At 40.6% G+C, this 144179-nt stretch overlaps 3 protein-coding genes across 11 annotated transcripts in view; all 3 read left to right on the forward strand.

Moving 5' to 3' along the window:
• samd10b (sterile alpha motif domain containing 10b) overlaps nucleotides 1–11565 on the forward strand; it is a 63599-nt gene extending 52034 nt beyond the window's left edge. The window contains exon 5 of the mRNA XM_058643956.1: nucleotides 9426–11565. Coding sequence (XP_058499939.1) covers nucleotides 9426–9448 — 23 coding nt within the window. The 3' untranslated portion in view covers nucleotides 9449–11565. The remainder of the gene's footprint in view (nucleotides 1–9425) is intronic.
• A 9686-nt stretch (nucleotides 11566–21251) lies between these two features.
• On the forward strand, nucleotides 21252–75816 carry znf512b (zinc finger protein 512B). Of its 5 annotated transcripts, XM_058642639.1 has the most exons (18): nucleotides 21252–21352; nucleotides 21483–22143; nucleotides 27700–27828; nucleotides 44890–44975; nucleotides 45142–45270; nucleotides 46993–47168; nucleotides 47265–47533; nucleotides 47642–47713; nucleotides 52692–52826; nucleotides 55586–55713; nucleotides 56923–57015; nucleotides 62850–62951; nucleotides 64503–64763; nucleotides 65460–65801; nucleotides 66693–66794; nucleotides 69503–69565; nucleotides 71122–71220; nucleotides 72849–75816. In XM_058642639.1, the coding sequence occupies exons 3-18, from the start codon at nucleotides 27702–27704 to the stop codon at nucleotides 73191–73193; spliced, it is 2529 nt and encodes an 842-aa protein (XP_058498622.1). In that variant the 5' UTR covers nucleotides 21252–21352; nucleotides 21483–22143; nucleotides 27700–27701; the 3' UTR covers nucleotides 73194–75816. The 5 variants fall into 5 exon arrangements, with proteins under 5 accessions (XP_058498622.1, XP_058498621.1, XP_058498620.1 ...); XM_058642638.1 differs by having other exon boundaries at nucleotides 21259–22028; XM_058642637.1 differs by having other exon boundaries at nucleotides 21260–22143.
• A 3513-nt stretch (nucleotides 75817–79329) lies between these two features.
• uckl1b (uridine-cytidine kinase 1-like 1b) lies at nucleotides 79330–107788 on the forward strand. Of its 5 annotated transcripts, none has more exons than XM_058642775.1 (15): nucleotides 79330–79547; nucleotides 89331–89524; nucleotides 92549–92655; nucleotides 95285–95455; nucleotides 96139–96210; nucleotides 97295–97484; nucleotides 97595–97656; nucleotides 99320–99339; nucleotides 100344–100442; nucleotides 100533–100626; nucleotides 101421–101483; nucleotides 101576–101698; nucleotides 102759–102866; nucleotides 102968–103124; nucleotides 106960–107788. In XM_058642775.1, exons 1-15 carry the CDS (start codon nucleotides 79492–79494, stop codon nucleotides 107037–107039), a joined length of 1596 nt encoding a protein of 531 aa, XP_058498758.1. In that variant the 5' UTR covers nucleotides 79330–79491; the 3' UTR covers nucleotides 107040–107788. The 5 variants fall into 5 exon arrangements, with proteins under 5 accessions (XP_058498758.1, XP_058498756.1, XP_058498754.1 ...); XM_058642773.1 differs by lacking the exon at nucleotides 79330–79547 and adding an exon at nucleotides 80067–80191; XM_058642771.1 differs by lacking the exon at nucleotides 79330–79547 and adding an exon at nucleotides 83044–83407.
• The last annotated feature ends 36391 nt before the right edge of the window (nucleotides 107789–144179 follow it).

The following is a 144179-nucleotide window of genomic DNA, read 5'->3' on the forward strand; positions in this document are numbered from 1 at the left end:
AAACACCTGAGGTTCACACGGTTGGACAGTTGATAAAGGTGCTTATAATGAAACCACTGTAAGAAACAGGGATAAGGAGGGAAGGGAAGGAGGCAAGGGAAGGGAAGGAGGGCAGCGGTGCTGAAGTTCTGTGAGTGGAACATTTGGACAAAACTATTTATCAGACAATGACAACCTTGTTACAACTCTGTCTGCTGCAATGACTTGTTTTATACAAACTGCAACTGGATGTGAAAACACATTTGGCAGCACAATAGCCACTTTCAACAAGCCTGTTTTTAGACCAGTACTTTTACTTCAGGAGAATATTTCAGTACTCTTTCCACCTCTCACTAAGTGGTACAGTTGGACTACTATAAGCACTGAAGTACTATAGACTGTATCCACCTCCACTCTGCTATAAGGAGCAAAATTCCCCCTTTCGGCTTGTTAGTATTAGGGGGTTAGCATGTGGCTAGTTGTTATTGTGTACAGTGCCACTCACAGTCTAATCTACCATCTATTAACTTAACAATATCAAATTAATCTGACAGAGCGGTCTCCTTGGTTTTATTCTCTTTCTGCATATTAGCCTGGTGGCGGAACAGTCCCACATCAAACCCACATCAAGGTAGTACCCTTTCCAGGCTACCAGGGTACTAAGTGGGAATGGGCTTAAATTGGGGACATTATGCAGGTCCTGTATGGTGGGGTCACCATGGAAACAATGAACAAAGCTGCTTGGGAAACATTTTCAGCCCTAATTATGGTATATAATCATTATGTGGCGCACATAAACATGCTGATTGACTACAACGATCAGTGATGGAAACATGACATTGAATTGAATATTCTAATTTCCTCTTGTCTTTTATTTTAGTAGACTTGTTGATGTTGATATTTTGTTCATTTGGGGATGATGGATACTATGTTGATATGCAATCAAAGAAAGCAAGATGTTAAGTAAATAACAGAAATGACAGCATTAGGAAGAAAGAGAATTTTCACGAAATTTCACATTTTAAGTTCCGGAAGATAAACGCTTTGTAAACCATGCTGAGCCAAACACAAAAGAAAAAACACACCTGAAGTGGCATTTGGAGGCGAGTCATTCAGAAACTCATGCAAAGGTTCAGTAAAGCGCACACACTCACACTATTTTATCAGCTCAGCAGTAATTCAAACAGAAACAAACCACCAACACCGCTAATCTTGGCTTTTAAATAACAATAACAATTAAGATGCTGCAGATAATAAGTCGTAACGTGTAACAAAAACAAATGTATACTACAATTAAAACATGTGACTAAATCTAGTATTTTAGTCACATGGAACATGTCTGAACTGGAAACATATGCGCGATAAAGAGTCAAATTTGTCTTAGACGATCTAACGGTTCATATACACATCTATAGCTACCCTCACTAAACCAATGTCCCAATACATTTATATGTGGCATCATTCAGTGGAGCTTAATGCCACACAGCCTGCTAAGTCTGATTCATCTCCAGTGGATTCACCAAAAATGAAATATTGATCCCACAACAGCTTCTTAAAAAAGGACGAAGACAGACGCATTACGCTTCTGTGTGTTGTGTGAGTGTATCGGCTCATCGTCATGATTGCATAGTTTAACACAACCCTTTTACAAAGCTCTCACATTACTCACAGAATGGGTTTCTCAAGTGACTTATTCAGCTTTTACCAGTAAAGTTCTCTTTCAGTCTCCAAACAAGACAGAGGTGGATTTCAGCATGAAAACAACAGAAAAGGAAGAGAACGAAGACTGACACTGACCTGGAATTATCCTCTTTGTCAACATCAAGTATGGAACCATTTACATCGGGACTTGGATGTGGGAGTGACATCACCCCCAACAAGTTCACTGCACTCCAGTTGAGAAGCTAGACATGCACACGTATTTAGGGCTAAATGACAGAAGTGCAAGTTCTGACTAGAATTGTGCCTTGGGGAACTCCACTGGTCATTTCATCTGCCCAATAAGTATGATTTGTGCCAGTGTGGCACTGAACCAGAAAGACCCACCCAGTTTTGCAGTCAGTCAACCAATGTCTTGTGATCAACAATATCAAATGCAGAAATTTTGTTCAGATGGATGTCCTTGAAGACCGATTGAAGAGTCATCAGAAGAGACATCAAACAAGTCATCAGAAAAGTCGTCATCAGAAGAGTCGTCATCAGAAGAGTCGTCAGAAGAGTCATCATCGTCATAAGAGTCGTCATCATCATAAGAGTCGTCATCAGAAGACTCGTCATCAGAAGAGTCGTAAGAAGAGTCATCATCGTCATAAGAGTCGTCATCGTCATAAGAGTCGTCATCATAAGAGTCGTCATCAGAAGACTCGTCATCAGAAGAGTCATCATCAGAAGAGACATCAAACAAGTCATCAGAAGAGTCATCATCAGAAGACTGGTCATCAGAAGAGTCATCATCAGAAGAGACATCAAACAAGTCATCAGAAGAGTCATCATCAGAAGACTCGTCATCAGAAGAGTCATCATCAGAAGAGACATCAAACAAGTCATCAGAAGAGTCATCATCAGAAGAGACATCAAACAAGTCATCAGAAGAGTCATCATCAGAAGAGACATCAAACAAGTCATCAGAAGAGTCATCATCAGAAGACTCGTCATCAGAAGAGTCATCATCAGAAGAGACATCAAACAAGTCATCAGAAGAGTCATCATCAGAAGACTCGTCATCAGAAGAGTCGTCATCAGAAGAGTCATCATCAGAAGAGACATCAAACAAGTCATCATAAGAGGAGTCATCAGAAGAGACATCAGAAGAGGAGTCATCAGAAGGGTCATCATCAGAAGAGACATCAAACAAGTCATCAGAAGAGTCATCATCAGAAGACTCGTCATCAGAAGAGTCATCATCAGAAGAGACATCAAACAAGTCATCAGAAGAGTCATCATCAGAAGACTCGTCATCAGAAGAGTCGTCATCAGAAGAGTCATCATCAGAAGAGACATCAAACAAGTCATCATAAGAGGAGTCATCAGAAGAGACATCAGAAGAGTCGTCATCAGAAGACTCGTCATCAGAAAAGTCATACATACTGTTGTGTCACTGAGCAAAGAGCCACAATCCCACCAGCAGACAGCAGATCCCTGACACTCCAAACCTGCAGGGGGTGCCTGAGGAATACAGGAAGCATGGTGTGAAATGTTTGGAGCTGGTTGAGTCAGCTTGCTTGCTCCTGGAGACGCCTCAAGGCCATAGCTCCTGATCAACAATTGAAGACACCGCTGGTATAGTACAGTAGAACTTGAAGTTTGGAGGCTATGCTTCCCAAATGCCTTTGATTGTGTGTTTGTGTGTTTGTGGATGCAATGTTTTAATTTAAATTGAGTCATTTGGAAACTTCATTATATGATTTATGAGGATAGAGATGATTATTTGAAGTGCTTTGTTACTTGTGCTTTTGTTACTGGTACTTTAATCATAACCTTTGGTGTAGCTTTGGTACTTTAATTATTAAACTTTTTGAAGTGATTTGAGTTAATTAATCCGAACAAGTCTTTGTTTATCACGTAACAGTAACATTATTATTATCATTTATTCTTTATATTATTATCTGCTATTAATGGCTTTGTTTTTCTGTTTATCCTAGGTCATTAACCTATTCTGTTACATCCTATTCATCCCATTCTGCCCCAAAATAAAAAACTGAAGCTTGAACAGAGTGTTCCATCGTCGTCCTTCAACAGTTGATCAGTCGTTTCTTAAGTTTGGGCAGAGCTGTGGTCAACAAATACACACTACAACAGCACATAACTTGACACATATATATCTATCTATATGTATTTATATATATATATATATATATATATATAAATATATAAATATATGTATGTATGTATAATATAAATACAGGGTATCAGATCCCCAGATCGCAGATGTAAAGAAGTGATACTCACAAAGAGGATGTGGACTGAATGGACTTGGGTGTGGAAGAGAGTCTCGTGTGGCTGCACCATGCTAATGTGTCTCTGGCAGACTCACTGGCTCAAAGCAACATAATGACATTTCACACTCGGCACAAAATCACATTACTTTTGATGCAAATGACTGTAGAGAATGTTCTGCACACAATACAGAAACACATACTCATGCCTGAAAGACACTGCTAGTGAAACCATACATAATATACTTAACAATCCGCTCAGTCAATACATTCTGACTGAGTACATCTCAATTACTGTGCTGCCTGCTTCACTGTGCCAAGCTGAGCAACAATGGATCCAGTGGAGTTGACCTGCTTCTCTATGAGCATTATCTCCCAGACCACACTACACCACTGGAATCAAGTTCAAGCAGCTACACAAAAATACAAGACCGAGCAGCAGCTGTTACTCACCAGGCTCACCATGACTGTATAATTATGTAAATATCACTAAGGTGACGTGTTGGCCTTTATATATGAAATGCTGAATGAAATGTAGGCGATGAAACAGCAAAGATGAAGTCATGTTTTCACTGAGATGTGGAGACGTTTCACTCTGTGTCATAAAATGATAAACAACCATTACAGTGTTGATAAAAAATAATAATATGCTCCTGCAGAATAATCAACCTCACAGTTTCTCTGTGTGCGTGCTCGGTGGCTTCAACATTGTCACATTTCCTTCATTTTATGGAGCAGCTTTTAAAGGGATAGTTTATTTGTTTGTGATAGTTTGATAATCAAGTATACACTTGCTTAACTCTTCAGCATTAGTAGAAAATAATATTATGTTAGCCAACTTTATCTCACTGTGAACCTTTTCCATCTGCAAAGTAAAGTCAGTTAACTGCTAACTCTCAAACATCCCTCGACTAAGACAACGACGACAAAAAATAAAAATAACGGCAGGCACTTACTTGTAAATCGCACTTATGACTTATGACTTTATAGTTTGGCTTACTTGAAGCTCTTACTTACTTCTAACCCAAATGTTGAAATGCACTTATTGTAAGACACTTTGGATAAAAGTGTCTGCTCAATGACATGTAATGTGATGTAATGTAACATCTAATATGACTAAAACATGACTAAAACTAAATTATATGTAATGTAACATCTAATATAACTAAAACATGACTAAAACTAAATCATATGTAATGTGATGTAATGTAACATCTAATATGACTAAAACATGACTAAAACTAAATCATATGTAATGTAACATTTAATATAACTAAAACATGACTAAAACTAACTTATATGTAATGTGATGTAATGTAACATCTAATATAACTAAAACATGACTAAAACTAACTTATATGTAATGTGATGTAATGTAACATCTAATATAACTAAAACATGACTAAAACTAAATTATATGTAATGTAACATCTAATATAACTAAAACATGACTAAAACTAAATTATATGTAATGTGATGTAATGTAACATCTAATATGACTAAAACATGACTAAAACTAAATCATATGTAATGTAACATCTAATATGACTAAAACATGACTAAAACTAAATTATATGTAATGTGATGTAATGTAACATCTAATATGACTAAAACATGACTAAAACTAAATTATATGTAATGTGATGTAATGTAACATCTAATATGACTAAAACATGACTAAAACTAAATCATATGTAATGTAACATCTAATATGACTAAAACATGACTAAAACTAAATTATATGTAATGTGATGTAATGTAACATCTAATATGACTAAAACATGACTAAAACTAACTTATATGTAATGTGATGTAATGTAACATCTAATATAACTAAAACATGACTAAAACTAAATTATATGTAATGTAACATCTAATATAACTAAAACATGACTAAAACTAAATTATATGTAATGTGATGTAATGTAACATCTAATATGACTAAAACATGACTAAAACTAAATCATATGTAATGTAACATCTAATATGACTAAAACATGACTAAAACTAAATTATATGTAATGTGATGTAATGTAACATCTAATATGACTAAAACATGACTAAAACTAAATCATATGTAATGTAACATCTAATATGACTAAAACATGACTAAAACTAAATTATATGTAATGTGATGTAATGTAACATCTAATATGACTAAAACATGACTAAAACTAAATCATATGTAATGTAACATCTAATATGACTAAAACATGACTAAAACTAAATCATATGTAATGTGATGTAATGTAACATTTAATATAACTAAAACATGACTCAAACTAAATTATATGTAATGTAACATCTAATATGACTAAAACATGACTAAAACTAAATCATATGTAATGTGATGTAATGTAACATCTAATATGACTAAAACATGACTAAAACTAAATCATATGTAATGTGATGTAATGTAACATCTAATATGCCATCATATAGTCTTCCATGTTGTTGTGTAAACAGAAAACTAAAGACACGTTTGTGCACATGTGTACTTCTGACAGCTACAGTGTAGACTGGTGGACTTTGTGAGCAGCTGTGCGTGCAGCTCTGTGCGTCGCCTGCCAGCTGAACTGGAGCTGTGGCTCAGGATATGAACGTTTGACAAAAGTCACACAAAACACAATTGTTGCACGAACACTGACGACTCCACTCTGTGTCTGTACAAGCCTCCGGTCATATCAATGCCTCTCCATCCTTCTGTTGTCCTTCAGGGTCAGTCCACTGCTAGGACACACATCTGTCTTCCTTGGCTTTAGAGCTGAGGATGGAGGATCGTCTGTCATCAGAGTAAATCACCTGGACACAATAAGAGACAAGGCTTATTGTTTCATAACAATGTACTTAATATCACAATTGTTCACATTACTTATAAACCTACTAAAGACGAAAGCAAGGCGCTCAACTTTTGAAGTCAGTTCAGAGTGAGATTTCGTCGGGAAGGGCAGGGGGAGGTGAGGCGGAGGTGGGGGGGGGGGGGTGAGGGGGGGTGAGGGGGGGGTGAGGGGTTATGATTGCGTGTTGTAGGCGTTGGTGGCAGATTTTTCAGGATATAAAATCTAAAAATGACTAAAATGGACTATGCAACGACCAAAGTCGTAGATGATGGAAATATGACTACACTGGTGTAAGGACAAGAAATTATAACAGAATAAGCCACATATATATATGTATATACATGTATATATATGTATATGTATATGTATGTATATACATGTATATATATATATACATGTATATATACATGTATATACTGTATGTTCAGAGAACACGTTGAGTCATGGTAGCGCTGTGACTGAGTCAGGTCACATCTCTACTGGAGGGAAAAGCTCTCAATGATTCATAACAAGCTGTTCGATGAGTGTCCTGCCTCATGTGACGTGACCCAGGTGTCCCCCCTCACATGTCCCTGCTGTTGTTAATGTGTCTTTGACCTGTGCACGCTCATCTGGGTTTGAGATCTTCAAAGTGGTATTGACAATGGATGGATGGATAGATGGATAGATGGATAGATGGATGGATGGATGGATGGATCTGTGAGCTGAAATAAGAAAAGAATGTGTGTTTGATTACTCGTGTCTTTATTACCTTCACAGAGTAGGTTTATCTGTAAGTTTGTCCTACTGTTATCTACTTCCTGTGTACAGTTTTTGACAGATCAGTTAGTGATCGGCTAAATATGTTCCCACTCAATTCTGGTGACAATCCACCCACTGATGATGTCACACGTAATATCAAATGTTCCTCTTTTGTAATAGGCAAAATTGTAAAAAATATGTCAGAACTGAGCAGATTTGAACAATATCTGGAACATGAACAAGTTTCTCATGCAAGTTTCTTCTGGATCTGATCCAGATTATGAATGTGGCAGCAATGTAAATGTGTATATCTCAGCAACATCTTAACAGATCAGGATGAATGTTGTCATGTTTATTATATGATTGTAATCTATAAGCATGTAAAGTTCTATACAGATCCACACAGTAATCTGGGTCCATTGGATTAAAATGTAGACATTTCAGTGTTAAGTGTTTAAACCTTATTTTCCCCGTCACTAATCAAAGCTTGTAAAAAATGATTTAACTCTCGCTTTCATTACACACATTAGTGATTTTCATGCTCTGCCATAAATCACCAGCGTATTTATTCACACTGAATCACGGCTTCTGCACGTTAGCTGCAGTGTTTCATGGGTTTCTTTGTAATTCAGAGGAGTCCATGGGGACGAGAGACGTCCATGGGGACGAGAGACGTCCCATACACATTCATGAGGCCTGTGGCTCTGATACTGTTTTCAAGGCAACAGAGAACAAACTCAAAGTGCACTCGTGTTACAAATGGGTGTGATAATGTTAAACTATCAAGTGACTTTATCTGTTTCACCAGGAGAGTTAGTTTGTCTTTAGACTGATCATTCTGACATCCTTCATCTTCATCTTCATCTTCATCTTCATCTTCTCCCGTGCAAACAATGAATTCTGGGATAACCTGTAGACCATCGACCAGTTGACGGCTTTGTAGCACAAGAATGAAAAGAGCCTTCGTACTGGGGCAGCCGAGTCTGGCACAGGGGCAGTGGGCTTCACTTACCTGCACCCATGCAATGGAGGAGTGGGTGTCTTGCTCAGGGGCGCCCCTGCTCTTGTCCCGTCTCAGGACTGAACCAGCAACCTTCTGATCACAAGCCCAGTTCCTTTCCTCTTGGCCATGGGCTGCCCAGACTTGACATGCAGCTTCTAAGGGAGCTGATGGTCTGACATGTTAACTTGTCTTCCTCAGCTTTATCTGTTGCTTTTTGAATGATTTCTCTATTGAAATGACACATTCTTTATAGGGAATTAAATGAGGGGGGATTTTAACTTGTACAGAGTCGGGGTCTGCTCATTGAAGTTGCCCTTGTCTTGAGGTTGATAACTATCCTGGCTACAGCACTGTTTAGCAGAATTTAGTGCAGTTTGTATGTTAAAGAATAAAAGAATAAAGCTCTGCAGACTCTACTAAAGACACTGGACCTAAACAACCAACACTATCCACCAACAACGTCCACAGACAGTTCAAGTGCTTGACATGTGACTTTTAACAAGTGTAGCAATTTAAAAATAAATATAAATGAGTTGGACTCATACATTCTAATGAGGTCACACATAGAAAATACAACAATTACAATTTAAAGGGTTACTTTACTTCTCACAAAACAAAATAGTAGAAATGAAACCATATTTTTTGAAAGGTAAATTTAAAAACACAATAAAAGCCCTGGTTTTTGCAGAGCTTGATGACGAGGTGAACGTGTGAATCCGGTGTGTACGAGCAGCACAAACATGTAGAAACCCTGAAATAATGAACCTTTGGTAAAATGATAAAATCATGTCTTTAAAAACATCAGAATGCTGGACTGAGCTGAGGCTCTCTCATCATCCGTTCATCACTGCACTCACTCCATCATTCATGCTCCTCTCCTAACCATGAATCCTAAATATGTCCTCTGTGCTTGTTCCCTCTCTGCAGCCTCTTTTGGAAACTTTTCTTAGCTCCGGCGTGGAACCCTTTGGCCGCCTGTGTCTCACACAGCGTCTCTCAGAGCCAGTGTGTGAGCTGCTGTCTTCAGATATGTGATGTGGAGAATCAGTGAATGAAAGGCGAGAGGACGACATGCTGAGCCCGTCTGGACCTCTCTCAGTCACTGACACCGAGACAAAGGCCCGTCACTGGAACATAGTGATCATACTGTATTACCCTAGTGATGATGATGATGATGATGATGATGACGTAAATCTTTCCTCTTGTCCGATTGGACAAATCAAATGAGACTTGGTGAAGACGCACATGAGCTGATATTAATGTCCATGCTGACATGTTCCATCACATGTGGACTGTCGTACGCACGACTGTTGACACATGTGATCACACATCACTTTGTTTTATTAACTTTTTATTGTTTTTCACAATAATGGTCCAGGGCAGAGACAGGAAGTGACATGGATACATGACGTGCAGTCAGAGTCACATGTTCAGCAGATAACAATCACACATAGAGACCGGGAACTCATCGTCATCGTTTTATCTTCATCATCTGGTCCAGCGTGTGACCTTCAGTCAAGGACATGGAAGGCACTGATGTCGGCTGAAGGTGTCACAGTGTGTTCAGCATGATTTCCTTCACCACAGAAAATCAAGAAATGAATATATGAGTTTATTTATCCCTCAGGGGATTTTTGGACCAAACCAACTGCATAGAATATTTAAAATCTTGAGTCCTGGAACTGAAGCACATTCTCAGAGTCATCATTCAGTCATGTCCTTCAGTACAGTCTCCATGCTGCTGTGTAATAATACCTCAAATGGTGTGACCTTCGGCCTGGCCTCTCTCACATATGTATTCACCTCATCATGTTTGCACAGATGTGACACACACAGACACACACACACACACACACACACACACACACACAGACACACACACACACACACACGTGTGTTCTCAAACATGAGGACAGCGGCTCACACAAACACAAACGTCACTGACAGCAAGTGAAAACCTAAAGATCAGGACGTTCTTGTAACTCGGGTTTCCGACCTCATGAACCCTGACCTGGGACTGGAGTGCACCAGGATCAGATCTTAACCCACACACTGCTGTGATGGTGGATTGTGTGAGCAGATAGAGATGAACTTGTAACTGAGATAAATGTGAGGTTTGTTCATGAGGATGAAGAGATTCAATATCATACTAAATATGTTTCTTAGCAACCGTGAGCACTATTTACATTTAGTATTACACTCAACAATAAATGATACGTAGCTTCCATGAGACCGAGCCCTTCCTGACCACACTGAGTTTTAGTCTCATGACAAAAATGCCATTTAGTTTAGTTCATATTTTAGTCATCTGAGATGTTTTAGTCCAGTGTTACTAAACTAAATATGATCATAGTTGACTCAGTCTACTGTAGACCGCATGTCAATTGGTATTTTTATTTCCAATCTAAAATGAGCTGGTTGGTGGTTTGTTCTACGTGGAGACAGCAGCTGCACTTTACTCAACCTCTGCATGGATTTCAAATGTTTTGTCCTTTGAAAGGAAAGGATAAACAAATCGTCCCTGACATGGACCATGTGTTGTCTCTTCATTTCTGTCTCTAAAGGGTCATTGACGACATCAACACTGGCTCCCGGCTCATTTCACTTTATACACTTATCATTGTCTGTGTTTTCATTGATTTGTATATAATTGTTGAAATCTTCATCAGTCCATTCAGCTCCTCTCTGTGTATTTGTCCACTTTAATATAAACCACACATGTTGTGTGTGACGTGATCGGATCAACAGATGTTAAGACCAGGTCTCGACTGATCCTGAGTTTGCTGAGAGAAATCCAGGATGCATGTGGATCACCAGTCCTTTTCAAAGCCTGTGATGACAGTGTCGAGTGGATGTGAGTGATGCTCAGCCACAGCTCACAGTACGTCTTCTTCTCAGGACTTGACTTTTTAGAGTTGTAGCTGTGGAGGAACCATCGTTAGTCCTTTTTGTAACTTCTGTGACTGAGATTTACAATCATATACACTATGTTGTTCATGCAGTATGAGCATTGTAGCAGTATATACTCTACTGGCATCTTTGTTTATTAATAAAAGACTAAACACAATGTGTTCCTGAGTGACTATGAAGCAATGATCTCGGTTTGAAGTGAACTGTACTGAACACGACATCCGTCCACACACACACACGCACACACACACACACACACGCACACAAACACACACGCACACAAACACAAACACACGCGCACACGCACACACACAGAGGGGACAATGACATGACTCTATGTTTTCCAACGCTCAGCATTCAAGATGCATGACTGAATGAGGCAGACAGACAGACAGACAGACAGACAGACAGCAGCCATCTGTGATGACATAAGAATAAATAAATGACATAAAACCTTCCCATCATCCCTCTGTCTGTCTGTCATGTGACAAGAGTCTGTCTTTTTATGATTATGATGTGATGGACAGTGTAGAAACTCCTTTGATTGATGGACTTTGAAAATGCCAAGAAATGAAAACATTTCAGAATATTGATATTACAAGTATAGAGACAGATGGAACAGAACTTAGAATAAACTCATTGAGATGACGCATCGTCCCTCATTCGTGTGTGTGTGTGTGTGTGTGTGTGTGTGTGTGTGTGTGTGTGTGTGTGCGTGCTTGGGCATTCTGTTGGTCATTCTTAAATCATGTCTCTGACCTTCTGGTGACTTTTAGTTTATTTCAGACCTGCATGTGTGTGAGTGTGAGAGAGAGAGATGGAGAGAGAGAGAGAGAGAGAGAGAGAGATGGAGAGAGAGAAGGTGTAGTGAAACGTTGAATGTGTATGAGGGGATGGACAGAGGAACATGAGTTTGTAACAATGGAGCACACCCAGGTAAGCTAACAGCACAGCTAATGTAAATGTGAAAGTACATGTTAGCATGTTCTGTTTCAACAAAGTGCTGAAGTTTATTTATATTTGCTGCTTCACAAATTGTGTGACTTCCTCAACCTTGCAAACACATTCTCACACTTAGACACTTTTCTTTTTCTTAGACACTCATAGATATAATAACCTAACCCTAACTACCATAACTAAATACCTAAATATGATAACCCTTAACCTAAACCTAATTCTGACAACATGTGCAGTTGTGAGAACCAGACACACACACACACACACACACACACACACACACACACAGTGAGATGAAGCACAGCTGCAGTGAACGGTGGGAGCAGATGGTTTAAAGGATGGTGCAGTTCAGTGGGTTCTCTCTTGTTTTCTCTCTGCGATGTGTTTTTTGAAAGCTGGCCTATTTCATCACGACGTGCCTGTGGCTTTGATCGTGTGCATCTCAGTGCTGACAGTCCTGAGAAACACTTTCTCCTCTCCAATCGACTGCTGAGAAGCCCTGCAGCAGCTGCTTCGCTGGCACAAACAGCTGAAGACTGTCATGTGTCTGGCCAACACTCCAGTATGAATATTCAGCCTTCTACTACAAAGCACATCGGTATGATCAACGTCACCTGAAAAGGTCAGAAGACCAACGACACACTCAGCCACTGGATGGACTCTTCAGGACACAGTCAGGGCCACAGTGTGCTCTTCCTGGACACTTTTAAAAACCATTAAGTGGCCTTTTGCTTACTCAGCAAAGAAGGAAGAGGAGCATAAATCACTGCCACCATAAAAGGATTAATCACATGTCAGACAAACTCCCCATCAGAGGCCATTAAAGTCAGCAGAAAGCTCATTTAACTTTATCAGTTGGAGTACATAGGCAGGGCCGTAGCAACAGGATCTGTGTTAGGGGCAAGAGGGGGCCCCTAAAACAGCTTATTGTCAGATCCACATTTCACAACACATCGTAGCTGCTTCTGTTATATGAGACATCCACACTGCCCTGTGCACACACCATGGAGATCACATCTGGACACCTCCTTGTTTAATTTGGACGTTTGAACACAATTCCCTCGACAATAATAGATCATCGTGTAAGTTATTATGAGAACGCAGATTCTTACTGGTATTACATTCTGATATAGACCTGAAACACTCATCTGAACAGTTATGGATGTAACCACAGCTGGTCATGTTCATCCACAGCTTCATTTAGTCTGAAAGGGAAGATTATGACTCATTTCCCATGTCTTCCCTCCCTCATCTCTTTAACTCATCTGCAACCAATGGATGGATTCATAGACTGGGTTGCATCTAAGCCACATGAATACCTTGTGCTACACCTAATCTTTTATTTGTGATATGTTTGAAGTATCTATGACTCTATCTTTGCTCATTTAAGCCGCCTTTCCCCGAGTGGAATGGGACGCTTCCGTACAGTATGGTATGTATTTCCTTGGGGTACCTGAGTACAATGGTATGGTGCGATCATGGTGGAGCTAGACCGACTCCGCCCACGACGGTCAGCTGATTAGGCAACACAGAAACCGTCACTCGCTGTAAATATCCCATAGAAGTGGAAGTCTATTCTCATATGAAGCTTGATGTCCTGGTGAGACAAACAGCCACAAACTGAGCTGCTGGATGTCCTCCTGTTGTCATGTCATGCTACGCGGCCATCAGGCACAGCCCACACCCCGCCTACCAGGTGAAACTGACTCAGGACTTTACCATTCCAGACTGTACCATACTGTACCAAACCAAATTGTCTCATGATGGAAAGCCTGGTCCCAACAAGCTGCCTGGGCGTGTTATCAAGATGGCGACTCAGTGGTTTTTTGGAAGGACTTTTACACCATGCTTCGAAGATGACTAACTAGACAAAATGCTACTAGCTCACTATAGTTGGGCTCAGTGTACGTCTCTTTCTAGCTGGGCCCTCAAAGCCTCTCAAAACTGGATTTGGTACTACCTCATATCAGCAGCTGTCAGTCAATGTAGGACGGGGAGAACACCTGCCTTCATGAGCCAGCTGAGTGTCAAGGTTTAGCACACACGTGACGTTGCTATGGAAGAACGAGCACACATTCAAAAATGACTATCGTTGCTGCAGGGGCCACGGAGTCCATGTGCTTTATGATGAGCTCCACACAATTCACAGAGCAGCATTGCCCCCTACTGGATGTTTAGCATAGATAAACCTTGACTGGGCATTGGTGCAACCATTTATGACTTTAACATATGAGACCTTAGCTAATTGATTATTAGTGTTTATATATTATGTATTATGTATTATGTTTTTTCCTAGTAAAGATCCTTATGCTTGTGTGTGTGCACCTAATTATGTTAAAGAAGTATGTAAAACATTCAATTGTTTTGTTCTTAAAAGAAAAAGTCTAACATATTTCACAAAATTAGTGACTGAAAAAGGAACATTTTATGATAATCCTCGATTATTTTGCCTTTTAAGGGTTTTCTGAAAATTGATAGACAATTCTATCTCATTTCAGAGCTCAAACACACACACACACACACACACACACATATTTAGCATTTGTTCTCACTTTACAATGTTCAAATATAACAACCCTCTTCAGTTACTCCTCACCACTCTTTTCCCTCAGACTGTACACCATGTTTCTTAACATGGATACCATGTTTCTTTTCTGCACTCTTCCACCTTTTAACTTCTTGTCATATATGAACGTATACATTTTTTTGCACTACTGCTAACTCCACAGGCCACTTTACTATTGTACTTATATATTATTATAATAATATTCTACTGCTGTATTTATCAATATACTCCTATATATTTGTTTTAGCCCTATTGTTTCTTTTGATATACTTTTATATTTTAACTCTGTTGTATATTAGACGTCATTTTATATTTTAACTCTGTTGTATATTAGACATCATTTTATATTTTAACTCTGTTGTATATTAGACGTCATTTTATATTTTAACTCTGTTGTATATTAGGCATCATTTTATATTTGAACTCTGTTGTATATTAGACATCATTTTATATTTGAACTCTGTTGTATATTAGACATCATTTTATATTTGAACTCTGTTGTATATTTGATATCATTTTATATTTGAACTCTGTTGTATATTAGACATCATTTTATATTTTAACTCTGTTGTATATTAGACGTCATTTTATATTTAACTCTGTTGTATATTAGACATCATTTTATATTTTTACTCTGTTGTATATTAGACGTCATTTTATATTTTAACTCTGTCGTATATTAGACATCATTTTATATTTAACTCTGTTGTATATTTGATATCATTTTATATTTTAACTCTGTTGTATATTAGACATCATTTTATATTTTAACTCTGTTGTATATTAGACATCATTTTATATTTTAACTCTGTTGTATATTAGACATCATTTTATATTTTAACTCTGTTGTATATTAGACATCATTTTTTTTATTTAACTCTGTTGTATATTAGACGTCATTTTATATTTTAACTCTGTTGTATATTAGACATCATTTTATATTTTAACTCTGTTGTATATTAGATATTATTTTATATTTTAACTCTGTTGTATATTAGACATCATTTTTTTTATTTAACTCTGTTGTATATTAGACGTCATTTTATATTTTAACTCTGTTGTATATTAGACATCATTTTATATTTTAACTCTGTTGTATATTAGACGTCATTTTATATTTTAACTCTGTTGTATATTAGACATCATTTTATATTTTAACTCTGTTGTATATTAGACATCATTTTATATTTTAACTCTGTTGTATATTAGACGTCATTTTATATTTTAACTCTGTTGTATATTAGACATCATTTTATATTTTAACTCTGTTGTATATTAGACATCATTTTATATTTTAACTCTGTTGTATATTAGACATCATTTTATATTTTAACTCTGTTGTATATTAGACATCATTTTTTTTATTTAACTCTGTTGTATATTAGACGTCATTTTATATTTTAACTCTGTTGTATATTAGACATCATTTTATATTTTAACTCTGTTGTATATTCGATATTATTTTATATTTTAACTCTGTTGTATATTAGACGTCATTTTATATTTTAACTCTGTTGTATATTAGATATCATTTTATATTTTAACTCTGTTGTATATTAGACATCATTTTATATTTTAACTCTGTTGTATATTAGACGTCATTTTATATTTTAACTCTGTTGTATATTAGACATCATTTTATATTTTAACTCTGTTGTATATTAGACATCATATTATATTTGAACTCTGTTGTATATTAGACATCATTTTATATTTTAACTCTGTTGTATATTAGATATCATTTTATATTTTAACTCTGTTGTATATTAGATATCATTTTATATTTTAACTCTGTTGTATATTAGACGTCATTTTATATTTTAACTCTGTTGTATATTAGACGTCATTTTATATTTTAACTCTGTTGTATATTAGACGTCATTTTATATTTTAACTCTGTTGTATATTAGATATCATCTTATATTTTAACTCTGTTGTATATTAGACATCATTTTATATTTTAACTCTGTTGTATATTAGACGTCATTTTATATTTTAACTCTGTGTATATTAGACGTCATCTTATATTTTAACTCTGTTGTATGTTAGATATCATTTTATATTTTAACTCTGTTGTATATTAGACGTCATTTTATATTTTAACTCTGTTGTATATTAGATATCATTTTATATTTTAACTCTGTTGTATATTAGATATCATTTTATATTTTAACTCTGTTGTATATTAGACGTCATTTTATATTTTAACTCTGTTGTATATTAGACGTCATTTTATATTTTAACTCTGTTGTATATTAGACGTCATTTTACATTTTAACTCTGTTGTATATTAGATATCATCTTATATTTTAACTCTGTTGTATATTAGACATCATTTTATATTTTAACTCTGTTGTATATTAGACGTCATTTTATATTTTAACTCTGTGTATATTAGACGTCATCTTATATTTTAACTCTGTTGTATGTTAGATATCATTTTATATTTTAACTCTGTTGTATATTAGACGTCATTTTATATTTTAACTCTGTTGTATATTAGACATCATTTTATATTTTAACTCTGTTGTATATTAGACATCATTTTATATTTTAACTCTGTTGTATATTAGACATCATTTTATATTTTAACTCTGTTGTATATTAGACATCATTTTTTTTATTTAACTCTGTTGTATATTAGACGTCATTTTATATTTTAACTCTGTTGTATATTAGACATCATTTTATATTTTAACTCTGTTGTATATTCGATATTATTTTATATTTTAACTCTGTTGTATATTAGACGTCATTTTATATTTTAACTCTGTTGTATATTAGATATCATTTTATATTTTAACTCTGTTGTATATTAGACATCATTTTATATTTTAACTCTGTTGTATATTAGACGTCTCTGTTGTATATTAGACATCATTTTATATTTTAACTCTGTTGTATATTAGACATCATATTATATTTGAACTCTGTTGTATATTAGACATCATTTTATATTTTAACTCTGTTGTATATTAGATATCATTTTATATTTTAACTCTGTTGTATATTAGACGTCATTTTATATTTTAACTCTGTTGTATATTAGATATCATTTTATATTTTAACTCTGTTGTATATTAGACATCATTTTATATTTTAACTCTGTTGTATATTAGACGTCATTTTATATTTTAACTCTGTTGTATATTAGACATCATTTTATATTTTAACTCTGTTGTATATTAGACATCATATTATATTTGAACTCTGTTGTATATTAGACATCATTTTATATTTTAACTCTGTTGTATATTAGATATCATTTTATATTTTAACTCTGTTGTATATTAGATATCATTTTATATTTTAACTCTGTTGTATATTAGACGTCATTTTATATTTTAACTCTGTTGTATATTAGACGTCATTTTATATTTTAACTCTGTTGTATATTAGACGTCATTTTATATTTTAACTCTGTGTATATTAGACGTCATCTTATATTTTAACTCTGTTGTATGTTAGATATCATTTTATATTTTAACTCTGTTGTATGTTAGATATCATTTTATATTTTAACTCTGTTGTATATTAGATATCATTTTATATTTTAACTCTGTTGTATATTAGACGTCATTTTATATTTTAACTCTGTTGTATATTAGACATCATTTTATATTTTAACTCTGTTGTATATTAGACATCATTTTATATTTTAACTCTGTTGTATATTAGACATCATTTTATATTTTAACTCTGTTGTATATTAGACATCATTTTATATTTAACTCTGTTGTATATTTGATATCATTTTATATTTTAACTCTGTTGTATATTAGACATCATTTTATATTTTAACTCTGTTGTATATTTGATATCATTTTATATTTTAACTCTGTTGTATATTAGACATCATTTTATATTTTAACTCTGTAGTATGTTAGACGTCATTTTATATTTTAACTCTGTTGTATATTAGACGTCATTTTATATTTTAACTCTGTTGTATATTAGACATCATTTTATATTTTAACTCTGTAGTATGTTAGACGTCATTTTATATTTTAACTCTGTTGTATATTAGACGTCATTTTATATTTTAACTCTGTTGTATGTTAGACATCATTTTATATTTTAACTCTGTTGTATATTAGATATCATTTTATATTTTAACTCTGTTGTATATTAGACGTCAGTTTATATTTAACTCTGTTGTATATTAGATATCATTTTATATTTTAACTCTGTTGTATATTAGATATCATTTTATATTTTAACTCTGTTGTATATTAGACGTCATTTTATATTTTAACTCTGTTGTATATTAGATATCATTTTATATTTTAACTCTGTCGTATATTAGACGTCATTTTATATTTTAACTCTGTCGTTTATTAGACGTCATTTTATATTTTAACTCTGTCGTATATTAAATATTATTTTATATTTTAATATTCTGTTGCTGAGCCAATTGCAACAGCATGTTGATCTGGGTACACATTCCCCTCTTTTAATTTAAATATATGTAATGCCTCTATATTATAATCAATATTTTTTAGTCCCAATATCTGATCTTTATTTAAACATCAGTGATACTATGGGCTGTTACTATTCATCACATCTAATGTGGTGCAAAAATGGAGCTCTCCTGCCCCCTACTGGTGAAGATAGAAACAGTCTCTACATGACATCATGCTCTCAGATCATTTTTCCACTAATGACAAATATTATGTCATAGTGAGTGGCACCAATCAAAGAGTGAGAGAGGCCCTCTGTTGTTTGAATGACAAGAGTGAGGTGATGGTAACGACAGCACCAATCATTCATTTAGTGAGAGGAAAGAAGAAAGAGGGGCTTTCACACCCAGAGTGAAATGTGTATCATTAGCTGAGTTAAACAGGGAAATAACCATGTACTGTGTTCACAGCCTGTAACCAGTGTTCCACTCCACCACTGACAACTACAGCAGTGTTTTCACTACAGGGACCTCTGTGACGGACGGATCGATTTATTATGAATGTATGGATTATTAAAGTAACTGCAATACAGTATAGTAGTCATTTAGTCATTAACATGCAACCGCTTTATTGCTTAGGGTTATGGGTTATACTGTATAATAATTACTGCTCTCAATAGATCACACACATCCTATATGCAATATAACACTGTACTTTTACATCAGGTTTATTACTGTGTTGCTGCTGTAACAGCGTTTATCTTATAAGAATTCATTCAGGAAACACAGGAAATATGTATACACGTATACAATAACTGACAAAAAACAGTTTCTATGGACAGAAGTAGCTGTAAAAGTACGTTATGCCAGATTCATTCAAGACATGCTTGAGCAATGGGAGCGTGTTAATACTGTACATAACAGCGGTTCTCAAGACTGGGTTGAGACCTACAGATGGGTCCCGGAAGATGTTTTTGAGGTCCCCCAACAAATTTGCAGAATTTTGCCAACGATTTAATAAAGATGTATATACAGTATGTATATATGTGCATATATAGGTGTATGTGTGTGTAGGGGATAATATATATATATATATATACATATATATATGTACATATACATATATATATATATATATATACAGTATATATATATAATGTATGTATATTCCATCAAATGGCATTAAATATATTCATGGTGTTTCACAGATTTTCAAAAACAAAGTGCTAGTTTTGATATGGAATGATGTACACTTCACAATAACATATTAACATATATAACATATTTATGCTGCTAAATAAATCTATTGATATAAAAAAACTGAGAAATACATCTAAAATGAAGTTAATAATAATAATGGTTTAAAGCCATGTGCTGTGTTTAAAGGAACAGGAGGTCGCGGGCCATGTTTTCAACATGGTATAAAGTAGTGGTCTGCATGTGGCCCACGGGCCACCAGTTTGACACTTCTGTATTGTGGTGTTACAGATATGGCTGTAAATGAGTTGCTACATTACACAAAATAAATGTTGTCTTGTCAGGATTGATGTTGTAATTGTGTGTTTACGGTAGTTTGGTGTGGGAAACACTGGCATATAAGAGTTTGACACACTCATGTTGTATTGTGAGGGCCAAACAGTGGCCTCAGACTTAATCTGACTGAAAGATCTGATTCATTCAGGAAGTTATTTCTGTTGTTTTTTAATAGAAGCATCTTATTGCAGTGGGACAGAGAGGACAGCATTTGTCTTTAAAATGATGGACAGAACCACAGACTGGACCATGTGAAGCTGTGAGGTTCTGCTGGTACTAAAGGTCGCGTCAATAAGAAGCACCCCCCCCCCCCCCCCCGTAATATTAATCTGCTGGAGATCCGCGATGATAACAATAATAACGCGAGAGTTTGTAAGTTGCCTCGGAACCAGACTGTTAGTTGCAACTGTCAAAGGTGGAGTGGATACGCGCATGACCCAACACACACTACTGTGATAGTGTCCGTATAAACAGCCGAAATAAGCCGAGGTAAGGAGCCGAGGAGAGTCCGAGAGCCGAGCGAGCCGCGTCCTTTGCGCGGTTTTTCCTTCGCCTCTAAGCAAGTGTGTCGCTGCCGTCGATATTACTGCACTAAACATATTCCTGTGCCTCCCTGTAGATCCAGCCAGCGCAAGGATTTTTTTCTACTCCTCCTTCGTAATAAAGTCGCCATTTTGCTTCACTGCCTATATAAACCATCCCGTATTTTCATGTCTTCTCCTCCTCGAGCCGCGGACCCGGCTGTGTTTGCGGGATATTTTTGACATTTTCTGGAGTGTTTGTCGGGAGAAGACGGAGGTTGAAGAAAGTGCCTCGTGGTTTTCATGTTAATGCAGGAAAGGAGGGAAGGAGGCGGAGGAGGCGAGGGAGGAGGAGGAGGGGGGGCGGCTGGAAACTGGGAATAATAAGGTGAAAGTCGCGTGGAATTGGCGATTTCTCGCCCCCGTGTTTCGCCTTGTGCCTCGTCGTCGTCTGCGGAGGTGGACACGCTGACGGGACGACTCTGACCGCTGTCCACAGCTGTCCACAGCTGTCCACCACAGTCTGACCACTCAGTGACGGACGGCAGGTGTGAGCGAGGACCATGTAACACGACGTCGGAGGAGGAGGAAGAAGAAGACACACAATAAACAAACAACTGACAAACTCACTGACGCCCACTCAGGTGCGTGTCTCCTGACCCCCCCCCTCCCCTCGTCCTCCCCCCCGTCCTCCCTCCTCACGTGGGTGACCCGGGGCTACCCGGTCCTACTGCTGGGTGACAGTGTCCGACAATTCAGGTAGGTGTGGCCGAGCAGGAGGAAGAAAAGTCAAACTGTGTTTGTCTCACAGAGAAGTGAACTCAGTAACCTTTGTCACACTCACACACACACACACACACACACACAGCCTGTTTTTGTGCATTTTTGATCAGCTCGTAAAACAATGTGGACACAGAAAAATCATTTAACAAACTTCTGCAAAAAGACCTTAAAAAGTTGTTGTGAATGTGAAACAGTTTGCCAGTTTTCACCCAGGGGCAGATGACATGTTGTGTTCCATTGATTTCAGAACTCTGCGATCAGAGGTGCGAGTGAAGCCCGCTCCACAGATGTATCTCGGGCTAGCCATGGTTAGCGATAGCAGTGGGTAACTACGTGGTTTTATTGTGCACACGAACACCGTCTGTGGTTAAACATCAAACAGTTGATTTTCTCTGAAACTAATAAGACACAAGTGCGATTAACAGTAAAAGCAGCATCATGGTAACTGAGGCTTCCTCCAGTTCCAACTACAGTTGAAACGCATCCATAGTGCAGTACAGGTGTGGCATATACAGTATATATAATATATAAGCACTTTGTTTTTCTTCCAAAATAGTTTACATTAAGAAAAAGTGTCATAGTAAAAAGAACAATGTTGTATACATAAACTATATACAGTTTTCGTTTTCTTGTGAGAGTGGAAGGAGGAGAGAGTCAAATGGCTGAAAGCATCCTGCCCACTAGTGGTCGGGAGTTTAAGTACAACTAAAAAGCATTGTCAAGAATATTTTGTGTATCTTTACTGTGTCTCATCAGTCTTTTGCTTCATCTACTGCGTATCTTCATGTACTATCATGTATAACAGCAGTAGATGGAAACACATGTACTGTAAACGCCCATTCACTTTTAAATCACAACTAAATGCTTAATCCTATTATTGTAAGCCAAGCACTGTTGTGTTTTTCCTTATCGTATTATCTCGACTTTTTACTACTTTTTCTCTCTACCCAGCCCAAGAGTTTAATCTTAATCCTGACATTCACCTAAACCTCCAGTTAACTGTAAACTAAACTTTAATCTATGGTCTTGTCCATTACACCAGTACTCTGATCCAATCCAGAATGATAACCTTAGTCTTAATTCTGATCCTCACTTAATCCGTAATCGTAGTATAAAATGTATTTAAACTTCCTTAAATGTAGGACAAAGACGTCTGATGTCACTAACACAAACTGGAGTGTCAGTCAAACACATCATTCTCCAACTGTGTATCAAATAGTCTTCTCCCATAAATAAGAACAGCCTCAGCTAAACATGACTCAGCTAAAAGGCTGTTGCTGATGTTTATTTACATTATAGTCTGTGCATTATGAAGACTGTGGGACGTAAAGTGCAGCAGAGGAACACATTCTTTAAGTATTAAGTAGTAACCAAACCCACCACAGCCCAGCGGAACACATTCTATTTGTTTTGTTAGCATGTTTCATCCTCCCTTTTTTTTTTTGCTATAGATGTTGTTGTTGTTTTTTTATCTATAATTTCACTGTTACTGTAACATGGATTCTAACCTCAACCAGATGGTGACCTTAAGCTTAATCCTGACCCTCACTGAAACCCAAATCTTAAATTTTACTCAAGGAGTGCTCAAATGTAAACCTGACCTAATTCTTTGCCCAAATCCACGTCTTAACCCTCTGAAAGGAGGACCAGCCAAAGTGTCCTTACAGTGATGGTGTAGGTTTGCATTCTTTACCACAGAAACACACACGACAGTGCGCCGGGTGGTTTCCGGCTGTCATCGTTCATCAGCAGACGTGTGAGGACACATGTGAGGACACGTGAGGACACATGTGAGGACACATGTGAGGGTGTCGGCAGGTTTCAGTGCAAAAACATATAATAATGTAGTTAGAGTGTGATTTACTCTTTCAATGTTTTTTGAGAACGTGAATGTTAAAAGGTTCATGCAGCACATCTACAGTATGTGCACCACGTCTTTCACACCCATTCACACGCTGCCAGCACAGTCATGAGGAGCAACGTGGGGTCGGCCTGTAGATTAGCAGAGCCGGGAATCAAACTCACAACCTTCCAGTTCAATGACGACTCAGTCTACCACTGAGCCCTGTCGCCCGCTGTAATATTAATACCAATATATTATTATTGCTGTTATTATTATTATTATTATTAATAGTATAATAATATTATATTATATATTTTTTTAATTAGCATCTGAATAATACAAGTCCCTACACCGGTTCTTTATTTGGTTTGTGCTGTTTCCATCTCCTCATAATTATCTTGTAAACTGATGAAAAGGCCAGTGCTATAATTTTATGCATAATGTTTTGGTTTTCACTCCAATATAAACACGTCATTGTGTGAGGAGCCTAATATACGTAGCTGCTTGTTTAAATACCTAAAACGTGTCATTCTTCAAGAGGGAGGACACTCGGGACGACTGTGGCTCAGTGAGGCTGTGACTTGTCCTTCAAATGGAAGGTTGTAAGTTCCATTCTTCCCCAAGTCCCAATTTTTTCAATGAAAACCCTGAAAATATTTTCCTTTTTCCTGCTGATTAAAAGTTCAAGTGACTTAAAAGTATTTGGATTAAATTTTATGGCATTGTAGAAATTGTCCTGTCTTTTCTGGAAATGGGGTTTAATAATATCAGGGATCACTGTTGAGATTTGCCGTCTGAGAAGCACAGAAAGCTCAACTACATAGAAACCTAAATACAATGCACTGTATTATACATTGAATTTACTGTCAGGTGAGGGAAGGTTGTAGGTTCGATTCCCAGCTCCACTAGTATACATGCCGATGTGTTGCTCCTGATGGTTGTGCATATATACAGTATAGACATGTGTGAGGGACTGTAGTGTAAAGCAGCTTTGAGTGGTTATCAATACAAACCATTTACCATTTATAACAAATGGCTGTAAACATTCAAGCTCACTATCCTTAAACTGTTGTTTTCTTTAAAGGAAGTTAAAGTGAGCTAATGTTTATTTAGCAGAGATAATTTGCCTCACCAGCCCAGCGTGTCTTCACCTTTCTCACAACATCTGTTGCTCTCAAGCCGCTTCTCTTCACACTCTTGACACATAATACAGGAAAAGGAAGGAGTCTGGCGTGCAACCTCTCTGCAGCGTGCATCGTGCAGCGCGCCTGCTTGATTGATAACTTGTTATCATAACAGACTGTATGCACATTATCACTGTGACGGATGAGGCGTCGCTACTATAACATACAGTGAGTAGCGTGGTGCAAACAGTGGCCCCCACTGAGTGACCCTTTGTGTGCTGCTGCAGCTCATTAGGAGAGGAACATGAATATGTGCTAAGAGAAAGCATGTTGGATTGTAATCAGTCCCACTTAGCATAATTAGCGATTGTCAGCCTTCATCCATTAGACTGTGTCCCATGCTGACAGGGAATGAGGGTTCTGAGCTCAAGAATGGACATACTGTGTATGCGAGGGATGTAACTGTGTAAAAATGTCTTTCTTTTATTGTAAAAATATGTTCAACGCTTTGAAAAACTGATACACTGAAACATTTCAATAGTTGAATTCATATATATTTAAATATTCAATTCAATTCAATTACATTTGATTTGTGTGATCACATGTGCAGCATCTGCCTCGACCGGTTGGGGTGAAAGGAAAAATGGGGGACAGAGGAGAGGAGGGGGAGAGAGGGGGAGAGACCAGGAGTAGATACACAACAATTGTATCAAGTTACAAGTTTATACAGGACAGTTCTGAGTCAGTGATGACATGTTAATACAACTATGATGTCATTTATATAAGCAGCAGCAGAGACTGTTGATTAATTATACTGATATCAACTTTAACTATAGCTTAATAATAATAATAGTGATGATATGTATGATAATTATAATAATTATAATAATAGTAGCCTCGAAACTGGATCTGGATCCTGCAACCTGCAAGATGAGGACACACAGAGAGATAAACATATATATGTTATAAATATATGATACACTTACACTTGTGCATGCATCAGCTTTAATCTGATTGTAGATCAAAAAAATCCATGATGAAACTTTGTAATGAGGCGCAGGAGTCTTTAGCCAGACCTCTCATTGGACGTTTGTCCCAAAAATAATGCATCCATCTCCAACATTTAACAAGGAAATGTCTAAACTTTCAATACTTGACAGAGGAAGTTTGGTGTATTTAGCGACTGTGAGTGACACCACATCACGTTCTGCTGTATTTGAGTTCAGTGACTGTATCAGATGATTCTAATGATTCAGCACATTGTAAAGAACGGCGTTGTCCATCACTAGTTTGTGTGTGTGGCATGTAAAACGACAGTGACAGTACATCATGCAAGTACACTTCACAAACCCTTTAAGAAAGGTTCACCTAATAAAATCTGCTATCATAATAAGCTATAGCAAATCTATGTTTACGTCTTTTCCGCTTCGTAAACCACTCATTACCTCGCACCAGGCTCCATTCACAAAAATAGCCATTTGGAGTTGTTGGTCGACTGCTGCTTTGATCGGTTGGTTTGTGTTACTTGCATTAACACAACTAATGGAATGGAATTTAATGATGGGCCAAACAGTGGAGTAGTGGCTAGCATTGTTGCCTTGGAGCAAAAAGATCCAGGTCGGTGTTCCGGTCAGGCTGAGGGCCTTTTCTTCGGTTTCCTCCCACGGTCCAAAAACATGCACAAGTGTGAGCGTAACAGTGAATGTATGTTGGCCTGGTGACCTGTCCTGGCTCCAGCCCCCGTGAATGCATGAATGAATGAATGAATTTGATGATGGAAGCAGCAGTCTACACACAGGGGAACAGGCAGAGCACACTCACCTTTTTCTAACTCTCTGACTGTCTATGATTATTAGATAGAATCTCACCTCAAACTATCCTTTTACACAGCGGCCCAGAACTAGGCCAATACAATATGTATCGAAGGCCCTCTCCTGTGTAATCTGTACCTGTCTACCAATGAGGATTCACCTCCACACGGGGTGATGAGCAGGGCTGCTCATGAAGGGAGCTTTGTGTCCCCCAACTCTCTCTGACTCACCTGTTTGTCAAATGGGGAGAGCATGGTGTTGGTGTGTAAGTGAGGGAATTGATTTTGAAATGAAACGGCATCATTTCAGGTAATGTCTTCATCCACTCCGCTGTAGTACACATGCCAGACCTGTACGTGGCACTGTAGCACTTCCGAAACCTTCCGAAAACCACAGAACAGAACCACAGATAAATAAAGCTTTATTGGATTAGGTATAGATTACAATAGATATAACAGAAACAGAATGAAGAAAGCCAGGGCGACTGAGAAAATCAAAGTTATCATAAAGCAAACAATCGCCAAACACAAGAAGAGGAAACCATGCACAAGAGTGGGACTGTGACGTCATTGTTTTTACCACCAGTTGTGTGTTGAGATTTTCCCGCTCTGGGACCTGTAAAAAAAAATAGCTTTCCATTTGTGTCTGGATAAAATGTGGATACGATAAAAATAAACAAAATGTTCGCGTATTCACAGAGACTCATGTGAATGTGGACAGCCCCTTACTCTCCTGTGTGTTTGTACCATTGCAGGCATGGAGAGCCCAGGCTCCAGGCTTGGGAAGCTGTCCTCATCAGGGCTGCCAAAGGGCCGCACTCCCAAACATGGACATCCCCAGGAGACTGTCAGGAACATGGCAGGCCCCGAAAACAACAAACACAGTGAGTTTTGTTGAACGAAGACACACACACACATACACACACACACACTTTACTTGTACACAGTATTTGGTCTGATAAGGGAGCTGGAGAAGTGATTCCACCATGTAAGCTGTTGTCTGTATGACACACATGACACACATGGAAATGAGCAGGTATGTGCTGTTTTTTGAGTTTGACTCATTCCTCATTGTCAGCATGTGAGTTTAGGTTTCCGTGGTTTTCCTAGCTCATCTTTGGTGTCTCACATGTGTTGTAAATAAGCTTTCAGAATGCTGTGGACACAAGTGCAGACTCTGTAACTTGACTGATGACAACATTAGCACGTTCACCTGAGTATCATGTTGACAGTACAGCTGGTTGTGTATTACGTGACAAGATATTCTGAGCCTAACCACCCCCACACACACACACACACACACACACGTGACAACATTATTAATAATTAATAACAAGATCAGATTAGTGCTCAGTGAAAAGCACTTACAATGAATTTCAATTATCTTGATAATCATGAATGGAGAAAAACATTCATATTTCACACGAGTGACTTAAAAGTCCTGTTCTGTTACCAGCATACAGTCCTTGTGATGTTTGTGATTTTATTAATGTGGTTATGATCTTAATTCATTCATTATTTTTCAAAACATTTATCCTATGTGCGATGTTTCTGACCACTGTGAGCGCAGACAGTAGCAGTAATATTTATTTCATCCCTCAGTTTTACACTGAGTTGTAAAAAATCAGTTTTTCCCAACATTTACATTGTCGAGTATCGTGATTCGCGACTCAGCGAAGGGCAAACGTTGGTTCACGACTTCATTCCCAGAATATAAACACGGTGTCAGCCATCTTTGCTAACAGTTATGCTAACCGGCTGTTGAGTAAACTGAGAACGACAATGATCTGATGTAGTTTTCAAACTGATATAGCTGCAAGGGAAAATACCTGCATTTCAGTGAAAACTGGAAGCTGCACGGGCCGCGGTGTTGTCTGCTTCGAAGCTTGAGACAGCTCGGGGCAGCAGGCGCAGTGCATTCTGGGAGTTGTTGTCGTTCATCTATCATTTTCTGCCTTTCTTGGCTCAGAAGGCACTCGCTTCAAATATTATTTCACATTTCTACGACATAGATGAGCCAGTTTTAATAGACTGTCATCTTTCCAACTGTGAAATATGCCTTTAAGTTTTAGAATCTAAAAATGATTGTGAATGTGCAATTCATAATCATTTCTAATAATGAATACAAGGTCTGATTTTTAAATGTGAATATTTCTGGATTATTTGCTCCACATAAGAAAGACAGACATCACCATTTGGAGGTTTCAGCATGTTTTATGGACCAAACCACATGAATCAATGATGAAAAGAATGGTTTGTGGCAGCCCTGCTTCAGACAGTCACGTGCCTCCAGGCCAGTGAGTCTCACAGACTGGGTCGAGACCCACAGCTGGATCACGTGAGAGACACGTGCAGAATCTTCCCGTACTTCAGTGTTTATGTTTAAAAAGAAAAAAAACATAAATTGAAGTTTTAATGAATTTGAGTTTGCTAAATAACTCACTTGCAAAATCAAAATGATATTGAATGTTGCAGATGTGGCTGTAAATGCTTTGATGAATTAGGTCAAGATAGTTTGTCATCTTAAAGTAGGATTTGCTCTTGGGCGCCCCCACAGTTGGTAAACGATATTGTCTGTTACAACTGTTGTAAAATACTATAACATGTAATGTTATAGTATTTTATACAAATATGATGACATTGTTTAATTTTTCAAGATATTAGAAAAAGCCCTGAAAACAAACTATAAAAGAAGGATAACGCTTAATGGCGCATTTCCACCGGCTCTACTCGCCTCGCCACGGCACAGTTTAAGTAGCGTTTACACTAGCCTAGTACCTGGTACCAGGTCCTAGGTACTAGGATGAGGTTCCAAGTGTGCTTAAAAGTAGGTACTATGCGATGATTGGTCAGACTGTGGGGCTGCTGAGTCCCGTCACAGGAAGAGACCTCCCACACAGATCACTTAAAACTACTTAACAATCCTAACAACGTGGGTTAATCTCCAACAACTACAGAAGTGTGGTGTAAAGTCACTAGTCATTAGTTAGATCATTTGAAGGTTAAACTCTCGTAGGAACGTGGGTCACCATGTAGAAAGTTTGGGCTGTACATACTGAACTTGAACTGGGTTCTGAGATATGAATTTGAGCCCCAACCCCCAAACGTTTGATCACCCCAACGTCATAACTGCTGCAGACAAAAGCCAGATATTAGTGTGTTTGTTTAACTAGTGGAAACATCTAGTGTGTGATGTGTGAACATGTGTGAAACCTCTGTTGCTTCTGACTGTGCTGCTTTTTTTGAATGGCTTATATTTGTTATACGAGGATTCTTTGGTTCCCTTTTCTTAATGTACAGTAATTGTAGGCCTCACACCACAGAAGGGCCTGGAAACTACAGCATTTTTCCTCAGACTGTCTTGGAGTAAGAGAACCAAATAAACATGGATTGCCAAGCAGTGACATGATTGTAACCCAAAGCCATCTGGATGGGGATGGAAGATTTGTAAAGAGAGAGCCATACAAGGGAATTATGTTTCAATCCAATAACGAGCAGATCATGGTGAGTTTGTTAATAGACTTCGGCAGACTTGGAAAACGGGGGCTGTTTTAATATGACCCAGTTGTTTTGGTTGCTACAAAATAGCCTCTAAATCCCAGACATACAGAGAAGCAAAACTGGACTAGGTGGCGGTGCTCTGGATTGTTTTAATTCATCCCTGCAGCCGGATTAGCACGCTTGTGTGCGTGGGAACGCGTTTATTTGCTTACTTAATGCGTCTCTGTTATATCTTATCACACTTAGTAATGTGGCACAAGCTCAGAGTTTGTTTTCCAACTGCTTGTTGCACAGAGGCTGCTGCTAGACGTGTTGCCTCTGCTTGTACAGACTTTATTGTTGAAGAATGCACTGTATTATGTTGTGTTTTATAGACGTTTTAGTCTTTATTACTCAATAAAGAAGGACTGTTCATAAATCAGTCTTTGGTAAGTCGGTGTCGGGAGGCGAGGATCAGGAGAAGCTCACTTGGCTTAGACATGTTAATTAGACAGGGAGTGTGTGTGTGTGTGTGTGTGTGTGTGTAACAGGTGATGGCTTGGTTTCACGGGACTTTCTCTGGTAATTTGACTCGACTCTCTCTGTGTGTCTTTTCATTTTCTCTTCCTCTTCGCTCTCTTTGAGAAATACCCAGACAGTCCAGAAAACGCGATGTTGTAGTTGTAATGGTGGTTTTAATGACAGCTTACAGCATCATTTAATTGCCTCAGATAAAAATCCACATTCCAGTGTGTTGTAACTGACAAATTGTGGTGTTTGGTTGGAAAGTTGCTCCTGTCTGGAACGTTACCAGGGGATTCCCTGCCTTTACAGAGACTCAGCTCGGGGATCAACTTTGACGTGATTATGGCTTGAATTTCCACAAACCTCAAAAGGAAAACACAAGACAACAGTAAGCCTCAGAAATGCATATGTACAGTTTCTATCAATAAGGTCCTCTTGTAGTTCATCAGAGAACTCAAGCTTCTGTAGCTAATGATAAGCAGAAATGCTACAGTGCTAATCATAATGAGCGTGTTTGTCCCGTGTGGCTCTGGGAATCATTCATGTGAAAATGAAAACTGAAGAGTTTTTCCACGTTGCTCTTCAAATAACATGCTTCCACGTCACTCGCTCTCGTTTCACTGGTCACTTTTCATTTTTCACTCCACGTCCATGGAAACAGGGCTCAGTTGTTCCATTTCATCTTTTTCTTATTTTTTTCTGTGGCCTTTTCAGTTGAGTGAAGGTGATAAGAAGGAAGAGTGCACTCATCCTGAAATAAGTTCCCCTCATGACTGATCCAATGCTTGAAGACTAACATGCTCATTGTTTGACAGCAGCTCTTATTGGTTTCCTGAATTACACGCCAGTGTTTATATGCAGAGTTAAAAAGACTGAGAATTGGTTTGTGTGCTTTCTGAGAGTCTTGTGGTTGAGCTGTCACCTTGCCACACCAGACAGCTCACAGGGAAGGATGTGGTCCTTGAGGGTGACATGGTCTCTGTATTGCTCTCTCACAGTCTCGTTGCATTAGCAGCAAGGTTTGGTCCTTTTTCTCAGAGCTCTTAAACAACCCACTGGAAACATCTGCCAAGTGCAGTGGGCAAGCAGCTGAAATAAGACCTGCTATTGCAAATGTCAATGCAATTCCAAGGCCTTGAACACAGTGACTTTATTGTGTGACTCTGGCATGTGCGTAACTTCTTGGTTTTAGACATTTTACACTTTAAATATACACAATAAAAACATGTTGACATGTTCAAATTAGCAGCATTACTTCAAACGCATACACACAAGCAAACGTGAGCAGAGATACTTGATGACGACACACCTGAGGTCATTTGTACCGCGAGGGAAAGTCTGGACTCAGTGGTTCAAGCTTTGGTCACCTTCTTGTTTGTACCAGAGTCCTCACTCTCTTATAAACTTCAATGGTTTATTTATTTATATGGTTTATATGGTTTATAACAACACAAATTACAATACATGCCAGAGCCTGTAGTACCTTGGCAGGAGCAGCAATAATAATAATAATAATAATAATAATGATGATGATAATAAATAAGTTACCAACAGTAACGACAAAGTATTGTGGTTGCATTTTCCTTAACTGTTAGTTGATGAGTTTATCTTTAACAATCAATATAAAAACGTCTTTTTCTGAGTTTAAATTTGAAACGTTGTACATTAGCGGCACATAAATGAAGTGAGACAATTAAAATAAGTTTGTTAAGCCAGTCTTTCTCTGTGTGTGTGTGTGTGTGTGTGTGTGTGTGTGTGATACACACAAATGAGTCACCGGGGGAGAGTTTTTCTCCTGGTTGACTGCCTTGTGATTTGCTGTGCGCAGAAAGAGTCTGTGATACTCCTGTAATTATTATTACATTTATTCTTATTTATTCATCTTTTGAATGTGTGCTGTTGATGTTGCACCAGGTGGGGCATTTGGTGTGAACATCTGGCACGAGGGCTCGGTGATTTACCGCTAGTAAGACTTATACCGGTATATTTTTGGAAGAGATATGTAGTTGAGACAATATCACCATACCGGTATATGATATATTCTTTATTTAATAAAGCCTACAAGCCTAGTCCAGCTGCTCAGCCACGCCCCTTACATGTACGTACTACGTAGTGTTGTCCCTCCCACGCTACGCATCACAACAGACATGAGTGAGCATTTGGTGGCTAAGAAAAAGAATAATGTTGCTGTTATTTTCCTAAATAAAATGTGTACTTTTACTCCGATACATTCTTCTTAACCATCTTCGTTACTCGTTAATACAAAATAAAAGTTGAGCTGGTGACGTAATGCCTGTTTGTTGTTGCTAGTTTTTAGCAGCACCAGCTGTTAGCCGCAGATTTCGGCTCCAAGTGGATTTAAAACACACCAGCGGCTCGTTGTGTACCGTGTCCGACACCGAGGCTCTGGTCTCCGGGTTTCTTGTCTCCTGTCTCCGGGTTTCTGTTGTACACTCCGGACACCAAGTCTAATATATAATATCGGTCCATATCGCCGGGCCCTATCTAGCACTAAATAAAATATATGGATGATTCGCTGTGTTGAGCCCTAGTGAGGGAGACGCCTCATCCCTCGTGTGTGTGTGTGTGTGTGTGTGACACGTTAAAGAGTGCTCCAGCATTGATGCTGTCTCTGTCAGAGTGAGCATGGTATCTGTGTGAATGTGTTTAATGTGTTAGTCTGTGTGGTTTGTTTGTGTTTTCATGTTTGTGTGTCATGGCAGAATGACACACCATCATGCTGCCATGCTTCATTTCCTTCACCACGTGCTGACTCAGCAGCAGCAGCAGCAGCAGCAGCAGCAGTTTAACTGTACAGTGACGTACAGTAGCAGTGAAGAACGACAATTTTCCTCTTTAATCTCAGTCTAATTCCATTTCTTACTATTTTTAATATTCAAACTATATTGGAATTTAAATGAAAACTTTTTAAACTTAATAGTATGTGGTTGTTATATGTTGTGTCCAGTGGGTCGTGCAGGGACACTGGCGGCCTGCAGGTGCCTCTCGACACGCGCTGTCCGTGGTGATGGAGAGAGAGTGCTGACTCCAGTTGGTCACAGATGCATCTGGCCATGTGTGTCTCATCTGAGCTTCGGTGGTTGTGAGAATGATGTCTGTGTCTATGAAATGTGTGGTGACTGTCACACTGTCTCACATCGCTGATGGTCGCGTGGCTAAGAGCTGTGTAACCTTGGCTCAAGCTCTTGGACCAAGTTTTTGACGTTAATCAGTTTCATGTCTTTGCAAATAAAGCGTTCCAGTTTGTCTTTAATAGCATTCTGACGAACAGCTGTAAACCTCACAATGTGGAGACAGGCAGAAAATCCCTCATTGTTGCAGAGTGTTGGCACGTGTCCCCTAATCGTTGTCCAGTCATATCTTTCTTTGTCATTTTTCAGTTTGTTGATGGAAAGCCAAAAACTTTCCACACATGACTTTTTAGACGCTCAGGAGTGGTGATCTCTGTGGGTGTTTTGTCACCGTCAGACATTTCTGACTGAGAGGAGCGGGCTTGAGTCGCCTCATTTTAACACGTGTAAAATACAGCATTCGTATAACTGATCTGTATTTTATTATCATACTTACTTTTTATTTATTTTTATAACCTGTTTAATCTTGTTAATAAATATCGCAATTTCCATACCGGAAATGCACTGAACAGTGAAGTCAAAGTGAACCCTGACTTTTCTGACTCGTCTGTACCTTTACACTCCATCTGTAGGTTACTCACACTTTCACTGTTCACTGTTCCACGTTGAGCTGTGGTGACTTCTGATTTTCTCCCCCTTTCAAACGTCTCATCTCTCTCTTGGTTCAAGTATTTTGTGATTTTTTTGTGATATATATATATATATATACATACACTGTATATATAGTACTGTGCAGAAGTCTTAGGCCAGCGTGATCTCCACTTACACTAGAACAATAACACAGCTCTGTTAATACTGGAGTGGAATACATTCATTCCTGTTACTGGTAAATCCTGTGTTTGTTCTACTATTTCAGTTAAAGAAATATCTGCTGTAAAAAACCTCTATTACAGCAGGTTTATTCAACACATGCTTGAGCATGACATACACATGTAGCATGAGTTCAACTCATTGACAGCTCACTAATATATAAGAGCAGCTTTAAGTCGCATCACTTCATTCCAAATTCACACGATCACAGAATTAGACAGAACAAACAACAGAGCTGGTGGTGCCTGAAACTTTTGCACAGTACACACACACATAATCCCGCCTCAAGTGTGCCAGGGTTTGAGATTATGACAATTTTTTTGAGAGATTCTGAAATTGGCCAAAGCGTCAAATCAAATTTCCCAGATTATATATAATCTCATGCAAGACATTTATGTCCTTTTTTGGTGTGAATGGTGAATATTGGCAGCAGTGAGTCTCCCTCGCTCCCACGTCCTCACTCCACTCCCGTCTCACCTGCTGATGCCACCATCTCCCAAACTGGTGAAAAACCAAGAGATAAAATCGATAAAGACCCACAGATCAATCAGACAATGTTTGTTTGGGACGTAATTGAATTGCGGTGCGTTTCTCGGCTTGAAGCTGCATCTCATTTTGATGAGAGTCCTTTGTCATCTTTGTCATACCTTTATTTGGCAGGTTTGAGGACAGCACATGAGATGAAGTGCAGGGAAATGGGAGAGATTGAGTTGGTGAGTCACTGTTCATAAGGAGGGCACTGCAAACAGTCTGGAGCAGGCAGTGTGTGTCTGGCTCATACATGCAGTACTCTATGCACTGTCGTTCCATACACACATCACTGATAGAAAAATAACATATACATATGTGTATATATATATATATATGTGTGTGTGTGTATATATATTTTTATATATATATATATATATAAGATTTTCCACCATCTTTTTAATTAATTTATTTTTCTAATTTTCTCTCCTTGTACATTTACGTGCTTTGCTTTCACCTGTCAGCCCCTCATGATTGACCTAATGTAAAGTAATGGTACGTGTATTGTTCCCGAACCATTGGGTACAGGACGTTCAGGACCAATTTTCAGGACACACGTGTACATTTTCAAAACATGCTCTGCAGTAACCACGCTAATGCAGCACGGAACTGACGGAACGGGATTCCACTGCATGCATGTTTGCGTACGCCCGTAATCAACACATCACTGGCCACGGGCCAAATGGACATCAGACAATAGATGATGTTTCTAGTAGTATGCAGCATGCAGTTCTGGAGAGGCTGTTGTACCAAGAGTCACCTGTTAATGCACTGATAATCTCAATCTCTAACCCTTCTGCAAAGTGTGGTTAAGTGAGGCCACACACTAGAGCAGGGGTCACCAGAGAATAATATGGAGCGCGACCATATTAACATTTTATGCAATTTACCATTTAAATGATGAATATTATGCATTCAGTTGCATACACATTTATTCAGGTGCTTACTCCTAACAATTATCACAGTTTTTATAAACGATATCAATGATATGTTACTGAGTGATCATATGAATACATGAGGTGAAGTGAGTCCGCGGGCTACCAGGTGCTTCCCACCTGCTGACAATTATCTGAGTGTAAGCAGATCAGGGAAGAACAGAACACATATCCATCCCTTTTCTACCACTGTATCCTCCACAGCCAGTCTCTGCTGACACAGGGCAAGAGGCGGGTACACCCTGGACAGTTTGCCAGTCCATCACATAACAGAGACTAACAACCATTCACTCTCACTCTATGGTCAATTCCCTAATCACCATATTGCACTGGAGAAAACCCGTGCACACACGTGGAGCAGTGAGGAGCAGTGAGGAGCGGTGAGGAGCAGTGAGGAGCAATGAGGAGCAGTGAGGAGCAGTGAGGAGCAATGAGGAGCAGTGAGGAGCAGTGAGGTTCATGACTGCTGAGGCACAGATGTACAAATACAGTATATGAACCCAAAATACAAGCTTATATTTCAATGTATTTCAATTGAAACATTGAGTTGTTTTAAAAGCTTTGAATGATGCTTTAATCAATTCCACACTGTTCAACAATAAGATAGCAAGAAAAACAAACAAATATTTATTCATATAAACTTGATTAATTATTTTCTCTCTTTTTTTAATTAAAATTGAACATGGTGTATGGTCTTACCTTTATATGTACATATACAGTATATATACTGTAAGTACATGCGCCTAATCCTTCTCCAAGAATATCTCCATCACTCAGTTGACAGGTGTTCTTCTTCTGCTGCGTAGAAGAAGAACACGCATCGACGTGCACCTGTTACCCACTGTGCCTATGGGGCTCAGCACTGCCCCCTATCAGTGTGGCACAGTACTTTCTGCCTCACCCTCACCACTATGTGTGCAAGAGCCCTGGTCAGACTGGACCATGTGTGTATTTATGGAATTATCTCAGATACAGCAGAGACTCAAAGACAGAGAGAGAGAGAGAGAGACAGAGAGAGGAAGTGCAAAAAGAGTGAGAGAACGAGAGAGAGAGGAAGTGCAAAGAGTGAGAGAACGAGAGAGAGAGACAGAGAGAGGAATGGAGGAAGTGCAAAAAGAGTGAGAGAAAGAGAGAGAGGAAGTGCAAAAAGAGAGTGAGTGAGAGAAAGAGAGAGGGAGACTCTCATGTTCATTCAGTGAGTATGTGAGTGTTATGATTGCTGCTCCACCTCTTGTGACTCAGACCTGACTGTGGAAGGAATCATGGGGACGTCTTCAAAGACAGGTGATGAGGCCTGTGTGTGTGTGTGTGTGTGTGTGTGTGTGCTGCTAAATGGACATGGTGTGACAGAGGAGAAAGTTGTGAGGACAGTGAAGACAGACACACAGACGGACAGTGAACCAGGACGAGTTACACATCCGTCTGTCTGTGTGTTGTGCGTCCGTCCAGGTGCATCAGTTTGTCCATCTGTTGTGTGTTAAGACTGAGTAAGCAGTGACATTACATGTTCTTTCCATGGAGTTGTGTGTGTGTTGTTTTGTGTTTGTGTTGTGTTGTGTTGTGTTGTGTTGTCTCTCTAAACTACAGTGCGTCTAAAGCCTGCTACTGTGCACACACTGACAAAGACTTCTGTGTGAGTGTTTGTCAAAGAAACAAATGACTGTTCTCTGTGTGTATGTGTGTGTGTCTGTGTGTGTGTGTGTGTGTGTGTGTGTGTTTGTGGGTAATGTGTGCACCCTTGCACTCGGGGAGCAGTTGCAGGCGTAGCTAGGAGAACTCAGAGGTTATTTGAGATCATTAGGCAGCTGCCAACACCCCTGGGTCCTGACTCTTCTCTCCTCTCCTCTCTTCTCTTCTCTTCTCTTCTCTTCTCTTCTCTTCTCTCCTCTCCTCTCCTCTCCTCTCTCCTCTCCTCTCCTCTCCTCTCCTCTCCTCTCTCCTCTTGTCTCCTCTCCTCTCCTCTCCTCTGCTCTCCTCTCCTCTCCTCTCCTCTCCTCTGCTCTCCTCTCCTCTCCTCTCTTCTCCTCTCTTCTCTCCTCTCCTCTCCTCTCCTCTCCTCTCCTCTCTTCTCCTCTCTTCTCTCCTCTCCTCTCCTCTCCTCTCTTCTCTCCTCTCCTCTCCTCTCTTCTCTCCTCTCCTCTCCTCTCCTCTTGTCTCCTCTCCTCTTGTCTCCTCTGCTCTCCTCTCTTCTCTTCTCCTCTCCTCTCCTCTCCTCTCTCCTCTCCTCTCCTCTCCTCTTGTCTCCTCTCCTCTGCTCTCCTCTGCTCTGCTCTTCCGTCAGGTTTGAGCAGTGCAGAGCAACAGTTGCAGACAGCTGGGTTGGAGTGAGAGTGTGACATTAGTTGAACAGCTGTGTTATCGTGTTGCCTGAGAGGCAGAGTGTGGATGTGACACAATGGTGGTGCTTTGTTTGTGTGGTGATGACTGGAACGTCAGAGAATCCGTGTGTGCTGTATTCACAACATTGTCTTCAATGATTATATGATTATATGAAAAACTTAATAATGTTCAAACTTAATAGTCAATTATTTAGATATTTATTCAAACTTAATGGAATCAGTTATAGGGAGACAACTTGCTCACTATAGGTTACCAAGTGAAGTAATATTTTATGTTTTTCTTCATTGTACATGTTCTGCAAACCACCATCACATGTATAACATATAACACCATAGGGTCAGCACATGTTTACATGTCTACAGATGCACACATCACTGTGGTGAATATCTCTCACATGTCTTGTTCTTGTTTGCTGGGTCTCATGCAGGAGTGGGATACATGAGTTTATTGAGCATTTCAATTAAAAGAACCTGCAATGGTTTGATTACAATTCCCATCATTGGGATAATTGTGAATGCTTAAATGTGACTGAACACAAACTGAAAAGAGGGCTGCAGTGATTCATTGATTATTAATCCAGTACTAAATCAATTGTTAACTATTTTGATAATCGATGAATCGAGTTTTCTAAAATGAATAAAACAACATCTGATATGTCAATATTTTATGGTTAATTTGTTCCATATAATAAATAAATCATTAAAACTGAATACAATGAATATACTGTATATGTATATATATATATATATATATATAATATATATACATTCCAACAGTTTTGATACATTTGACAAACATTTTTCAACCTTGTCTGACATTTTATGAACCAAGTAACACAGGTATGTACACACACACACACACACACACACACACACACACACACGTTACATTTGCCCTAAAAATAATTTATAATTATTTGTTATGTATAATTGGTCGCTAAAATGCTGATGATATTAATAAAATCCAAGTCTGAGTATGAATATCCACTAGCCTGGATATTAAGCAGCAGGTCGTGTCTGGTGTGATCAATTCCGTATGAAACACTTTATGCAGCTCGTGTTAACACAGTCATGCAGAAAGGTGTTTGGGCAGCAAATATTTGCTTTTGCTTCGTCAGCATGTTTATATGCTCTTCACTTCCATATTCTGCCATTTATAAGGAATACATGTGTCATTTGTTTCTCACTGCTTTCATTAGTCATGACATTTTGTTTTTGACACGGAATTATACGAGACGTAAGATTGTATGAGAAGAGACTTTCATGGGATATTTACATGGACATATTTCCTTTCACACAGTCATGTGGAACCAGTGCAGCTCCACCCTGACTGTACCACACCAGGTGCCAAAGAATGGAACACTTGGAGCTGGTTATTTAGGTACTATTCCTAATGGAAACACAACTAAATACATGCCGTACTGTACCGAACCAAACCGCTCCAATGTGGAAGCGTGGCTTTAGCTGTCATAACATTTATAACTAATTCTACTATTATTATAGTGTTAACTACAATACTTTTGGTCAGGATAATTGTGACATGATATGTTAGTTGTTGTAGATGTTTCAGATTGATACAGTATAGCAGGAATATTTTCAGGAATAGTACCAAAATAACCAGCTCCTACCATTAAATATTCTGTCACCCTTCTCTCCCAGAGTACCAGTTCACTCTGGGACGGTAAAGTCAGGCTGGAGCTGGACCAGTTCCACCATGACAGCACTGGCCATTGCTCTAAAACAGCAGTTTGTTCAGAATCATGTGATTTTCATATTCCTGCATGATGATTGGAGGAACTGTCTAAGAGGTGGGATCAGTTTTTGATTGACAGCGTTGCAGAAACAAGAGTCATTTCTGCCTCAGTCGTGTGTGGCTTCTGGGAGGGAAGTGTGTAGACAGCTGCTGGTTTGTTGTTTGTACATATACACGGTAAATAAAAACAGGAGTGACATCATTATTATTGTCAGAATGTATAAATAACTGGGGCTGTTTCAGACACCAGTCAGCTGACTGTGTTTTTTCAATGCGACAGTTTATTCTGATATTCTGTTTATTTTGACATCAGCCACAAACCGAGCATGTGGACGTCCTCTGTACGTCGTCCGTTGTGTTGAGTGTGACGACGTCGTCGTTCGTTGTTGTTGCAGTGTTACAATGTCACCGCCCACACCCCGCCTACCAAGTACAAGTACTGTCCTAAGTCGAAACTTAAGCCTGACTTTGGGCTTAACCACTGCAAGCGGTACTGTACAGTACCAAACAGAACCGTCCATGATGGAAACACAGCATTCACCACCAACTCTCATCTTCTACCGATTTATCCTCCACATGAGGGTCGCGGGGGGCTGAAAGGCAGGGTACAGTTCATCACAGGGCCACCTAGAGACCAACACCCGTCCACTCTCACACCCACGCTCAATTTAGAGTGTCCAATTTGCTGGATCCCCAAATCTGCATGTTTTTGGACTGTGGGAGGAAGCTGGAGAACCCGGGGAAAACCACACACTGCAGAAAGACCCGCGTTCCGACCGGCTGCAAAGGAAAGAGTGCTAACCACTACACCAACCCCCGAGGCTTGGTTCTTGTGAACTACGTCACAAAACACTAGAAATGACACGTTATAAAACAAGTTCTAAATGTGGCTTTTCCGATGCTTTGCAGAAAAGTAAAACACGTGGGTTTTCTGGAGACCAGGCTGTTGCATCATGCCACAGAACATGCAAGTGTATCGCTGGTGTTTACACAAGTTCAGTGTCTGTGTAAACCTGCACCTGTGGCCTGTGTGTTTGTCTACATGCAGATTTCCTTTGGTACGAGGGTCTGACTGTTCTGCAAGCTGGAAAGAATCCTCTGATAGCGCTAACTAAGACAAGCAGATCTTATTCCCATAGCAACAAGAACATATCTTTCCCAAGAGCAGAATTCATTAATTATGCCTTTCTTTTGAATAGACCTTTATTTTCTAAGACAGGAATTAGAATGCATGCTCAATTTCCTCCTCAGCTCTCGAGCTGTGGTGTCAACTGCATCACCTCTCCAGCTGCTACCCCCTGACAGCTAATAGAGAAATGCTGTGTCGCCTGGAGAATATTAATACACTCATATCCATGCACACAAATCACACTCTCACATGCACTGCTAATGCTTGTGTGTGTGTGTTGGTGAACTGTTTTCAGACTCAGTCTGCGACACCTTGTTGCTCATTCAGTTTTATTCAGCTCTGCCTTATTTTTTTTCTTTATACCTGATTATTATTGTGTCTAAAGTAGAAAATCACAACCCGACACGACCCGGCCTGAGGGTCTTTAAGCCCGAAGCCGGCCCAGCCCGAAACACATTTCCCCAAACACTCCAGAGGCTCTGACCACTCTACAGGCTGCAAGCATGGTAACTAGCAACCCTCCCTAGTTAACGAGGGAGGGACTGAGTTTGCTCATGCAACCAAACCTGCTTCATCTACTTTACTAGCACTTTTTTGGTTGTTTTTTTCTTAACAAAGTTACTTGACTTTATCAAACGTTTTTTTCTGTTGATATTGATGAAGTGTCTATCGTGATACATAGCTCCTGACTCATGAGATAAAAAATATTGATAATTGACATTGTAATTTTACATATGTGACTGATGAGGGTGAAGCCTGAGCCACAGCGGACGAAGAAAAACCCAAAGGTCCAGTTGTGTTTGTCCAGCCTGTTCTCGTTCAGTGTCGCCTTACAGACGCACAATGTGTCCTTCTGCATCTGAAAGAGATGCTGATATTGAACAACCACGAAGCCTAAAGACCCTGGTATACTTCTGTGCACAGCGCGCATCGTGCACATGACGCAGTTTGCTGCATCAGTGCACTGGCAGCATGGTGGAGGTGGAGAATTCAGCTCTGTTCAACAATCAGAACAAACATAAAACTCTAATCCCAGATCACCCCCTCATCAGGGGTGACATCGGTCTGGCCTACAGAGAGAGGGTGGATCGGCTGCTGCAGAGACAACAACCTGATCCTCAACGTGGACAAAACCAAACAGATCATTGTTGACTTCAGGAAGAACCAGTCCGGCCATGCTGCAATCCTCATCAACAGCACAGCTGTGGAGGTGGTCAGCAGCACCACGACACCTGGTCTCTGAACACTGCATCTCTGCATGGTCAAGCGTCTGCACCTCCTGCACAGGATGAGGAGAGCCCACTTGCCTCTACTCATCCTCACTACATTCTACACAAGCACCATAGAGAGCGTCACGATCAACTGCATCTGTGTGTGAAGACTGGAAGAATGTGAGGACAGATCATTGGGATGTCTCCGTCCTCCATTCAGGACATTACACCTGCTGTTGTCCGAGAGAGGCAAACGCAAATGTTTTGGGACTTGTTGATGTTTTGAGACTTGTCGGTGTTTTGGGACTTGTTTTTGGACTTGCTGGTGTTTTGGGACTTGCCGGTGTTTTGGGACTTGCTTTGGGACTTGCCGGTGTTTTGGGACTTGTTTTTGGACTTGCTGGTGTTTTGGGACTTGTCTGTGTTTTGGGACTTGTTTTGGGACTTGCCGGTGTTTTGGGACTTGCCGTTGTTTTGTGTCCTGCGTGTTTTGGGGTTTGTGTGTGTTTTTGTTTTGGTTTGTGTTTGTGAATATGCAGCTCATTTCTCCTCCTGCATGTGTTTTGGGTCGTTGCAGTGTGTTTTCCCCTGTCGGCTACTGTAGGGGAGAGGCGGTAAATGTCTTTGACAGAAAGAAACCTGGAAAATAGGTGATTTTCTTGCTGTGAGGCAACAATTCCAGCCATTATACCACCATGTGGTGTGAGTGTAACATACTGCACTGAAAAAAGAAAATGGTTAACAAACTTAAAAACACTAAGGAAGCACGTTTAGTTTAAATGAACTTAATTCATTTACGTAGGTGTTATCAGCTGAAGTCATGTTTTTACATGCTTTTGTGCACGGTGTTAGGTGTGACTGTGTGTGTGTGTGTGTGTGTGTGTGTGGAGGGGCAAATAGATCAGCTATATATCAGCTATAGCCTGTGAGACTCTGACACAGCAGATCCACTGCCTCAGCTTTCTCTCTCCATTCCTCCTTCCCTCCATCTCTCACTCTACTGCTTTTCTTTTCTCTCTCTATCCCATATCTGTGTCTCCCTTCACCTGGTCTTTCTCCATGTGAGTTTCCTCTAAGGACGGGCATGGACTGCTCTCTTCTCCTTCTACAATCAAATCCCTGCGCTCATCAACCCTGCACTTCTACCCTTCAGGAGAGGGAAAGAGCTGAGGATGAGGATGAGTGTATGGATGCATGTGGACAAGAGCAGGGCAAGGAGGAGAGGAGAGAACTGCAGAGATATACTGTAGGCTGGACTCAGTGTGTGTTGATCTATGAGGAGGAAATGTTAAAGGCAAAAAAAGAAATCATTAAAACTGTAATTTAGATCTTTTCTTTAGTTTATGTGGTTAGATTCAGTCTGTTTTTGTAACGGACATTATTCATTTTGCATCATGAATGTGTTTTTGTTACTTTCAAATGGTGTGCAATATAATTTTAATCAATCAATTAATAATTAACGGGTTTAAAAAACAAGAAAGACATTTTGGTTTCAACAAATATATTAAGAATGCATTCTTTATTTCAACAGAATTTCTGATTTATCACAATAATATCACAATACAACCATTCTGTGACACTCAATATATTACAATCATAAAGTAATACATCACGATTTCTGTCGAACAAAGAAAACAAAACATCCGTATTTACAACAAAGAGAACCAAGTGCATGAACGTCCTCCAGCATCCCACTGTAAACTCCCTCTTCTCTTCAGTTGAGTTGAGTTAAGTTAAGTTTCAGTTGAGTTCACCTGAGCAGCGCTGCTGCGAGGAGACATCGAGTCGCGACGCCCAGCGAGTGACACTGGCAGACACCGTTAGAGTGTCTTCATTTGTTTGTTAATTAACATGTAGATATCTGCCCTGGTTCTTATTGCACGACGAAGGACAACCATATATCAGCAAATCCATATTGTGACCCACCGCTAATGTCACAGCCATGATGGAGCCCACATGGACATATATAATGTTTGTATAATGAACTATATGAACAGAGCCTGGGTCATACCAAGTCAGTTAATATTGGAGCAGGATTGTCCTGGTGGAAGCACAGACTGTGATTGTTGTCTCTGTCTCATAGTGCCAGGTCCAGTGTGTGATGAGCCAGCAGAAGGGAAGAGGAAAGGTCGACCCAAAGCAGACGTGCAGGAACTGAGGAGCATCCCAGTGAGTATCTCTCTGTCTCTCTCTCTTTGAAGTAGAGTGGCTGTTTGAAGTGGGCCTCACTTCTTTCTTGCACAGAGCCGGCAGCTCCCCATGATTATGCACAATATACAGCACAGTGTACAGTAGTCTGCATGTCTTCAATTGTCTCTCCCTCACCCCTGAGCAGGCCCATATGATAGTTCAATGGAAGGAAGAGTTTAAACGCCGCTCCAGGGTTAAGTGTCCGTGTTCAGGCTGCTGGTTAGAGTTTCCCAGCATCTATGGCGTCAAGTACCACTATCAACGCTGCCAGGGGGTGAGTCACTAATCTCTGCTCTTTCCTGCTTTGCGGCTAATTCTTCCTTGTGCTTCACAATAGAGAAAGTAAAGGGATAATTCACCTTTTTTGAAGTGGGTCTGTGTGACGTGTGTCTGTGCAGAGAAGCAGTTAGAGATAGAGCTCAAACCATTCATCCATTATGAAAAGAATGGTTAGTTGCAGCTCTAGTTAGGGACATGTGGGTGTAAGCTCAGTGGAAACACTGCGGCCACTCTGGGTTAAAAAAACAACAACATATTATTAGCCAGGGTCACACGGTACACTAGTGGCTAGCACTCTTGCCACAGCAGGAAGGTCCAGTTCAAATCCTGGTTCAACCAGGGGCCTTTCTATGTGGAGTTAGCATGTTCTCCCTGTGTGTGTGTGTGTGTGCGTGTGCGTGTGTGCATGTACATGTGCGTGTGCATGCAGAGGTTGATTGAAAGTGACTGTAGGTCTCTGTATGCCCTTTATGGACTGGCAACATAGGCAGTATATGAAAATGTTTTCTATATTGTGAGATGAAACAAGATGATCAAAGATCATATGGTGATAAGGTTCCAGTGATGACTTTTCCTGGTTTTAAAGGCTAAAATGATAAGACACTCAATTAACACTTATTTTTAAGTATTTGTGTTGTTATTTCTGAATTTGACCATATTTACATGCAATTCCATGCAATTATTCTTCATTAAACATTAAAAAGCTAAAGAAATAAAGGTATTGTCTGAAATGAAAGGTCATTGTAATTGTTACTGTATTTGAGCATGTAATACTGATCATAAACAGTAGATCTTTTATTTTAGATTGTATTTAGAGTGCATTCACTCTCATGTGCAGCTTTATATCAGCATATATTATGTATGTGGGCATATATACAGTATCCAGATCATCTCTGTTTTCTCTTTATGAAGCACATTCTCTCCCTCATCAGAGACATTTCACAGATCACTGGAGCTGTTGATCCACTGCTTGTTTTGTGATTTACTAAAGTAAGACAGCGTGAGCATATGACACAGCACACCAGTCACACCAAAGCACAGCTTTTCTTTGGACTTTGTTGTGGAAACTAAGCAGGTTACCAACCTGCTGTCTAATGTTTTGATGAAGTTCCATCTTAAACCCTGGCACACGGTTCATATTTCATTCCCTCATCAGGAATTTCCCCAAAATAATGTTGAATTTTAAACTACAGATGTGTTTAGAATATACAGTATAAATATGTGGATGATTTCTCCTTACCTTTACAAAGAGCAGGCAGAGTTTATCTCGAGTAGTCTACTGTCTACAAGACGAGGCAAGTACAGTTTTACATTTTAAAGACTCCACAAATCCACCAGCATTTTCATTTAAGAAGACTCACAGTGGTGCATCTCAATATTTACATTCAGCTCCAATGAAAAGCTCCAATGTGCAAAGATGTGTTGATTTTTTGGGGCTATTTTGGGTCACTGTAGGTCAAATCATGACATTTCACTGCCATGTGCGGCTGCTTCTCAGCACAGGAAGCTCAATGTAATAAAGTGGTACCTCACACAGCCTCACTTCAAAAACCTTTAATATAAGGCGGTAATATTGCATATATCTCAGTCTATAAATATGAAGCATACATGAGCGTAAGGCAATGTATGATGAGTGAAGTGAACGACTTCCAGTAACAGCTGCTCGGCGGGAGCAGGACGAGGACTGTAAATGTCCTCATGTCTGTGTTTGTACCAGGCCACAGTCGCTGAGAAGCTGAGTCATGGCTGCCCCTACTGTGAGGCAGTGTTTGCCACAAAGGTCCACCTGCACAAGCACAAGCTGTGGAACCATCCCGACAGGGTCACGATGGAGGGCAAGGAGGGGCAAGCCAAACTTCACAAGACTCCTGTCAAGTCCAACACCAAGAAAAGGTGACTGAGAGTTTAAAGTCCCACATCACGGTGTAGTTAGTGTAAGGTCGTCATGCTGATCGCACAAAACTGTCCTCCCTCGTTTTGTCAATCCAGGCCCTTGGAGAACAGCCCCCCTTCTCCTGTCTTCTTCAAAGTGAAGAAGATCCACGAGGTGTCGACACCCTCACAGAACGGCGATGTGGTCCACCAGAGGAGCGAGAGGAAACAGCACAGTCAGCAGATCCCCCAGTCCCTGCCCGTCCTCCCTCACTCCCAGCAGTCGCAGTGCCAGAGCACATCGTCTGACGCTGGTGGCAGTGAAAGTGAGGGCGGGAGTCTTCCTCCATCTTTGGCCGACGAGGACCCAGAGCGAATGAAGCACAGTAAAATTACAGCAGATCTCTTGTCATGTCATGGATTCTCTCTCTCATTACACCCACACAGTGTGTGTTTGACCATTTCCTTGCTCTTGTTTTTTTCTCTTGAGCCAGGACGGAAGCAGAAAACACCCAAGAAATTCACCGGAGAGCAGCCCTCTATATCTGGAACATTCGGATTGAAAGGTAGCTGTGGAAATTGCTCTCGCTTATTTCTGATGATAAATCATTTTGTATCTCTCCCTTTCTTCCTACTGTCAGTTAGTCTCCATAAGCACCTGCAGGACAGTCAGAGTACGCTTCACTTAATGAACACATTTTCCCGGGTTCAACCTGATCTGAGCTCTGATCCATGTGCACATGTGGTACCAGGACTGTACTATGACAGTGTCACCTTCAAGAGACTCTGAAGGCTGGTTTATCATGTTCTGCTGCCACATTAGAAATGAATTCATGAGTGAATGAATTTGAAGCGCGCAGCATGTTTGCATGCTCACCACAGTGGCAGGCACCAAGGAAGCTCTCTGACAGGCCAGTAATGAGCAGCCCACACACACTTACTTCACTTACAGTGTTCTTAAAGGTTGTTGGAGCCTGACTCTGTTCAAATGTGACACCATTTGTATCAGTCTACTGTTTTAATCATTGGTTCTTTGTCGATATCTGATTATAGAATATAATAGAATTGTTTATTGTCATTGCACAGGGTACAGTTGTACCTGGCAGTTGTCATGTACGTAAACAAGTACACAACTTTAAAATACATAAAAACAATAGACATGTTCAGCCATATAACACACACACACGTACATAAACAAGTAAACAACTGTAAAATACATAAAAACAATAGACATGTTCAGCCATATAACACACACACACACGTACATAAACAAGTAAACAACTGTAAAATACATAAAAACAATAGACATGTTCAGCCATATAACACACACACGTACATAAACAAGTAAACAACTGTAAAATACATAAAAACAATAGACATGTTCAGCCATATAACACACACACACGTACATAAACAAGTAAACAACTGTAAAATACATAAAAACAATCGACACGTTCAGCCATATAACACACACACGTACATAAACAAGTAAACAACTGTAAAATACATAAAAACAATAGACACGTTCAGCCATATAACACACACACGTACATAAACAAGTAAACAACTGTAAAATACATAAAAACAATAGACATGTTCAGCCATATAACACACACACGTACATAAACAAGTAAACAACTGTAAAATACATAAAAACAATAGACATTTTCAGCCATATTACACACACACACGTACATAAACAAGTAAACAACTGTAAAACACATAAAAACAATAGACATTTTCAGCCATATAACACACACACGTACATAAACAAGTAAACAACTGTAAAATACATAAAAAACTATAGACACGTTCAGCCATATAACACACACACACATACATAAACAAGTAAACAACTGTAAAATACATAAAAACAATAGACATGTTTAGCCATATAACACACACACACGTACATAAACAAGTAAACAACTGTAAAATACATAAAAACAATAGACACGTTCAGCCATATAACACACACACGTACATAAACAAGTAAACAACTGTAAAATACATAAAAACAATAGACACGTTCAGCCATATAACACACACACACGTACATAAACAAGTAAACAACTGTAAAATACATAAAAACAATAGACATGTTCAGCCATATAACACACACACGTACATAAACAAGTAAACAACTGTAAAATACATAAAAACAATAGACATTTTCAGCCATATTACACACACACACGTACATAAACAAGTAAACAACTGTAAAACACATAAAAACAATAGACATTTTCAGCCATATAACACACACACGTACATAAACAAGTAAACAACTGTAAAATACATAAAAAACTATAGACACGTTCAGCCATATAACACACACACACATACATAAACAAGTAAACAACTGTAAAATACATAAAAACAATAGACATGTTTAGCCATATAACACACACACACGTACATAAACAAGTAAACAACTGTAAAATACATAAAAACAATAGACACGTTCAGCCATATAACACACACACGTACATAAACAAGTAAACAACTGTAAAATACATAAAAACAATAGACACGTTCAGCCATATAACACACACACGTACATAAACAAGTAAACAACTGTAAAATACATAAAAAACTATAGACACGTTCAGCCATATAACACACACACACGTACATAAACAAGTAAACAACTGTAAAACACATAAAAACAATAGACACGTTCAGCCATATAACACACACACGTACATAAACAAGTAAACAACTGTAAAATACATAAAAACAATAGACATGTTCAGCCATATAACACACACACACGTACATAAACAAGTAAACAGCTGTAAAATACATAAAAACAATAGACATGTTCAGCCATATAACACACACACGTACATAAACAAGTAAACAACTGTAAAATACATAAAAGCAATAGACATGTTCAGCCATATAACACACACACACTTACATAAACAAGTAAACAACTGTAAAATACATAAAAACAATTGACATGTTCAGCCGTATAACACACACACACGTACATAAACAAGTAAACAACTGTAAAATACATAAAAACAATAGACAAGTTCAGCCATATAACACACACACATGTACATAAACAAGTAAACAACTGTAAAATACATAAAAACAATAGACATGTTCAGCCATATAACACACACACACGTACATAAACAAGTAAACAACTGTAAAATACATAAAAACAATAGACATGTTCAGCCATATAACACACACACACGTACATAAACAAGTAAACAGCTGTAAAATACATAAAAACAATAGACATGTTCAGCCATATAACACACACACGTACATAAACAAGTAAACAACTGTAAAATACATAAAAACAATAGACATGTTTAGCCATATAACACACACACGTACATAAACAAGTAAACAACTGTAAAATACATAAAAACAATAGACATGTTCAGCCATATAACACACACACACGTACATAAACAAGTAAACAACTGTAAAATACATAAAAACTATAGACATGTTCAGCCATATAACACACACACACGTACATAAACAAGTAAACAACTGTAAAATACATTAAAACAATAGACATGTTTAGCCATATAACACACACACACGTACATAAACAAGTAAACAACTGTAAAATACATAAAAACAATCGACACGTTCAGCCATATAACACACACACGTACATAAACAAGTAAACAACTGTAAAATACATAAAAACAATAGACACGTTCAGCCATATAACACACACACACGTACATAAACAAGTAAACAACTGTAAAATACATAAAAACAATAGACACGTTCAGCCATATAACACACACACGTACATAAACAAGTAAACAACTGTAAAATACATAAAAACAAAAGACATGTTCAGCCATATAACACACACACACGTACATAAACAAGTAAACAACTGTAAAATACATAAAAACAATAGACATTTTCAGCCATATTACACACACACACATACATAAACAATTAAACAACTGTAAAATACATAAAAACAATAGACATGTTCAGCCATATAACACACACACACGTACATAAACAAGTAAACAACTGTAAAATACATAAAAACAATAGACATGTTGAGCCATATAACACACACACACGTACATAAACAAGTAAACAACTGTAAAATACATAAAAACAAAAGACATGTTCAGCCATATAACACACACACGTACATAAACAAGTAAACAACTGTAAAATACATAAAAACAATAGACATGTTCAGCCATATAACACACACACACGTACATAAACAAGTAAACAACTGTAAAATACATAAAAACAATAGACATGTTTAGCCATATAACACACACACACGTACATAAACAAGTAAACAACTGTAAAATACATAAAAACAATAGACATGTTCAGCCATATAACACACACACACGTACATAAACAAGTAAACAACTGTAAAATACATAAAAACAATAGACATGTTCAGCCATATAACACACACACGTACATAAACAAGTAAACAACTGTAAAATACATAAAAACAATAGACACGTTCAGCCATATAACACACACACACGTACATAAACAAGTAAACAACTGTAAAATACATAAAAACAATAGACATGTTCAGCCATATAACACACACACATGTACATAAACAAGTAAACAACTGTAAAATACATAAAAACAATAGACATGTTGAGCCATATAACACACACACACGTACATAAACAAGTAAACAACTGTAAAATACATAAAAACAATAGACATGTTGAGCCATATAACACACACACACGTACATAAACAAGTAAACAACTGTAAAATACATAAAAACAATAGACATGTTCAGCCATATAACACACACACACATACATAAACAAGTAAACAACTGTAAAATACATAAAAACAATAGACATGTTCAGCGATATAACACACACACACGTACATAAACAAGTAAACAACTGTAAAATACATAAAAACAATAGACATGTTGAGCCATATAACACACACACACGTACATAAACAAGTAAACAACTGTAAAATACATAAAAACAATAGACATGTTGAGCCATATAACACACACACACGTACATAAACTCCAGCACATGTAAACGAGGATACATGCTACTCTCGATGATGCAGTCCTGATGCGTGGCGGCTGTGCTGTCAGTGTGTGAGAAAACGTGCTGCACATCGATGTGAATGTGCGACGAACAAAACCATGAGTGGTTATCAAGACTAGAAAAGTGCTACATAATTACAGCTGTTGCAGACAGTATGTTGTTAAACTGTTAAACTGCAGTGTTCAGTTTACCTATGGCAGTGGGGTTTGAGCTGTTTTTGAGTGTATTGAGTTATCACATGATTCACATGAAGCGTTGGCCAGAGGGCAGCGACGCTTCGCTCATGAAAATGATTTGAGTTGCTTTAAATGTTCGTTCTCTCTGCTTTTTATAGTTAGTTTCAACTTTCCCTTCTCTGGTATTTCCCTTGTTCAGCATTGTCCTCTGTCTGTCTCACTGTGCTTGTACATCTCTAATTACCTTGTATACGTCCAGTAGTAGTATTAATTGCTACCATGACTGTGTGTGTGTGTGTGTGTGTCAGGAATGACTAAGGTGGAGGAGAAACTAAAAGCAGGTCGTGCAAAGAGACCAGAAGGAAGTGCGCTCAGTGAGGATCCTCAGAGAAGACCAGCTCCAGCTCAGTCCGCCAAGAAAGACTCAGCCACAACCAGCTCTGGTCGGTGAACTTTTCTGTACCTGCTGTTTAGTGATGTTTAGCATTGTTGTCTCACGGCCAGAAGGTCACCAGAAGGTCACCAGAAGGTCACCAGTCAGAAAATATTTACCGTTATCTTGGAGTCAGTCTGAGGAACATCTCATCTACACCCCTATGAATGTGTGATTCTTTTTCCAAAGAGTAACTTTTCTGATGCCTAAATAACATTTAGAATCAGTTTATAATCAAATAATTATTATACAACATTATTGATGAATTTCTCAATTTATTAGTTATCTTTTGATTTAGTCAATCAATGAGAAAAGCACATAAAAACAAAACTCGTACAAAGCCTTGTCTTTATGTTGGAATCATTATCTAATCATTAAGTGTAACTAAATAATATAATATTTAATCATTTGTTCAAAGTTGTTTTGATCTATTGTTTTAAAACATAAGATGCAACATGTCTGTGTATGTCTATAGAGGAATAAAGTTGATGAGCCATACAATGAAGTTATGGTAAAGAGTAGTGGAAACTAGACTGAGAGCAGAAGTCAACATTAGTGAGCAACAGTATGGTTTCATGCCTAGAAAGAGTACTACAGATGCAGTATTTGCTTTAAGATATATGCTGGTAGAGAAATACAGAGAAGGTCAGAGGGAGCTGCATTGTGCCTTTGTAGATCTGGAAAAAGAGAGAGGAACTATGGTCCTGTATGAGGAAGTCTGGAGTGGCAGAGAAGTATGTTAGACTGGTGCAGGACATGTATGCCAACTGTGAGACAGCGGTGAGGTGGGCTGTAGGTGTGACAGAGAAGTTCAAGGTGGAGGTGGGACTACATCAGGGTTCGGCTCTGAGTCCCTTCTTGTTTGCGGTGGTGATGGACAGACTGACAGATGAGGTTAGACAGGAATCTCCATGGACTATGATGTATGCAGATGACATTGTGAACTGTGGTGAGAGCAGAGACCAGGTGGAGGAAAAGCTCCAGAGGTGGAGATATGCTCTAGAAAGGAGAGGAATGAAGGTTAGTCGCAGCAAGACAGAATATATGTGTGTGAATGAGAGGAACCCAAGTGGAACCATGAGGCTACAGGGAGTGGAGATAAAGAAGGTGGAGGATTTTAAGTATTTAGGGTCAACAGTCCAGAGCAGTGGAGATTGTGGAAAAGAGGTGAAGAAACGTGTTCAAGCTGGTTGGAATGGGTGGAGAAAAGTGTCAGGGGTAATGTGTGATAAAAGAGTATCAGCCAGAATGAAAGGAAAGATATACAAGACAGTGGTGAGACCAGCGATGCTGTATGGTCTAGAGACAGTGGCACTGAGGAAAAGACAGGAAGCAGAGCTGGAGATGTTGAGGTTCTCTTTGGGAGTGACGAAGATGGATAGGATCAGGAATGAGTCAATCAGAGGAACAGCACATGTTAGATGTTTTGGAGATAAGGTCAGAGAGGCCAGAATGAGATGGTTTGGTCATGTACAGAGGACGGATAGTGAGTATATTGGTAGAAGGATGCTGGGGTTGGAACTGCCAGGCAGGAGGTCTAGAGGAAGACCAAAGAGAAGGTTTATGGATGTAGTGAAAGAGGACATGAAGTTAGTTGGTGTGAGAGAGGGGGATACAGAGAACAGGGTGAGATGGAGGAGGTTGATTCACTGTGGCGACCCCTGAAGGGAGCAGCCCAAAGGAAAAGAAGAAGAAGCAACATGTCTGTGTAAGCTTGTCCACACTACATCAGGTGATCAGACCAGATATTAAGAACCACTCACAGAATATCACAGCAGAAGATGACAAACACGTGCACTAGTGATGCAAGAGTGGACAAAGAAGCTGTTTGACCAGAGAGGGAGACAATACACCAACGTTTATCATTTCAGTATTTTACACTGTAAAGATTTCAGTAAATAACATGAATAAATACACTGAAACAAGTAGGTTCAGGGCTTTAGTTCAACTCAAGTGTGTTGTTTTTGGGAATAACTTGTTCATAGATTATTTTACATACGTAAACCACTACATATTAAAGGACATGTCATGTCTACAGGACTGTAAAAGCATCCAGTGTTGTTTTTGGCAGCCATTCTAGATGTAGTCTTAGTTTTACTCTTTTGGACTAAAACGCTTATTAGTTTTAGTCCAGTTTTATTCATTTCTATATGTGATAGTTTACAAAAAAAAGAAGAAGTATAGTCTTTTAACAAATTCATTTATTGGAGATTACTGTTGGGCAGCTTTAATCTCCATATTTCAACTTTTCAACAGTTATTTTCATGAATTGATGACGACTTCATCTACAGTGTCACATATAAGTTGTGAAATTGAAATTTCCTCCGCCGGTGGTGCGCCGCGACCGCCTCTAGGTCGCCTTGGAAAGGCTCGGGGCAAAGGTGAACCCCCGCCCCGACCCCTTGTGCCCGATTCACGCTCCTCGCGCCGGTGACGCGACATAGTTGGGGCGCACTGAAGACAGTCGCGCCCGGGGGCAGGCGAGCGGGCGGGCGGGGAGAAGCTGCAGCGAGTGCACATGTCCGTGGCCCCGGGGAAGCGGCGAGGTTTTGATTGACAGATTACGCGCACAACAAGCAGAAATGTCGTTGTGTGTGTGTGTGTGTGTGTGTTTGTTGAACATCTGACAAACTGACATTTACGTCCGTTCTCGTCAAACAAAACTCACACACGTCTCGTCATGTTTTCGAAGTTCATCTCGTCATGAAAAAAAGGGGCGTCAACAAAATAATTTCCCACTGATAAGTGACAGAATATGGTGTTTCCCAGGTGTGGTTCCTGACACGCAGTGGCAGCGGGCGATCTCAGAGCGAGGTGAAGTCGTGTGTCCCAGCTGCTCCATCGTCACCAGGAAAACCATCCACGGCCTCAAGAAACACATGGAGATTTGCAAGAAGGTCAGTGGACGGTACACACACATCCATCAGAGTGGAGCAGGGTGGGCTGGGCTGTAAAAGCCATGAAGAGTTTTCCTGTGAGAGCGTTCAATATCATCATGAGACAAATGTTTCACTGCGTCACGAGTGAACTGATGAGTCTGCACCGTCAGATGTCTTGCTTTTTACTTTGTGTCATGTGATTTGAGCAGCCACATTGTATAAATACAACATGTCCTGTTCCTGTTTCAAAGTAAAAGCCTTCCTTTTCCTGTGTTGATAAATGCCAGTGTTTAAGTGATCAGGACTTTTAGGATTAAAAGCAGCACACAACATAGTCTATACATAAATGTACAGAATTACAGTATAAAATCATATAATCACAAACTTTTCAATTTGAACAATAAACAGCTCCCTCAGTTTCAGACAGTTGTGTGGTTTGTGCCGCATATTTAAATATGGACTTGGATCGCAGACAATAACAAACCTGTGTTGGTCATTCTCTGTGAAGTTTTTGTTTTATCAAAAAAATGAGAGAAACATTTGAAGAATCCTCGATTTCCCCTTTGACTTTGACTGCAGTGTTCCTCCTCCTCCTCCTCCTCCTCCTCCTCCTCCTCCTCCTCCCTGCAGAGTCTGGGGAGCCTTTACAGTAAAGACATTGATTGGACAGTATCTCAGTACAGTGATCCCTAACCATGTTATATTCTGTGCTCATGTGTCCTTATGTGAGAGTGAATATCAGCTGGACACTGTACACTTCTGTGCTTTGTTTGCATTGCACTCTATTACGGTCAATAGAAGTAATAAAGGAGGTTAAAGGAAGTGCTCTCTCCTGAGGACAAGGGCAGCTGCACTGACAAATGTTCCTACAAGCATTTTAATGCCTCTGTGACCCAGTGGCCCACGTGTCATTAAAGTGACAGGCTGCCATTAAATAATGACAAAATCACCACATTAGCTCAGGGTCAGTCACCATCACAACACCTCTGCCTCCAGATCAATACTGAAGCGACGTTTGTTTCATTGACTTTTCCTGGTTCTTTAACTGGCTTTTGTCCACAATAATGCACTAATAAAAAAAATAAAACTCTTATTGAGTTACACATGAACTGTTTTTTCTATATTGATAAATCCAGTAAAAAGCAAAGGCAGCAGGAGTGGGTTATTTGTTAGTTTCCTTTCATAGAAATGTCATTTGATGGTGTGTTTGACCTTTAACCCCTGCAGCTCCAGGACGCCCTGAAGTGCCAGCAGTGCCAGAAGCAGTTCAGATCCAAGGCCGGCCTCAACTACCACACCATGGCTGAGCACAGCAACAAGGTGTGTGCGCACACACACACACACACACCCACGCACACACACACACACACTGACGATGACTGAATGAAATGGATGTTTAAGTTTAATGTAAAGTGGAGCGAGTATGAGTATATGAGTGAGTATGAATTCACAGAGGGGTAAATCTTTGTTCTCTTTCTGGTTGGATGAAGTAGCGTTTCCACTAGCATAGTACCTAGTACCAGGTACTATTTTTAGGACCTGGTACCTGCCCCGGCGAGGTTCCAAATCATGCTGAGTAGGTAACTATGCGACGATGTGTCAAACTGTAGATCGGTTAAAACTACTTAACAATCCTAAACACGTGGGTTCATCTCCAACAACTACAGTTCACAGAGGAGTCTGGTGATGACTCCGCCCACATTGAGTAGGTACTTTTCTTGTAGTGGAGATGCAACCTAACCGTGCCGTGCCGAGGCGAGTGGAAATCTGCCTTTACTTTCTTGGCTACTGGGACACAGTTTTCACAGAAAATGACGACTCATGACGACTCAAAGACTGCGTTACTGATTCCATGATTGAAATAATGTCATTTCAACTCAGTGCACATAAGTTATAATAGAATTTTGAAAAGGATGTAATAGGAAAAGCATAGAATCCACCATTAATAGCAGTTGTGCTGCATTCAGTGACCTGTTGTAAATAGTAACCACTGGTTCTAAACACAAACACTAGGTTAGATTTTCAAATCATTCTTTTAAAAACTCTATTTTACTCTAGACTTCACTAAAAGAACTGACCGAACACAACTCTAGCTTGAACAATCGTTTGTGGATTTTGAGAAGCTAATTACATACTATATCTTTAATGATTTGACATTTATGCTGATAATTATTGATACTGAATGATTCTCAGTGATCAGTTACCACATCACAGCAGAACAAGTACTGGGGGTTGGTAAAACTTGCACTTGTGGCTCTATGTATAGAAAGCCATGGTATCCACTAGTGTCAGTTTTCCTGCATGTAGCTGAGTGAAGTGTGTTGTATCTGTTGTATATTGACTCTCAGCTGTTTTGCCCCCTCCCTCTAAAACTGCCCTCGTGTGGTTTTGTAAGTGATGATACATTTGATCTGTGATCGGTGTTCCTGTCCTTCACGTGCTCACATTTCTTTGTGCAGCTGTCTGACAGCAGAGAGCTTCATTAAGATATTACCATCACGCACACACACGCGCACACACACACACACACACGCACACACACACACACACACACACGCACACGCACACACACATCTTCATTAGAGCAACAAATGGCAAAAGCTGCTGTAAAGTTTGCTGAATAATTCAACACAGCCCATTTCAAAAACGTGACATAAAAGATGAATGAACGTACGAGCAGAAAACCTGCAAGTGTTTGTGTCACAGTATTAAGTATTAGTTGTGTATATATTATCAGTGTATTTTAATAGTATATTGTTGATGTGTGGTTGTATGAGGACAGTTGTGTTGTTTCTTGTGTTGGTCAGTGTCATAGTGAGGTACTGGGTGTTTTCTTGTGTTTCAGTTAGTTATATTGTGGTTTTGGGTCACGGTTTAGATTTTTTGCACATTAAGCAGAAGAAAAACATTTGAGACGTTCACAGTCTCATTTAGTTTTGTACAAAAATAACATGTTCTGTTCAGACGTGATGACTCAGGAATACAGAAACACAGAGAGCAAAATAAATTCAGCCAGTTGAATTTGTTTTGTAGCTTTTTGGACCAGTACTTTTTGGTACCAGTTCCTAATTGGGTCGGTACCGTTAAGATTCTGGACAAACGGGCCTGTTATTTGTACTTATCTCCAAACACTTGGTGCCCAGAGTGCAGCGTGTTTGATTGCTATAACAAAGTTAGCAGCCCGGCTAGCGCTAAAGACTGCAGCGGCACCCGGTTTGGTTTCTGCGACGTTCAGTTTATTTATGTTACGTTAATCCTGTAGGCGGCACGAACCAAACAGCAGCTACCACAGCTCCGCCCACATTGCAGACGAAATGAAGATGACAGCAGAAAGAATGCAGGAATGCCACGGGGTCGTCACAGAGTTCATGGTGAAGGATCTCCTGTGGTTTAGGGCAATAGGCAGGAGTTAGTCCACCTGAAGTCAGTGCTGTTAGCTGTGCTGTTAGTCAGATATATGGTTCCCTAACATTGCGTGACGTGTCGTTCCTATCGTGACTGTGTTCATGAACGTGAGGATAAAAGCTGTCACATATAAATCTATTTATGGAGAATATACAGTATATACAGATTTAATGTATGGGAATATTGCAGTGGCTTTTGTATTGAACGGTTCAGTTTTTTACAGTTCGGTTTTGTCTAAAGTGCAAATATTGTTTCTGTGAGTGATTCACGTCTCTGTGAGCTAGTCCAGATTATCTACTGTTGTAATGTGACTTGTAAGTGCACATGGTCACATGGCCTGGCCCCAGTGCAGTGTGGGAAAACCCAGCATGCTTACAGAAGGACAGAGGTCGCCCACTGAGACTGACCTTGATTCCGCTGAAGTGATTGTGATGCTGCCATATTTTCTGAGGTGTTAGACACTTTTATTTAATGAAGCACCCAGACCAAGGAGATTTAAAACACACACACAGAGATTTATACAACATTGAAAATAATATATGAAATACAAACTCATTTGATGATAGTTAGTTAAATGAGCAAAAAGCCAAAGCCTCTTATTTTGAAGGCCATGATGAAAGGAAGTGATGATGGGTGAGAGGAGTGAAGTTGACGGTTTATGTGTGTGAAAGAGACACAGGATTTCATGCACACTATAAGTGGAGAATCTTCACTACATATTATGATTGTTGTTGTTGTAAAGATGAGTTAGTGCGTGTTTTTAAGTCGTACTGTACAAATGTCTGTATGTGTGTGTGTGTGTGTGAGTGCTCTGGGACCAGGAGAGACATAGAGGCTCAAACAGAGACATTGTCTCTGACTCCTCACTAGTTAGTCCATCATGTGTCGTGTTCAACTGGCCGCCACAATGAAACATACTGTATGTTGAGGAAACTAGGAGGTAAAATAAGGTATGGACTGCAGATTTGATGCGTCTGTAACAGGCGTGCATTGTCTTTAACAGTTTCTTATCTGGTTGAACGCACTTCTGTTCTATGTTGTGTTCTATGTTGTGCTCTATGTTGTGTTCTATGTTGTGCTCTATGTTGTGCTCTATGTTGTGTTCTATGTTGTGTTCTATGTTGTGTTCTATGTTTTGTTCTATGATGTGTTCTATGTTGTGCTCTATGTTGTGTTCTATGTTGTATTCTATGTTTTGTTCTATGTTCTCTTCTATGTTGTGTTCTATGTTGTGTTCTATGTTCTCTTCTATGTTGTGTTCTATGTTCTCTTCTATGTTCTCTTCTATGTTGTGTTCTATGTTGTGTTCTATGTTCTCTTCTATGTTGTGTTCTATGTTCTCTTCTATGTTGTGTTCTATGTTGTGTTCTATGTTCTCTTCTATGTTGTGTTCTATGTTGTCTTCTATGTTGTCTTCTATGTTGTGCTCTATGTTGTGTTATGTGTTGTGTTCTATGTTGTCTTCTATGTTGTGTTCTATGGTGTGTTCTATGTTGTGTTCTATGTTGTCTTCTATGTTGTGTTCTATGTTTTGTTCTATGTTGTGTTCTATGTTGTGCTCTATGTTGTGTTCTATGTTGTGTTCTATGTTGTCTTCTATGTTGTGTTCTATGTTGTCTGCTATGTTGTGTTCTATGTTGTGTTCTATGTTGTGCTCTATGTTGTGTTCTATGTTGTCTTCTATGTTGTGTTCTATGTTGTCTTCTAAGTTGTGTTCTATGTTGTGTTTTATGTTGTGTTCTATGTTTTGTTCTATGTTGTGCTCTATGTTGTGTTCTATGTTCTCTTCTATGTTGTGCTCTATGTTGTGTTCTATGTTGTCTTCTATGTTGTGTTCTATGTTGTGTTCTATGTTGTGTTCTATGTTGTGCTCTATGTTGTGTTCTATGTTGTCTTCTATGTTGTGTTCTATGTTGTCTGCTATGTTGTGTTCTATGTTGTGTTCTATGTTGTCTTCTATGTTGTGTTCTATGTTGTGTTCTATGTTTTGTTCTATGTTGTGCTCTATGTTGTGTTCTATGTTTTCTTCTATGTTGTGTTCTATGTTGTGTTCTATGTTGTGTTCTATGTTGTGTTCTGTGTTGTGTTCTATGTTGTGCTCTATGTTGTGTTCTGTGTTGTGTTCTATGTTGTGTTCTGTGTTGTGTTCTGTGTTGTGTTCTATGTTGTGTTCTATGTTGTGTTCTATGTTGTGTTCTGTGTTGTGTTCTGTGTTGTGTTCTATGTTGTGTTCTATGTTTTCTTCTATGTTGTGCTCTATGTTGTGTTCTATGTTGTATTCTATGTTGTGTTCTATGTTGTGTTTTATGTTGTGCTGAATGAGGGGGACCCGGACAACCACCAGCTACTGGTGTGTCTTTAATGAAGGCAGGATGGTGGATGTGTCTGTACAAGGCTCTGTAACATGCAGTCTCCTCCACACAGCACACGAGTCTCAAACTCCTCCCCTCAGCTAGTCAGACTCCAACTGCTCATACATACATGACTGCTACAACTTTTAGTATTTAACAGCAAAAATACTTACTTATTTAAATACTTCAATAAAAATGTGAAAATGAATTAAATAAATTATAAAATGTTAAATGTGTTTGAAAACATGAATTCCTTCTACATGCAAAGCAACCAGTGTAAACACATGTAAACACTATGCCAGATGAATTCCACACATAAGGCTCTGTAACAGTCTCCTCCACACAGCACACGAGTCTCAAGCTCCTGTCAGCAGATCAACAGACAGAAACCCTGTAGACAAGCACATGGAAACATGTCTAATTTAAAGCCAGTTAAAAGTGTCTTTATAAGGTTTATATTGACACATTAACTGCATGCTCACAACCTAGAAACTAACATTTGTACATGTATAAAACAAGGTTGGCATTATCCAAAAACCCAAATAAATGTTCATAGATGACAGACAGACGAATACATTACCTCCTCTCAGCTCGTCAGGCTCAAGCTGAGAGAAGCTGAATGACTTGGACTCTTAAAGTGACAGTACAGGTATTAACGCTGCGGTCTGAACACAACACTCAGGGTTACATTTGAATGTGTCAGTGATGCAGGACGTGTATCTATCAATATCCCTGTAGGCAGGTGGTTATTATGTTATTACATGTAACAATAAATCTTGTACCTTTAAATGCAAATGTTATTCTCTGAGTGTATAAATGAAGGTGTATCTCATCTCCTCCTAAAACTTTGCAGAAAGCTCTGGTTGCATCTGCCTTTCTCTTTTTCCTCTGTTTGAAAACACATTAGAAAACACATGAATGTCTCTCCACTGGGAATCCTAGATCCAGACTGTCTCCTCATCCTCATCTTCCTCCTCACTGGCACCATCTGTTGTTCTGGTCTTGGCTGTTTTTTTGGCACCACAAGCCAACACTCCAGTGAAAACATGAGTTAGACAGTTGTCATAAACGTATTGCAGTGAATCGATCTTCCTAACACAATGAAGATGAAAACAGGCATTTTGAATGGTCATATATGCTACTCACCATCATTTTCTAAAATTATAATCTGCTTGTTTGGTTGATAAAGGATTGTTTACCAAAGCTCAAACTGATTTTCCAAAAACCAAAATGAATCAGTTTCCTTGTTTTATGGTGCAAAGAAACCAGATGATCAAAATAAATGTTGAATTCAGTTATCAGTTAATAATGGAGTAATAGTTGCAGCCGTAGGTATTTGTGATGATTGTGTTGGTGGGACACACATATGAATTTCAACACTGTTTTTGTTTTCCTCAGCCGTCGGGGAGTGAAGGCCAGACGACGGGCGACGAGCATGAGGAGAGAGAGAGGCTGCGTCGAGTTCTCAAACAGATGGGACGAATCAAATGTCCTAGTGAGGTATGCACAGTCCTCTTTTCCTCTCCTTCTCCACCTCTGTCATTCATTTGTATTTATCCAACTTCTAATGACACGTTTCCCTCTCTCCTCACGAGCCACTTTCTCCTTTTCTCCTGTCTCTGCCTCCTTCTACTTCCCTCCTTCCATCCTTTCTCCTTTATGCCCCGTTGTTGACATGTTGCCCAAAACCACATCAACACTCTGCTTCCCATTACTCACCCTGGAGTGGAAACGGCAGAGAGTGTGGAGAGAGAGCGCTGTGAAAACTAGAGCCTATACAGTGACGTCGTCACTCACTGAAGAATGAGCAGCTTCCTCATGTTTTCTTAAGACAACCCACACAATAATAACCAAATGCACTCATTGTTTCATGATGAGGGATAAGGGAGAGTTCAGAGTGTTAAACACATTGACTGCTTTGGTTTGCTGGTTTACCAAAGAGCAAACGGGGTCAAGCGTGAGCGAAATAACTGAAAAAACTGATTCTAGCCTCGTAACAAAAGTCTCAACTCATCAAATCTACATCAGCTGTGGTCTACAGTCTCTAATATGTTCACTGATGTTTGTAAAACACTCACAAAAGTATGATTTATTTTTGCAGGACACAGGAGTTGTTGGTTTATTGCTGTCTTAAGGCCGTGGTATACTCTAGCCAGTGTTGTAATGTAACAAAGTACAAATACTTCTTTTCTGTACTTATGTAGAATTTTCACACATCTGTACTTTACTTTGTTATTTACATTTCTGACGACTTTTACTTTTACTCTGATACATTTCCTTTAACCATCTTCATTACTCGTTACTACAAAATAAAAGCTGAGTTAGTGACGCAATGCCTGTTTGTTGTCGCTAGTTGTTTTTAGCGGCACCAGCTGTTAGCCACAGATTTCAGCTCCAAGTGAACTTAAAAGACACCAGCGGCTCGTTGTTTACTGTATCCGACACCGAGGCTCTGGTCTCCGGGGTTCTGTTGTACACTCTGGACGCTGGGTTTCAGCGCTCAGCTGTTTCAGCTCTCAGCTGACAGCTGAGCGGCCAAATGGTGAGCTAGCGAGCTCACGCAGATAATCCAAGTTGAATTAAAACACAGTGTGACGTGGAGAAGCTCCACAAAAATACAAGCAGACACAGGGAAGTTGACAGAGAGAGAGAGTTTGTCACCATTCATGAGGTTCATTGTTTGAAGTTGTTCGCCTGTACTTATTATTATGCTTTTATTATTTAGAAGCCACAATAAATGTCATATTCAAATTGTAATTGCTCACTTTATTTAAATACTTTCTCTTCTAATACTTAAGTAGATTTTATATCAGAAAATGACTTTTGATACTTGAGTACAGTAAATGTTGAGGTGGAAATTCAGTTTGCTCCTGCGCTGTCCTCGCACACCCAACGCGTTCTTTGTGCGCGGTTCCAAAATCTGTGCTGCATGTGCAGCATGTTGATGACGCAATAACAACAAGTGTTGTCTTTGATATAGGCTGCATACATGTTTTTATTCTGTTTTCCATTTCTGTCACTGACCTTGAACGCACACACACACATATACAGGGTTGCTCGGCCCATTTCTCCAGTCTGACGGGTTACCAGTACCACCAGAAGCGCTGTGGAGGGGAGTTTTCTGATGACGAGAAGCCTGTGTTTCTGTGTCAGCACTGTGGAAAAACCTACCACTCCACAGCCGGCAGAGACTACCATATACGTGCTGAACACTCAGCAACCATCACTGCCACAGCTGCCACCAATAACAACAACAGCAGCAACAACAAGGACAATACAACTGACAGCAACAACAACACCGGCAAAGAAAGGGTGAGAAAACAGTGGTTCATGTGGAAGTGGATTTCATTTTCTCATGGTGTTCATGGAGTGTGTGGTCTAGTGTGACCAGTGTTCTTATATCAATACAAATCATGTGTGGTCTAGTGTGACCAGACTCCTCTGTTACATATTGAGATTTTAGTAATTTCCCTGGTAGTTGTTGGAGATGAACCCACATTTTAAGGATTGTTAAGTAGTTTTAACTGATCTACAGTCCGGCATTGTTCGGCTTGATTTCTGTGTCGGATGTCTCACTCAGTAGCTGGCAGTCACCCATAGTTCCTATTGAGCTCGTTGGAACCTCGCCAGAGCAGGTACTAAAAACCAGGTACTATGCTAGTGGAAACGCAACTTAACCATGCCGAGGCGAGGCGAGTAGAGCCGGTGGAAACACACCATTTGTCACCTTTCTCTCACTTGCAACTCGGTATCAGATTTCACTACCAGACCACACCCCCTTCAATGACCCCCAAATCCCCCACTCAGCTCTCAGCCCACTTCTTGGCAAACCAGGCATTGGGGCGGAGTTAGCTTCAGAAGAGGGGGGGTTAGTTTTGGTTGTTGTTTGTGTCTCAAGTCAAATCAGAAGAAAAACACAGGGTTTATGTTTCAGGAAAGTTGTTAAAGCAGATTAAATTGAACATTGCAGGAAGGTTAAAGAAGTGTGCCTCTACACTGCTCCTACAGGTGCTGTCAGAGGAGTCTCCAGCAGGAGGCAAGAAGGAGCAAAACCAGCCTGAGAAGATGGACTGGCAGAAGAAATCTCCCTCCAAAGACCCCAAAGAGAAGCAAAGAGAAACCAGGCAGAAAGAGAGGGGGAAAGAAAAAGAGAGGGAGTCAGTCGCTGACAAAGCAGTGCGGAATGAGAGCCAGGGGGAGGACTTTGAGCGGACCCCAAGTGGCAGAGTGAGGCGCCGCTCAGCCCAGGTGGCAGTTTTCCACCTGCAGGAGATCGCAGAGGACGAGCTGGCCAAAGACTGGGGCACCAAGAGACGCATAAAAGACGACCTGGTGCCTGACAGCAAGAGGGTGAGCACTCTGGACACTATGTGTCAATAATGGGGATGCACCATATTATCAGCATGACCTCGGTATCGGCCAATATTGGCTTTAAAATGTATTATCAGATATTGGCCAAGATGTATTAATGTGCTCCACCTGCAGCCTGACTGGCCCACGTCAGGAATAATCATGTAAAAAATACCGTGAATCAAACACAGTAATCACAGTTAGATATTTATTCTTACCGTTCAGCTCTGCACTGTCTGAGCAGAAACATCATTTCATCATGTTGCCACTAGTAGGGCAACAGTAGTTTAGTGGAGGAGTGAGTCACCAGGAAGGTTGTGGGTTCTATTCCTGGCTTTACTAGTCTACATACCCATGTGTCCTTGGGCAAGACACTTAACCCCATGTTACTCCTGTGTTATGATGGCTGTGCCTGTGTTTAAAAGACGTGTGATAGGAAATGCACTGGCACATAGATGAATGGGTGCAGTGTAAAGCAGCTTTGAGTGGTCAGTTCTATATAAATGAGACACACGCAGCACAAGCAAAGCAATGGAGCCACACTGTCGTCTAAGTCAAAGTAAGAGAGAGGAGCAGGGAGAATAATTATACAAAAACAAACTTCCTGTGTGTTAAATCATTTGAGTCAATCTCGGAGGGTGAACGTGGAAAAAAGGGATGAATATTATCAGCTGTAGATTTTCATCAGTGTCATCGTTTCCAATTGCATATCCATAGGTGTGGCCGAGCTGAAACATGACAGTGGGCAATAAGTTGCGGGCATTAGCGTGAGCCATGGCTAAAAAGTCACGATTTACAATGTGACACAGAACTGAGACGAGAGCTCACACGCAAAGATACATGTGATGTTACTAATGTTATATAATGATATAGATGCTAACTTGTGTACAGTTAAACTACACACGACCCGGCCTCCCCAACTTTAGCCCAGAGCTCCTGGAGACCTGGAAGAACCAAGTCAAAGAGAAGGGTTTCATCTGCTGCACCAATGAAGTAAGAACAACCACTGACTCCTCACTGTGTCACAGTTTGCTGAGAATGTATTTTTATATTGATATTATATTTGTATTGTGACAGGAGACAATGTATGGTCTCAGGTGTTGGATATCGTCATATCCTGATGACTTTTCCTGCTTTTGAAGGCTGTTGTATTGACAATCATCATATTTATTATATTGAATACATTTGTGAAATATACTAAATATTGTATATTAGATATGATATATACTTTATACTATCCTTTGAGAAGTGCAAACATCTCAAAAGAATAATTTCTTTTGAGATGTTCGAGAATAATTTGTGCAGCTTTATATCCCCATATATATCCTATAATAGGATATAGCCTACTAATATCCATTATACTGATATCTTCTCCGGTTGTGTGGAGCATGCCATTTGTGCCATTTGGCATCAGATCCAGGTCGCCAAAAGGAGGGCACAGATCTCCATGTGGTGTTCCTGGATCTCACGAACACTTTTGGTTCAGTCCCTCACAACCTCCTGTGGACAGCCTTTGACTACTTCAGGGTCCCAGCAGCTCTCACATCCCTTGTCAAGGCCTACTTCCAGGACGTCCTGGCAACACCTGGAAGTGGGAGTCATGGCCGGCTGCACCATCTCCCCACTGGCCTTCACTCTTGCCATTGAGGTCATCATTCGGGCCTCTCAATGGGTGGTTGGCGAACAGTGGATAAGGCCTGGGCTACGGTTGCCACCGGTCAGAGCCTACATGGACGACCACACACTCACCACGACCAAGGCTTGCACTGTACGGCTACTTGGGAATCTCCAGGAAAACATAGCATGAAGATCAAGCCGAGCAAGTCCAGAAGCATCTCAATCGTCAAGGGGAAACCGTCAGACCACTGCTTTCACATTGTGAGGAACCCATTCCAACGGTCTCCGAGAAGCCTGTGAAGAGTCTAGGTCATTGGTATGATGCCTCCCTCAAAGACAAAGAGCAAATAGAGCAGCTCAGGAAGGAGGTAGCCAGCGGCCTGGAAAACATCGACAGAACCCTGCTTCCTGGCAAGCTGAAGCTCTGGTGTATGCAGTACGGACTACTTCCACGTCTCCTGTGGCCACTTAGCCTCTATGAGGTCCCGCTCTCAAAGGTGGAAAAGCTGGAGACTGGTCAGCTCATACGTAAGAAAGTGGCTTGGTCTGCCCAGGTGCTTCAGCTGCATTGGGCTCTATGGTAAAGGGATGCTACACCTGCCCATTTCCAGTCTGGCAGAGGAGTACAAGTGCGCCAAAGTCAGACTGGAGATGATGCTACTGGACTCAACAGATCCATTTGTAGCCCAAACCGCCCCCATCCTGGCCACCGGGAGGAAGTGGACCCCATTGGCTGCAACTGAGCAGGCAAAGGCAACACTCAGACACAGGGACATCGTGCAGGAAGGGAGGAGTGGTCTTTGCCTCGGGGCCAGTACACCAGTGTGGAACAAGGCCACTCCATCTGAGGGACCCAAGCTGGTGGTCCAAGAGGTACGTTGGGAAGAGGAAGCGGGAAGGTGCGCACAAGCAGTGGCGCAGGCAAAACAGGGGCAGTGGATGGCATGGGAAGGAGTGGAGAAGTGGAAGATCTCCTGGAAAGAGCTGTGGGAGATGGAGGCATTCAAGGCAAGCTTTACCATCAGGGTTGCCTATGATGTCCTGCCTTCTCATGCAAACCTAAGCCAGTGGTATGGCAAAGACCCCACATGCCCTCTATGTCCAAGTCCAGCAATACTGAAACACATCTTGGTGGGATGCGAGACCCGCCTCACCCAAGGCCGCTACACCTGGCAGCACAACCATGTGCTAAAGTGTCCTGCAGCAGTAATGGAAAGTCATTGAACAAGCGTGAACGCCCTTCCTGTTGGTGATCAACACCATTCGTCTGGGAGGGCGAGGGGCAATCAAGCCTCACCAACATAAGACCAGACACTGGGCAGTTGGGCAGAGCACGGGACTGGAAGCTGTTGGCAGACTTGAGCACGAAGCTCTGCTTCCCAGCTGAGATCGCATCCACCAACTTGTGACCGGACCTTGTTCTGTGGTCAGCCTCACTCAAGCTAGTGTACATCATCGAGCTCATGGTGCCCTGGGAGAGTGCAGTGGAGGAGGCCTACGAATGCAAGAAGCTGAGGTACGCTGAACTTGCAGCCGACGCTCAACAACAAGGCTGGAAACCGAAGGTACACCCAGTGGAAGTAGGCTGCAGAGGGTTGGTAGCCACCTCAACATCCAGGCTACTCAGGGAGTTTGGAGTGCCAGGGAAGGCCCATCTTCAGGCAGTAAAAGACATCTCCAGGGCTGCTGAGAAGGGCAGCCAGTGGCTGTGGATGAAGAGGAAGGACTCTGCCTGGGCCTTCAAATGAGTTGATGGCATCTAGGGAGTGAACCTGGGACGCTGGGAGTCACTGCTGGACCCTCTGGAGGTGTTGTGGGCTATCAGCAAAACACCAAAGAAGGAGGGCGCCCACTTGACAACCCAATGGATGCCATCACTCAATTGACCATCCCACAGAGTGCCATCGGTCCTGTGTTTATTTATTTGTTTTCATTTATTTCATTTGAGGGATAGCAACATCTAGTCCTACACAACAGACCTTTATAAGCCATATTGCCCAGCCTTCGTTGTATATGTGTTTTTATTAATATATTGTGCCCCTTCTTTTTGACATTTTTTCCTCTTTGTTTCTGTTTTGTCTCAGAACTGTGAAGCTGTATATTCCAGTGTGTCAGGACTTAAAGCTCATCTCGCCAACTGCAGCCAGGTAAATATTAATGTGTGAAAATGAACACATTAGATAATAATAAGACTAAAGAGGAAGTAATAATGACAGTCATCAAAGTATATGAAAAATATTGACGTGGCGGTCCGTATCGAGGCTTCGAAGCGTGTGCCGAATAGCGGAGGGGGCGTTTCCACGATGAGCATATCGCTTGCTTCATTTAGGGGAGGAGCTGAAAATGATGACGTCCGAAGCCTCACTGCCCGGCTGTACCACATGGCTGATTCAGAAAGTGGTTCGGATTTTGTTGTGAGTTTTGACAGCGATAGAAACCCCTCAGGCTCCATTCAAAATGTGGGTGTTTGATGGAGAGTTGCGGTCAGTGAGAGTTTGGATAGAGTTAGAGATAGTTTGGAGAGAGGTAGAGATAATAAATAATAATAATAAAACATGATAGCAGACGCAAATATTGAGGTCCAACGCGACATGATGGAGCCAAATATTGGAAGGCTGGAGGACCCCCTTCAACACTGGGAGAGACAGAAATATGTCTATCCCCATTTATATAAGTTAGCAGTGGCATTCTTGTGTACGCCTGCCTCACCTGTGTCCTGTGAGTGGGTATTTTCCAAAGCATGAGAAATTATTGTCAAAAAAAAGAAATCGCCTAAGACCTGCCACAGTGGAGAAACTGTTGTTTTTAAATAAAAACCAATGATGTGTCCCCAAACCATAATCACTGGCCATACCTCAACGTGACAAAAGCACAATCATTGTCCATACCCCAACCCCAACCACCCTCACCTCACTGTAAATCATCATTTCCATTTTCATCATTTCCAAATAATAATTTTCCATACTGCCAGAACATATATATATATACACAGTATACTGCCATCACTACAATATACATGTTTTGCATACTTCTTTATTTTGCTGACAGTTTTATTCAGAGGCTTTCTGCAAAATGCCACACACTTCAAATTCATGCCAACTGATATTTTTGCGTCCAGTAGATGTCCTACTAGAGCAAAAGAAGCTTCAAGAAGCTTTGCGCTGGAGTGAACCCATTGGATGAAAGGCTTCAATGCTTCATGAAGCTTCATCTGCCCATCACTAAGAAAAACTCTCCAGAGAAAATATAGAGCTCTTGAAGTAACAACATTAAAACAATGTACTCGTGGTGTAAATAGTCTGAGCAAAGTCAGCTACAGACTTCACACAGGAGGCAGATTTATTCCTAATAAGATCATTTGCTCTCATCATCCTCCTCTTCCTCACATATACTTCACACACTGCTATGGTAAGATTAAATTAAAATGGAGCGCGATAAAATGGTTATTATTGAGTTTATTATAATTGTTTTCATTTTCTACAGACTCAGGTCAAAGGTCACAGCTCCACTCTGATCACAGACTCTGGTAGTGCCAGCACAGGGAGCCCAGTTCGAGAACCATAGGTTGAAAAGATAAAATAATGTTTGTCATGTTTTGAGATTTAGCCCAGACAGGAAAACTACAGTGTGAATGTCAATAGTATAATAAACAGATCTGTTTTCTCTGTGTGTGTGTGTGTGTGTGTGTGTGTGTGTTTTGCAGGGTGGTGGAGAACTGGGGAAGTACACCTGTCTGCTGTGTCAGAAGGAGTTTAGTTCAGAGAGCGGCGTGAAGTACCACATCAGCAAGACACACTCACAGGTGAGTCAGTCTCCGTCTACCGTTCACACAAACTCTACAGTGTCGTGTTTGAAGACTGCTTTGTTTTTCATTTGTAACACAAAAAGTCACTTCTTCCAGTAAATGATTATCACCTGAGGGCGTCACAGTGGGACTCTGTCACTCTGCAACACATGTGGGGTTTTATGGGCTGTGGCAACACAAGAAACACATGAAGTCAGAGATTAAAAAGAACAACGCTGTGATGCACATTCATCTTGGACTCGTAGGTTAGCCTTTAGCCATGAATGTTTGTCCATCCATCCATTTCCTACAGCTTTATCCTCCACAGGAGATATGCAGGGTCACACCCTGTACTATGGCTGCCACGATTAGCCCACTATCAAATTTGTCACGCTGCACCTTCCACTGTCTTGTCTGCCTTTCTGTTCTTGATGCACTTGTGCAGTCGTGGTAATCGGGGTTAGCCGTGATGTCACTGGAAAAGTTATGTCCAAACAGTATCATGGCTAGCCGGCAACGGAGCTCGAAAGTTTGGAAGCATTTTACCAAAATAAAAGAGAAGAATGTGCGATGGAACTTGCCTTCCATGGCAGCACGACCACGACGCACAAGCATCTGAAAAGGAAGCACGTTGTGTCTGAGTCAATTCTGACCAATGGGACAGTCGTCTCAGTAAGCTAATTGGCTAGTTAGCTGGTGAAATGAAAAATAACGGGTGACTCGTCGATTATTGAACGGTTCGTGGCAGCCCATCACTGCACGACTAGTACAGTGCTCGATATTGATGTAGAGCGATGTTGTACCGGTGCAACGACAACCACCGACGACATGGAACGTGACACAACAGTGTTGACTGTTTGTCCTCACCAGTTTCAAGGGCGTGATATTTGTCTGTAGTCCAATCAGCTGACTGTCAAGGGGCGGAGCCAGACCTCACCGTACCATTTTACTCTGGTAGCCTAAGGGAAGGGTGTCAGAAAATGGAAGAGTAGGAGCTGGTTATTTTGGTACAAATCCTCATGGAAACACAAAACAATAAGTACCGTACTGTACTGATATTATAGCACACATCAAGTATCCTCACCTGTAAAAGAAATAAACTAATGAAATATTCTCTTTGAAAAGAGCTGGAACCAGAGGAGGGTTATCAGAGGGTTCAGCCCATCGTTAGCATTTTAAAAATGATACGTCTAGTAAAAATGATTGAGTACAACAAATGACTGACTACAGGCCTGTGTGTGCCATTTCTACTGGAATACAGCAGAGGAAGTCAGGTGAGACACATGGAAGTGACATTACTGGAAAATCAGTCATTCATTCATTATTTTCTACATAATATTTATGGCTCTTTTACATTGATGTTCTTTTGTGAGAAACCCAGCTGATGAGAACATAACTTTGAAACAGAAGTCCGACGTTGATATTTAGCCCTTCTTAGGTTACATGTGTAAATCTATCAATCCTATTGAATGAGACAAGGATCCACTAATGTATCTTATCATGGTACATTGTTCATTTCAAATTGTTTCTTTATTTAATCTATAAACTTGCTTTGTTTAGAATTTGAGGTTATTTGACCGAGACACTGTTGCATGTTGGGTAATTGCTCCAGGTGATCACTCAAACAATCTGTGTTGTTTCTTCAGAACTGGTTTCGTGCAGCCGAGAATGAAGTGGTCTCCAGCAGCAAGAATAAAGCGCCGCAGAACAACGGGATCAAAGCAGAGGTGACAAACTGTGCTGCACCGGGTAAGAAGAGGGGCCGCAAGCCCAAAGAGCGCCCCTCTGTGGTCGAACCTCTTCAAACAAACATTGAAGCGCCTGCAGTTACTGAAAACTCAGCCCCCGCCACAGATCCTTCCTTGTGCTCAACAAAATCTCCGAGCTTGATCCCCAACCCATCGGACAATGCTCATTCAGGCCCAAACCGACAGCCCGTCCCTTCTGCTGGCAGACGAAGCAAACCCAAGAGGCTGTCGCTGTCAGAGTAGCTGTGCATTTGTCCACCCAGGAGCCACAGAGGATGCTCACTGTAAAAAGGAAGCTCAGAGACTTTGAGGAAAGCTAAATTAGGAAGTCAAATACAGTCCAGAGTCAATGTGTCTGTTGTTATAACCAATTCTAATGTAACAGTCATTTTTGTTTCCTCTCCATTCCATTTTGGTCTCAGTTTGAAGGCACATACGATCTCACAGCAGGGCTGTCAGCCGTCCTCACAGATGAAATCCCCACTTCTAGATAACAGAGGGATTATTCCCACAAATTGAAAGTAATACTCTCCACAAGTTTAAAAAAAAAAAGATATTCTATTCGCATGGTGAAGTCTTTAATGATAGCTACTGTTTTCACATTTCTTTCCCAGATATTCTGTACTTTGTACATAAACAATATCTATATCTATATATCTATATACTCAAAGCAATGATGCCATTTTATAGTTTTCAAGTCTAACACATCCAATTGGATCTTGAGCAGTCATGTTTTTGGCAGTGTGTGCTGTAGTGCAATGTCATTTTGAACTTTTTTCATTTCTTTCTGCTTTTAGGTTCATTTTTTTACTTTTATTTTGTACTGTTTATGTTTCAAGTAAGCAAATGTCCTCATAAGCTAAAATGTTGCTCAGTTGTAAATCTTTTTCCACCCCATGTTTTCCTACTGCTATATGAGCTTAACTTTTAATTTGTATTTTTTGGGACAGCATCACGTGACAGATGAAAACAAAAATCACTGTAAGTGATAGGACTCATTTATGCTCAAGGGAAACAGACAAAGTCATCTGTCTGTACATTCACTAAACACGTGACATGGGATGGAGCAGTACAGTACCACCAGAAACCATCAGGGGCAGTGATGCACGATGAGCATAGGAAGTTAAGACAAATATGTGGAACTTTGTGAAGAGAGAGTTTGTGAATTGGAAGCTGTGTTCACACTCCAACAGACGCGACACGTCAACACATCTCTGTCTTGTCTTTTGATTTCTGTGCGTCTGCTGGTTTTTGCCTTGACTGACCTCATTGGGATTGCTGTGCTCGTTTGTGAAAAGTACAATTGTCATAGATCTCCAGGTGAGCACGAGCCTGGATGAAGGTGATTCGGTTTGGCCAAAGTTAGAATCTCAGAAAAAAGGGAACCGTGTTCTCGAGGGAGGCTTATCGCCATGACAACAGAGAAGCCACTTTTGTTTGGCCCCCAAAGAGCAGCTGTCTTTTGATTCAGCTGTTGCTGTCATGTATTTTAGCGACTTGCTCCGGCCATAAGTCGTGAGACGTTATTACTTCACGGCCATCGCTCCTAGAAAACTCGCTCTGCAAACCAGATCCAGATCATTGTCTGATTGTTTGTAGGTCTATCCTACGGCGTACAGAGGCATTTTCGTCTATGTTCGTTGGCCACGCCTCTTGAGAGTGGGCGGGACTTTCCAGACTCATACTTAATCCCGAATGAGTTTGAGACACGGTCTATTCCATTCAATTCAATTTTATTTACACATGATCTCAGGTCTCTGTACACAGACAACATGATGGAGACAGAGAAACACAACAGTTCACACAATGAGCAAACACAAGGCTTCAGTGGAGAGAATGTGCAGCATCTGCCTCGACCGGTTGGGGTGAAAGGAAAAATGGAGGACAGAGGAGAGGAGGGGGAGAGACAGAAAGGAAGGTCTGGGTGAGCTAGCGTAGATATGTCAGTGCCATGACGGTTTATTGTAACAACACATCACGTGATCAGTTGAAATGAACCAACCTGCGAACCAACCTGCGTGATTTGGCCACGTGACAAGTCTGTGTGTTTGCTGTGAACTGTCTGGTGCTTCTCACGGTCAGGCTGTACTCTCCTTGTTCTGTGCTGAGTTGGGTTTGTGTTGTGTTCTGGTCACATGTACATTACCCATGGTTCCATTTGTGCAATGATGAGGGTCCATGTGGGTGTGAAGTTCCACGAGTTATCACCTGAATCCACATTCTATTCCATTTCAATCTGTTGTCGCACCTGAAGCAGATGTGGGGCGCTTGATGGCATTTACATCTGCGCTGCCCTCTGGTGGATGTAACAGCCAAACCAATGTAAAAGGGTCACTGATGGTTATATCGTCTGAAACGTATTTGTATCACTGTTCCTACACAAAGGCAGCATCGATGATGTCCATCTGTATGAGTTCGTAACATTAGCATGGCCTTGTTTAATTGATTTTCAATGAGGAAAAACTTGAAATATTCTGTCTAAAATAGGACTGGCAAAGCTAATGGTTGGACAGAAGGAGTGAATCGTGTGTGAAGCCTGTTGCACCGTTGCAGCACAATCAGAGGACACCGTGTTAGAGGAAGCCATGTTTTGGCTACTGCTTAAGCTTGAGTCAAAGAACTGAGGAGAGAACTTTAAAAAAAATAATCTTTTTATAGAGTTTGAGGGAAGAAAATCTTTTATTAAACAGAAAAAAGCTCGAAAAAGCAGATGAAGATTAACTGACAAAAATGTATATGTATGATTTCCTGGATGCTCAAAGTTAATGCCTTGCACTTTAACCCTTCTCACTCCCCTCTCGTATTTTTGCACTCCGGAGTATTGAGCTTGGCCGATCATGGCTGTCAGGTACAGGAGCGGGAAGATATTAGATATAAAAACAAATTAAGCAGGAGGAAAAAAAAACAACTAAATTTGTCTTTACCTGAGTAATGAGCATCATGGTTAACTAATTATGACTTACCACACAAAGCCATAACTCTTCTTGTTGAATAAAGGCTGCTCTAGCACTTATTATGGGTTTAACTTCAGATTTGTTTTTGTCTTATTAAAATAATAATCCAATGTTATTTAATTTCTTCTTCAATCTAAAACGTGTGCAATCAGAGAATATTTTGACTTAAAGTAGATACTTGAATCAACAGTTATATAAACAATTTCAGCAAATGAAAACTCCATAAATATGAAAAAATAATATAGATCCTTAGTCTATTTTATATTCTCTTGTGTATATTAATGTAGGCAGCAATCTGATATAGTGATGTGAGAATACTCTGGTAAGATAATAATAAGGGTGCTTTACTTGCCACTCTACCTTAAGGACCTGATACAACTCAGTTAAGTCCATCAGTCCATCCTTCCATTCTCTCCTTGCAGGCAAGTTGTCCGAATTTTGCAGCAAGGAAAAATGCTAACGTCGTCATTTCAATCAAGCACTGATGTCAGCTAAAGGTTTTTTCACAAAAAACAAAAGAAAAAAAACATTGGAAATGTATCTGTGTGTCCCGGGTGACGGTGTGAACTTGAAAGCAAAGAGTTGAGCTGAGTTTCTTCATTATCGATCAGCGCTGAATATGCATGTGTCTATCTCGGTAAGTGGGATGGACCTTTTTCTGCGTTCCATTTGTAGTCGGAACTTGGAACACCCCCTGAACTCGGAGACTCCGAGTACCTCGCGCAGCAGTCGCACACGTAGCACGTTTTATTTTCATGTTGCTACAGTGTTTGTGCGTGTCAAATACCATGTGGATTTAAACGGAACACAATCAATCATCAAAGTCAATCATACACATAGCATGATTGACACATGTTGCTTTGGTACTGTACAGTTCTAGCATTACTCGACTCAGTCCATTACAGACAGAACCTGGTACCTGCTGCATCAATGTGATCAATGTGATCAATGCCAAACTATAGATGAGTTAAAAAGACTTAAATCATGAGAACATGCGTTGATCTCTTACGTTTAGCACGGAGGCGTCTGGTGCATTAAGCAACAGCGATCGTGAGCTGAATCACAACCTGCTCGGTGACTGTGTCAGACGGAGTCAGTGCTCTGCTCAACAATGCTGTGAACCAAACTTTTTAATGATTTAATTACACAGAGAAAAACTGCTTTCACCCCTTCTGGTACTATGAAGTCATGGGAAACACAACCCAGTAGAGTGGAGTCGAGTAGTGTTCCAACTGGATCATAGAAAAGCACAAAGTACCACGTCCGTTGTTGTTTACTGACTGGTATTGTTAACATGATGTTTTTCCCCAGAGGTGACAACACTCCCACCACCGACTTCCAAGTTCCCATGTAAATGGAACGCAGCATTTTATCTTCTGTCAGGTTCCACTGATGGGAGAATATAAGACAAGCACTGATTAGTCCTTGGACTTTTTCAATACAAGTTGTGTGTGTGTGTGTGTGTGTGTGTGTGTGTGTGTGTACATTTAATGGCACCTTTGTAATGACTGGAGATAAATGCTAACACTTAAGCGTCGCGCGTGGTGCTGTGGCACAGAATGGGTTCATCAGTTGCTTGTTTATGAATCATTTCTTTAAGGACGTCACATTGACTGTGTTTACCTGACAAGCTTTGGTGTTGCAATATGATAGTTTAGCACTGCTTTTTTAAACAGTGGGTATTTTATATACTTTATCACTCCCTTTACTATCTGTCTTCCTATGATGTGGAAAAACATATCTATCCCGCAGTGTGAGCTATAACTGCAACATGTTTAGAGAGTTCAGCAATACACCATATTTAGCTGGTTTTGTTGGCTTGCTGATCATTTTGATATTGATGTTTGTGGTTTTTTTTTCGTTTTTTTTTTAAATGTATGGCTTTTTCACCTCCCTAATTATATTTGTTTGCTTTAGACAAAAAAAATGCTTTTTTTCATATTACAATGTCTAAAAAGGAAAAGGGTTGAAAAACATTGTAGACCACAAACAACAGTGTAGGCGTACACTGTTATTTTATTCATTTTGATGATGCACATAAATTGAGCTTTTTCAGTACATGAGAGAGAGAGAGAGAGAGAGAGAGAGTCCTTTATTATTATTATTGTCTATTCAATACGGGACAACAAGGCATATGTATGTGTGTTTGTTTCTGTATTTAGTGCACTTACTATACCATGAAATAGGCTTGAAATAGGAGTGTTGTTGGAGCTTTCTAGTTACCTGGACTGTGTGTGTGGTGTAATTTTCGTGCCTGGGGAAACAGCAGGCTCACGCGTCTTCCCTTTGTCAGCAATGTAATCTCCAAAAAACTGAGATTAATCCTGGGAAAATCTCTGTGGACACCTGGAGGATTTTACCCAGAGCGGTTTATTTTCTATGCCACCGGCTTCATAAGCGGGAGATGATTTCCGCCTTTGTTGTTTGGCGCCATTGTGATGAAATTGAAGAGAAAATGTGTAGCTCATAACTGGTTATGATATATAAATAAGAGGTGAGATTAGACTAATGATGTATTGAAGATTTGCATATCTGAAATGAAGCTCTAACGTGGGAGGCATGGACACCTCCTCTGAGTCTCAACTGTTACAATTTTTCCTTCAACACTTGTTGTATTACTTGTGCATTAGTATCCCTCAACTAATTAATAAAACTTTGTTGACTAAACTTGTGTCACCTTGTAAACGAGTGTGTGAATATCGCTTATATCACATGCATCAAACTCAAGGCCCGCTGGACACCATCAGTTCAAGAGATATGCCAACACACACACACACACACACACACACACAATTATACATAAACACATGCATATACAGTATATATACATAATATACAGTATATATACATATATATACTGTTATCACGTCAGAATAAACCATGATGGTTGGATTATGTAATTAGTTAATAAAGAGGAACTGGTGAGAGAAATGTTATTATACTCATAAGAGCTGCTGATAACTGATAAGATGTGTGACTTGTGTGTATCTGCATGTGTGTGTGTGTGTGTGTGTGTGTGTGTGTGTCCATGGGGCTCATATTTGCTTCCTCCTGATGTAATGAGAACTTTTGTCATGTTGTGTAAGCAGAAATAAAGGCTACAACCACGTGTTAGAGTTCAGACAACAAAATACAGGACATGCGTCGGATTCAGAGAGAAAAATGCAGCCATTTGACTATAAACTGGACCTTAATTTACAAACTAGTACTGCACACACATCTCAGGCTTCAAATGACTCACATCACATGTACGGTACAGTGACACATCAAAGCCACACATGTTGACATATCATCAAAGCATTGCCATGACATCAAAGCGACCCGGACACAAACAGATTCCTGAAACTATGTCAAACTTTCTTTTAGACTTCCTGACTTCTTTCTGCAGCCAGTCTCGTCGCCCCCTGATGACCATTTAGGGGAATACAGGGTTTAGACACTTCCACATTGGCATCACTTTCTGAAATTGGAGACTGTTCATTGTTTATAGTCCATCAGTTCATCGGAGAGTAGAACTGCAATAAGAGAAAACACCTAACGAGGCCCCGGTGCCGTTCACTTACTGCCAATAGCTCTGTAATTTCAAGATGAGTGACAGGAAATTAACAGCAAGTGAAGGAGGAAAAGAACAAACAAGACAGTAGTAAGTGAGATTCTATCCTGTTAAATATGTACAACTTTCTTTGTGTGATATCATGTTTACCCCAGATTCCTGACTTTCCTTCCTTGAAACTCCACTGCTGTTAAATAAATGTGGGACCAATCAAACATGGAGAGGAATAAAGAAAAAGTCTGAAGGATGAACAAGCTATGGTTTCTGTGCCATGACAATGGAAAAGAGAAGTGCATTTATAATTACTTATGAAGACAAAAGCGTAGTAGTAATTATACATGTACATCATTAAGCGACTTTTAAAATAAAAGAATATTTATGCCACATTATAGATATGGACTGTAAACAGCTTCATTCAGAGAAAGATCATTATTATTAAAAACTAAAGTCTGTCTGTGTGAAGATTAGAACGTGCACTGCTGACGCTGGGCCAGAGAACGACACAAACTGACCCGGTGCATTGTGGGTGTTGTAGTCCATCTCAGGCCCAACCCTTGCAAAGCCGGTCTCACGCTCAAACACGACACGACTACAAGCCCCATGATGCATCGGGCTCAACTGTGAACCCCTCTTGAACACCTGATTGTCAACAGAGCAGCAATGTCTGCCATTAACAAGGAAGGAAGAGTCTCAAAGATGGACAACGACGAGAAAACTGTCAATACACCGACAAGGTAAACGGTTACTAACTAGTCGGTTTAGTCGAAACGTTTGGGAGAAGGTGCCGACAATTTGTACGACTTAAATTATGATTTTTTTCACTTGGACTAAGCATCTTTTTTTTAGGAAAGTCGAGTTGTCACTCTGTTAGTGGGTACACTCTCTTTACCATCTATGTATATATATATGTGTGTATGTATATATATATACACATAAGCTAGTACCTACGGTGTAATTATCCGTTTATTATATAGTATCATATACACTGGGGGAGTTATTTGAATATGTCGTGTGCCCTGAGGAAAACATTCCACGTAGTTCCAACAATGATCATATTTCAGAACTTCACAGTCTTACATTTAAAACAGAAGGAACAGAATGACGTAGCCAGCTAGCTTAACACGATCTACGCGAACGTGCCACAATAATAACGGTAACGGTCAAACATTAGCGTGAATAAGGCAGCAGTCACAGTGTGGGCGTGGTTATTAGTGCTGCTGCTGTCTGTTCAAGGTCGTCACGAAGTTACTGCTCCACTTATGCACTGATGCTGCTGCTGAACACACACACACACTCACACACACACACGCGTCTTATGTTCGGCTTTTTCAGCTGTCCATAAGTACAGTGAAGCCTGGAATACAAGCTGTCACCTCTTTGAGCCACGAGAGGGCGCTACTGCATCAGTGACTCCTACACACACACACACACACTTATACATACTTTTTTTGTTTACGTAGTACAACTTTGCTCATGTATTTTTGTGCCTAACAAATATTATTTATATACATATATATGTATATAAATATATGTGTATATATATAAAGCAAATTAAAAACAAATCAAATTAAATTGAAATGCAAGTACAGGAATGGGCAAAAATGCAATAAAGTAAATGATAGTCTAGAAATACATAAATATGTAAATACATGATAGGGCTGTAACTGAAGATTATTTTCAATATTGTAATCATAAGTTTTTTTTCTCTTAATTGGTTAGTTACATACAATGTCATAAAAGGTGAAACATGTTGGTCATCGATTCCGAAAACCGCAGAAACATAGATTATTAGAACACTTATACATTTTTTAACAATAATTAAAATACCTATTATTTGATTATCAATTAATTTATTGATCCATTATTAATCAATTATATTTTGTGGCCTTTAAAAGAATGAGAAAGAGTTGCATGGCAGAAGATGAGCAAGCTGTCAGTGCAAAAGTGTGTGTTTTAATATAAACCATAATGTGCAGTTAGAAGAAGTTAAACCCACTGTGTTAACACGACTCATGTTAGATTAAAGGTGCAGTGTGTAAACTTATTTCACTGAACTTATTTCACCTATATTTGGCAGAAATTAAAGATAACATAATTATACATAAAATGAATTTAAAAATACATTTAAAAAGTGTACCCACCCTCTCTTGTATATAAACTGTTTGTCTAAAACAGGGATAAAATGGAGAAGAATCAGCATTTGGAATGTGGGTCATGTTGAAACACTTAGTGTCTTTATGGCCTTTATGGGAAATGAGACCACAATTTAGCAATTTTCCTTCCTTGATTTAAATGGAGTCATAAGAGTGTGTTTGTTCTACATGGTTAGTCATGTGTAATAGATAGTGTAATTAAACGAACTGTGAGTGTGTAACTCTGAGCTCTATGTGGCCATAGAGCCGGATGTCTGGCATAGCAACCAGTTGGGGCAGCGCGTTACCACGCTGCTTTCTTGCCTCGCAGCTGTTCTTCTGACGCAAATGCAAAGAAACATTCAAACGTGTTTCAAAGTGTTTATAGTGAAGAGTTGACAAAAGCACTGAACTCCCGTGTAAGGGTGGACAATACACGGCTATATTGTCACATGTATGTATAATAATAGAACGTGCAGGCAGTACAAACTAGGGCTGGGCAATTTATCAATATTGTATCGATATCATGGCAAGAGACAAGATATGGTTTTAAATCTTGGATATCATCATGTCGTGATAAGTTATCTTTGATGACTTCTCCTGGTTTTAAAGGCTGTTGCATTGATAATATTAATATTGAATACATGTGTGATTGTTTTCCCATATAACCCAGTCCTAGTGTCTCTCCCATGTGACTTTGACAAAATGGCTGCAGAAATGAGGTGTTGTCAAGTTTGGTTGTTGTTGTTTGTTGCTGCAGAATGAGTCCAAATGTGATCTTTGAGAACAATGATATGTTTGTCTGAACAAGTTGCAGCCTGGGAGGAGTGTGTGTGTGTGTGTGTTCCTGAGCTGTTCTGCACACACTGTCAGCTGAGAGAGGAGCAGTTGAGGCAGTGTTGGGTTTCATCATGCTGTTTATTCCCTGTGAGTGAAGTTAGGGGAGGGATGGCTCTCTGTGTGTGTGTGTGTGTGTGTGTGTGTGTTTGCTGTTGTGCTGACGTCTCCACTCCAGGGTGTTTGGCACACATGGAGACACGTTGAGTCCCTGCAGGGGAAAACACACCTCCTCCTCCTCCTCCTCCTCCTCCTGCCTTCACCCTCCATTTCCCCGTCTCTTTTTGTCTTCACGACACAGCCTGAACCATGTCTGTTGTTGATTCGGTCAATATCCATCTTTCTTTTGTTGATTTCTTCTTGTGTCTCTGTCACTCACTTCTGGTTCCTCCTCCACCTCCAGCCACATGTGACACTGACTGTCAAAAACAGATGACCCAAGCTTGCTGTGTGTGTGTGTGTGTGTCAGGAGTGGGAAAGTCTGGCTCTACTCTTGTGGTGCTATTTATATGACCTAATGAACATAATCTACATGGGGAGGTTATCCTCTTACATGTGTTGGCTGCTGGAGAGTTAGGGGAGGAGTAGAGAACAGAGTGAGTGGAAGAGGAGGGAAAAAGTGTGCTGTAAAGTTTGAGTGCGCTCTCTCGTCAGCCAGACTGCACTTACCGTCTCTCTGTCTGTCTCTGTGTCTCTCTGTCGCTCTCTCTCTGGACTTGAATGGGTAGAAACTGAAAGCTTAACAGATGTGTAAAGTTTCGTTTCTCGTCCATGCCGGTACCACGTCTATCTCCCCCCCTCCATGTCCCCCTCTCTGGGTATTCTGTACCAGAGTGCAGTAACTGTTGTGTTGAGTGTGAACACATATAAACTGAGGCAAAAACATAACAAAGTGGGAGTATTGTCTCCAGGCATGAATTCCCTACCAGCTTTCTCAGGCGCTAGAATATCTGGCTGTTGGACTCTAAGATCTGATGGCAGGTAAGTGTGTTTTATTTATTTACATGATATTTAATTTGATGTTTTCCTGGCATTCACGGGTGTAGAAAATGTATTTGTGTACAGTTGTTTGTATGTCTGTTAAAAGTAGATGAACAGGATTGACAGCTCTAGTCTTCAGCTGTCTGCAGTGAAGCCGTAGGACCTTTGTTGACATGGTCTGGGAAAATGTTTATGTGACTTGGTTTGAGGGACTGCCGTAGTGCTTTTGTGCCAACACTGCAATGATCAACCGACTCAGGTGTCATGTTTTCATTATTCACAATTCTGTGGCATTAAATAGAGGTACAGTGTTAAAAAGAATCAAAAACTTGCACAGTTTTTTGTTTTAAGGTTTTTTTTCTTATTCAACAGAAGAAAAATATGGCTTGTGATTTTTTTTTTAATATAGGTGGAGTCTCTTAATAGCCCAGTCTCCAGAAATGTCATTTCAAGATCCTCCTGACCCAACATTTTTGTAAAAAAGTTATAATGTATCTGAAATAACAAAACATTATTATTAATCAATTACTAAATTAATCTATTATTCTTAATCTAACTATTATGGTAATAATTCATCGGTTGGGGGTTTGTTTTTTAGTAATTAAAAGCTTTTTAAATATGTATATTTTCTGGTTTCTTTGCTCATAAAAAGAATGAATAATTGTAGTTTGTGGACAAAAAAAGACATTTGAGAACATCATCATTCCCAATGCCAATCCCAGCTGACAGGGAACACCCTCAACAGGTCACCATCCCAACGCCCACAGATTCATCAATTCTGAAAATAATCTTAGTTGTAGCCCTACATTATAGTAGCATTGCAGATAGGATAATACTATTTATGGACACTTGAAAGAAAGAAAGAAAGGGAAATAATAGCATTTTAGCCTAATTATAATTCACTTTTTTGTTGCTTTGTAACCCACTCACTCCTCACACCAAAGTCCACAGAGGAAATCAGAGCATTTTAAATGACAGTAGACAGGATCCATCAGTAAGTTCACGTGTTATTGTGCTGACTCTGTGTCACAATCCCATCAAACCACAGTCTTTTGTCAGATACTCTTCACTGTAACCTGTGTGATGTTTACGAGCGCTCGCTGCTGGTAATGTAAACACTGGGCTAATGGTTTGGTTTTAACTGGTAATCCAGCAGCTGAGTCAGCTATGTGCCTCATGTGAGGCTCTCTCAGTCTCAGTTCACCTCTTTGCTCGTTACATGACCTCAGTGTGATAAGATAAGTCTCTGCTCTCCCTTGTTTGCTTCACCTTCAACCTCTTGCTACTCAACCTGGTGAGGTTTGTGGCTTATAAAAGTACGTGGAAAGAAGCCAAGGTTTGACTGGAACAGCGAGAAGTAGAGGGACGGTCTCGCACTGCTCTTTGCTCACCCTGTTTAAGTTATGGCGTCTGGCTTTTTACAGTCGTCACTGGATGAAGTGTGGATATCTCGGATACTGCAGTGAGTGTTGCTAGCAACGGTTACCTGGTTAAAATAATCATTCAATAGACAGCGTTTGTTTTGGTGGGGGTGCAACTGAAACTTTATATTTGTGACAATGGGGAATTCAAAGTATTTTAGCATTATTCATTTATCTTTTGATTAATAAATGAGTTGTTTAGTCGATAAAAGGTCACAAAATGATGTTCAAAAGGAGATTGTCAAAGGTCACAAAACAAAAATGTCCAGTATCTAACTATTCTGTTAATTGGCAAGGTTTTTTATTTTTATAACGAATGTACATTGATTTTTCAGCTTCTTAAATGTAAAGATGTTCTGGTTTTGTTGCTCTAACAAAGATAACAAAGAAATCATAAAAACATTTTGTACATCCTTATTTCCAGGTTTGGTAAACATCGATCATCATTTTTCAACCATTTCTGACATTTCATGGACCAAATGATTCATTAATGAAGAAAAGGATCAACAGATCAGTTGATCATGGAAATAATCTTTAGTTGCAGCCCTACTAACATCTTTAATCTTTAATTAAAAATGCAAACCAATTATCAAAAAAATGTTGGATTAATTTAGGCTTCAGTTTCTAAACACGTGAAATTGAAAATGTTGGATGAAAAGCAACTAATGTGTCACAACTCTGTATTTACCCTTCAGCCACTGCAAATACATCCAAGTAGGTCAGTTACAGTAGCCTCATGTGGAAACTGCCTAATACTAAGACTATAAATATGGTCACATTCTGCTATAGCACAGATAATTAGGCTTAAAATGTGTGTTAAGTCCATCCATCGCGGGCGGTGGTGTGACCTCGGGCGACAGGCGGGGTCACACCCTGGACAGTTCACCAGTCATTCGCAGGGCCACACATACAGTATAGAGACAAACAACCATTCACTCTCACACTTACGGTCAATTGACCTAATCCTTTGTGTTCCAAGTGACTTTTTATAATATCATTTTGTTCATTACATGTATTTTTTAATTAATCAGTATATTGAAATTGAATGAAAATGATTGTTTTATTTGGTATATTTCACAAATATATTCAATCTATGACGATTATCAATGCAACAGCCTTTAAAACCAGGAGAAGTCATCATGTGATCTAAAATCCATGTCACAATAGACATACAATATCAATATAGCCCTAAATGCACTCATTGCTAACATGCACATACACTTGTGAGTTTGTTTATTGTATTATTTTATTCGTTTGAACACAAATTAAACACATTCATAGACAAATTCTTTCTACAAAATACTGACATGAAGACACTGTACAATGATTGCACACACGTTTAATTAAAGTGTTGTTGTCTTTTTAAATGACAGGTGAGAATGAACAAGTGCTAGCTTGACAGGACACATACTAAAGTGCATGTTGAGCACGCCCCAGGCTGTGATTTGCATGTAGACGATCATTTCACAAACTTACAATTCGCACACATTTTTCTCTTTTAATTCACTTAAATATACATTCACTGTAAATATTTTTGATCAATTAACTTTTTCTGTGCAGTTGCAATTTAAATCCAAACATCAGTTCCTCCATAAATGGAGCATTAAGACCAAACTCTCTCAGGTGGTGTTCAGACCTGAAGGATTATGCACAGCACATTTGGAGTTGATCTCGGGACACATTCTTTTGCATGTTTGAGCGCACGTCTGTCCTCGGGACGCTCAGTATAGCTGCATTGTTTCATTATTGGCTTCAGACGATTATTTCATATATTGGACTATTATTACTCATGGTGAAGTCATGAAAACTTCAGGTGGTAGTTTCATGGACATTTGAAGTAGTACCAGTTAGCATCCAACTGAGGGTGCTTGTAAGGTTCTGTACCATATCATATGATGATGGTGAAGAGGCAGAGGTGACGGCACCTTAAGCCTGTATGAGGGAGACTCGTCGCTGTGCAGATAGCACGCCGCTGCGTTGGTGGAGAGACATGGGTGAACAAAGTAAACTGGCTCATAAATATCTGTGTGTCTTATCTACAGCTAAGATACAGTGGCCTTCCTTTCCATGTGAGAGCTGCACAGACACTTTAGACCAATTTTAAAAAAAAGGCCTTATCTCTTCTCGTTGGGCAAGATACCTTGGTTTATTGTTTTTCTCTGTTTCTTGTTTTTATTATTTATCTTTATATTAATATTTTCATATTTGTGCTATGGAATTAAGCTTTATTAACTTACTTACACCGGAGAATTGAGGTGAAGAAGTGTGAACAAACTTGGTGCTGCTGCTGTCCACTTCAGATCAGATCTCTCAGAATAGATGTCAGTACCAAGTGTGAACAGGGCCTGAGTTGAAGTTACATCATGGGCTTTGTTATTGTGTTGTGCAAATGTGTGTTTGAATAATCTATGCAAATCCTTGTTGTGAAAGAGCTGAAAGAGCTTTGTCATTTGTTTTTGTGGGTCTTTTTATCTTATCTGATTCTACAAGGCCATAATATTATTACAACTGTCTTAATCATTGTCAACACCCTCAGCAGAGTGCATGCACACACAGGATAGTGTTGCAACAAATGGTCACATGACTCTTGAGTTAATATGTATAGTGTACTTTGTACGACTGTGTCAGTTATATCCCTCCACACTGTAGGCTCACCTGTTCAAAGTGTAAAAAAACAGTCATTGACATTGGATAAGGTGAACAACACTCGCTTCACACGTGTGTGCGGGTGCATTTATATTTTTTTACCTAAAATGTGGTTAGGTTAATGTTAGGGTTAGGCATAATATATATGTGTATATATACATATATATATATATATATATATATATATATGTATATGTTTATGTTTATATATATATGTATATGTTTATTAGAGCTGAAACAATTAATCGATTATTAATCGATTACTAAATTAATCGACAACTATTTAACAAAGAGATCATTAAAAGTCAATCATTTTGGTTTGTGGCCAAAACAAGACATTTGAGAACATCATCCTTTCCAGGTTTGACAAACACCGATCAACATTTTTTAAGGTTTTCTGATATTTTATGGACCAAACGATTAATCAATTAATCAAGAAAATAATCGTCAGATTAATCGATTATGAAATATATATATATATATATATATATATATATATATATATATATATAACCAGGTAAAAAGCCATATATAGTTATAGTTAAGGTTAAGGAGAATGTCTGTGAAGGTTCTCCAAATGAATGGAAGTCAATGTAGTGCTGTGTGGCAGCTGTGTGTTTGTATTGATGTTGGTGTGTGTGTGTGTGTGTGTGTTTGTATTGATGTTGGTGTGTGTGTGTGTGTGTGTGTGTGTGTGTGTTTGTATTGATGTTGGTGTGTGTGTGTGTGTGTGTGTTTGTATTGATGTTGGTGTGTGTGTGTGTGTGTGTGTGTGTTTGGCAAACATGTGCTAATTGGCTTCCCGTTTCAATGCCATGTTGAAATTGTGCTGAAGAGTGTGATGATGCTGGGATGAGGATCAGCACCTGTAAAGCTTGGTTTATATTAACTGCGGGTTTTGCGGGGCAAGCATGCGCATGTCACAAATGTATGTTGTGTGAGACGGTTGTGTTTCTTGTAACTACCTGCATGCTGTGAGGCGTCTGAGAGAAAAGACTGGAACAATCATTTTTCAAGAGTCTACGTCTTAAAATACTCTAAAGCCTATTAGACATATGCGGCTAATGTGTAAATATAAGAACTTTATCATGTTGAAAAAAAGTGGTTCTAATGTAACCACTTGTGTCGTAGTAAATCAGTTGTACTTAGTACATAGTACATAGTACGGTTTCATTTGTAACCGTAGACATGTTGCTTGTTGCTTGCAAAAATCCCACGTAGAGCGTTGTTATTAACTGGTGTTGGTAACAATGGTTACACTGAGACGTGTTAAACGTGTTAAACTCGGGGATGACATCACTCCCAGCCCTGACTTCTGAGTTCCAATGTAAATAGAATGCAGCATAACCTGTCTTTTGTATTATTCAGAATATGTGAGGTCTCAGGTGTCAAAGAAAAGATTTTAGGAAGACTGTATTTTATGGCTCTTCTTTGGTGCTTTTCCTGCATTACTGCACTCGACTCGACTCTACTTGTTGTTGTTTTTGCTTTTCTTTTATGGATAGTACCCAGTTCCAAGCGAGCTGAGCCCATACTAAAATGTGACGTCAACAGACTGGCGGTCATGAGCACGACGTCCGACACAAGAATCAAAGCCAACAATGCCGAACTGTAGATCAGTTAAAAAGACTTAAAAAGCACTGACCAACCAAATGCTCTTAGTAGCACTAGCAGCAAAAATAATGGCACACTGCAGTGGAATTGCCTGATTTCTAAAACCACAGAAAGAAAGACACGTTGTAACACCCTTTCTTTACCTCAAAAAACAAAACAAATAGCGAGCTCTGGTTGTTTTTGTCTTGTCTTTTCCTGCAGTCAGTGATGCTGTACTCTGTTGTGTGTTTGTCGATTCACAGTGGAGGTTGTGAAGGATCACTGGACCGACTTCTCCCCTCAGTGAGCACGGGACTGACACCGAGGAAAAGGACCACGAGCCAGTGCAAGTCTGAGCCTCCTCTCTTACGCACCTCCAAACGAACCATCTACACTGCTGGACGCCCACCCTGGTACAACGAACATGGAGCACAGTCCAAAGAGGCCTTTGTCATTGGTAAGACTCTGTCATGCTGTGTCATGGCACAAGCTGTGTCTCAGTCTGGGGGCTGCATCCTTTAGAGGACGCAGTCTAGACAGAGAAGGCTAAAACACACTGAGACGGCCTGGTGTATGGGGTTTCCCAATCATGTTCCCAGCTTGTCTTGCCTTTATAGCTGCCTAGCAACAGAGCAACAATATACATCACTAACAGTAGTTAACATAGTTTTAACATTTTAACTTTAAGTTAAGACTCCTTGTTTTTGTACCATTCTCCATTCAACTAAGCAGTGGTCTCACACTTCATATCAAATTATGATAAAAACATCCTTTTAAACATAGTATGTTTGGCCAGAGAGAGAGAGAGAGAGAGAGAGAGAGAGAGAGAGACAGAGAGAGAGACAGAGAGAGAGAGAGAGAGAGAGAGACGGAAAGCTGATTCAAATAACACATATTTTTTTCTATTTTATTTCTGACTTGTTTTTTATAGATTAATCTCTTATCACAAATGTGTTTATTTTTAATGTGAACCACAGTGGACGAAATAATGATTTGATATTTTAAGTTAGCACACTGACACTGATTAACGGTCTATACTTGTAATGGTAGCTTTATTTTAACAGTGAAATATGATTTTTCTAAAAGAAAATCATATTTAAAAAAAGATACAAATTTATTTGTATTTCATTGAGTGAAATAAGTATTTGATCCTCTACCAACAATAAAGAATTCTGGCTCCCACAGACTAGTCCTCTCACTTGAATAAAGTCCTCCTGTATGAAAGACGCCTGTCCACAGAATCATTCAATCAGACACCAACCTCTCCATCATGGGCAAGACCAAAGAACTGATGCTGTGATAATTAGAAAATGGAAGAAACATAAAATGACTGTCAATGACAAAGGTGAGGGATCAGCCCAGAACTACACGAGAGGAGCTTGTTAATGATCTCAAGGCAGCTGGGACCACAGTCACCAAGACAACCATTGGTAACACACACGACGCCTGTAAGGTGCCCCTGCTCATGAAGGCACATGCACAGGCCCGTCTGAAGTTTGAACACCTGAATGATTCAGAGAATGATTGGGAGAAGGTGATGTGGTCAGGTGACATCAACATCCAGCTCTTTGGAATCCATTCCACTCGCCGTGTTTGGAGGAAGGGGAATTCAGACTATGACCCCAGGAACATCATCCCCACTGTCAAGCATGGAAGTGGAAGCATTATGCTTTGGAGGTGTGTCTCTGCTTAGGGGACAGGTCAACTTCACCGTATCCAGGGAAAGATGGACGGGGCCTTGTGCCTTCTCTTAAAATGGGTCGTGGATGGGTCTTCCTGCACGACAATGACCGAAAACATGCAGCCAAGGCAACGAAGGAGTGGCTTAAGATGAAGCACATGAAGGTCATGAAGTGGCCGAGCCCGTCTCTGGACCTAAATCCTGTAGAAGATCTGTGAGGGAGCTGAAGCTTCAACAGCCTCCAAACCTTAAGGATTTGGAGAGGATCTGCAAAGAGGAGTGGTCCAAAATTCCTGCTGAGATGTTTGCAGACCTGGTGATCGTCTGACCTCTGTACTGCCAACAAGGGTTTCTCCACCAAGAACTTAGTCATGTTTTGATAGGGGGTCAAATACTTATTTCACTCAGTGAATTGCAAAATAATTTAAATCTTTTGTTTTATGAGATTTTCTGGATTTTCTTTTTGATAATCTGTCTCTCCCTGTTAAAATAAACCTACCATTGATTAAATTAAATGATGAAATACAATTTCAGTGTCAGTGGGTGAACTCACAAAGTTTAGGGATCAAATAATCATTTCCTCCACTGTATATAATGTTCCACATTTTGTTCTCTTATTTTGAAATTCTGTGAAATATCTTGTTTGTACCTATTTATTGCATCCTTCAGAGGCTTTGTTTAAGGACTACTTCAGTCACAGTGCCACAACTATAAGGTATAAGCAGTAAAGGCCCTAACTGGTAGATTCATTGATATTCATAAAGATATGTAGCTAACAATGAGACAAGAAACTGTAATTAAGAAAGGACGAGTCATCTAGCATGTAAAGTGAAGCACAGGAAGTAGGACAAAAGTAGCAGTTAGCCACCAGGGACCACTGGTTGCAATGGAAATCTGTTTCTATGGAAGTCTTATGGAAAATGGGCATGATTTATAACATCATCACAACAACATTTTTCTGCTAGTTTCAAGTCTTTATTCCATCATGATATCGCAGGCTGTTCTGAGACACAGCTACTGACTTAGTTTCTTTCATGTAGAGAACTTTATCCCCTACATTTGCACTGTCACCCATTTCCATACAAATCAAATGCTATAGCACAATACAGCCTTTTAAGAGTCTCATAACTGAGGGGAAAAACATCCATTCAGTCTAAATTGAAGTTGCTGTCAGTGATGTCATATTCTGACAAACTTCCTGTGTGTTGCTGCCGTGAGCATCCTCCCTCCACCCTGTGTCACCTCATGGACACGTTTGGTGGGCAGTGGTCGGTGTGGGAGGGGGGAAACAGCAGACAGGACCGCCCCTTTGGGGAGTTCTGGCTCCTGATTGGGTCAAGTGTGGGATAGTGGAGAAGTGTTCCCTAGATTTACTGTCAGAGTCTGAGATTGCGACACATGTGACACTGAGCGAACAGTCTAGATCAGTGAAAACAACTGAATCAGATTTACACTAATAATATTACATCTACAAAAAAGCAAGGGAAAAAAGGACTGTTGATACTGTATGTTGGCAGTAGCACATTGTTTTTGAGGACATTTCAGAAATTGATAATCCCATTCAGTGCCATTACTGACAGTTCAGTCCAATCAAATACCTCAGCTTTGCTGCTGCTCTGGAAATACAACTCTGTTTTGTACAAGTGGTTCTAAAAAATACCTTTTTTAGAACCACTAAGTGTTGGGGCTGATTATATTGTTACCGCCTGCTCCTCCACATGCAAATAACCACAATAGAATAAGCCAGGCTGTATTTTGGTATTTAAACGTACATTACTGAATGACTTGACTCTGTCACAGGTCTGTGTGGCGGCAGCGCTTCAGGAAAGACGACCGTCGCCAGGAAAATCATTGAGGCTCTAGATGTTCCCTGGGTTGTACTGCTGTCAATGGACTCTTTCTACAAGGTGTGTGTGGATTTACTTCCTCTCTACTAGTGCTGGGCAGTATACCAGTATTTAATATTATTTTATTTTATGATATACATTCTTTATACACCACAGGATAAGACTGCACCAACAACTATTTGATGGTTGACTATTCACGGATTATTGAAACTATATTTCGATTAATCGGATAATATGTCTCTACTGACATGCTACTGTTATATGCAAGCTCAGCTTTGATCATTCTCCTGCCTTCTCCCACTGCACACACGACTCCCAGCAGAGATAGGTAGACAGCGAGATGTCTCACTCCATATAAAAATGTTGTTGTTCAGGTCCACTGCGTGAAAAAGCAGTAACCGACAACTCATTTTCATCATCGATGTTTTGTCTACTAGCTGTTGCAGCCGTACAGCAAGACCGGGCTTTGAAAAACAGAACGTGGCAAACGTGCAGAACACTGTTCGAGGGTGTAAAAGGAGAATATAGGATTTATTTTAGAGAAAATAAGACGGAAGGGATAAAAGACGATTGAGTTGAAAGAGCAGCAGCAGGTCAGAGTAGGAGGAATGTACCAGTGACTGCTGGTTCTATACTTTTCACATTTCATCACCGGACACTGACATGTAAAATGCTACCGTTCCTATGAAACCAACAAAAAAGGCTTTTCCACATCAACTTCCACACACACCCTTACATACAGGAACAGAAGTCAATGTTTAGTGTTGATAAGCTGGTGCTCAGTCACAACTTGCTCCAGCCAACAGTGAAGACAGTGTGAAGATTTGAGGTTGTGTTTGTATGTACACAGACTTATCAGAACAGGAAATAGCCTTTCTTCTCCGTCTCTCTCTGTTTTGTTGTCTTTTTCCTCAGGTCAGGTCTATACTCATGAAAACCACAGTTGGATCTCTGTAACTGATATTAAGAGCACAGTCTGAACTTGCTCTATATAAAAAAGTGTCCTGCAATAACCTCTGTTATGGTTCAGTGCCATATAAATCAGATGGACTTGCCTCGTGCTCACAGTCCTGTGAGAGTCTTTTACTGTTAAACTGTCAATACTCTATATTAGGGCTGAATGATTTTGAATAAATATGGAATTATTTTGACAGTCTTATTGTGATATCAGAGGAGAAAGAAAATGATTACTGTGGGATATTTGTGCAGATCTGTGCGAAACAAAGATGTTCTCTTCAGTCTGTACAATATGATGTGTATTATTATATTATATTATTAGACAATAATTGATCTAAAATTATATTTTGACACACATTTAGGCTTAAACAAATATTGCACCTCCTGCGAATGCGATAACATTGCGATTCATTGTTGAGCCCTACTCTATATTCACTACTATATTCACTTAAAATAACAGCATTTTAATGCTACAATGACTTATAATAAGGAGAATGGTGCCACTACGTCCATTTTCAAGATGTCCTTGAATGTCCACAGATATTCTGTTTACAGACATAGACAAGCATATTAACAATATCAATATTTAAACTCAAAGTGATTAATAGCTTTTCAAAATAGTAGTTATTGTTATTATTAAAATAACAAGTAATTATTTACTAGCTGTGTTTTAGTTCCGTATGTATTTTTTCTTTTTTTCTGTACAAGAAAATAGGGCTATACTTTCCTAATGTTATCACCAACTAGAGCTGAACAGTTCATTGAAATTTTATCTAAAATGCAATATGACCTGCTGCAATTTTCAAATCGTAAGAATATTATGCAATAGAGTCAAAACGTGTGTCAAAATATCCTTTTAGATGAATGATTGTCTTGCCCTATAAACATGTCATTCTACAGACTGAAGGGAACATTGTCTCACAGATATTTATTGAAAATCGTTCAGTCCTATCATCAACTATTTTAATAATTGTTTATAATAATTAATAATAATATTTTTTTATTATTAATCTGAAATGTGAATATATACCAGTTTTATTATTTCCAGGTTTGGGAAACATTGATCATCATTTTTCTCCATTTTCTGACATTTTATGGCCAGAATCTATCCATTATCTATTAATGGAGAAAATAATCAATGTATTATGAAAATAATCCTTAGACGCAGCCCTGCAAGAAGAACTTGAGAACACAAGCAGAAACCTGTGCCTCACTGAGGGCAGAATCCACTGCTCAACACATCTTACAAACAATCTGCAGCTTTTCCTCTTGTGGTCTGATGTGGAATCACATTCTCAGAGCAACATGTGCAGCCTTAAGTGTTCATGACATTAATGTTTCAAGGGTGTAATCAGTTACACTTTAGAAAAAGGTATTGACATTTGAAATTTACAACATCAGGTGTGAAGTTTTAATGCTTAGCCACCCCAAGGCATAAACTCTCTCCCACTCTCTCACTCTCACATGCTCTCACACACACACACACACACACACACACACACACACACACACATACCACCTGGTACAGACGTCACAGTGGTCGCTTAATGTTCTCCTAATTTTAGGCCTGCTCAACTTCCACTGCTCTTGAACACTGTTCTATGTGTTGTGTGATTTCCTCACTAATCCACAGTAAGAGCATGTATATGTTGTTCTGTGAGAACACATGTTATGATATGAGTGTCACTCATGTCATTCTCACACTGTGTCTGTCTGTGCCTGTCGTCCTCAGGTCCTGTCCTCAGAGGAGCAGACTCTGGCCGCCAGTAATGACTATAACTTTGATCACCCCGATGCCTTTGACTTTGATTTGCTGACACACACCCTGCGCAAACTCAAACAGGGCAAAAGTGTGAAAATCCCTGTCTATGACTTTACAACTCATGGGAGGCAGAAGGAGTGGGTGAGGATGTGCACACACACACACACACACACCAGTCTCTCTGTTAACCAGGATTACATATGTACTACATATCAGATGGTCACTGACCACTACTTGTGTTGTTATTGTTGAGGTTTGGTGTAGGGCTGGATAATGTGGGAAACAATCTTATCACAATATAAATCAAATCAATACTTCTGTAAGGCTATAAATAATATCTTAGACTATATCCCCACTTACGAGATATAAAGCTGTTAGTTTCTCTGCACTGAAAATGTTTCTCATCTGTATTACATGCTGGAAATATAATACAATACCTGCTTTCTTCTTTATGGCTTGTTGAAATGTTAAATGAAGGATATTTACGTGTGTTAGAAACAATGACATTGACTTCAATTATGTCAAATTCTGCTATAACACAAATAATTCAGCTTAAAATTAAAGAAATGTTATGAAGTGACTTTTACAAAATATAATTTTGTCGATTCCATGAATTGTTTAATTTAATTTATAAATGGTCGTATATTTCACAAATGTGTTCAACATAATAAATATGATTATCAATGCAAGAGCCCTTACAACCAGGAAAAGTCATAAGTGATATATGATATAATGATATCCTGAATATAAGACCACATTTTGTCTCATGTCATGATATAGATAACATATTGATTAATGACTATGATTCATTTTTTCCACCATAGAAAACTGTATATGGAGCCAGTGTCATCATCTTTGAGGGAATCATGGCGTTTGCAGATAAAGAGCTCTTGAAGGTAGGATGATGTTATTGGTGTGTTGGTGCGTGCCTGAATAAGTTGTTGATCTCTTCTTAAAGCAGCGAGTACTATTGTCAAAAATCTACTTTATATTAGTCTGTTCTATCTACACACTCTGATTGAAATGTAAGAGTCAGTTTATTTCATACACTGCACTCAGAAGCAGGCAGGAGAGAGTCACTATCTTGAGGAATAGCAAAGGAAACTGACATTTGTGCTTCTTTGTAAAGCGCTCACCCCCAGTGCCAGCAGCACAGTCCTTAGGGAAACCTTATCGATCCACTGCTTCCCCATCAGTAAGTTAAAGTGTGTTCTTTTGTGAGAACAGAGGGTTGTTCTTAAAAACCCTCTGTTCAGATTGAGCCAAAGTGAACAGGTTTTCTTTGGGATTGAGCTCGTGTCTCTTGTAGTGTGAGTGGTTTACAGTGACACAAACGCCATAAACAACAGAGAGGAAAACTGGCAAACTTATTCTTAATATAGAGCACACCTAATCTCACATACTAGTTTTCTTAGTTTTAGTTGAGCCTTTTTGGAAAGGTTTCTCTCTGGGTCTCTCTACATTTGGCAAATGGTCTTTTCTGGTTGTCTGTTACAACTGTGGTAACATCTACGTCGTGGTAACACGTGCATTTGTTAACAAGATTACATTGTGCATCACTTATGTATGTGGTAAGTGATGTATGCCATAAAGTACAACTTTGATGTTCTGTTGTGCTGTCATGGTTTCAAACTCCATCATGTCAATGCAGCAGAACTGATGGTCAAATATGCACTGTTGTATTTGCATTGGTTGACTGATTGTGTGTTATTTACTGCGATATAGCCCATTTACTTTTGCACACATTATATATACACTGTAAATAAAAAGAATGTTCACTTTTACATAATTATTGTCTAAATCACTGGGCCTGAATTGAGCTTCTCCACCAATCACTACTGCAATGAAGGTGATGGGACAGAGGTGCCATTCACCCTGTCAAAAATACAGTACTAATACTGTTGTCATATCTCCCTCAGCTTGCACCCAGCTTCATCCACTCTGTTCTTGTTCTCCTCTGTTTCAATGCTCGCCTGGCAGCTTCTGGACATGAAGATTTTTGTGGACACCGACTCGGACATCCGGCTTGTGCGCAGGTTGAGGAGGGACATCACAGAGAGGGGACGGGAAATCGAGGGTGTCATCAAACAGTACAACAAGTTTGTCAAGCCTGCATTTGAGCAGTACATTGAGCCCACCATGCGCCTTGCTGACATTGTGGTGCCACGTGGTGTGTACACACTCTTACACGGGTTCATTTTTACAAAACTACTCCATGTCATTTGGAGTGACTGAATTCAGTGGTACTGACTTTTCTGTTTTCTTTTTTTTTGCTGTCAGGTGGCGGCAACATGGTTGCCATCGATTTGATCGTGCAGCATGTGCATAGTCAGCTGGAGGAGGTAAGAGAGGCCACAGTCACAGATCCACATACACTCACTCATCTAATATCTAAGTCTAATATAAATAGAGCTTATCTAATATTGATCTAGAGCTCAGAATAAATGACCATTACAACGCAGTATAAATCACAAAACCCAGTCAAAGCAGTGATCTATACTTCCATTCCTTTTTTTGTCAGTAATTACAAGCTTCATGTTGCCCTCTAGTGGAAAGAAAATGCATTAGACAGTTTTTTAGATGAGAATGAACTTTTAAGGCAAACGTTTTCAGCCTTTTAAAAACACAACTGAAGACAGGATAGTTCAGCTCTTTTTGTACATATTAGTTTTGTAAGGAAACCGTTTCATTCAGCCTTTAACTTGCAAACATTGTTTTCTTGATAAACCTGAGAAACATCCACCGTCATTATTATTGTTCTAACATCATTTCTAATAGAAATAATACACTCATGACTCTTGGTGTTGATTCATGGCATGTACTTACTTTTGGATTTAATGCTGCAACTAATTGTCACTAAAAGCTAAATAGTTTTTGTGTGTGTTGTGCTACAGTGCTCTTCAATTTGTTTCCTCCACTGTTCACACGCTCTCTCTTACACACACACACACACAGTAACAAACATGCTGTTGATGGCCTATTGTCTCACTTTCTACCCCAACCCCACTGCAAATTCGTCCGTGGCTCACAGCGCGAGCTCAGCGTCAGGTAGAGTAGCCTTTATCCTGTCTATCCTTCTCTTCCTCCACCTTCTGCCCACTTCCCCTCCACCACTCCAGCTTACCCCTTACTTGCAGGGGGAGAGACGGAGGCTCGCAAAACCAAACTTTCCACTGATCTGCTGGCTGCCATGGCATATCAGCAGGTGGCGCTCTTGTGCCACGTCTGTAAATCAAACGCAGCTCCTTAAGGAGCCGGCGTGAGATGCATAAAGAGTATTGTGGAATAAATTGAAATACACGGCGATGTTTTTTAAAGTGGGGCAGCCAGCATTTCATGTAAAGACGTTGGTTTTCCCTCTTTATACCTTTGTAGACAAATGACAACTCACACTCTTCCTGGCTTCTGTGTCTAAAAATACACCAGCGAGTCAAGCCGCTGACCCCTCCTGTCATAAGACAAACGTGAGAGAGGCTGTAACACAAAGTGTGAGAGAGGAAGCTCTTGCTACAGCTATTGTTGACTATCACATACCTCAGCCACAGAGAAAGTTTCCAATACCCAACTACAAAGCGCTGAGATTTTCCATTGAATGTCAGCCACAATATGTGAGACTGAGCCAGAGAGAGAGAGGGAGGAAGTGAGCTTGATGTCTGTCTTTAGACACAGGATATGCTGGGGCCTGTGAGCTGAACCTCTTCTGTTCTTCATGGTGAAAGAGTGACAGCCACATGTTGGTGCGTGCACCTCCCACGCGTACACACATTTGGATGCACGTGCACTAGATACCAAACTCTGGTCCAGACACCTTTTTACACCCAGTTATTTTAATTAAACATGGCAGTGGATTTGGAACATTTGAAATTCTCAGCTGTCACACTTGTCACTGTGTCCCTCATCCCTTCATCCACCTGACATTGTGTCTCTTTCTCATTTTTCCTCCTGTTTTCCGTTGTGCGTCGTGTCTGTGTGTCTGTTTTGATTGTTGTTGTGTTGTCATCGAAGAGGAAACTTCGCTGGGATATGTGAGCAGACTTGCTACGTTTTTTTATTTCCGCTTTCTTTGCATCTGGCTAACATGTGAACGCAGTGACACTGTGGGCACCTGAGGTGCTTTTTCTAATAGTGTGTTTCTCTCTAGAGCCCAGTGGAGAGCTGGGATAACCACATATTACAATATGTGTGGAATACTGGGGTCTTCATTTATTATTAAGTAGCCATGGAAAATAACTGTCAAATTCATTTCATTTTTTTGTAAGCTTGATTCATCATCTTCCGTCATTATTGCACTCTGCAGTTTCCATTGGCGTTTTCCACACAGTACTGTGTGCTTTGCAGTTTTGTTCGGTGAAAGTGGTTTCACACTATCATTGTCGTCTCCAGCTAGGGCTGCACAACAGTGGACAGTGCAATGTTTTGCAAAACTTTTCTGTCATATAGTTGCTACATGATATATGTGTGTTCAGGGTTCATATAGTTATGAAAAACATGGTGAAGAAAACCGAAGAAAAAGAAAAGAAATTCAGTCAATGACTGTCAATTAGGAAACGCTGATACAATCAATATTGGCTGAAGACATTGATCTGCAGTGTTTCCTCTACATACACAGCCTGCCACTGCAAAACCACTACAGCTGGTCTGCTGCTGCTGCTGCTGCTGCTGCTGCTGCTTCAGGGTTGGACTGTGACCACTGCTTATTGAGCCTACCTTAACCGTAGTAGGTCACAGCTGCATCTGGGGCAGGACCATCGTGCTCTCATCACGTCATTGACTGTGTTTACATAACAATGGACAAGCTAATGCTAACTGGAGGCTAGAGGGATATTCAGCTGCACACATTGCAGTGATTCAACAATATATTGTGCAACCCTTTCTCAAACTACTACTGAAACATGTCTGTGTCCTGTGTGTGTGTGTGTGTGTGTTGTGTGTTTTTCTTCACATACAGTATGTGCGTGTGCACTGTACACATGCACGTTGTTTGAGCTTGTACTCACGCCTGCTTGATTTGTCATTGCTATGGTTACAGGGCAGCCCTGGCATCTGCACACCAGGCCCAACCCCTCCCCCAAACCCTCAGTGTTCTGGAGAGCACGCCCCAGGTCAAGGGGATGCACACCATCATCAGGTAAAAAGCTAATGTGTCGGATACATTTCATCTGTTGCCAGCACGATATGTGCAGCTGCCACTAGATATTGTCTTTTTTTCAATGTTAAGGAATAAGGAAACGAGCCGAGATGAGTTCATCTTCTACTCCAAGAGGTTGATGCGTCTGCTGATCGAGCGAGCGCTCTCCTTCCTCCCATCGCAGGTGCAAAACACTGACATACACTGTTAAACATGCAGTCCATAACTTTTGTTGATGATTGGAACTCTGAACTGGGAGTGACGTCACCCTCGGTTCACTGTGTAAATGTAACATGTAAATGTAATTTGGGCTAGTCATCGTTAGCAATACCAGTAGATTACAACGCTTTACATCGTGTTTTGTGCTCCATTTGAAAACAGGCTTTCTCAAGCAATACTATCAGACCTGACTAAGGGAGTGTTTGTGTATATAATGCAGCAGTGCAGGGGTGGGCGGAGACAAACTGCTGAACGACTGGGTTATTGGAGCACTAGAATTCACTTCTGAGACTTTTCTTGTGCTCTTTCCTTGTGTTTTCAGTCAACTTCAGTCATCTGTCTTAACATAAGACAAAGAGAGACAGAGGGAAATATATTGCATTCTAACATTAGAACTAGACATTTGTTTATTTGTAAAAGCTACGCACTACAATTTCATTCATTCATTTATCCATTGTGTGTATTCATTCATGTAGTTCTGGTAATATTGTAACGATCACAAGCGACAGATGTGAGTGACCTTGATAAAGCTCAGGGCATCAGCTTTACTGCTGGTGCTCCAGCAGAAGCAGAGGCAGAGGCATGCATTAGCTCCAGGCATGTTTTATATAGTAAAGCAGAGAGCAATATCATAAAGACAAAGTTAAACCCTATGTGCAAACAGGAACACGTCTCCTAAAACTAACTACTTGTCACACACAATGCTGTTCTGTAGCGCAGCACTGTTTCTTACAGTGTTTTCATTTTATATGGTCTCAGGTCCACGTGGTCCAGACCCCCCAAGGAGAGGATTATGAAGGCAGGGCTTTCCATGGCAAGAGGGTGAGTGAACTTCATTTACCTCCTTCCTCAAACCCAAATGGATGCAATTAACCTCTGTTTAATATTTCTGTCGCCGCTGTGATGTCCTCCAGATCACGGGCGTGTCCATCCTGCGAGCTGGGGAGACCATGGAGCCAGCTCTGAGGGCCGTGTGCAAAGATGTCCGGATTGGCAAGATCCTCATCCAGACCAACCAGGACACGGGAGAACCAGAGGTACAAATGATCATCTCACAACTGCAGCACATTTTAATCTTCTTCTTCTTCATTGACCTTAAACAATGACTTCATGTGTTGGTGACTGTGCTGTGTATGTGCACTTCACTGAGAGCCAGCAGAAGACACTCAACTCTCATAGAAAACATGGCTGCTAGTGGGGACACAAAGAAATACTGATTTTAGCCAAAAGGCTCAACACACACCTGTCTTCTCACCATTTAGATCTATTTGAAATCTTTCCCATTATAGTTTTTTCCCCTTGTTTTTAACTGCTTATTTTCATTCTTGTTATTTTGTCTCTGTCTTTGAGTGTCTTCAAAAGTCGCCCATCATTTTCTTTATTATAAATAAAGAAAATGCGTCATTGTTGTTATATTTACGATTATTATTATTTCATCAGCTTGAGTCGACAATATCTTAAACATGTTTTTGCCCCTTGATCCTTCCATTAAATAGACTTTTCTAAGCAGAATCAGACGTTTGTGTGGCTTTGTAAATTCTCACTTCCCAAACCAAAGTCCATGAAAGCAGCAGTTTGACTTCACAGCACACAGGAGCTGTTGAACCACCAAATTACAATGTGTTACTTTGGGACTTTGGTGTTTGAAATCCTTTATTCAGATTTACCCAAGTGACTCAAACTTACCAAATGATCAGCAACCCCTTTTGTCCCTTTGAGGTAAAATGTCATTTTCTTGATGGACTTTGGTGCAGGAGAGTGAGCTGTAAAGCAGCTCACATGTTCTTAAGCTACTGTAGACTTTGATAATGTGAGCCTTTAGCTAAGTTGCTAAAATATATTTAACCTTGTGTCAGTCGCTCATATAGTGACAAAAACCTGAACAATCATTTTAAATGTAACTATATTTAATGATTCATAGTGTTTAAGTTTGGCATTTATCCTGTCTTTTATCTTCGATTCATCTACATGTCCTTTTGTGGAAACTGTCAGGTTGTGTGTGGGTGGGTTTTCTGCTCAATGCCACCCACAGAGAATATAGCGACAGGATATAGGTGCTGGTCATGTATGTCACCACATCCTTTTTTAACTCGTCAGCTTCATTACCTTCGTCTGCCGAAAGACATCAGTGAGGATCACGTGATTCTGATGGACTGCACCGTGTCCACTGGAGCTGCTGCCATGATGGCCGTACGAGTGCTGCTGGTGTGTACCCCCCCCCCCCCCCCCCCCCTCACAAATCTAAATCCCTCTGCATTAAATCGCATCACACAACTCTTAATGCACAGGCATGTTTTTGTTTTCAGGATCATGACGTTCAGGAGGAGAAAATCCTGCTGGTGTCTCTGCTAATGGCAGAAATGGGAGTTCATTCAGTGGCTTATGCATTTCCACAAGTCAAAATCATCACCACAGCCGTCGACAAGAAGGTCAACGATCTCTTCCACATCATACCTGGCATCGGTGAGTAGCACTGAGACATGTCACATTATATTAGGGCCGAAAAACTAGATCTGGTAATAAATACATTCATTCATTTAAAAATCATTCAGCCCTAAATATTAGCTGACAGGGGGTCACACCCTGGACATGGTCGACAGAGACAAACAACCTCTTGTGCAACTAACCGCTGCATGTTTTTCCTCTGTGAGAGGAAACCAGTACCCAGAGAAAAGCCCACAAACAAACTAGTCGTTCTCATCGTTGGCATTGTCCATATTAATGTGCAATAATCACTCTGCTCACACAGATAATACCTCCATGAATATTTTTACTTTGGATGCTGTCAAACCACTGCACCCAAACTCATACTGTCAGTCTAAATGTGTGTGTATATATACATACGTATATAAATATATATATATATACATATATTTATATATATATAAATATGTATACATATATATTTATATATTAAAGGGAAGTGGGACTTTAGGTTTTTGTGTCAGGCTGCCCAGAGCCAGAGCCTCCGACTTAACCTAGCCTCTGAAGGATACAGTTTATTCTGTATCCTGAAAAGACACTTAACTTGTTGATAAGTTCAATAAGGGTCGGAGTGAATGTCTCAGGTCTGGTCAGAAACATCAAAACGTCATCAGCATAAAGTGTAATCTTGTGCTATGGTTAGGCCATGTATGTCAGGGTTTGTCCTAATTGCCTCAGCCAGAGGTTCGATGGCTAGCACAAACAAAAGAGGTGAAAGAGAACAACCCTGCCTTGCACCCCTTTGAGTCTGGAAGTTGGAAGATCGAAAGCCATTACTGTGTACTGCAGCAAGAGGGTTGTTATGTAGAAGCTTCATCCATCTAATAAATTGCTTGACTAAACCAAATTTATGCGGCGTGTGGAGCAAATAAGGCCATTCAACGCAATCGAAGGCCTTCTCCTCATCAAGTGAAATAACCAGACCTTCAAGTGATCACTGATGGAATAACTGTACAGTATTCATTAATCTATGCATATTGTTGCACGAGTTGCGACCTTTAATAAAGCCAGTTTGGTCCTCCTTGATCAGCAAGGGAAGTAAAGTCTCTAGCCGCGTAGTGAGTATCTCTGAGAGGAGCTTTAGATCCACATTTAATACCGAGACTGGCCTATAGGAGGCACAATCATCTGCTTTAAAATCAAGGATATATTAGCTTCCCTGAAGGACATGGGTTAGGGTTAGGGTTAGGGTTATAAAGCAATCTGAACCCCTTCTCTTTTGCGGTAAGTCAAAACCTTTCTCCGTTTAACCGGAGTGTGGACGCCATTAACATTCCAGGTACATAGAGTACATGGAGTCTGATTTGACTGTCTAGCGCTAGACTGTCTAGAGCTAGACTATATCTCTATATCTTCATAAGAAAAGAATAATTATGTCATGTATGATGATAATGGGGGCGGGACTAGATAAGCTTTTGCTTCTCCCGCTTTCCCTTTCGGTTATGTGTATTGTGTGAACTACACTGTTGTGTGATGAGTGATCTAAATGTCATGACCGAAATAAACATATAAATAAATAAATAAATAATAAATAAATAGATTCAGCGTCTGCACAGTCATCAAGATTGAAATAAAATATTTCCTTCTTCGCTAGCTTGTTGGCTAGGCTCCTCTGGTTTGGTGGAGTTTTCAGCACAAGGCTTTGCCGCGCAGTGCTCATCTCCAGTCACATCAAACAAGACCGGCTTTATGACTAAAATACACATCATTTCAGCCCCTCCATCAAACAATAAAGCAGAGAAAATGAGCTTGATGTCTCAGACCCTTGTTTGTTATTTATGTTTGATTCCCTGCACACGATAGTGCACACTACAGTATCACAAACATATCCACTGCCTGTGTTGTTAAAGCGTAATTCAGCACCTGTTGTAGTAAATAGCTTCTGTATCGTGAGGTTGGAGGAAACACCCACACCTTTTAAACACAACAGTGCAAACTCAGCCCAAGCTCCATGTGCACAGCCACCTGATAGTGAAACAGCAGTTAGAAAGTCTCACACTGGCCACAGGTCAATTCATTTCAATTCAATTCAATTCAATTCAAACCCAACAGTTCACAATAACAAGCAAACACTTGGCTTCAGTGGAGAGAAAACTCCATTTTAACAGAAGAAGAAATCTCTGACAGAACCAGACTCACACATGTGCAGCATCTGCCTCGACCGGTTGGGGGGAAAGGACAGAAAGAAGAGAGAGACCAGGAGCAGATACACAACAACTATATCAAGTTATAAGTTTATACAGTCAGTAATGACATGTTTATACAACTATGATGTCATTTATATAAGCAGCAGCAAATTATAGCATAATAATAATTGTGATGATATGTATGATAATAATAGCCTTGAAACTGGATCTGGGTCCTGCAACCTGCAAGATGAGGTTAGAGAGAGAGGGGAGGAAAAGGAAAGGAAGGAAGGAAAGACACAAACTAGGGAGAGAAAGAACAAGGTTAATGACATATAATTAAGTCATATTAATACCCTGAGTGTGAGAGAGTGCAGTCTCGGTCTATAGCAGCATGACTAAGAGCTGGTCCAGGTTTCCCTGAACCAGCTCTAACTATAAGCTTTATCAAAAAGGAAAGTTTTAAGTCCAACTTTAAAGCGGCCATAGCATGGTCCTCACTTCTATGTGAGATATGGAGGTGTACTTACAAACATGAAGTGGTTTTTATGGTCAAAAACGTCTCAAATGTCTCATCACTGACGCTCTCGTCAGACCAAAACCACGCCCACAGAACACGGACTGTCTTGTGATTGGCCAGTTACCTGGAAGTGACGTCATTGGCACGTCAGCTCTCAGACCCACAGCTCCGCCTCTGGAAAGACGGATGCACCGCGAGCAATGATCAAAACATTGAGTAATGCTGTAATCCCTGACACATTTGATCCAGAGTCTGACCCAGAGACAGTGACACTGTGACAGTGAAAGACTGCTGCAGGACGCCTGGAGCTTGGATAACGTTGTGGTTACTGAGATGATAAACACACGAGCAAACGCCTGTAGCTTAGCGTGTAGCTTAGCCTGTAGCTAAGTGTGTAGCTTAGCGTGTAGCCAGCTATTGCTAATGCTAAACAATACGACAAAACAAGCACACAAAGACAGTATTGTTGGCACTGCTCCTTCCTTTAGGTGAAGTTTGGTGCTGCGTCCTGCTTTATATTGAAGAAGAAGAAGAAGAAGAACTACTCTTGTTGTCGCTGCTGAGCGTATCAGTTGTACGGAGCAAGAGTAGTTCTTCTTCTTCTACGGTTGAAAGTACGTCAGCGGATGTGCCCGGACTCTAGTGCCCGGACTCTAGTGCCCGGACTCTAGTGCCCGGACTCTAGTGCCCGGACTCTAGTGCCCGGACTCTAGTGCCCGGACTCTAGTGCCCGGACTAGGAGGCGCTGCTGTTTAGAGGAGTGGTGAAATTCGCCAGTGACGTAACTAGTCTACGGAAGGGCCATTCCGCTTCGTAGAGGCCTGCGCTCTCAGCAGTGGATAAACTATGGGAACTTTAAATAAAGACAGAGGCTCCGCCTCCTGAACTGTCATTGGGCGCTCGTTCCACAGGAGAGGAGGAGCCTGGTAACTGAAGGCTCCGCCTCCCATTCTGCTCTTACAGACTCTGTGAACCACAAGTAAACCTGTATTTTGGGATCTAAGTGGTCTGTTAGGGTGATCAGGTCAAACTAGGTCTGATCATTTATAATCATGCAAGTGAAGCCTTCATTTTCTACTACACTGTTAAAGGTGCAGATCTTGTGAATCAAAACTGAAGTGAAATGATTTTTTACACCCTTCTAATGATCCTTTTTTCATCCATGTAGGAAACTTTGGCGATCGATACTTTGGAACAGACGCGCCACCTGACTGGAGCGACGACGACATGGATGAGCCCAGTTATTGAGAAATTCACTGTGCATGAACTCACTGAGAGTGTGAGGCTGTAACATAACACACTGTAAGGGAGTCCTGAATTATGAAGGAAAACATTTATAATGTACAGCCGTATGTTATTATTTAATGTAAATAATGTCGCGGAAAGTGATGTTCATGAAGTTTGAATCTTTCTTATTTTATTTTTATATGTCCAGTAAGTTAAGTCCAAGTTTCTTTGAGTTTGAATAGTTTTCCTTCAGTCTCAGAATGTGCATATATATGTATCGCCTTAAGCCGTGAACTGTGGAGGACACAACTGAATGTACATTTGCTGGAGCTGTTGAAAATGATGCTTTTATGGTTATTTTTATCACATAGTTTTCTCCCCACAACTTTCACCAAAGTAAAATGATGAACTTGTGTTGCTCATCTTCCACCGCCACGAGCACTCTGTGAAGGGCCACTCCATTGGAAAACGTGTAGGTGTATGTGTTTCTATGCTCTCTGTGGAAGCTGACCTGACATGTTGAAACCCATCTTCATTATGCAGCTTTAAGTGCGCACTCGTGATGTGTATTTATGCAGCAAGCCCTTCATTTACATATGTTTTACTACTGTGGATGGACCTGACCAGTGGAGAGGCACGTCATATTTGTCTCTACTGCCATGGAAGTGACTCGTGTACATTTAAAAAAGAAAAGAAACAAACACAGATAAGCCTGAAGGTCCCTGCTGCTGTTTTTATGTCTGATTGTTTGTGATAAAATGATCAAGTCACTTCCTGCTCTTTTCTTTTTTTACAAAGTGTCACCTTTGAAACACCAGTGCCTGTATAATGTTGCCTTCTATACAACTCATGATTCAACTGCATTTATTTATTTGGAAATGTACAACATGAAAAGAGATATTTGATAGATATATATATATATATATACACACATTTACATATATATATATATACATATATGTATATATGTATGTATATATATGCATATATATGTATATACACACGTGTATATATATATACACATGTATATATGTATATATATATACATGTGTATATATATGTGTGTTTATATATATATATATACACACATGTAGTATATATGTTTATATATATATATACGTATATATATATATTTATGTATCTGTGTATATATATATACATATATAGTCATTTATAGCCTTTTGCCTTTCGAAAATTATTAAATGAAATGATGTTATGCACTAATATATAATTATTATAATGTACACAATGTAAAATATAATTTGATTGTGTTTATTTTTAATATAAGGGTACATTCATGAACATAACTTAATCCTGTGCATTTACTTTATGATAATTAATGTTTTTACTCGCCATTATTCTGAATAGTAAAGTTATTAATTCATATATTATTTAAGGGTCTATAAAGCTACTGTAATTACTGAAAGTAAATGAAAAGTTTGAGGTAACTGTAAGTCAACGTCTTTCCTTTAGTTCACAGTCATTAAATGTTTCTGTGTAAAGTGGAAAATTAGTTTCCCTTCAGTGACACTTCGTTCATGTATAATGACACTAAATAATAATTATAATTTAGCACTACTTTCCCGCTCTTTTGCGCTCTGTGACCTTTATTGTAATGTGAAAAACACACATCCCATAACTATGACTTCATAAATGCATGGAAGTTCAGAATAAGCATTACTTAACTACAACTAAGCATTAATTCATACATGTTGTTTGTGGGTTTGATTCAAACACGATTCATTCTATTCAGCGTTATTGTGTATTAGTGTTTAAGTCCTTGAGGAGCACCATTAAAGGTTAATAAATGCTTAATTATATTTATTTACTGCTCTGATAAACAGTTATTACTGTGTTGACTGATGTTACAATAGCTTTATGAACCCTTCCTTGATTAACTTGAATCATATTATTAGATGAAATGATGACACACATGTTTCAGATGTACATGGTGAACAAAAAGAAGAACAACAGGAAGGATACTGTGCTTGTCCTCTACTCCTGGAAAGTAACCTTGACATCTTGCATCGCTCTCCATACTTGTGGCTGTGATTGACAGCTGTCACGTCCACGTTTGATTGACCCAAATTTCACGAGACTGATGAGCAATTATCAAAGCAGCAGGTCAGCAGGCACATGTTTGACCCACAGGAGGCGTCGATGTGTGGGAGGACAGCGAGGAAGACGGACAAAAGACGAGTCAGAGGATGTGAGAACGTCAGCAACACACACACACACACACATGCAATGTGCTTTTCTACATATTGAATTTTTATTAGTTCTCTTGGATCAAGACATTTCACTGCACATTGTACTGTGTATGATTGTCTATGTGACAAATACAATCTTACACACATGCAGCATTCTTACTGAGGACACTCCCAGCCCCTAACCCTTACCTTTACCATCACAACTAAATCCCTAACTGACCCTAAAACCAGGTCTTAGCCCCAAAAAAAACAGACAAATGTCAAAAATGTCACAAAATGTCCACCAAAAGCACGTGTGCACACACACACACACGCACCTACACACACACACACGCACACGCACACACACATACACACACACACACACACACACACCTACACACACACTGGGGATGTCAGTGGAAAGTTTACCACCAGCATTGACAAACAGGAAGATGGTATCTGTCTCTCTCTCTCTCTCTCTGTCTCTCTCTGTCTCTCTCTCCCTGTCTCTCTCTCTGGTGTGTGTGTGTGTGTGTGTGTGTGTGTGTGTGTGTTGTATCCCCATTGGTTAATGACAGTACAGATCACGACGTCCTGTTATAACTCATCGACCCGTCTGTTTCTTCTTCATCCTCATGTCACCAGGTTTCCTCCATGTTCTTCAACCTCTCTCTCTTTCTCTCTCTCATCCTCTCGTTCCTCTTTCAGTCTTCCTGGTGAAGATGATGAAGACGATGAAGATGATGTCTCCACCATTTTCACATTATTTGGCTGTGAGGAGTGTCTGCCATGAAGGTGAGAATCCTGCAGAGGATAAAACTCCATCACTGTCCTGACACTCACTCTTCCTCTTCTTCCTCTTCGTCTTCTTCTTCTTCTACTTCTTCTTCCTCTTCTTCTTCTTCTTCTGCTGGTTATTTGCTGCTGTGACTGTGTGAGTAAATGTGAAGGGATGAATGGATGATGGTGCGAGAGGACGAGTTCATAGAGATGAGGATGAATTATTCACACACTCACAGAGTCTCTGTGAATCATGTGAAGAGGTTTGTTAAACCAGTGTTTGTGTGTGTGTACGTGTGTGTTTGTGTGTGTATGTGTGTGTGTGTGTGCGTGTATGTGTGTGTATACACATGTGTTTGTGTGTGTGTATATGTGTGTGTTTGTGTGTGTATAAGTGTGTGTATGTGTGTGTGTGTGTGTGCGTGTATGTGTGTGTATAAGTGTGTATGTATGTGTGTATAAGTGTGTATAAGTGTGTGCATACACGTGTGTGTATGCGTGTGTGTATAAGTGTGCATGTGTGTGTGTATACGTGTGTATATTTGTGTGTACAAGTGTGTGTATACATGTGTGTGTGTATGCGTGTGTGTATAAGTGTGTATATGTGATTGTACAAGTGTGTGTATACATGTGTGTTTAAGTGTGTATACGTGTGTATGTGTGTATGTATGTGTGTGTATACGTGTGTATAAGTGTTTGTATACATGTACATTTGTTTACGTGTGTGTGTGTGTATGTGTGTGTTTGTGTGTGTATATATGTGTGTATATGTGTGTGTATGTGTGTGTGTGTATGTGTGTGTGTATGTGTGTGTATAAGTGTGTATGTGTGTGTGTATAAGTGTGTATACACGTGTGTTTAAGTGTGTTGATGCGTGTGTATACACGTGTGTTTAAGTGTGTATACGTGTGTATGTGTGTATGTATGTGTGTGTATACGTGTGTATAAGTGTTTGTATACATGTACATTTGTTTACGTGTGTGTGTGTGTATGTGTGTGTTTGTGTGTGTATATATGTGTGTATATGTGTGTGTATGTGTGTGTGTGTGCGTGTATGTGTGTGTGTATGTGTGTGTATAAGTGTGTATGTGTGTGTGTATAAGTGTGTATACACGTGTGTTTAAGTGTGTTGATGCGTGTGTGTATACGTGTGTATATGTATGTGTATACATGTGTGTTTAAGTGTGTATGTGTGTGTGTATGTGTGTGTATACGTGTGTATATGTGTGTGTATGTGTGTGTATACGTGTGTATATGTGTGTGTACAAGTGTGTGTATACATGTGTGTTTAAGTGTGTATGCGTGTGTATGTGTGTGTATACGTGTGTGTATGTGTGTATACGTGTGTATAAGTGTGTGTATACATGTGTGTTTAAGTGTGTGTGTGTGTGTATACGTGTGTGTGCGTGTGTATGTGTGTGTGTGTATACATGTGTGTTTAAGTGTGTATGTGTGTGTATACATGTGTGTTTAAGTGTGTATGTGTGTGTGTATACATGTGTGTTTGTGTGTGTATGCGTGTGTATGTGTGTGTGTATACATGTGTGTTTAAGTGTGTATGTGTGTGTATGTGTGTGTATACATGTGTGTTTAAGTGTGTATGTGTGTGTATGTGTGTGTGTATACATGTGTGTTTAAGTGTGTATGTGTGTGTATGTGTGTGTGTATACATGTGTGTTTAAGTGTGTATGTGTGTGTATGTGTGTGTGTATACATGTGTGTTTAAGTGTGTATGCGTGTGTATCATGTATTGAGTCTGGGTTGCTGTGTTTCACATGCAGTGTGTGTGTGTGTGTGTGCGTGCGTGTGAAAGTTAAGAGCTTTTATTTCCTTCACAAATAAAATCACAAACCTATGTAATGAGTTGATATGAGTGTACGTGTGCGTTCATTTCCTCTTTCTCTGGTGATTGTCGTTCTTCGCGCCAAAACCCAGCGTCTGATGATGAAGACTATGAAGATGATTCTACAAGAATACTGTGTGACTGACTGACTGTTTGTTTTTAAATGACTTTTTAACCCAAACTTCTCATGAGTGAAACTCTGTCATTGTGGTGATGACACTAAAGAGCACAGTTTGTTTCTCTCTCTGTTTGTTAGTATTGTTTTGATTTGAACCTCCTTGATAAACAGAGTATAAACGTCTCTGCAGTTATTATTTATTATGTGAATTGTCTTGGTATCAGAATCAAGGTAACACTTGTGAGATTCCACCACCAGTGTAAGCATCACTGTCGATGCCACTGTGTCCGAGTAAATGCACATGGAACCCAGCAATGAAAAAGTATTGCATTTGAAAGTAAATATCACCTTTAAAAATATGCAGTAGGAGCTTAAAAACTCGTGTAACCGGTGCCACTTCTCAGTGTTTACAGTGTGACGGTGTTTTGGGCTGCTGCTGGTTTGATTGATTAGTGTTTAAACTGTGTTTGGTGAACATGAGAATGTTTTTCTGAGCTTTTAGTGGAGTTTCTGAGCGTTCTGTGGGTGTGCAGCATGTGTGTGTTTATTAAAGTTAGACTTTATGATGTGTTTGTTGCTGCGTGCGACGCTGCCTGCTGTACCGAGGCGTCAGGGAAGAAGGTTAATATCAGTCTGTGTGGACAGCATCATGGACCACGTCCTCTCCCACTTTGACCTGAGGAGTTGTTTCTAGGACTGTCCAACCTGAGAATGGTGATGTCACGCTCAATCTCAGGTCCGTCAGCCCACGAAACACTCACTCACTCACTCACTCACTCACTCACTCACTCACTCACACGCATACACTTACATACACACGCACACACACACACTTAAACACACACGTATACGCATACTCACTCACTAATATAATATAATATAATATAATATGATACAATATAATATAATATAATATAATATTATACAATTTTATATAATATAATATAATATAATATGATACAATATAATATAATATAATATAATATAATATAATATAATATAATATAATATAATATAATATAATATAATATAATATAATATAATACAATATAATATAATATAATATAATATAATATGATATAATATAATATAATATAATATGATACAATATAATATAATATAATATAATATAATATAATATGATATAATATAATATAATATAATATGATACAATATAATATAATATAATATTATACAATTTTATATAATATAATATAATATAATATAATATAATATGATACAATATAATATAATATAATATAATATAATATAATATAATATGATATAATATAATATAATATAATATAATATAATATAATATAATATAATATAATATAATATGATACAATATAATATAATATAATATAATATGATACAATACAATATAATATAATATAATATAATACAATTTAATATAATAAAATATAATATAATATAATATGATATGATACAATATAATATAATATAATATAATATAATATAATATAATATAATATAATATAATATTATACAATTTAATATAATATAATATAATATAATATGATACAATATAATATAATATAACATAACATAACATAACATAACATAATATAATATGATATAATCAAATATGATATAATATAACATAACATAATATAATATGATATAATAAAATATAGTATAATATAACAAAGTAATATAATATGATATAATATAATATAATACAATATAATATAACATAACATAACATAACATAACATAACATAACATAACATAACATAACATAACATAACATAACATAATATAATATAACATAATATAATATTTTGCAAATCCCTCTGCTCTTTTTTTAATTTTAATTTAAAAAATAAATAAAGCTTGGTAAAGTGTTGTAATATTATAAAATCTAACTTTATAATATATAAACTACCTGCAGTATATTATAATGAGGACGAGTCCCAGTGTTGTCATTGTTCTCAGCTGAACTCTACTGTACCAACAGTAGAGGGCGCAGTGTGCACACGAACCAGAGGCCAACACTAGTTGCAAAGGCACATTTTTGCTATTATTATTATTTCAATGTCAAAACTAAATCTGAATCACCATTTTCTACATATATTTAAATGTTCTGCTAGAATATTATAGTCAATTATTATAGAATGGTATATTATATTATAGTATACGACTTCTGTAAGTTAAAATCCATCCATCCTTCCATTGTAATGAAAATGGTGCAGGATAAGAAAGAATGTCTTATTTTATTTGATTTATTTTATGTGAATTCATGCGTATGAGCGTCATCAAACCCACATTTGAATGATGTGTTTTATCTTCCTTGGACAGTGGCGTGCATCATCATCATCATCATCATCATCATCATCATCCTCTCACATATAAATGATTCATTTATTCATTCATCGTCTACCTCCACATGAGAGTCGCTGGAGCCAGCTGACACTCTCACACACACATGCATGTGCACATGGACAACATGCACACCCCCGACTGCATATAGTATAATAAATAAAGAAGTAAAGAAATGGAGCCTGAATGAAAAAGTGAAATAAATGTAACTCATATTAAAATATAAAATACGCACCTTTATCTGTAGTGATTTTTAAGACCATCTTTTTCCCCCTGGTTTGAATGGTTTCTCCCGTGTTGTTTCTACATTTACATTGGCCGCCTCCTCTCTGGCTCTTTCTGAGGTTTCAACCATCGTTTCCCATGTTAAAGGTGAGGGAAACACAGACTGCAAAGGTCAAGTGTGTGTGTGACCTCCTGTGCACCTCCTCTCTGCTCCTCTCTGTCTCCTCCTGAAATCTCACACATTCACAGGAAAACTTTATTGGTCTTCTGTTGCCATGAAAACTGACAAACACTCTTTCAGAGGCAAAGGGCTTGTAGAGCAGAGGAGTGTGCGACCCTGCTGATCTTGCTTCCATGGAGGTCAGGGGTCACCATGGTCATAGTATGTGCAACCAGGAGCAGCAGCATCACATCAGTGGACGCTCATTCTCATGTTTATTACACAATAAAGGATACATGTTCAAAACTACTTTTTATGAATTCATTCTTGTTCTTATTCTTATTTCACATTTGTTATGCCTGTGTGTGTGTGTGTGTGTTGAAAGGGTTTGATCCACATGGCCTTGGGGTCACCCTGAGGTCACCCTGGGGTCACCCTGAGGTCACCCTGAGGTCACCCTGGGGTCACCCTGGGGTCACTCGGCTGGCGGTGAATGAGCTGAATGAATGTGTGTGTGTGTGGACTGAGAAGCCAAGTGTGAGCTGAGGTGTCTGACCCTCAGGAAAAGGTCACTGATATGTGGAGACTTTTATTTCTAACTGAAAATAAAACTTCTCACCATTTATTCATTTGGTCAATGTAGTCTGTATTTAATCATGTTTCATTCGATATCAATGTTAAACCGTACTTGATTTGTTGTGATGGTCACATATAATAAATGAGGGTGCGTTCTATCTTCTATCTTCTATGTTGTCTATCAGATCCAGATGTTTTCAGTCTATGGCAGAAATAAAGGAACTGGCCTCACTGTTCCAAGTATATATATATATATACATATATATGTATTATCATAATCATCAATAATAACAATAATGATAATAATAATAATAACATCACATATAATGCTTGTATGCAAAAACACATTTCTATCTATTTCCATCTGTTTATCCCTTTAAGCCCTAAGTCTATTTTTTAGGTCTCTGCTCAAAAGTCGCACAGTCATAATGAAATGAGCATATCTCTGCAACCACGAGGTCTATTTGAATAGTTTTGGTGTCATAGTAAAGGGCAAATCAGTTAAGATGTGTAAATAAATATCAGTGTAAGTGTTACTGGTGAAGAGTAAATGAAGATGACTCACAAAAAAGAAAGAAAAGAAGCAATTTCAGGATGATCACCTGATCATCATTCCAAAGACATGGAATGATGATCAGGTGATCACCTGTGGTCACCTGTGGTCACCTGTGGTCACCTGTGGTCACCTGTGATCACCTGTGATCACAGGTGATCACCTGTGAACATCATCTCTGCAAAGTTTGATCAAGTGATGCAGAAATGACAGGCGAGGACTCATTTGGCACATTTTGGAAATCTGTGCCATTTGTATTAAAACCATGTATTAAACTACTTTCTTCTCTTTTATGTAACTATTAGTGTTCAATAAAACAAGTTATGTCCTTGTTTCAAACTTCCTGCAGACTTTAATATATTTTCCATTCCAAAAACGAACACCAGGTGTCTCCATTGAGCTCGTGTCTCTCAGCGAGGGAATGGTCTCCATGCATGGACGATCTCATTGGCCTCCTCACAGCCAATCCAAGGACGCTGTCGTCTCCAATTTTGATTGACTGCTGTATTATAAGAACTGGATGTAGCTCCGCCCCCTTGGCTCCATTCATACCTATGGAGTTGCTCACTCAGCACATAAGCCAAAAACGTTCCTGACTTCCTGGTTTATTTCCGGGTTGTGCGGCCCATAGAGCATGTGCAGTAGTGTTACTCCCATGATGCATCTGGTCCGCGTTCTCGACTTGCTCGGCACGCCCATAAACAGTGAAAGGCATGATGGGAGTGTGCAAGCGGATTTCATGAATACTGACGTCACGTTAGCTTTAGTCTTTAAACCATGGATTTATAAATGAATGTGAAAACCAACGATAGTGAAAAGTATAATGACGTCATTACAGTTAAAATGATCAGTGAATATTAGTTTATATGTGTTGTGACAGAAATGATGTTGTTTTCTTCCATTCACTGTCACAACTGTCACATGACTCAGGGATTTTATATATTATTGTCCAAGAAGATCATTTCAACATAATGATTAAAAAAACAATTCCACTGAATATTAACCATGCATATGATTTTTGTCTCATTGCTGTGCTTTTTATTCTAGTTTAAAGTTCACATTTCTAACAGTTTTTGTAGGTTGTTTGCAAATAAATTAACTTATCATTATAATTACAATTTATGGGAAATATAATAATCATCAAGATTAAAATAAACCTGCAGACTCATGATCATACTGAACAATAACTGACTTTATGAACAGATAGTGTAATTCATGTGTTCATCAGTGGTGAAGTGAGCGCAGGTCTCAGGTCATCCCACCGTCATCTGCCCCGTGTTCATGATGTCAGCATGAATCCACACAGCAGCTCGTTAATACATTATTTTGAATACATTAAAAATGTAACAGAAAACCCATCATTGTCTTCATTTGTTCACATTTGTCATCATGTTTTCGTACGGTTCCCTGACAGTGTCGTGTTCCCGAGACGTCACATGACCGCGCTTTGCTGTGCTCTACACACCTGTGACGTCACTCTGGGCTTGTTATGGCCTTTAGGAAGCAGTGGCGGAGCTAGACTTTTATCTTTGGGGTGGCTGGGGTACAATGTACACAATGTAAAACACAACATGGCAACAATTTTTCAATAATGATGAAATTGCTCTCTCTCTGGTACTCACACACACTTACACACTCACACACACTTACACACTCACACACACTTACACACTCACACACACTTACACACAGGAGATCAGATTTGTGTGTATAATTTGCAGTTTATAAACAATGTACACAATGTAAAACACAACATGGCAACAATTTTTCAATAATGATGAAAATGCTCTCTCTCTGGTACTCACACACACTTACACACTCACACACACTTACACACTCACACACAGTTACACACTCACACACAGTTACACACTCACACACACTTACACACTCACACACACTTACACACTCACACACACTTACTCACTCATCAACAGTTACTCACTCACACACAGTTACACACTCACACACAGTTACACACTCACACACACTTACACACTCACACACACTTACACACTCACACACACACACACACTCACACACAGTTACACACTCACACACACTTACACACTCACACACACTTACTCACTCATCAACAGTTACTCACTCACACACAGTTACACACTCACACACAGTTACACACTCACACACACTTACACACTCACACACACTTACACACTCACACACAGTTACACACTCACACACACTTACACACTCACACACACTTACACCCTCACACACAGTTACACACTCACACACACTTACACACTCACACACAGTTACTCACTCACACACAGTTACACACACACACACTTACACACTCACACACACTTACACACTCACACACACTTACACACTCACACACAGTTACACACTCACACACACTTACACACTCACACACAGTTACTCACTCACACACAGTTACACACTCACACACACTTACACACTCACACACACTTACACACTCACACACAGTTACACACTCACACACAGTTACACACTCACACAGTTACTCACTCACACACAGTTACACACTCACACACAGTTACACACTCACACACAGTTACTCACTCACACACAGTTACACACACACACTTACACACTCACACACAGTTACACACTCACACACACTTACACACTCACACACACTTACACACTCACACACTCACACACAGTTACACACTCACACACACTTACACACTCACACACAGTTACACACTCACACACAGTAACTCACTCACACACACTTACACACTCACACACACTTACACACTCACACACAGTTACTCACTCACACACAGTTACACACTCACACACACTTACACACTCACACACAGTTACACACTCACACACAGTTACACACTCACACAGTTACTCACTCACACACAGTTACACACTCACACACAGTTACCCACTCACACACAGTTACACACTCACACACACTTACTCACACACAGTTACACACAGTTACCCACTCACACACACACTCACTCAGGGATACTCACACACACACACACACACACACACACACAGTGGACACAGCTGGCTCCGGGTCTGGCTCTTCTGGCTCACCAACATCTTGGTCAGAATCAGAGGCTTCTGTGTCCTCCTTCGATGGAACTACGTTGTATAAAAATATTAATATTATAAATGCAACCACCATTGAAAAAACAACACACATCAGTAACCAACATTTCAAATATCGAAAACTTAACTTAAAATGACTGAACTGAGCATGTGATTGTGACTGTGACTGCTTCTGTAGATACTCTGATCTGGGCATCCTGGGCCAAGTGGAAAGGGAACTTGACTTGTAACCGGAGAGTCGCTGGTTCAAATCCCCATCCGGCCAAAAATGGCTGGGGTACCCCTGAGCAAGGTACCCAACCCCCAATGCTCCCTGGACACTACTCAGTGTGGCAGCCCACTGCTCCTAATTCTGGGATGGGTCAAATGCAGAGGAATACTTCCCCTTTTTAATTAATAAAAAATTGTGTTGTGCCTCACATTCTCTCTCCTGACGAGTCCCAGATGAACACTGCAAGGACTGCTGATCTCAGAGTTAGGAAGGTTTTACACATGTGAAACTCCATGAATTAAAAATATAGAATATAAATATCTATACATGTCTCCTGGTGTCCTGTGGACACTTTTATATGCGTCTGTTTTACTGTTGTGGTCAATGGGAAAATTGCTTTTTGGGCCCATGAGTATTTTTTTGTTGCAGTACCACGAGTGGCCACCATGACAACATTGTCTTCAAGGCAGAGGGGGCGGAGCTCTATCCAGAGAATATATTACATCCATGCTTAGGATAGGGTAATTTTTCCCCAAGGGTCCTTGCGTCAGCGAGAGAATGTGACACAGAAGTCCGTGTAACCAGAGAGAGCTTTGTTGGTGCTGAACATCAAAGGTAAGAAGAATGCTACTGATTTCTGTTGTCTGTGTTCTTTGGCTTTGATCTCCGTAATGCTTTGTCGCATAAAGCAGGTTTTCACAGCCTTGTAGATTCTGCTGTTTGATTTGATGCCCAGCTTCAAAATATTCACTCAAAATTCAAAAAACTCAAACTACGCTGCACATACTCTGTCTCCCAATTGGGGAACCTTCGGGTTTAATGGGATTTATACATAATTATTCTTCTTTCTGCTCCTTTTCATTCATTCATTCATTCATGTTTTGGGCTTTTCTTATTTTGTGTGTTTATATTTTCTTTCTTTATGGAATGAAATAAGAAAATATAACCTAATCTATTTTGTAATTGCTCAGCTCTGTTTTGTGTGTTGATCAGAGGTTGGATGGTGTGTCTAACATTACAATAAGTGCTATATATAAATAAAGTACTTTAAAATAAAGTTTCTTCTATTTGGATATATTTTTTAATAAGTTTGATTTTTGATTTTGATTTGGTTATTTATTCTTTTTATTTTGCAGAACTTTGTACAGTGACATGACGTGACAGCCTCATAAACTGTGATTTAAACATCCAGAGTTGTTGTCACATCTTAATGTTTTAATGTAAGTGTGTAAACTGCTGCTGTGTCACTGCAGCTTGTGATAAATGACATGTAGGTATTAGTCTACAGCACATGCTGAGCTGCTGCTTGGGCCGTGTGTGTGTGTGCGTGCGTGTGTGTGTGTGTGTGTGTGTGTGTGTGTGTGTGTGCGTACTACTGGGTTAGAAGGGCTGATGCGAGCTGAGGTCAATTCATTCCAGAGAGTGAGCGAGGGGGGGGGGTTCACTTCCCCTTTTCTCTGCTTCACAGCTTCCTGAGAACACTGTAACCGTTACCACACCCTGCACCCTTTGCCCCTCAGCCCCACGCCACCACCCGCCACTGCTACCACCAGCACACAAGAAGCCAGAGGAAACACTCTATACTCCTGTGATCACACACACACACACACACACACTGGAGTCTCCGCTGTCCTTGATACTGTAGTCGTCACACGTCTGCCCCGACAGCTACAGCTGTGGTGACACCACATTGTCCTAGTATTGGCTCTAATATTGTTTTAAGAAAAACCCGGGGCCACTGGGGCACGGCAAGTGACTGACACACTTGTCTCACAGCAAGGAGTTCACCACAGACCACAATCAGGCCTGTGTGTGTGGAGTTTGCATGTTCTCCTCGTGTGTGTGTGGAGTTTGCATGTTCTCCTCGTGTGTGTGTGTGTGTGTGTGGAGTTTGCATGTTCTCCTCATGTGTGTGTGTGGAGTTTGCATGTTCTCCTCATGTGTGTGGAGTTTGCATGTTCTCCTCATGTGTGTGTCTGTGGAGTTTGCATGTTCTCCTCATGTGTGTGTGGAGTTTGCATGTTCTCCTCGTGTGTGTGTGTGTGTGTGGAGTTTGCATGTTCTCCTCGTGTGTGTGTGGAGTTTGCATGTTCTCCTCGTGTGTGGAGTTTGCATGTTCTCCTCATGTGTGTGTGTGTGGAGTTTGCATGTTCTCCTCGTGTGTGGAGTTTGCATGTTCTCCTCGTGTGTGTGTGTGTAGTTTGCATGTTCTCCTCGTGTTTGTGTGTAGTTTGCATGTTCTCCTCGCGTGTGTGTGGAGTTTGCATGTTCTCCTCGTGTGTGTGTGTAGTTTGCATGTTCTCCTCGTGTGTGTGGAGTTTGCATGTTCTCCTCATGTGTGTGTGTGGAGTTTGCATGTTCTCCTCATGTGTGTGTGGAGTTTGCATGTTCTCCCCGTGTGTGTGTGTAGTTTGCATGTTCTCCTCATGTGTGTGTGGAGTTTGCATGTTCTCCTCGTGTGTGTGGAGTTTGCATGTTCTCCTCGTGTGTGTGTGTGTGGAGTTTGCATGTTCTCCTCGCGTGTGTGTGGAGTTTGCATGTTCTCCTCGTGTGTGTGTGTGTGGAGTTTGCATGTTCTCCTCGCGTGTGTGTGGAGTTTGCATGTTCTCCTCGTGTGTGTGTGTAGTTTGCATGTTCTCCTCATGTGTGTGTGGAGTTTGCATGTTCTCCTCGTGTGTGTGTGGAGTTTGCATGTTCTCCTCGTGTGTGTGTGTGTGTGTGTGGAGTTTGCATGTTCTCCTCATGTGTGTGTGTGGAGTTTGCATGTTCTCCTCATGTGTGTGGAGTTTGCATGTTCTCCTCATGTGTGTGTCTGTGGAGTTTGCATGTTCTCCTCATGTGTGTGTGGAGTTTGCATGTTCTCCTCGTGTGTGTGTGTGTGTGTGGAGTTTGCATGTTCTCCTCATGTGTGTGTGTGGAGTTTGCATGTTCTCCTCGTGTGTGGAGTTTGCATGTTCTCCTCATGTGTGTGTGTGTGGAGTTTGCATGTTCTCCTCGTGTGTGGAGTTTGCATGTTCTCCTCGTGTGTGTGTGTGTAGTTTGCATGTTCTCCTCGTGTTTGTGTGTAGTTTGCATGTTCTCCTCGCGTGTGTGTGGAGTTTGCATGTTCTCCTCGTGTGTGTGTGTAGTTTGCATGTTCTCCTCGTGTGTGTGGAGTTTGCATGTTCTCCTCATGTGTGTGTGTGGAGTTTGCATGTTCTCCTCATGTGTGTGTGGAGTTTGCATGTTCTCCCCGTGTGTGTGTGTAGTTTGCATGTTCTCCTCATGTGTGTGTGGAGTTTGCATGTTCTCCTCGTGTGTGTGGAGTTTGCATGTTCTCCTCGTGTGTGTGTGTGTGGAGTTTGCATGTTCTCCTCGCGTGTGTGTGGAGTTTGCATGTTCTCCTCGTGTGTGTGTGTGTGGAGTTTGCATGTTCTCCTCGCGTGTGTGTGGAGTTTGCATGTTCTCCTCGTGTGTGTGTGTAGTTTGCATGTTCTCCTCATGTGTGTGTGGAGTTTGCATGTTCTCCTCGTGTGTGTGTGGAGTTTGCATGTTCTCCTCGTGTGTGTGTGTAGTTTGCATGTTCTCCTCATGTTTGTGTGTAGTTTGCATGTTCTCCTCATGTGTGTGTGTGGAGTTTGCATGTTCTCCCTGTGTGTGTGTGTAGTTTGCATGTTCTCCTCATGTGTGTGTGGAGTTTGCATGTTCTCCTCGTGTGTGTGGAGTTTCCTCGTGTGTGTGTGGAGTTTGCATATTCTCCTCATGTGTGTGTGGAGTTTGCATGTTCTCCTCATGTGTGTGTGGAGTTTGCATGTTCTCCGTGTGTGTGTGTGTGTGTGGAGTTTGCATGTTCTCCTCATGTGTGTGTGGAGTTTGCATGTTCTCCTCGTGTGTGTGGAGTTTGCATGGTCTCCTCGTGTGTGTGGAGTTTGCATGTTCTCCTCGTGTGTGTGTGTAGTTTGCATGTTCTCGTGTGTGTGTGGAGTTTGCATGTTCTCCTCATGTGTGTGTGGAGTTTGCATGTTCTCCTCGTGTGTGTGCGGAGTTTGCATGTTCTCCTCATGTGTGTGTGTGTAGTTTGCATGTTCTGCTCGTGTGTGTGTGTAGTTTGCATGTTCTCCTCGTGTGTGTGTGGAGTTTGCATGTTCTCCTCGTGTGTGTGGAGTTTGCATGTTCTCCTCATGTGTGTGTGGAGTTTGCATGTTCTCCTCATGTGTGTGTGGAGTTTGCATGTTCTCCTCATGTGTGTGTGTGGAGTTTGCATGTTCTCCTCATGTGTGTGTGGAGTTTGCATATTCTCCTCATGTGTGTGTGTGGAGTTTGCATGTTCTCCTCGTGTGTGTGTGTGGAGTTTGCATGTTCTCCTCGTGTGTGTGTGGAGTTTGCATGTTCTCCTCGTGTGTGTGTGTGGAGTTTGCATGTTCTCCTCGTGTGTGTGTGGAGTTTGCATGTTCTCCTTGTGTCTGTGTGTGGATTTTGCATGTTCTCCTCGTGTGTGTGTGTGTGGAGTTTGCATGTTCTCCTTGTGTGTGTGTGTGTAGTTTGCATGTTCTCCTCATGTGTGTGTGTAGTTTGCATGTTCTCCTCATGTGTGTGTGGAGTTTGCATGTTCTCCTCGTGTGTGTGTGTAGTTTGCATGTTCTCCTCATGTGTGTGTGTGGAGTTTGCATGTTCTCCTCGTGTGTGTGTGTAGTTTGCATGTTCTCCTCATGTGTGTGTGGAGTTTGCATGTTCTCCTCGTGTGTGTGTGTAGTTTGCATGTTCTCCTCATGTGTGTGTGGAGTTTGCATGTTTTCCTCGTGTGTGTGTGTAGTTTGCATGTTCTCCTCATGTGTGTGTGTGGAGTTTGCATGTTCTCCTCATGTGTGTGTGGAGTTTGCATATTCTCCTCGTGTGTGTGTGTGGAGTTTGCATGTTCTCCTCGTGTGTGTGTGGAGTTTGCATATTCTCCTCATGTGTGTGTGGAGTTTGCATGTTCTCCTCATGTGTGTGTGGAGTTTGCATGTTCTCCGTGTGTGTGTGTGTGTGTGGAGTTTGCATGTTCTCCTCATGTGTGTGTGGAGTTTGCATGTTCTCCTCGTGTGTGTGGAGTTTGCATGGTCTCCTCGTGTGTGTGGAGTTTGCATGTTCTCCTCGTGTGTGTGTGTAGTTTGCATGTTCTCGTGTGTGTGTGGAGTTTGCATGTTCTCCTCGTGTGTGTGTGTGTGTGGAGTTTGCATGTTCTACTCGCGTGTGTGTGGAGTTTGCATGTTCTCCTCGTGTGTGTGTGTAGTTTGCATGTTCTCCTCGTGTGTGTGTGTAGTTTGCATGTTCTCCTCATGTGTGTGTGTGGAGTTTGCATGTTCTCCTCGTGTGTGTGTGTAGTTTGCATGTTCTCCTCATGTGTGTGTGGAGTTTGCATGTTCTCCTCGTGTGTGTGTGTAGTTTGCATGTTCTCCTCATGTGTGTGTGTGGAGTTTGCATGTTCTCCTCGTGTGTGTGTAGTTTGCATGTTCTCCTCATGTGTGTGTGGAGTTTGCATGTTCTCCTCATGTGTGTGTGTGTGGAGTTTGCATGTTCTCCTCGTGTGTGTGTGTAGTTTGCATGTTCTCCTCATGTGTGTGTGGAGTTTGCATGTTCTCCTCGTGTGTGTGTGTAGTTTGCATGTTCTCCTCATGTGTGTGTGTGGAGTTTGCATGTTCTCCTCGTGTGTGTGTGTAGTTTGCATGTTCTCCTCATGTGTGTGTGGAGTTTGCATGTTCTCCTCGTGTGTGTGTAGTTTGCATGTTCTCCTCATGTGTGTGTGGAGTTTGCATGTTCTCCTCGTGTGTGTGTGTAGTTTGCATGTTCTCCTCATGTGTGTGTGTGGAGTTTGCATGTTCTCCTCATGTGTGTGTGGAGTTTGCATGTTCTCCTCGTGTGTGTGTGTAGTTTGCATGTTCTCCTCATGTGTGTGTGTGGAGTTTGCATGTTCTCCTCGTGTGTGTGTGTAGTTTGCATGTTCTCCTCATGTGTGTGTGGAGTTTGCATGTTCTCCTCGTGTGTGTGTGTAGTTTGCATGTTCTCCTCATGTGTGTGTGGAGTTTGCATGTTCTCCTCATGTGTGTGTGTAGTTTGCATGTTCTCCTCATGTGTGTGTGTAGTTTGCATGTTCTCCTCATGTGTGTGTGGAGTTTGCATGTTCTCCTCGTGTGTGTGTGTAGTTTGCATGTTCTCCTCATGTGTGTGTGTGGAGTTTGCATGTTCTCCTCGTGTGTGTGTGTAGTTTGCATGTTCTCCTCATGTGTGTGTGGAGTTTGCATGTTCTCCTCGTGTGTGTGTGTAGTTTGCATGTTCTCCTCATGTGTGTGTGGAGTTTGCATGTTTTCCTCGTGTGTGTGTGTAGTTTGCATGTTCTCCTCATGTGTGTGTGTGGAGTTTGCATGTTCTCCTCATGTGTGTGTGGAGTTTGCATATTCTCCTCGTGTGTGTGTGTGGAGTTTGCATGTTCTCCTCGTGTGTGTGTGGAGTTTGCATATTCTCCTCATGTGTGTGTGGAGTTTGCATGTTCTCCTCATGTGTGTGTGGAGTTTGCATGTTCTCCGTGTGTGTGTGTGTGTGTGGAGTTTGCATGTTCTCCTCATGTGTGTGTGGAGTTTGCATGTTCTCCTCGTGTGTGTGGAGTTTGCATGGTCTCCTCGTGTGTGTGGAGTTTGCATGTTCTCCTCGTGTGTGTGTGTAGTTTGCATGTTCTCGTGTGTGTGTGGAGTTTGCATGTTCTCCTCATGTGTGTGTGGAGTTTGCATGTTCTCCTCGTGTGTGTGCGGAGTTTGCATGTTCTCCTCATGTGTGTGTGTGTAGTTTGCATGTTCTGCTCGTGTGTGTGTGTAGTTTGCATGTTCTCCTCGTGTGTGTGTGGAGTTTGCATGTTCTCCTCGTGTGTGTGGAGTTTGCATGTTCTCCTCATGTGTGTGTGGAGTTTGCATGTTCTCCTCATGTGTGTGTGGAGTTTGCATGTTCTCCTCATGTGTGTGTGTGGAGTTTGCATGTTCTCCTCATGTGTGTGTGGAGTTTGCATATTCTCCTCATGTGTGTGTGTGGAGTTTGCATGTTCTCCTCGTGTGTGTGTGTGGAGTTTGCATGTTCTCCTCGTGTGTGTGTGTGGAGTTTGCATGTTCTCCTCGTGTGTGTGTGTGGAGTTTGCATGTTCTCCTCGTGTGTGTGTGGAGTTTGCATGTTCTCCTTGTGTCTGTGTGTGGATTTTGCATGTTCTCCTCGTGTGTGTGTGTGTGGAGTTTGCATGTTCTCCTTGTGTGTGTGTGTGGAGTTTGCATGTTCTCCTCATGTGTGTGTGGAGTTTGCATGTTCTCCTCATGTGTGTGTGTGGAGTTTGCATGTTCTCCTCGTGTGTGTGTGGAGTTTGCATGTTCTCCTCGTGTGTGTGTGTAGTTTGCATGTTCTCCTCATGTGTGTGTGGAGTTTGCATATTCTCCTCGTGTGTGTGTGTGGAGTTTGCATGTTCTCCTCGTGTGTGTGTGGAGTTTGCATATTCTCCTCATGTGTGTGTGGAGTTTGCATGTTCTCCTCATGTGTGTGTGGAGTTTGCATGTTCTCCGTGTGTGTGTGTGTGTGTGGAGTTTGCATGTTCTCCTCATGTGTGTGTGGAGTTTGCATGTTCTCCTCGTGTGTGTGGAGTTTGCATGGTCTCCTCGTGTGTGTGGAGTTTGCATGTTCTCCTCGTGTGTGTGTGTAGTTTGCATGTTCTCGTGTGTGTGTGGAGTTTGCATGTTCTCCTCATGTGTGTGTGGAGTTTGCATGTTCTCCTCGTGTGTGTGCGGAGTTTGCATGTTCTCCTCATGTGTGTGTGTGTAGTTTGCATGTTCTGCTCGTGTGTGTGTGTAGTTTGCATGTTCTCCTCGTGTGTGTGTGGAGTTTGCATGTTCTCCTCGTGTGTGTGGAGTTTGCATGTTCTCCTCATGTGTGTGTGGAGTTTGCATGTTCTCCTCATGTGTGTGTGGAGTTTGCATGTTCTCCTCATGTGTGTGTGTGGAGTTTGCATGTTCTCCTCATGTGTGTGTGGAGTTTGCATATTCTCCTCATGTGTGTGTGTGGAGTTTGCATGTTCTCCTCGTGTGTGTGTGTGGAGTTTGCATGTTCTCCTCGTGTGTGTGTGGAGTTTGCATGTTCTCCTCGTGTGTGTGTGTGGAGTTTGCATGTTCTCCTCGTGTGTGTGTGGAGTTTGCATGTTCTCCTTGTGTCTGTGTGTGGATTTTGCATGTTCTCCTCGTGTGTGTGTGTGTGGAGTTTGCATGTTCTCCTTGTGTGTGTGTGTGGAGTTTGCATGTTCTCCTCATGTGTGTGTGGAGTTTGCATGTTCTCCTCATGTGTGTGTGTGTAGTTTGCATGTTCTCCTCGTGTGTGTGTGGAGTTTGCATGTTCTCCTCGTGTGTGTGTGTAGTTTGCATGTTCTCCTCATGTGTGTGTGGAGTTTGCATGTTCTCCTCGTGTGTGTGGAGTTTGCATGTTCTCCTCGTGTGTGTGTGTGGAGTTTGCATGTTCTCCTCGTGTGTGTGGAGTTTTCATGTTCTCCTCGTGTGTGTGTGTGGAGTTTGCATGTTCTCCTCGTGTGTGTGGAGTTTGCATGTTCTCCTCGTGTGTGTGGAGTTTGCATGTTCTCCTCGTGTGTGGAGTTTGCATGTTCTCCTTGTGTGTGTGGAGTTTGCATGTTCTCCTCGTGTGTGTGTGTAGTTTGCATGTTCTCCTCGTGTGTGTGTGGAGTTTGCATGTTCTCCTCGTGTGTGTGTGGAGTTTGCATGTTCTCCTTGTGTGTGTGTGGAGTTTGCATGTTCTCCTTGTGTGTGTGTGGAGTTTGCATGTTCTCCTTGGGTCTGTGTGTGGAGTTTGCATGTTCTCCTTGTGTGTGTGTGGAGTTTGCATGTTCTCCTTGTGTGTGTGTGGAGTTTGCATGTTCTCCTCGTGTGTGTGTGGAGTTTGCATGTTCTCCTTGTGTCTGTGTGTGGAGTTTGCATGTTCTCCTTGTGTCTGTGTGTGGAGTTTGCATGTTCTCCTTGTGTGTGTGTGTGTGGAGTTTGCATGTTCTCCTTGTGTGTGTGTGTGTTGAGTTTGCATGTTCTCCTTGTGTGTGTGTGGAGTTTGCATGTTCTCCTTGTGTCTGTGTGTGGAGTTTGCATGTTGTCCTCGTGTGTGTGTGGAGTTTGCATATTCTCCTCATGTGTGTGTGTGGAGTTTGCATGTTCTCCTCATGTGTGTGTGGAGTTTTCATATTCTCCTCATGTGTGTGTGTGGAGTTTGCATGTTCTCCTCATGTGTGTGTGGAGTTTGCATGTTCTCCTCATGTGTGTGTGGAGTTTGCATATTCTCCTCATGTGTGTGTGGAGTTTGCATGTTCTCCTCGTGTGTGTGTGTGGAGTTTGCATGTTCTCCTCGCGTGTGTGTGGAGTTTGCATGTTCTCCTCGTGTGTGTGGAGTTTGCATATTCTCCTCATGTGTGTGTGTGGAGTTTGCATGTTCTCCTCATGTGTGTGTGGAGTTTGCATGTTCTCCTCATGTGTGTGTGTGGAGTTTGCATGTTCTCCTCGTGTGTGTGGAGTTTGCATGTTCTCCTCGTGTGTGTGTGTGGAGTTTGCATGTTCTCCTCATGTGTGTGTGGAGTTTGCATATTCTCCTCATGTGTGTGTGTGGAGTTTGCATGTTCTCCTCATGTGTGTGTGGAGTTTGCATGTTCTCCTCGCGTGTGTGTGGAGTTTGCATGTTCTCCTTGTGTCTGTGTGTGGAGTTTGCATGTTGTCCTTGTGTGTGTGTGGAGTTTGCATATTCTCCTCATGTGTGTGTGTGGAGTTTGCATGTTCTCCTCATGTGTGTGTGGAGTTTGCATGTTCTCCTCATGTGTGTGTGTGGAGTTTGCATGTTCTCCTCATGTGTGTGTGGAGTTTGCATATTCTCCTCATGTGTGTGTGTGGAGTTTGCATGTTCTCCTCATGTGTGTGTGGAGTTTGCATGTTCTCCTCATGTGTGTGTGGAGTTTGCATATTCTCCTCATGTGTGTGTGGAGTTTGCATGTTCTCCTCGTGTGTGTGTGTGTGGAGTTTGCATGTTCTCCTCGCGTGTGTGTGGAGTTTGCATGTTCTCCATGTGTGTGTGTGGAGTTTGCATATTCTCCTCATGTGTGTGTGTGGAGTTTGCATGTTCTCCTCATGTGTGTGTGGAGTTTGCATGTTCTCCTCATGTGTGTGTGTGGAGTTTGCATGTTCTCCTCGTGTGTGTGTGTAGTTTGCATGTTCTCCTCATGTGTGTGTGGAGTTTGCATGTTCTCCTCGTGTGTGTGGAGTTTGCATGTTCTCCTCGTGTGTGTGTGGAGTTTGCATATTCTCCTCATGTGTGTGTGTGGAGTTTGCATGTTCTCCTCATGTGTGTGTGGAGTTTGCATGTTCTCCTCATGTGTGTGTGGAGTTTGCATGTTCTCCTCGTGTGTGTGTGTGTGGAGTTTGCATGTTCTCCTCGCGTGTGTGTGGAGTTTGCATGTTCTCCTCGTGTGTGGAGTTTGCATGTTCTCCTCATGTGTGTGTGGAGTTTGCATGTTCTCCTCATGTGTGTGTGTGGAGTTTGCATGTTCTTCTTGTGTGTGTGTGTGTGGAGTTTTCATGTTCTCCTCATGTGTGTTTGGAGTTTTCATGTTCTCCTCATGTGTGTGTGTGGAGTTTGCATGTTCTCCTCGTGTGTGTGGAGTTTGCATGTTCTCCTCGTGTGTGTGGAGTTTGCATGTTCTCCTCGTGTGTGGAGTTTGCATGTTCTCCTCGTGTGTGTGGAGTTTGCATGTTCTCCTCGTGTGTGTGTGTAGTTTGCATGTTCTCCTTGTGTGTGTGGAGTTTGCATGTTCTCCTTGTGTGTGTGGAGTTTGCATGTTCTCCTCGTGTGTGTGTGGAGTTTGCATGTTCTCCTCGTGTGTGTAGTTTGCATGTTCTCCTCGTGTGTGTGGAGTTTGCATGTTCTCCTTGTGTGTGTGTGGAGTTTGCATGTTCTCCTCGTGTGTGTGTGTGGAGTTTGCATGTTCTCCTCGTGTGTGTGTGGAGTTTGCATGTTCTCCTCGTGTGTGTGTGGAGTTTGCATGTTCTCCTTGTGTCTGTGTGTGGAGTTTGCATGTTGTCCTCGTGTGTGTGTGTGTGGAGTTTGCATGTTCTCCTTGTGTGTGTGTGTGTTGACTTGCATTTTCTCCTTGTGTGTGTGTGTGTGTGGAGTTTGAATGTTCTCCTCGTGTGTGTGTGTGTGTGGAGTTTGCATGTTCTCCTCATGTGTGTGTGTGTGGAGTTTGCATGTTCTCCTTGTGTGTGTGTGTGTGTGTGTGGAGTTTGCATGTTCTCCTCGTGTGTGTGTGTGTGTGGCGTTTGCATGTTCTCCTCATGTGTGTGTGTGTGGAGTTTGCATGTTCTCCTCGTGTGTGTGTGTGTGTGGAGTTTGCATGTTCTCCTCATGTGTGTGTGTGTGGAGTTTGCATGTTCTCCTCGTGTGTGTGTGTGTGTGGCGTTTGCATGTTCTCCTCATGTGTGTGTGTGTGGAGTTTGCATGTTCTCCTCGTGTGTGTGTGTGTGTTGAGTTTGCATGTTCTCCTCGTGTGTGTGTGTGTGTGGAGTTTGCATGTTCTCCTCGTGTGTGTGTGTGTGTGGCGTTTGCATGTTCTCCTCATGTGTGTGTGTGTGGAGTTTGCATGTTCTCCTCGTGTGTGTGTGTGTGTGGAGTTTGCATGTTCTCCTCATGTGTGTGTGTGTGGAGTTTGCATGTTCTCCTCGTGTGTGTGTGTGTGTGGCGTTTGCATGTTCTCCTCATGTGTGTGTGTGTGGAGTTTGCATGTTCTCCTCATGTGTGTGTGTGTGGAGTTTGCATGTTCTCCTCATGTGTGTGTGTGTGGAGTTTGCATGTTCTCCTTGTGTGTGTGTGTGTGTGGAGTTTGCATGTTCTCCTCGTGTGTGTGTGTGTGTGGCGTTTGCATGTTCTCCTCATGTGTGTGTGTGTGGAGTTTGCATGTTCTCCTCGTGTGTGTGTGTGTGGAGTTTGCATGTTCTCCTTGTGTGTGTGTGTGTGGAGTTTGCATGTTCTCCTTGTGTGTGTGTGTGTGGAGTTTGCATGTTCTCCTTGTGTGTGTGTGTGTGGAGTTTGCATGTTCTCCTTGTGTGTGTGTGTGTGTGTGGAGTTTGCATGTTCTCCTTGTGTGTGTGTGTGTGGAGTTTGCATGTTCTCCTTGTGTGTGTGTGTGTGTGTGGAGATTGCATGTTCTCCTCATGTGTGTGTGTGTGGAGTTTGCATGTTCTCCTCGTGTGTGTGTGGAGTTTGCATGTTCTCCTCGTGTGTGTGTGTGTGTGGAGTTTGCATGTTCTCCTCGTGTGTGTGTGTGTGTGGCGTTTGCATGTTCTCCTCATGTGTGTGTGTGTGGAGTTTGCATGTTCTCCTCGTGTGTGTGTGTGTGTGGAGTTTGCATGTTCTCCTCATGTGTGTGTGTGTGGAGTTTGCATGTTCTCCTCGTGTGTGTGTGTGTGTGGCGTTTGCATGTTCTCCTCATGTGTGTGTGTGTGGAGTTTGCATGTTCTCCTCATGTGTGTGTGTGTGGAGTTTGCATGTTCTCCTCATGTGTGTGTGTGTGGAGTTTGCATGTTCTCCTTGTGTGTGTGTGTGTGTGGAGTTTGCATGTTCTCCTCGTGTGTGTGTGTGTGTGGCGTTTGCATGTTCTCCTCATGTGTGTGTGTGTGGAGTTTGCATGTTCTCCTCGTGTGTGTGTGTGTGGAGTTTGCATGTTCTCCTTGTGTGTGTGTGTGTGGAGTTTGCATGTTCTCCTTGTGTGTGTGTGTGTGGAGTTTGCATGTTCTCCTTGTGTGTGTGTGTGTGGAGTTTGCATGTTCTCCTTGTGTGTGTGTGTGTGTGTGGAGTTTGCATGTTCTCCTTGTGTGTGTGTGTGTGGAGTTTGCATGTTCTCCTTGTGTGTGTGTGTGTGTGTGGAGATTGCATGTTCTCCTCATGTGTGTGTGTGTGGAGTTTGCATGTTCTCCTCGTGTGTGTGTGGAGTTTGCATGTTCTCCTCGTGTGTGTGTGGAGTTTGCATGTTCTCCTCGTGTGTGTGTGTGGAGTTTGCATGTTCTCCTCGTGTGTGTGTGGAGTTTGCATGTTTTCCTCGTGTGTGTGTGGAGTTTGCATGTTCTCCTTGTGTCTGTGTGTGGAGTTTGCATGTTGTCCTCGTGTGTGTGTGTGTGGAGTTTGCATGTTCTCCTTGTGTGTGTGTGTGTTGACTTGCATTTTCTCCTTGTGTGTGTGTGTGTGTGGAGTTTGAATGTTCTCCTCGTGTGTGTGTGTTAGTGGAGTTTGCATGTTCTCCTCATGTGTGTGTGTGTGGAGTTTGCATGTTCTCCTTGTGTGTGTGTGTGTGTGGAGTTTGCATGTTCTCCTTGTGTGTGTGTGTGTGTGGCGTTTGCATGTTCTCCTCATGTGTGTGTGTGTGGAGTTTGCATGTTCTCCTCGTGTGTGTGTGTGTGTGGAGTTTGCATGTTCTCCTCATGTGTGTGTGTGTGGAGTTTGCATGTTCTCCTCGTGTGTGTGTGTGTGTTGAGTTTGCATGTTCTCCTCGTGTGTGTGTGTGTGTGGAGTTTGCATGTTCTCCTCATGTGTGTGTGTGTGGAGTTTGCATGTTCTCCTTGTGTGTGTGTGTGTGTGTGGAGTTTGCATGTTCTCCTCGTGTGTGTGTGTGTGTGGCGTTTGCATGTTCTCCTCATGTGTGTGTGTGTGGAGTTTGCATGTTCTCCTCATGTGTGTGTGTGTGTGGAGTTTGCATGTTCTCCTCATGTGTGTGTGTGTGGAGTTTGCATGTTCTCCTTGTGTGTGTGTGTGTGTGGAGTTTGCATGTTCTCCTCGTGTGTGTGTGTGTGTGGAGTTTGCATGTTCTCCTCATGTGTGTGTGGAGTTTGCATATTCTCCTCATGTGTGTGTGTGGAGTTTGCATGTTCTCCTCATGTGTGTGTGGAGTTTGCATGTTCTCCTCGCGTGTGTGTGGAGTTTGCATGTTCTCCTTGTGTGTGTGTGTGTGGAGTTTGCATGTTCTCCTTGTGTGTGTGTGTGTGTGTGGAGTTTGCATGTTCTCCTTGTGTGTGTGTGTGTGGAGTTTGCATGTTCTCCTTGTGTGTGTGTGTGTGTGTGGAGATTGCATGTTCTCCTCATGTGTGTGTGTGTGGAGTTTGCATGTTCTCCTCGTGTGTGTGTGGAGTTTGCATGTTCTCCTCGTGTGTGTGTGTGGAGGTGAATTGACCATCAGTGTGAATGTGAGAGTGAACGGTTGTTCAGTGCTTCATTGTTTGCCTTGTGATGGACTGACAACCTGTCACTCTGGGTGTGACTCCGCCTTTCACACTGTGTCAGCTGTGATTGGCTCCAGCGACCTCACAACCCTTATAGCTATGTTTACATGGACACAAGTATTTGGATTAAAATGATGTCACGTAAACAATCTAAAGAAATTGTCATTCCGGACGAGAGGGATGGTTCATGCTGATCATTATTCAGATCAGTGTCCATCCCATCATGACTTCCTGGTTTGGTGCCAACACTTGTCTGATCCACGGAAATTAGACGTTTACATTTTGTTATTGCTGTATTTCAATTCCTAAACAATAATAATGAACAGACACGACAGTCACAGATGTGGAAAAGGAGACAGACAGACAGACAGACAGACAGCAACATCTGTTTACTATGCATGAGGAAGTGAAGTTTCTTCTTGTAATATCTGTTTATAGCTAGGTGGTAATTACAATCAGTATAAATGTCTTATTAACGTCTAATATTTTGTTAAAATTTGACATTATGATTACAATCTAAACGTAACATCAAATACAATATTTTTCACTCTCAGATACCTGTGCCTATATAGATCCAGTGTGATGTGTAAACGGTAAATTTAGGCTTGATTTTGTTGAAATTGCACTTCTATTTCATGAAATGTTTGTAAAAATATCCTTCATTAAAGGTGAAAACAAAGGAGTTCTTGTTGTTCATGGGTTAGTATGCTATTATCTTACTGGTCCGGCCCACTTGAGATCAAATTGTGCTGTATGTGGCCCCTGAACATAAAGAGTTTGACAGCCCCGGTCTAAGTTGTTTAAATTGATATGGGCATCAGCAGATACTCAATGTTGTGATGTTGTTATTGTATCAGGCACAAACGTGTCATCTCTCCACTGCTTTAATTATAACTGAGGCAGTGGACGTGTTTGAACGTGTCTGAGGTCAGGTAGTCGTGTTGGACCTTCACACTGATGACATGAATAAATCACCATTCTGACTGAAGACACATATTATTATCAATGTGCTGGGATCAAGTACCAGCGTGTCCATGTGGGCCCCACGCGGGCTGACAATCATGGTCCCACGTGGGTTTGTCTGTGGTTTCCATGGTGGTCACACCCGTGTTTGCCCACATGTGGGGCCCATGTCACTGAAACCATAATGGGCCTGCGTAATTATGTGTACGGTTGAATGAAGTGCTCTGAACAGTGTTTGTGCAGTGACAGGCATCTTCTGATTATCCCGTTTGGAAACCTCAGGAATTTCGAGGTTCCAAATACAAATGAAATGCGTCAATCATATTTTGTCATCTTTTTATGGTTTGAACACAGATTGCGACAGAGGACTCCTTCACGCACTACTCTCTTGTGTCCATCATAGCACATGAACTATGATGGACACAAACAAACACATGGCAGGAACAGTCCGATCTGATGGTCATGTATCACACTTACAAGAACCACCGTTTATTCAAAATCCCTATCAGACATCAAGCCGCAGAGCAGAGAGTGTGCGTGTTGATACACATTAGTGAGTGTGTAAGCACAGTGGTAGTGTGATGTCTTTTTTTGGGCAGTGGCGGCTGGGTGGGGGGGTCTGTTCCTCTAAGGGAGTGCTGTTCCTGTGTAGGGGAGAGGCGGAGCGGGGTGGAGTGTGGAATGAGTAAGTGTGGGGGCAGCTAGGCCATCTGGACTGTGAGAAGGCTGAAGAAAGGGAGAGTGTAGTGTGTGTGTGTGTGTGTGTGTGTGAGAGAGCAAGAATAAGGGAGCAGGGATAAGGGAGCTGATTTACGTGAAGAGCAACAGAGGGAGGAATGTTGTTTGTGGTCAATAAGCTGCATATTTCATTTCTACTGTAATACTCCACATCTGCTGCTGCATGTATTGATTTGACTTGACAGAAACACAATAGGTGCATATTGTGTTTTCTGAGCCTCCGAGTTCATTTGGTCAGAATCAAGAACTATGCTTAAAATATTATGTACACATAACGTCGTCCTACCAAGGAACCATAATCCCATAAATCTGTAAGTGGAGACTTTCAAAATAAGAGATGTGTCTAAAGGCCCTGACATTATTATTGTTATTGTTATTATTGTTATTATTATTATTATTATTATTATTATTATCATTATTATCATCAGGATTTTTAAGAACACCTCTGCCCATGCTTTGTCGATACTTGTGACTCCATGGCTACAGGATCCAGATTAGAGTAATTGGGCCTTAAAAGTTATCTCAGCACCAGGGGTCGCGTTAACCGAATATTTTCCGTCATTGACCGTTTTTTTTAAACGGTGACGGAGAAATCTGAGAGCCATCTGTCATTTTGACAGATTGCAATTCACACCCCTGACCACTTGGTGGTGAAGAGCATATTACATTAAGTTGAAAGTAGAAAAGAAGAAAAATGTCACGGCATTTGAGTGTCAGAAGTTTCTTTAAAAAGCCCAAAAACTATGTTGATAAAAGAGGTGAAAAAAGAGGGATAGATGCAGATGAAGATAAAGGACAAACTCAGGCCTTGGCCTCAGCGGAGCGAGGAAGCGGCAGTAAGGAGGTTAGGCGAGTTCAGTGGGAGCGGGAGTTCTCCTGGCTGAGGAGGGCGGATAGAAAAATGTGGTGCGACAAAATAAAGATTCCCATCAGAGAATCTGAGCATCATTTCTGACCTGGACACCGTACTCAATGCATCTCGCTATCCTTGTAGTGCTGACAGCGTGTTAAAGAGCTATGGACAGGAGGCTTTGGAGCGCGTCTGTGACCGGTGCAGCTGATCCACTGGTGCAGAAGGAGCGCATGTTGTGGGATTTCCTACCACGCGCAACTACGCGCAAGCAGGCACGCGATTTAAGTCCATGTGGACCAGGAGGAAGGTGTGAGACTGTGCGTTTAGGCCACAGGTGAACTGTTCATATTCCACTGCAATATGAACAAAGCAATTGAATATGTCATTATTATCATTTAAAGTGACCGGTAAAAATGGATTATGACGGGATTTTTATGACCCTGTCAGTCAAAATGACAGACAACGAAAAAGTCTAGCGCAACCTCTGCTCAGCACTCTAAATTGTCATGAACTATGGCAGAGCAGAACAAGGGACTCAAAGGCAGGACTCAGAACACGAATCAGTCAGTAACAGAGTTTAATACCAGGCAGAGGTTCGGTACACGGGAGGTCAAAGACGTCAGGCAAGGTTCAAAAACACGAGAAGACAAGACTATGGCTGTGAAAGAGAGTGCTGGAAAGTGAGCTATGAACTACAACGAACTGGCGACGAGACAAGACACAGAGGGGAATATGAGCAGTGCTTGATTAGGGAGTGATAGGATGCAGGTGTGGTAGACACAATCAGGGATCAGGTGCACGCCAACAAGGAAGGGGGCGGGGTAGACAGGAACCTGAAACAGAGACAAGGGTGAGTGATTTCCAAAATAAAACAGGAAGACAAGACATGGAACATGAAGGGAGAAACAAAACAAGATACTTAACGGAGGTGACAGATCATGACATAAATAGGAGGAGAGGGTTCGACTCCGGAGAGCTCTGGGTCTTGACTCTCCACATCTGGTGCACCTGCAGCCATGGCTTGCAGACGAGTGCGGGCATGAGCACGTACGGCTTGCTGAGGGGAGTCCAGGGCACTGGGCTGACAGCGGCGTTTCACTTTCTCACACCAGAGATACACACGATTAAGTTCCCGCTGAACTTTATAGAACTGCTTCAGAAAATCTATTACAAAGTTCAGTGTGTCCGGTGCCTCCTCAGCATCCACTTTTTCTTCTTTCTCACGTTAATTGAAACACATCATCTGACCGCTCATTTACTGCAGCGCAAGCCCGAGACCGGCACGAGCCCGTGTAAAAGTACAGAAATGAAGCCTGAACCCAACCCAACCTGACGGAACCCGTCGAGGTTCGGGCAAAGATCTTCAGCTCTAATCCAGATCCTAGCTAACAGGGGGGACAGCGTCAGCATCTGCAACTTGTTGAAATTCAGCCACGGGAATGTTGCGGTTTGTGGAGATCGGTGATGGACTTGGCCATTTTTTTCCCTCAACTGGTGCGCATGCCGCTCACGCACGGCTGCCAGCTGTGCAGCATCGTTGGCATTTTGCTGGCAGTGATGTGTGAGTGGTTCTGACCCTAGCAGCACAAGATGCAGAGTGGGATATTTGTCCTCCTCCAGTTCACACTGAGCATCATAAAAGGCTCCAAAAATGACACCAACATGCCCAGAGTGTCAGGCCTGCCCCTCTCCAGATTTACTCTTCACCACACGGGAACAGTGATGATTCACAACAGACAACATAACATTTACAACCTGCAGGAAACGTGTTTTATGAGCGGAAAAAATTACGGGTCGGCCACGGGACCAGTTGGGTTTGTCGGGGCGGCCCGACCCGTTGAGAACTCTAATATTGTGTATGGATTAGTGATCATCCATTCATCTATTGTTTATACCACTGATCCTTAGAGGGTTGTTGGTGAAGCTGGAGCTAAAGACCGCTGAGCAGGACCGATATACAGAGACAAACAACCATTCACGCTCAAGTTTTGACCAAAAGGTCAACATAAGCCTGTTTTATACTTCAATACGTGACACCTTTTAAACATATGAAGTGACAGAAATGATATATTTTAGCCAGATAAATGTTCCTCTCATATCATGGACTTGTAGAATTGTCTTGTCTTCTATGGTGGCCCTTCCCGTGTGGGGCCATGTTACTAAAACCACATGGGGCCTGTCTAATTTTCCCACTTCAAGCCCATGTCCATGAGTACCCACATAGTGCAACACAGGTTGGGCCGCCATGTCACCCAATATGGGAGCAATACTGCCAGCTTGAGAGCTTTTCTTTTCTTTTACTGTTTATTTGACGAGGACGATGCATATTAATGAACACACTGTGACGCAGATGACGTTGTGTAAATATGCCAGATTTAGCTCAAAGCTAATTTCCCTCTGTAGTCCTCACATTAAAAGACAGACATACCATAAAAAACAAGCAGATGACAATAGAGATAAAAAAATGACATAATGATAACAATACCATTAGCCATGAATATAAAAGAAAACACAATATTAGCAGCAATTGTTCAATAAATTACAATAAATGATATGATAACATATGAGACAAAGGCTACAGTTAAACTGTATTAAAGTGCTAGGCAGCATTTCTTTCGTGTGTGCATATTTGGTGGGACAGTAACCATTCTTTAAGATGTTTTTTAAATGCATTAAAGGTGGAACTGTCTCAAACCGAGGTTGGGATATGATTCCTACATGTGCTGCCTTTAACAGTGAATTGGCCTAATTGGCTGCTTCTGGAACTGAACCTCACAGTCCCCTCTGGAGGCAGATCTGGTGCTGAGCGTGTTGTCTCTCCATCTAAAGAATTCCTCCAAAGGGGGAGGAGCCAGCCCGTTGAGGGTTTTATAGTTAAGGCAGCTCATTTTGAAAGTTTTGAGATTTTCAAGAAGTTCAAGAATTGGACAATGATGGGAAGAGTATGTTTTTCTGCCAAATACCTTGATGGCTTTTTTATATAGTTGTTCAATTGGTTTCAGTGTGGTGACACTAGTGAACGATCATATTACAAAACAGTATTCGATGTGGGACAGAATCATGCAATGAAGATAAGATTTAGCTGTGTCAGCCGGGATGAAGGGCCTGATTTGCTTAAAACTTTGCAGGCTGAATCTGATTGTGTTAGTCACTTTTTTGATATGTTTCTTGAAACCTTGACAAGTTTGCGTCTAGTGTGATGCCAAGGTATTTGAACTGGGTTACCAGTTCAAGTTCCTCTCCTCCAATGAATACCTTGGATCTGTGGTGATTTACTGGTTGTTTGGGGAATGTCATACACACTGTTTTTTTTGTATTGAGCATAAGGCAGTTGTTATTAAGCCAGTCTTGTACCTTAGTTTTGTAACCTTAGAATTTGTAAGTTTACTTGAAGTAATGTCAGTGTTTGAACCATGTGTACAAATGGTATGCTGATTGGTCTGTAGTTGGCTTCCAGTGTTTTGGAGCCAGATTTAAAAATGGGAGTCACTGTGGCCACCTTCCAGGCTGACGGGACTTTGTTCTGGTTAATTGATAAGTTAATGGGTTTGAGCAACGCATGAGAATGTGTCTTTATGAAATGCCATATCCGTCTTTTGTTTTGGAACATTTGAGTGCTCCAATAATCTTTGTGACCTCTGACTCTGTTATGTTCGCCAGCTGAAAAATGGGCTGTTCATTGCTGATCGTGCGAGGTACAATAGTTGAGGGAGTAAAAAGTCTTGCTATTTCAAGGACACTGTCTAAAAAATCGTTATTAAAAGAGTTGGCAATTCTTGCAGGATCCTTTACCAAGACATTATTGATTTTTAGTTCAAGGGTATTTGTTGGTATCCTTACCTAACAGTTTATTTAATGTTTGCCACACCTTCGACCCGTTGCCCTTTGCATCTTCAATTGCAGAAATAAAAAAAAAAATTGCTTTAGCTTTTCTCAAGGACTGTACTACTTTTTTAAGCGTATGAGTAAATCTTAGCCTGTTGGTAGATAGGCCGGTCTTCAAGTAATGCTTCAGTAGTGAGTCTCTAGACCTTATCAGGTCCCTGCAATTTTGGTCGAGCCAGGGCAGGTTATTCAGAAAGGAATCACAGCTGGTTTCTATGTTGTTTGATGAGAGCGTTTCCTCACAATTAATGTTTTTTATGCCCTCACTGAGGTTTTGTAGCTGATTCCTCGGTATTACATAACTACTGGGGGACGGGTGGGCTTTAGATGGTCTGATAAACCTTGAATTATTGAGCTTTTTAGACAAAAATATGCTGTTATGATCAGAGATACCAGTCAGAAAGTTATATGTCTTGACTATTCTATCAGCTTTGTTTGTAAATATAAGATCAATTCTTGTCTGTGATTTATTTGTCAGTCTAGTTGGTTGCTCTATTAAGTGTTTTTTTTCCTACCTTGTTTGTCATCCCAGTTAACATTAAAATCTCCTGGGATGATTAACTCTTTGTTTGGGCCAATGGAGTTCAGCATGGTTTTTAATTGGTCATAAAATTCAGTTTTAGCGGATGGGTGGCGATATAGACATAGTAGAATGAGAGACATTTCAGTAGATAGTAGCACTTCTACTCCAACACAGTCAATTTTGATGGCTTCAAGTAGTTCCAGGAGTTTGCATTTTAGGTTAGATTTTACTCCCCGACCTTTGCCTCTTTCCGTATCCTTTCTAAATACCTGATATCCAGGCATCATTACCAGGGCTTCAGCGGATGATGGTTTCAGCCAGGTCTCTGAGAGACCTAGGATGTCAATATTTGAGTCACTAAGGAGATTGCAATGAGGGTCCCAGATTGTTCTAGACTGATTGAGGGTGGAGAACAGTTTGGAGCTGCGGTGCCTTTTTATGACTAGGTTTCTGTATTTTACCTTAATATTGTTCATGAAACGGGGGGGCCACGTCGTCCTTCAGGCCGGCTCCATGGCAACAGAGGGCTCCGGGAAGGGGTGCCCGACCGCGAGCTGCTGGGCTGCTGGGAGCCGTAGGCACAGCCCCGCTGACGGCCAGGATATTGTTGTCTCCTCTGGGGGAAATATTGGCTCTGTTGCAGCGGGGCGCACCGGAGAGAGGTGAAAGGACCGTGGTGTTGTACGGCCCCTGGCTCCCAGCTGCTGGACTGCTGGGAGCCATTAGCACGGCCCCGCTGACGAGGTCTCACGGCGTCTCCGTGAGGATGCGTTGTCCGACACATCGGAGCTCCGGATATCATGTCAGTTTCTATGAATCACCCTAAAATGGTGCTCAGTTCAACCTCATCAGAGTTTACTGTGCACTCCTGCAGTATCCTGACATCATTAGCAAGGGGCAGTGTCATGTAAATAATTGTTGTGTTAACATTGCTGTGCAGACTTGTATGTCACTTAGACCATTATTTACAGAGAGTTAACCGCAGAAGCTTGTGGGTTCCTATTGCTCTGTCACATTTCATAGTAGTGGTTCACCTCCACCGTCTCTCTGGATCAGTGGGGATCTGGACTCCGACTGTTCTGGTATCTTCACTTTTATGATGAAAACAGGAGGTGAAGAGGAAAGTTGTCTGACACATTGTCTGATTTATGTGTTGTCTAGTATATACAGTTTGTCTATAGAGGTGAACATTGTATCCTGCCACAGGGTGTTTCCTTCCTATGGGGCCCACATGGACATGCTGGCTGTAATAAAACAGATTTGAACTAAAAGTTGCAAATGGTAAAACCTAGATTTGACATGGATAGATTAAACGTTGCACAAGAAAGGCCTCGTTAAACCAAGAATGTGATCATTTATGCTTCCTTGTTTTGTGTTATTTATAGCTGCTGAGTTACAGTTCATGTAATACAGTATAACAGGATATTATGAGAGCTATCACTAGATCTAGAGGGTGTGATTACTGGTTCAGCCATCAGTTCTTCTCCAGCTTCACCCTCTCAACCAAAAAGGAGGATCTCTGGTTAACACTGGACAAACTCCAATAATCAAGGCTTCAAAATTGCAGCTCAAAACCAATGGGTGTTTCATAGTGGGTTGTGGCAATTTCAAATAGTTTTCCATTTAATTGAGTGAATGAATTATGGGCCTGATCAGTCCTTATTCCTCTCACTGTTGCACAATGTGAGCTGGGGTTGGCTCCAGCTGCCCCCCGTGACCCTCAGAGGATAAGCGGTATTAATAATGGATGGATATTGTTTCTCAGGCTTCATTCCTACAAATTTGAGTTTAATGTGGCACAAACGAGGTGGTACAGCAACTGCAGCTCTGAGCCTCTGGGTAGTTATGTCTTCTGGTTAGTTATCCAGCATCAGCTGTGAACAATAATTAACAATAATAATTGACATGTTTTAGCAAATCATTATTTAATGCCATTTTTATGCATTATATATTTTCACTTTTCTGGAGCATTTTTCAGCTCAGTCAGTTTGACATCATCACCATCAGACATAAAACCTGACGCAGTTGACAAAATCAAGTGCTTTTCCAATTGAATCATGCCGTATGAACTGTAGCCATTTTGATTTTCCTCAGCAACGATCTGGCAGTTTAACCTTGACTAAAACACCAACATTTATTCCACAATTCACAAATGTTCCGCAGGTGGAAGAAGGCTGTTCTGGAAATGAGTTTTATGTGAGAATCAATTTATGTGTGAAAGACATTTCCTGGTCAAAGATAACTCCAAGGTTCCTCACAGTGGAACTGGAAGCCATGGTGATGTCATCTAAAGTGACAATGTGATCAGAAAGTTTAGGGACGAGTATAATGACCTCAGTTTTTTCTGAGTTTAAAAGTGGAAAGTTACAGGTCATCCAGGACTTAATGTCTCTGAGACATTCCTGGAGCTGAAAGTGTATGTTGTGCTTCCTAATAATGTTCCCTAGAGGAAGCATGTATAAGGTAAAAAGTATAGGCCCAAGCACTGAGCCCTGTGGAACTCCACAATTAACTTTTGTTTGTAGTGAGGCTTTATCATTAACATGAACAAACTGGAATCTATCAGATAAGTATGACTTAAACCAGCAGAGGGCAGCACCTGGGATACCAAGAGTCTGCTCCAGTCTCTGCAGTAGAATATTATGATCAATGGTGTCAAATGCAGCACTAAGATCTAACAGGACAAGTAAAGAGACTAGACCATTATCTGAGTTACTAACTTTAACTAGTGCTGTTTCTGTGCTATGATGTCATCTAAAACCTGACTGAAAATCTTCAAACCGGTTGTTACTGCGCAGATATTCACTTAGTGTAACTGATTAGCATCTGCCTTTTCTACAATTTTAGAATGATTTGATATAGATTGGTAATTAGCTTTTTGAGAAGGGTTTAATAACTGCTACTTTAATGGTTTGGGGCACATATCCAGTTAATAAGGATAGATTAATTGGGATCTGACAGGTTGATGGTTTGGATGATTGTTAACTCAGTTTAGGTTTAGGTTGCACTACAAAAATAATACATATCACTGCACAGCTGCGTGAAACTGCAGGTTTACAAGTGAAACACACACACACACACACACACGAATGAGTGACTAGTGACTTGTAAAGCAGTTGTTTTTTGTTTGTATTTGTTTTGGAGCACACACTCCGTCTGACACCAGAGCCGGCCCTATAATAATAAATAAATGTGTGTATATATATATATATATATATATATATATATATATATATAAATACTACTTCTGTCTTCTGCCATTATTACTATTATTTCGAAATATTATATAAGCCCACAACAACATAAAGTCATAGCAAAGATTATTAAATAATGCAGAAGCCTTTTTTCTGGGTGCAACGAGCCGTTGCTCTGTACCTGCCCTCTGTGAGGGGGGCGGGGTCAAGAGGCCAGCTGCCTGAATCTGACCCAGAGACGAAGAAAAAGATTAATGACACTGTATCGGAATTATGTCCAAAAGACTGAAGCCATCCGGCGCCCAAGGAAGGAAAAGAAGTAAAGAAGAGGAAGAAAAAGGTGAAAAAGATAGAGGTACAGTCATGTCAATGTGATGAAGTTAATGAAATAAATAGTTTAATGCATCGTAGTTACCGTTGTTGGAGCAGAGTGTTAGCTTGCTAGCTTACTTCGGACGATAGCAACATTGTTTAATAATCACTAAATAGCTGAGTGGACGTGTGTTAATGTTACTGCACCTTAAATTCATCAGGGACGTTTGGAAACTTAACGTTAGGCCTGTTCAGGTGTTATTTTACAGGTGTCTTTCCTGCTTGTATGTCAGTTAAAATGCTTTTAGTTGTCCATC

The sequence above is a fragment of the Solea solea genome, chromosome 11 (genome assembly GCF_958295425.1).
Source record: "Solea solea chromosome 11, fSolSol10.1, whole genome shotgun sequence".
Taxonomy (NCBI): Eukaryota; Metazoa; Chordata; class Actinopteri; order Pleuronectiformes; family Soleidae; genus Solea; species Solea solea.

Excerpts from the sequence above, each read along its gene's own strand:
- znf512b (XM_058642639.1), top strand. The coding sequence starts at position 27,702 with ATGGAGAGCCCAGGCTCCAGGCTTGGGAAGCTGTCCTCATCAGGGCTG. Across the intron at positions 27,829-44,889 it reads CCCCGAAAACAACAAACACA|TGCCAGGTCCAGTGTGTGAT; the intron begins GTGAGTTTTGTT and ends TCTGTCTCATAG. Across the intron at positions 71,221-72,848 it reads TCAGCAAGACACACTCACAG|AACTGGTTTCGTGCAGCCGA; the intron begins GTGAGTCAGTCT and ends TTGTTTCTTCAG.
- uckl1b (XM_058642771.1), top strand. The coding sequence starts at position 83,229 with ATGTCCCCCTCTCTGGGTATTCTGTACCAGAGTGCAGTAACTGTTGTG. Across the intron at positions 92,656-95,284 it reads CAATGGACTCTTTCTACAAG|GTCCTGTCCTCAGAGGAGCA; the intron begins GTGTGTGTGGAT and ends TGTCGTCCTCAG. Across the intron at positions 103,125-106,959 it reads CCACATCATACCTGGCATCG|GAAACTTTGGCGATCGATAC; the intron begins GTGAGTAGCACT and ends TCATCCATGTAG.